The sequence below is a fragment of the Rissa tridactyla genome, chromosome 1 (assembly GCF_028500815.1).
Source record: "Rissa tridactyla isolate bRisTri1 chromosome 1, bRisTri1.patW.cur.20221130, whole genome shotgun sequence".
NCBI lineage: Eukaryota > Metazoa > Chordata > Aves > Charadriiformes > Laridae > Rissa > Rissa tridactyla.
In genome coordinates, this window is record NC_071466.1 from 20024420 (window position 1) to 20146315 (window position 121896).

General features: G+C 39.8%; 2 protein-coding genes across 4 annotated transcripts; one reads left to right on the top strand and one right to left on the bottom strand.

Annotated features, from left to right (window-relative positions):
- The first annotated feature begins 4714 nt into the window (after positions 1-4714).
- On the top strand, positions 4715-6380 carry LOC128904056 (vitelline membrane outer layer protein 1-like). The gene is made up of 3 exons (XM_054187868.1): positions 4715-4885; positions 5464-5567; positions 6086-6380. Exons 1-3 carry the CDS (start codon positions 4715-4717, stop codon positions 6378-6380), a joined length of 570 nt encoding a protein of 189 aa, XP_054043843.1.
- A 30741-nt stretch (positions 6381-37121) lies between these two features.
- Positions 37122-114145, bottom strand: CWF19L2 (CWF19 like cell cycle control factor 2). Of its 3 annotated transcripts, XM_054205567.1 has the most exons (18): positions 114020-114145; positions 103377-103487; positions 102553-102672; positions 101016-101123; positions 98878-98997; positions 97295-97388; positions 96044-96159; positions 93775-94493; positions 88684-88780; positions 85598-85687; positions 63998-64123; positions 62622-62759; positions 48025-48237; positions 46801-46917; positions 42937-43092; positions 41484-41564; positions 38478-38579; positions 37122-37563 (listed from the first exon to the last, which is right to left on the bottom strand). In XM_054205567.1, exons 1-18 carry the CDS (start codon positions 114101-114103, stop codon positions 37423-37425), a joined length of 2733 nt encoding a protein of 910 aa, XP_054061542.1. In that variant the 5' UTR covers positions 114104-114145; the 3' UTR covers positions 37122-37422. The 3 variants fall into 3 exon arrangements, 2 of the variants coding, with proteins under 2 accessions (XP_054061542.1, XP_054061550.1); XM_054205575.1 differs by lacking the exons at positions 102553-102672; positions 103377-103487; positions 114020-114145 and adding an exon at positions 101614-101860; XR_008467022.1 differs by lacking the exons at positions 37122-37563; positions 38478-38579; positions 41484-41564 and adding an exon at positions 45438-45532 and having other exon boundaries at positions 43007-43092.
- Between the last annotated feature and the right edge of the window lie 7751 nt (positions 114146-121896).

Here is a 121896-nt window from a genome sequence, read left to right on the forward strand (position 1 = left end):
CCACGCTGGAGCAGTTTGTGAAGAACTGCAGCCTGTGGGAAGGACCCACATTGGAAAAGTTCGTGGAGGACTGTCTCCCATGAATGGGATCCCACACGGGAGCAGAGGAAGGGCATGAGGAGGAAGGAGCAGCAGAGACAGTGTTATGAACTGACCGCAACTCCCATTCCCTGTCCCCCTGCACAGCTCGAGGGGACGAGGTAAAGAGTCAGGACTTAAGTTGAGCCCAGGAAGAAGAGAGGGGTGGGGGGAAGGTGGTTTTAGTTTTGATCTTATTTCTCACTATCTTACTCTGTTATTCATTGGCAATAAATTAAATTAACCCTCCCCAAGTCAAATCTGTTTTGCCCCTGACTAGCTGGTGAGTGACCTCCCTGTCCTTATCCTGACCAATGAGCTTTTCATCTTGTTTTCTTCCCCTGTCCTGATGAGGAGGGGGAGAGAAAGAGTGTCTAGGTGGGTACCTGGCAGCTAGCAAGCTGTGTGAAAAGCTTGCTACCTATTTCACATGCATCTTTTAATACATACTTTAACCACTGACAGCATTTCTCTATAACAGATTTTCTCCAGAAACAACCCGCTCTGTCCTCATGAAGACTATCCATAGAAATTGTATTCAGCTGAGATAAAAAGATCCATGAGAAATGGTTATCGTGAAATATGAAAGACAACCATAGGAAAAAAAAATAAGTAGAGGGAAACATAAAGTAGAACCTAGTTTCTTATTACCAGGCTTAAAAAAAAGCGTGCACCTTCTGGCTTGGTAAACAGTCTCCAGTGGCACTAGACACCTAACCTTGGGCAGCTGAATAAGGTGCATAAAGGCTGTTCAGTGGATTCAATGTCTAGACTGCACCAAGCATGTGCATCCCCACTGACTGTAGCAGCAACTCAGACACAAAGGTCACAGGGGGACTCTCGTATAGACAAATAAATGGGGGTGTCACAACTTAGATGAACCTGAACCACAGCTCTGGCAGCCTCACCAGTCAACAGAAAAGAGCAAGAAGCAGCAGAAACAAGAAAGAAACTGTGAAGAGGAAAGATGTCTTTGCCTCTATTTTTGCCTTGGAGAGATAATTCTCAGTACCAGCTGCCCTGCACTGGGAGTGGTAAGAAGGCACGGACTCTGCCTCAGTCTAATGACTTTGTGTTACTAGGGATGTTTCTAATCACTTTTCTCATATTCTCATATATATTCATATATATTTCTCATATTCACAGGAATCACACGTCACCACTCTTATGCTGTAGACAAGTAGTGCTGTCCCCCACCCAGCTGGCAATGTGCCTGTGTATCTGGTCTAGGTGCACCAACAAAGTCGGCCAGTGCCTGTCCCCTGTCCCTCAAAGAACACCATTAGTAGCATAGAAAGCTTTGAGCCTCTGCATCTGTTTTTAAACTGACATGACAGCAGCGGGAGTGCTACATGCTTCAAAGGCTGACTGGCCCCTTGGCAGCACCAAAGAATGCTTGAAACTACGTCTTTTATCCAAAATCTTTAGTTTCCAAATGTGGAAAAAATTTAACTGGCTTTATCTCCAGTGACATTACAAAGGCCATTCCAAGAATGTTTTCAGTCCACATACAACTTAAAGTAACTTTTTCTCACCATCATCTAAAAAGGTTTATGTTGCTAGAGAAGGCGGCCAACTGAGAACACAGCTCCTGTGCCTTCCCTGGAGAGCCCATCCATCTTGTAAATGGGCAGTAAATAATTAAATACTTTCTGGCCCACCAAAAGTGGGATTCACCTAACCTACACTTCAGTATCTACAATGTAAATGCATATATGCAATGTCAACAAAGCTACTGCAGCACTTCACGCTTTTATCTTAATATTTTGGCTCTGCGAGTGCCTTTTTCTATTCTGCTGATTTCTAATTATTTTGAAGACCTGCACTGTTTCCAAAGATCTTGATTTCATTGTAGCTCTCAGTTATTTTTTGTCATAGGGAGGAGCACTTAAGTTGTCCAAAAAATAAGATAAATTTCTTTTTGGTTTATATGTTTGCAAAAATACAGAACTGGTCTTTGTTCTACGCTTGCTATCATGTCTTCAATTCCACTGCTGAGTGAGTCTAATGCTATCCTGTCTTCCAATAATTCAATTAAAAGAAAAAAAGATGTGTCACATAACATGACCCTACAACTAGCTGCCAAAGCTAACCAGCAAAGAAGCCGACAGGCTCACTGAGAAGTTCAAACTCCAGCTTCCCAATCTAACATAATGAAAAGTCCACCCATCCTGGGCTTGCAAGCTGGTACTTTCCCTGCCTGACTGGAGGACTGCAGGTTAACGGAAGAGAAAAAGAAGCAGCGAGTGAAGAGAAAGAGCTTCCCCAGATGAGAAAATGTCCATTAGCAGGGATGCTGGAGACATTGCTGGATACTCAGGTAAGTTCAGTGTATAAGCAGATTTATCCCAAAGTACCCATTGGCCCTGTACCCCAGCAGCACAAATTCAGCTGCTGATACTGATCCCAGCATTTTCATTCCAGTCCATGTGTTACTCCTAGAGCTGGGAAGGTTTTCTGTGGGGGAAAAAAAAATAAAATTTCTTTGACTGAAGAAGGAGCTTCATCACTCTGGAAGGGTTAAAAATTAATGAGAGACAAGAGAGGGAAACATAAAGCCGAGATTTGTTCCCTGCTTGTTTTCTAGCTCCCCACTCTGAAGTTATAGGAAGGCATACTGCGTGTCTGCTTTCTCCCACAGGCAGAGTTCATTACCAGTATGAATTGTTTTCACTGCTTCCTGATGGAGTATCTCAGAACCACTGACCCGGTGCCACTGCCGCTGGCTGCCTCCTCCCCAGGCAGCAGAAAAAACAGCAAAGATGCTGAACAGTGTCTTTTCCCAGCCGGGATCCCCCTTCTCCTACCTGCAGTGACAGGATCGTTGGGACTAGAGCTCAGACTGATCGACGGAGAGGAAACAGGAGAAGTTGTGTGAAAGCGGAAGACAACAAAAATAGGCCCTCTCAATAAGAGGGACCCAAATGGAGCAAGATTCAGCCCTGTGGATATAACTACAAACTGTAAAACATCTCTATCTTTTGGGGTTAGCCAGTTCAGGGCCCCCTCCTCCACCTAGCTCCTCTTCACTGCTTCTCCTGAAGATCCTTCCATGGTTCTAAGTGTCTCTGCCACCGCTCCACCCTAAAGCCATAACTTTCCAAATATCCTGAAAGCCTCATCATGCAGCCATCATCGTTAATGAAGAGGGCTGATCATATCACTTATTCACAGCTCTTTACTGGATATGGTACCTGGCAATCGCCCCTTGCTCTTGCTGTGGTGACTGCCACTCTTATGAGGAAATCCACCTGACACCTCAAGCTTAGAAAGTCCTATCTCGCTGTAGTGGAAAAGTGTCCATTCTCCAGATCGGGACCCTGACCACACAGCCCTTCATCCCTGTTGTCTTCTTTCTGCTGGGTTCCTGTTGCCTATGAGATACATTTTCATCCTCATTGTCTCTTGTGGGGTGCCGTGAGTAACTGGGTTTCTTTACGATTTTACCCAAGGGATAATATCAGCAGATTTGAACTGAAAGCAACACTTCCTCCCTCACCTGCAAAAAATGGCTATTATAGAAGCAGGCTATTCCATTCTTCAGAAATTGAAGCCTGGAATAACTCTTTCTCCCTGTGTTGGCTGTGTTTATAGTGTAGGACATAATGCTGCTATAGACCTCACAGGACATATCTCCCAGGTGGCACCATCACTGACTCTTCAATGGGACCATGAGCAGCTTATCCTCCTGCTCAGCAACTACTCACAGGATACCCATGAATATTGCTGCCAGCAGCAGTTTCTTTTCTGGCTAGTCCCTCTGGAGGAACAAGGCATGCAACAGGAACTCACATCTGAGAGCGGAACAACAGCAGAAGCAGGGTCTGCTCCTGCTGGGAACTGCCACGCCCTCTGTGTGCTCACACCTCCTAAAGACACCCCTGAGCAGCTGGGAGCTGTGTCTGCACAAGTACATGGGGTGATGGGACCGCATGCAGTTTTGCTCTCGTTCCCCTGCCCCCAGTATAAGACAGACATGAATGAACTGCAGTGAGTTCAGCGAAGGCCACACGAGATGGTTGGCAGCTGGAGCAGTTTCCCTGTGAGAAGGGGTTGCCACCCTTTACATAGTCACCTACACTTAATGCACGTCCCAGAGCAAAATGCAATGGCTTCCAGTCAGGCACTTTCCTCAGCCCCAGTAGGACGGTAAGGAGAGAAGGAAAGTGAGGAAGAGGAAGTAAGTGAAGACTTCCATGGTACAAAGGACCCTGAGAACCCTCCACCTCCATTTTCCCTCAGCCCCTTCAGAGGTTTCTAACCTCTCTAGTCCACCACTCCTCCTCCCACCTCACCCTCTCCAACACCCTCCTCACAGCATTGCCAGGACCCTCCTCAACACCACAGCACCCTCTTGGGGAGTGGCCCCAGCTCTGCCCCCCCTTCCCTCACATCCACAAGTTTTCATAGCCCTGCAAGCCCCCTGTCCAGTGCAAACAAATGACAGCCCTTCTGCCTGGCAAGGGTGGCCCCACCACCGAGGGACAGGTTGGCAACAGGAGCAGTACATAGCAACAACCAGCACTTCCCATGGGGTTTGTTGACACTCCCCAAGGACTCCCACCCACTCTGCTGGTTCATAAATTCCCCTGTGCCATCACCTCCATGCAGTGAGGCCCCAAGCAGGTTCACCGCGATGCAGCTGCTCATTCCTGCCGTCCTTTGCCTGCTGGGCTCCTGCTGCCTCCAGGACACTGAGGCACGGGAGTATGAGTCCATCCTCATGGTGCGCAATGGAGGCCCCTGGGGCTCTTGGGGACACCAACATTTTTGCCCCAGCGGCTACGCTAAGGGATTTGAAATGAAGGTAAGGTTTCACTCCTTTGGGGTGGAAAAAAGTCATGCTGTGAAATGATGTTATTTTGTCCTGGTCTCAGCAGGGCTGGCCACAACACTTTGTCCCCTTGTAGCAGCTTGCATTGTCTCTGCATCGCTCATGCAGGCTTGTCAGGAAGAAATCTCTAGCCTAGAGCAGCTCTCCAGGCTCTCTGCCAGCGAGCGATTTCTTAGCAGGTGTCCATGGGGTAAGAAAAGACTTGGGGTCGGTACTGCAGAGCCCATTCCCAAGGGGCTGGGACAACTCCCAGCTGCCAGCTCAGCAGCTCTGGGTGTCAGCACACAGCAAGAGGGTGGGTATGACCCAAGGCAGCAGCCACCAGGTGTTCCTGTGTCCAGAGCCTCTGCTCCGCAGTTTGGAAAGAAAGTAGAGGTGGGCAACAGCAAAAAGGCCCCCCGAGAAATGCCATGGAGCTGCCTCACAGCCCTACCTGTGTCCGGCTCTGTCCCTGAAGCCTCCTACCACGCCTCATCACAAGGGCTCACCTCGTCTCTTCTTTTAAAAGGGGGAGGGTACTGACCTCTCCCGTTTTCTTCCCTTCTTCTAAGGTGCAGCCCTACCAGGGATTTTGGCTGTTTGGTGACGACACAGCTCTGAACGGCATCCGCCTGCTCTGCACGGACGGCACAGTCATTGAGTCCTCCGTGGGGCAGTGAGTAGTCTTCGCTTTCTCATCCTCCTTCAGGGCAGCAGCTTTGGGGGAGCATGAAGGAAAACCAGTGTGATGGTTTCTCCATAGGCACCCCTGTGACGGTGGCTCCCCATCCCACTTGAGGAGGTGGGTGAGGTCCCCCTGGCCACAAACTGTGAAGGTCTTAGGGTAGAGATCTGGTCCCAGGGAAGGGAACAGTATTTTGAAAGATGAAGGAGTTAAAAAATGCAGATCTTAAACCTGTATTTTCTCCTTTTCCTCAAATTCTTACTTTGAAAAGGACATTGCTATTAAGTAGCAGGGACAAAGCAAGCAGATGAAATTCCCATGGGGTCCTGCAGCAACAGGGTTGATGGTGGCCAGGCATCTAGGGGGTGATGGGGAAGCAGAGTGAAATGTGCTTGTAGAAACCCACCAGCCCTACCCCAGGACTTCCAGGATCCCAGGCAAGTTGTGGTGTTGATTGCAGCACAGCAGAGGCTGAACACATCTTGGTGAGTTGTTTTCTTCTCTGGCAGGTGGGGAAACTGGACCAAGGCCCAGTTCTGCCCCAGCAACAAGCTGGTTTCCTTCTCACTGCGTGTGGAAAAGATGCGGCACCTGCGTGACAACACAGCAGCCAACAACGTGAGGTTCACCTGCTCAGATGGGACAAAGCTGGAGGGCGAGGGCCTTTTGTGGGGTCACTTCGGCCCATGGAGCAGCAACTGCACCTCCGGAGCCATCTGTGGGCTCCAGACAAAGGTGGAGGAACCCCAGGGAAAGGGGGATGACACAGCTCTCAACGACATGAGAGTCTTCTGCTGTGAATGAGCCCAAACTCCCACACCATGCCAGCATCTACAAAGTGATCCACCATTAAACCTTGAATCTGTCCTTGCACAAGGAGCAGCGTGCATTTTTCTCCGTTGCATTTTGTAAAGGGCAGCCAGATCCTGAGGCTACAGTACCCAGGGCGTTTCCTCCTGCCCCCGTCCGGTGGAGGTGGGCTTGTTGCAGCTCCCAGCGCCCAGGTCCAGCCTGCAGCGAGGCTGAGGACGGTGCACACACACACACACAGACACAGAGACGCACAGCCAGCCACTGATGAACACAGAGAGCAATGTCTGTACACTGTGTCTACACCCCCATAGACTCACACACAGAGCACTCACACACACATGGACACCATGGGTGGCAGGTACCGTTCCTCTCTGTCTGATCAGGATTGATGTTCACTAGTGAAATACACACTCACAGATGGAAAATGTGTCTCTCCAGTAGCTGGGTTTAGCCACTGTCTCTGCCCCAGAGCAGCCTCAGGCCCCGGTTTCCCCAGTGCCGGCACCTCCAGCCCCTGAGGCTCGCGGTCCCGATGCAGGTGCTGGCTCTCGTGCTGCTGCCCACTCCTCCGGCGTGAGGGTCACTGGTGGTCTCTCACACACGCTCAGAACAGAGGGTGTGTGTGACCACACAGGTGGATGGAAAGAATGTAAGAGCAATTAGTAGTAGTAGTACTAGTAGTAAATAATTATTTACATCATTACATAAGAATATGTAGTAAAACTGCAGGGTAGGCTGTGCGATCAGGTGCAGGGCTCGGTCAAACGAGCGTACTGACCAACCAGCTCCCACCCAGGACCAGCCCCTTTTATCCCCTTTTCCCTCACACTGGTTCCTCCCACAGAACTTTCCCCTAAACATCCCATAACAAGTCTTGCATATTCCACAACCCCCTTAAAACAGCTCATAAGACGAACTTGTACAACATCCCCAAATGCTTTTCCCCACCGTGAGTCCCCCTCCTCAGCAGGCACTGACCCCCGCCAGTCCACAGGGCCTTCTGGGGAGGGGGTGGCCACACTGTCCCCTCGGTGGGGTTCATGGGGGGTCTGAGGCTGATCGCTCCCCTCCAACGACCACAGACACAGCTAATTCAGCGCTACTTTCATTTAGTGCCTGCTGGGAGTCCAGATGTTCCCGTGGTTTCTGAAGTATTAAGGGTGCCATCATTTGCCCTTATGCATCCGTAGGGACTGCCTGCCACTTGGCATGCAGCCAGGAGAAGCCTCACAACAGGTATATTTACAAGCATATTTAAAACTTTCCACCCAGCCATTGAAAAGAGGGGTTTGATACTGCAAGAAGTTATATTTGTGTTGTCCATTTGGTTGGTTACCACATACTTATCCTATTGCATACCTTTACCAGTAAGCCCGGCAGCGCCACCTATTATCTCAGGAAAGCACCAGATCTAAAATCAAAAAAGAACCACTGAGTACACATGATCCGGCAGCCAGGTCACTTATCCTCATGGGTGGGTATCCAATTTTAAGAGAAAAAGACACTCTTGAGGTAGCTCGCTTTTCTCTTATGGGATTCTCTGTTTACAATTAGATGTAGTAGAAAAATTCATAACTCAGCTTTTCTCCTGGCAAAAAAGGTTCCCCTAGGGCACTCTGAAATACACCGAGACCAAAAAAAGATGCGATTCTTATCATGAACGTCTCAAGAGGTTTTTATATTACCTTTGTATTATTATATCACTTTCATATTACTCATTCAGTTAAGCGAGTTGCTGTACACAGCACTTTACATGGCATTAAACATGAAAGAGACATTCTGTCTACACAGGCAGTGTCTGCAAGAGAACTAGTCTTAGAAGTCACTTTGTGGTACTCCCACTCAGCTGTTAGCCCTCCCCATTATAACAAAAACTTTTGCTTGGGCTAAACCCAAATGCAAGGGCAGGTCATCTTAAATAATAAATATCCCAATTTCTGGGCTGAGAAGATCTAACAGCGAAATGCTGGAAGAGAAAACCATGTCCATTACTCCCTCAAATTAATTATTTGATTAATGTTAGGTTTTGTACTGTGTATGTCACTACCCTACAACAGTGAACGCCAGGGCTTGCCACAGCCCACCACAAAGTGACAAGGCTCACGTTGAGTGCTCACTTTCTGTCCTTTCACAGCAGCATGCAGCCCCTTTCATCTCAGGAAAACTGGAATGCAACACCAGATGGAAATCCAAGGTTTTTCAGTAATGGTCGTGCTTCTTGTGCAGTTATGTACCTTGATGCATAGAAAGTGCTGGTTGAGACGTTTAATCTTGCCTCCCTCACTTCATGCCTATTTTGCCTTTGGGCACCTTTGATGTAAAGCAGCATCTATTTTTCCCCCATTTACTGGGCAGAGCATGCACGTGCTGAAAATTTTACGTGAAGACATTCACAGCACCACTTCCTCAAAATATGTAGGTTATGTGCAACAACCACCGTTAATATACTAATGTCAATTATTCACATATATATGGTTTTGAGCATCTGGAGCATGGCGGCCGGGTCTAAAATATAACACGTCTATAAACAATGTCTTGTAGTTGTGGAGGGGTGGTGGCCTTGTTCTACCCAAGCAAGCAACCAGCTTTCCTCTTCAGAAAGTCCTAGTTACTCGCCCAATATGGACTGGTTGGGTCGGAGAAGAGCCGATGGAGCTACATTAGAGAAAAGACGTGCAACAGGGAATATCCTCAAGACAAAATCTTTGTTAAGGGAACTGGTAGTAAAGGCAATGCAATATCATTTAAACTCCAGCAAGCAAAGTACAACCACAAGGTCTCTACGCAGCTTAGACGCGTATCCACGGGAACATTTCCTTGGGTGAGCTGCCATGTGTCCATAGACAGCCGTGAGCTAGCTCTGCCGCTGTGGTTAACGGAGCATTGAGCCCGCAGCCGTAGCCATCCCCCCCAGCGGTGCTACCAGTCCAGCACCACGCTCATCACAGCTCTCCAGTACCTACTCCAGAGCAGAAGCAGCACCGTGTTCATATCCATTGAGAGCAACTCTGCAAAGATAGACCTACTCTAGTCCTCGTCCCTCTCCCGCCGGGGCTCAGCACTGCTTTCCCACTGCTCCCGCACTTTCTTCTACACCAGATGTTTTTGCACAACTCTCTACTTAATCCTCATTCTGCACTAGACACAGGGTAATGCCTGCTTCCTCTCAGACCTCTCCTCATTCACAAAGCACAGGGCCGTGTGGAGAACAGGAGCACTGATGTGACAGATGCTTAGAGCAGTGTTCACATTTTATTATTTGCATCTGATAGTCCATGTACTACCAGAGGAGCTCTGTCACATTTTAACTGTCTATTCTGGTGACAGACCTAATATGTAAAAGCACAGTAATGGACCAGGACCCTTGTGGCACTTGACACTGTGCAACCAAGGAGCAGAAGGATGGTCTATGCCCTGATCACTGTTGCAATTTCATAGAATCATAGAATTATAGAATCATAGAATGTGTTGGGTTGGAAGGGACCTTTAAAGGTCATCTAGTCCAACCCCCCTGCAGTAACCAGGGACATCTTCAACTAGATCAGGTTGCTCAGAGCCTCATCAAGCCTGGCCTTGAACGTCTCCAGGGATGGGGCCTCCACCACCTCTCTGGGCAACCTGTTCCAGTGTCTCACCGCCTCATTGTAAAGAACTTCTTCCTAATGTCTAATCTAAACCTGCCCTGCTCTAGTTTAAAACCATTCCCCCTCGTCCTATCGGTACATGTCCTTGCAAACAGCTACATGCCCTTGAGCACACACATTTGCAGGCATCCTTTCCGTGTGCTCGGTGAGGTGACAGTGCACTTCTCAGAAGCCATAGGCCTGTCCCCCAGCTGTCACAACACCTGAGGCACCCTTCCTGGAGTGAGCGAATAAATACAAGTAACAAAATAGAGCAGGATGGAAAAACCCCTGGAAATTTTCCTAATGTTTCTCCTAGGATTACTGAAGGAAGACACACAACATTTTGTTCTATCCCATTTTCTTTCCAAGGTTTGGTTCCCCCACTGCATTAGCAGCCTTTGGACATCGCTGCCGCACAATACGAGCAGTACGAGCCACTTCACAGACTCTGAAACGAGTGGATTTAAAACTGACTATAGATCATATGGGCTGAAACAATTAATATTAAGCTAGAAAACAGCTGTCTTCAAAACCTTGTAAAATGCTCGTGTCAGACAGCATGAATTCACCTGTAGGCACCGGGCACCTCAAACAAACCACCTTCATGAATGACAGCAGCGATCAGCCTCAAAACTGCCCTGGGTAGTTTCTTGTTTCCTCCCTAAAAGCAGCAAATGTTGGACTCTAATCTAAACTAGAAAAAAAAATGCACTGGGAGACATTGCAGCCATGCAGCTCTCTTGCACTTAGCAGCATTCGCATCCTGAGCCCACCACATGCCCTTCAGAAAAAACATAATACATCTTCAGAGACGCAAAGTTTGAACTCCGCTCCACATTGAGCAAATGTCCCCAAAATTCAGACCTCTTCCAAACCATCTTATTTCCTCTGAGAACATCTTTAATGAAGTACTTATTTATATTTTCCTTGAAGTAGAAATACCATATCTGATGTTATCTGTTATTTTTTATTTCAGTAGGAGATTTGGGTTTGCTTCCACAAGTGTGCCTTTGACCTGTAATAAAATCCTTCCTGAAGTAATGGCTAATTCCGAACAAGCAAGTAATTATTCCAGTAAATCCAAGGGAGAGTACAAACAGCTACAACCCTCTGACCTTTCTGTGCCTCTTTTCAGAAACAAACATGTATTTTGAGCAACAGATCAAAATTTCTTGTGTTGTGATTCTGAAGAGTCATAGTAGAGTGCTACCTATACTCACGGAATTAGAAGGGAGGTTAATGAATTGCTAAAGCACATGTTTCCTGTGGATAAAGCAGATAGAAAGCATATTTAAGTGGGCTGAATAGTTTATTAAATGAGATTATAATAGACACTTTACCCCTTGTCAAGTGTCATTTCAAGATGAACTGATGTAATTCTTTACCTCAGGTAAGTCCATTAGTTAAGAAAGGGCTGTACTCTCTACTGATGCAAACCAGCGTCGTCCCTCATTTCTTTTGGCCTGAATATTTTCTCCTTTTTTTCTTTTCTATCCCTTAACCTTTCATATCTTCCCTTTAATTTTCTAGCAAAAACAGAGATCAGCCTCAGCCATGACTTCAGATGCATGCTTTCTAGCACTCATCGCTGTATTGGAAATTTCCTTCTTTTGCTCAGCTTCCCAGTGTTTGCAGGGATATTTCCATGGACTGCAACTGCCTTTCCTATGCAGGATTCAGAAGCTGAATTGGGAATAATCAGTCTCGTACGTAGCTTTCAAACTCTGCTGTCCCAAGGAAAGAAGAGTGGACTGACATCGCAACACCCATGACAGTTTGCCAATACATGGAGCAGGTTCCGTTGTATCTGTGAAGGACCTGATCCCTCGCCAAGGTCTGGAGGTGGTCTTGCTGAAGAAGAAAAAGGACACATTTCTAGGGAGGCAACCTGCTCCCTGGCCTGCAGAGGGACCAGCTCCACCTGGAGCTTTCACAACCGTTTCAATTACACACTTTATCTGGACATTTTAGCAAAGAAGGTTAGAGTTTTTCTGTCTAGGCTATGATATCTATGCACCTGGTTTTGTTAGGGGAGGACGGGGTTTTCTCTTCCCATCTCAGGGGATAAGGAAAGCTTTTGAAAGCTTTGCAGTACCAAGCTGCCGTGGTGATATTGTTGGGGAAGAATCTTAATAGAAGGAAAAAAACATCACCTCTCATTCTTCTCTCTGGCATGGTTTTGAAGTATGTATTTTTCTTTTAAAAAAAAAAAAAGGAAAATTGATTTTATCTAGAAAGCAGACAGCACCATTTGCTGTTCTCACAATGCTTACAAGCCTCAAATTTGTGGCAGTAACATCTGATTTTACAAGAGCAAGACGCCAAGAAAGTGTTATGAATTTATCATCTTGCTAAAATCTGTATCTTGATTGCAGTTGTAGTACATGTTCCAAAGTCTCATTATGCATCTATTTTTTTCCCAGTTCATTGCAAAGCCCTGTCAAAAAACAACTACTGTCTAAGCACCCCATTCCCCTTCTTCTCTAAATATTGCTTGTCTGCTCATACCGATTTTTCTAAATGCACCTCTGTCATCTGTAATAAGATAATAGGCCTAAAAATTGCTCAGTGCCATCTTGCATCTTCCACTTAGGTACAGAAGATGTTTTAAACTTAAATTGATGCCTTTATTACATCGTTTTCTTTCTGCTTCTTGTAGCACTTTCCAATATCATCTCCCAATAACTGCACCAGGGAGAAAAAACATAAAACCATTCTGATATTAGTGTTATTTTCTTGGGATGAAAAATCCCCATGCAAAGTTCAGGTTCAACATCTCCACCTAATTTGTCATTTGTATTTGCTGTATTAATTAAACAAACCATAGAGATTCCACACGATGCAGTCTGGTAGGAGTTGATGTCCAGACTGGAACGCCTGGAGCCCAAATAAAGAAGCAGCACTTCTGGCATGACATGTTCAGTAATAGCTTGTGTGCTGAAGGTAAGTGAAAAAAAAAAAAAAGCCAACAATAAAACCATGGCCTGACAGGAAAGAAAAGCAGGACAAGTTACCAGTATTTGTGTTACTGATGCAACCCATTGTCTTGAGCAAGACAGGCAAGGTACCCTGTGCTGCTGTGGTGGGACCAGCCAGGGTCCTCTGGCAGCTGCCCAGAGCTGGCATGCCTCTCCCGGCCGCCGCCTCCAGCGCTTCTCTGCTCATACCCATTTGCGTGTGATATCCCTGGAGACATTTCCTTTTCCTTATCTAGAGCAACCAGCAGAATGATGGCAAGAAGGTACAAGCACCTGGAATTGCTCCAGGTTATCAAGAACGAACCTGCAGTTGGGCAGGGAGGGTTTAGCCTGGTACCCACAAAACCCAGTTTTCCCTGACATCTTTTATTGGTTTGTGCCACTCCTTCTCTGGGTTGTAAACTGTTCGGGCCAAGCACAATCTTATTATGTATCTAATTATGTAATAATATGTATATATTATTATTATGTATATAAGGTGTCTAATATGGGAGGTTACCTAGAACCCCAAACTACATCGAACAGCTTTGGGATTTCTGCTCTTGCCTCCCTCCCCAAGGCTTTTCACGTGAACTCCAACAGCTCTGAGAAGAAATGTTGTGTCTCAGGAGAGCTGACCTTTGACTAAGGCATCTGCATCTTTTTAAACTCCTGGATCTTTTTTCTAATTAGCATCCTGAATGCTGAACATTAGGTTGATGTGATTTTCAATGAGCGAGTGGGAAATACCTCAAAAATACAAGATTTATAATGGGAGTGAGCCAAAGACCACAAAATGGCGGCAGAGCAGCCATTACAGAGTCATATGCCTCCAGCAAGTGAGTAATATATTTTAAGGCAGCCGCAACAGCTACAAGAACTTGAGTCATTACTCCTCACAGGAGGAAAGAATTACGTTAGGGATCAAAACGTGCTGAGGCTTCTTAATGTAAAAAGATAATCGAGAGATTAGTGCAAGCCCTTGTTAGGTGATGCTGTCCTGAAAACGCACAGAAAAAGCAAGTTGAAAGCTAGTATTGTCTACGAACTTGTTGGGAAATCTTTATTGCTCAGCCGCAGCCTATGTGTCAGACAACCCACACCGTCCTGGTCAAAAGGCTGGTAGAAGAGTCACCCCCAGCTCCTTGGGCTGAAGGTGCAGGAAGTCAGTCATTTCTTGCTGCAGTCTTTACTCAAGTGTCTAAAGAAACTCCTCTTTGTACAGTTTCACAAGGAATTATTTCCAAATTGAGATTTAAAAAAGAAAATGAGATTTTACTTTCCTTTGGAAAAATCACATTAAAAGAAGCTAGAGCATATCCTGTGCCAGGGAATGGCAGCCTTTGTTGTACCTAACCACAACGCTAAAATCACTAATTAATGGAGAAAAAATATTTCAGAGACACTATGATCTGTAGGTCCAGATTAATTAGGACAACACTTTAATTATTCAGTGTTATTACATGCCACCTTTGAAACGAAAATCATCCAAAGTGGGTGTTTGCCAGCTCAGCAACGACCCCAAACACATCTCTTTCTGCTTGTATTAAGACAGCAAGCAGACTTTATGCAATTGCAGCTTTCTCTGCAGGGCCTAAAGCCACCTCGGTTAGGCAGACTGACTCCCAGCAGCACACCCTGAAGAGGAGAGAGGACTCTGCAGAAGAATATTTCACCCCCAAATTAGAAGAGATGACTCAGACCTGTTCAAAACTCTTCTTTCTCTATTAATCTTCATACCGATCAGGGGTGAAACTAAGAGGGAAAGCACTCACTCTCGGCCTCTTCTCTCAATTGCCCTTCCAATTTTTCATTTTTCTTATTATTTCGAAACATTATTTTTGTACTTTCTCTGAACAAGCTCACCCAGCATAATTTCAAGGCCTTCATCCCCTCTGATCAACTTTCCTAGCACTCCTAGAGCAGCCTGACCTTTTGTGCCATGCCTCTCTTTTGGGATTAGCTTCTCTTCAGGTCGGCAGGCCCTCCTATCACAGAAGCCATATCACCACCAAAACTATTAATCATGGCTCTGCCACAGGCAGGAGCCCACATCAGGCTGTAACTAGAGGCAGTCAGAAAAACAAGGTTTCAACTAAAGGCTGGACATCACTCAACTGGGTAATTACAATTCCTTCTGGCTTCCAAATTACACAGAGTAAACCAGCATTATTTTCAAGACGCTGTGTCCAGCAGCTCTGTGGGAAGTAGGTGATGATGGGATATGTACTTGGAGGTGGCCTTTTGCTTTATGTGGTTCTGGCTGTACCGCAACGTACATCACCTAGCTCTGCCTTAAACCTTACAGTTCTGTTGCTTCTCCTGCTTGGCATGCGCAACAGTTTCCCCAGAATTTTCCGCCCATTTTCTCCTCAGCTATGAGTCAGTGGGTGCTGGAGCTGGGGATGCCAGAGGTTTCCATCACTGGAAACCCCAAGGTACGTTTTGCCCTCAGCCTAATCCCACGCTTGGGCCCAAACATGCCATGGAGCAGAGTCATTATGAAAGTGATGCCAGTGAGATCCATTGTCACACAATTAAGGCCCCCACATAGGAGCTTTGTAATTAAGGAATAAACAGAGGCAATGAGCCATTGCATTTGGTGCTGTGGGAGTTTTAGGAAAGCACGTTTTCTGTAACTCATGGAAATAACACACGACCTTTGACATGACTTTTTTTTTTTTCTTTTATTGTTAGCAGATGCCATTGCAGACCAGGGAGGCAGGATACCATATGGACACTGTTTTAAGAGAGTCATTTAATTGAGTCCATGCCTTTCATACCATATACTTAGAGTCCTCAGGAAAGCTAGTCAACTACAAAGTAGTCTTCAAATATCTCAGATGCTTGCAGGTTCGGACAACAGCGAGGCTGACAGTGCATCCCAGACACAGAGGACACTGACACAGGCTGCCACTGACCACACAGCCTTTGCCAGCACCCCCACAAACACCATCAGTGTTCATATTCAGACACCGATAGCTCAGCCTCATCCCTCCTCTCCAGCTGGTCAGGATTGAAGCCCGCTAGTGAGGACACACATGCCTTTGCGCTCCAGGGTCACAAACATGTCTGCATTCACAGGTCCCTCAGATGTCAGCACAGCCCCTGAGTCCACCTAACGTCCATGCCTGAATTTGGCCCACCCTTACCCCATATGCAGGTCTCCTCCTACCCACCGGCTTGCCCAGCTTGATGCTCACTAGCAAAACAGGTACACACACTCATGCACTCAGCTCACAGGCATCCCACACCCACGGATCCCTCAGGTATCAGCAGAGGCTCTCATGGACCTAACGTCCATGCCCAGACCCCGGAACCTTTACCCGGCCACCAATTCAGATCTCAAGTCTTTCAGGAGGCAGGTGTCTTCCCACTCACTGGCTAGTCCAATTCAAGTTTCACTGGCAAACGTATGCACGTGGGATTAAATTCACCAGGGAAATAACAATACCCCCATTTTTTCCCCTTGCTGGCATTTAGCTCTCTTGCATACAAACCAGTCTCTCCAGTTGCTGACAGCTAAAACCCCAGGCACTGGGACCCCCCATCACCTTTCCCAGCTGCTGGCATTTAGACCTTGCAGCACTCACACAGCATAGCGAGATTACAAAGAAAGAAAGGTTCAGGAAAGGATTTAATAAGAAGATAGGATAGATGTGATAGTCAGGCACAGGGCTCAGTCCAGCCAGCCCTTTTTATCCCTCCTTCTCTCCATTGCCTCATGTTTGTTCGTCACCCATCCACCCTGATCCTGATTCCCCTTCCCTTAAACTTCCTGGGATAAGTTTTACATAACCCACAAACCCCTTCTGATATCCCATAATATGCTTCACACAGTCCCACAAGCCCCCTCAATCATCCAACACCACTAACAATAATTGTGTTTTCCCTCTATCAGTGACACAGCTGAGGCTGATGTCTTCAAGGCTGTGCCTGAGTAGTTCCTTTACTGGCCCATTGATCAGCAACCAAAGAGTTTTGGTCTTCACTGTTGTCTCCATTACTAGCTTGCTGTTAATGATTGCAAGTCCTTGTGTTTAATTTATCGCTTCCCTTGTTTAAGGGGGATTTGGTGCATGGGTTTTTTTCCATACTGAAAAGTCCTTAACCAGATAACTTAATGGACAAGCTGCTCTTTTTTTCCACTTACCCCTATGTGCTGGAAGTACCTTTCCCTCACTGCTGACTATAGACAAAGCCTGAAAAGCTCTTTAACTTAGACAAGACAAAATCAGGCAGTTTGCTACAGCTCAAATAGGCTTAAGGGAATCTCATCTGCTAGGCGTTAGTGCACCTTTCCGGTCACAGGGTAGCATTTCATATGTCCATCACCTGGAGACACTGAAGACCCTATAGCACGTTTCACAAGACCTTTAGTGTTAGATTTAAGTTCTACCCAAATGCAAAGTCACCAAAGATAAAGTAATGATGTAAGATACCACTCTATTGGATAACATCTAGCCCATCCTCCTACCAGGGCAGGGGCCCAGCACTTTCTGAAGAGTATATCCATTATTAACTCAGCTTAGCCTTAATCTCATGGACAATTGCATTTAGCCTAATGAGCAGTCTTCACTGCTGGTGCGTAGTGCTGCCTTGGAACCCAACAGCTGTCTCTGTCTTACCAAAGGAGGGACCACAGTTTCTATGCATCAAGTTTTTGGTTCAGGCAGCTGAAAGGTGTCAGGTAAATGCCAACACTTCTCATGCTCAAACTTGAAAGAAATGAGCGCACAAAACTATTTCGTTGAATACAAGTACCCATAATCACAGCTGTAGCATAAGAGAAAAAGTTGTCTTTCTGTACACCTTTATTTCTCATCTGTAAATAGTAGGCTAATAGTCCTTCCTTTCCCACAGGTGATGATGTATTTGGGACAGAAACTGCTCTTGTTCATATATTCACGATATTTCTTGTCTGATCCTGTTAGAGACCCGAGTAGTAATAAAATAATGTATTTTTTCTCTGTTCCTAGAAAACATTGTTGTTTCATCAAAGAAACAACCATCAGACAATAAAATTATCATGCTAGAAGAAAACTGTTAATTAGTAGCCTGAAATCTATATAAGAAGGAATGAGCAAATTAGGACTGAAACATCACTGCATAATGTTTCCAAAATCCTGAGCAGTTCCACCAGAATAAAGTTCTTCAAAAAAGAGAAACAAAAACAGAACAGTAAAAAACAAGCATACTCAAACCTCCATTCTTCTGATATAGTTGCAACAGCAGCAGCAGTCAAGATTCATATAACAACTATATAATCTTCTTAAATTTAAGGAAATATCCGGGCTACTTCTTGTTTGAGGACTTTGGAAGGCAGATGCCACATCCTGGGCTGTTCAGTCTTGAGCCAGGGGCTTTTCTCAGTCTTCTGAGCAACAGTTAAAAAGAAGAGAGACTTTCTTGCAAATGTAGGCAGTCATGAAACCACAACCAAACTCCTGGCCTTTACAGCTGTATGTTATTTTTTAAAAATCTTCTATTTCCTGCTGTATTTTTACATAGCATTGAACTGCTGCAACTGGTACACTAAAAAACATCTTCTGGAAGTGTTTATTTTTGTTTGAGTTCTTGCAGTGCATCCAGAAATATGAGCCACGAGGAACACTAGATCCTCCAAAGATACATATCTTACATGAAACAACGGGTCCACTGTCAGAAAGAGCCCAGAGCTCCATGCCAGCAACTCTTCTTCTCAGTTATGCTCAGCACAAGGAAAGAGCCTGGAGCTCCCCTACACCTGGGATTCCTGCCGGTATCTGACGACCTGGCTGAAAATGCTGCGCTATCCACAATGTGAGGCGTGAAGCGAGAGATTTCACCTGTGCGGAAGCCTGTACTAGGGAAAGCAACAAAAGTCCACCTGAAGTCATTAAATACATTGGTTGGTAAAAGTTAGTGGGAATTAAAGGCAGGAGGACTTAATCAGTCAGACGAAGAGGCTACTGATCTAAACTAGGGAATACATAGCACCGTTTGTGCAAAATACACGTGAGAACTGGAGCTCAGCAGAACACAACTCTGGCCTAACCAGGTGAGGGGAGAAGCCGCAAAAAAGGTGTGCTGCTCTTCCCATGTTGTTTTCATTCAGGGCAGGGGGACAAGGACAAGAGGGTGTGACTGCTTCTGTCTGATCTACATCCTTTGATCTTTTCCATCACCTCTGGTACATGATCACCTTGTTTTTATGTGAAAGGCAGCAAAACTACACTCCAATAGCATGACGTGTTGCTTACACACAGTGCCTCATCCCATCTTGAGCCAAATGGTCTTTTGAGGTCCTCTGTCTTGACTAAAAATTTCAAAACAAGTTCAAATAATTTCCTTTCTGTCAAAAGTACTTCCTTGCTGTTCTTCACATTTTCTAAGGCTTTACATATCACATGTCTCAAACATAATAAACATGACATTTACTGACAACATAGGAATCATCTGGATCCTAGTGCTACATGAGACAAAAGACCAAGAGATGGATTGAAAACTGGAACGAACTAACATTTTCAGGGTTTCATTATCCTCATAGGTTGCTTATGGCAGTATCACACACGAGTTACAGAATCATTAAAATTCCACAACTATCATATCTATTGCTTTCTCTGTAAGCCATTCAAAGAAAAAAAAATAGACTCAAGAAATTTTCAAAATCCTCTTTTTTACTTTGTTTCTTACCTTTGTTTATCACCCTTAGATGTTTACTTGCTTTCTTTCCAGTTTGAAGTTATGGGTCAGAAGAGTGTAAGTCCCTGTGTTCTCTTTAGCCTGTGTTTTGAAACATGTTTTTATTCTGCACGACCTCTGCGGTGTTGTCCAATGCCTTTGACTTCTGAAATATAACAACTAACCTATGTGAAAACTTAACCTCAATTTTTAGGGGCTGGCCTCATTTAAGATCCAGTGCCTTCAGTGCCCTTGGTTCTCCCCACAGTCCCCACCCCTCATTAGAACATTAAACTATATTAACATGCATTAAACATTCAATATGTGAAACATATTAAACTTTCCCATCGTTAATAAGACCTAATTTGGCTAATATCTTAAGACAAGGAAATCCAATGCTATTCTGATGGCTGCTGCAAGACTCATAGTAGAAAAGTTATATTCTATAGGATATAACTCTTATCTACAGGGGAAAAAAATCATGACAATAGTTTTCTGTATAGAAATATAGGCTATAATCCCGCCTTCCTGGATCTGAGTGTCTACAATGCTGTTTCACATGTCTACGTGAGACAGGTGTCTGAGCTCCCATTACAGTCCATGGAGAACCAGTCAGGACATGGCTTGGAGTGGACTCCACATTTTTGGCTCATCCCAAAACCAGCCTCAGTGGGCTGAATCACACTGTCAGCTCCAGTAACTGTATTGACTGTAACAGGAGTTTAGGGACATTCCCTATAGTAGTGCTACATCACCCCCCTAAATTTAAGGTGAGATATGTTCTACTACTCGCCTCTCATAGTTTTGTAGTGAAAAGCCTACACAGTTCACTACATTCCCTAGTGAAACTGCAGAATTCATTTCCAAGCAAATTCTGAAGGTTACAGAAGAAACGAAGGATGAGGGTTACTTGCCAGCCAAGGGTAACAATGTCTTAGGGGGCTTCTTAGAGGAAGAAAGGTAAACTGCTTAATATGAAAACTGGACTCAAGAGAGACATAACGGGTCCTGGTTGAAATGCATCTACAGGCCATAACTGCATATCAGGTTCTCCTCCGGAGGATGCTGATGGGCATTTGAAAGAAGTTTCTTTCCACATACAGACAACGCACATACAAAGTTTCAAGCAGTTCTGTGATTTAGCTGGGAACAAACACAGACAAGTCCTGAGGTATTCAGGCCTTCACTACCTCTCATTGATGCCTGCCTTGGAAAGAATATGTAAATTGTTTCACTACTGAAGCAATTTCTCCTCTTAAAGGGTTTCTCCCAACAGAAGGAAGAACGATGTTTGAAGATGCAGACACAGAACCACAGCACTTTTTTTTTTTTTCTTTATTTCCAAAGGCCATTTTTCTGTGATACTACAAAGCTTGTCAAAGGTGACAACCAAGTAGTATAGGACTCCTGTCTGCTCATGGTAGTTATTAACCATAAACTGTCACAGATGAGATTTTTTTCCCAGCATTGTAGAAGGGAAAAGTTTCATTAAAAATGCAGTTCTTTGAATATATCCTTTTGGAAACAGAGGAGGATTACTTGACTGTAGGGAGAGGGCACACAGGTGACTTTGAGGTTCTGAGCACTTTGCTTCTTGCAGCAATGCGTTTTATTCGCTTCAGGGAATTTGAGACTAAAACAGGAGCCTCATGGCCACAAGAGGGTGCAAAATTACCCAGCACAAAGAGCAGGTTTTGTGCACTTCAAAACAACCTTTCTGCTGCACAAATCACCGAGAGAATAGTGAAAACTATACTCTTTTTCTTGGGCAGTAAATCTCCATCTGAAAGAACTTTTTCACTGATTAATTTTATTTGGACTGCATAATGATAGAAAACTCAAAGTAGAAATACTGCAAGCTTTGCTCAGAGGGAGAGGTAACTTTAAAGGAAGTGTGAAGATTCCCACGGAGAGGATGTCAAAAAATTTATTCTTTTTGAAAGTTTGATTAATTTATTAAAAAAAAAAAAAACGTCCTTGACAAAAGGAACAAAGCTATGGGCCACAAGTCTAGGCAATTTTAGCCATGCTGTAACATTACACTATACTTGAAAGTCCTTGTAAGTATTTATTAGTCTGCAGTAATAGTATTTTCACATCTCCCTCAAATACTCCAAGCCATCCAGATAGTTTCTTGCTGATTTTTCAGAGATTGGCATGCATGTCACGTTCTACCTCTTTCCTTATTCCTGACGACTATTTCCTCCTTTGAAAATTTAATTCTGTTTAGGGTCTGGTCAAAATTAATCTTTTTTACAAAGTTAGAATCCAAAATGACTCCATCTGTCTTTTGCACCATCAGTTATTTGCTGTTCTTCCTAACACAGCAATGATGCCATAGTTTCTTTTGCCTTCCTCTTAGCGTTGGTGTAGAAGCTGCTCTCCTTGTCTTTTATGACCCTACAAGTCACTAGATTCACTTCACATCTTAGCCCTTCTGATTTTATCCCTACACATTCCTATTACGTCTTTACATAGACCTCTAATAATTTTCCTTTCCATAAATTAGAAGTGGATTATCGTCCCTCCCATTAAACATTGTCTGAGCTGACCACGTCTGAGCAGGAGGGACTGCACAGTGGTAAGTGAAAACCTCCACAAGCTCTAATCTTTCTGTGGGTCATTCCTCATTAGCAAAATGGGAGTGAAAAGTGTGAGTTTTCCTCTGCTCTGAGGTGGTTTTTTTGGCTAGAACTCTTTATGATATGGGTGGCCTAGTTATGGGACTGGGCAATAGCCAGAGCACAACAGCTGATTCAGTCTGCTGATAGCAATACAATATTCATAAATTCTAAAACATAATATATTTGCTGTATTTGAGAAACAGTTTCAAAATGCCAATGCTAATACTATTCCCTTCCCATTATAATGAGTAGAAAAATATATCAAGCAGAGACCTGTGACAGTATTTTTCTGTTAACAGTTCTCAGTCTTCACTAGAGGCTGCAGATAGATACCCAACTTTTCTAGGCAACCAAGTATTCCAAACACTATGAACATTTGCTAACTTCCAACTTCAAGACCAGCTTGTTCAAATCCAAAAGATCTCCAAACTCTGTCTACGCATCTTTGCGTTCCCCGTTTTAAATAATAATCCATCAGGAAGACAACCTTAATAAGGATCAACTCCCTCTTTACGACTACTTGTTGCATAGACAGGTATAGAGTCAACTGCTGGCCAATGTAAGTTATAAGCTGGGATTAGGTCTTCAAATATAAGGAGAGCAGGGATCTGCACCCCAGCACGGCAGTGAGAAGGATTTTGCCCAGAAACATGATTGCTCATTACCAAAAGAGATCTCTCCAGCTTCAAAGGGCTGGAGAGAGAATGAATCCCACCAGTGACTACCAGTGGGGACTATGAATCAGTGGGAGAGTCAGACCTGATGTCTCCAAAGAAAATAAAACTCTGAATTAATTAATTTCTTTAATCAAAGAACTGAAAGGAATCGAAATTTTCTGCCAGGCATGCTGTCAAACTGACAAAGTGACTCAGCAAGCAAAATAATTGGTCTGTAATGTGATTATATTTGTGGATTCAGGTTGGGGTTTCGACATGCTGTTAAAGACTAAACTGAAATAACCGATTTAACACAAAGTTGTCAGGCCTGCAGTTTTAAAAGGTCCTGCTGTCTGCCATTAAATAAGTGGGAGCTCAATGTAAAAAATAATTGGCTGCTGTGTCACCACACTCGGGCTTCGTTAGTAAATATCCTTAATAAGCTGATCCAGACATGGAAAACTAGAAGGTGAGGGTGATCCTGTTTAGATTATTACCCTTGACCTGTCCTCCTGCATAACCCTCTGCCTTCAGAAGAGGGAGACGGTCAATAACCACACACTCCATCTCCAACAAACAGACCCTGTCCCCAAGACCCCCACCTACCCAGAAAGGCAACGGCACCGGTCTCCAAGGACTTCCCAGCATCAGGCAGTGCCGGTTACTCAACTAAGAGGAATTCTCATACGGAGATGGTAAGCGTGATACCAGGCGGGAGACGCGTTCTTGCTGGTACCCTCAAATTAACAAGTGAGCTGCAGGCAACGTCTTACAGGGGAAAAAAACCCCAACGCGCAATGAAAACTGCGCAGCCAGAAATCTTCTGGGAGTCTCAAACACATTAAGCAGAAGTTGTACAAACATGACTCTGTTACTGAAGTAACACGTATAGGCTAATTTCAGAAAATGAAACATCACAGTTTCATTGTCCTAAATAATGCAGCCATACGTGCAAAACACCCCAGGACTGGCAGCAACAGAACTGAGGAATCACCTAATTATAAAAGCAAAGGAAACTATATGAGCAGCCAAGAAATAGATTTCTTTTAACAAAAACTTTTATTAAGAAAAGTTGTACTGTTATTAGCAAAATACTTATTAATGGAATGGTCTTTCATGGAGGAGACCTTAAGCTGGGGTTTTCCAGTTACAAGAAATTCATTGCTGGATGTTTAAGGTTGCTGACAATTTTTCCGCAAAGTAATCATACTGAATGTGGCCTCCTTCGGTGTAAAAATGATTCCCGGATTATTTCTTCACTCTCCTGTGAAACACCAGAGCAAAGCTACAGGAAGAGATGGGATGTTCTGTGTCTATAAGTGACACTGGAAATCCTTACAGATCCCTTTTTTTCCCCCGCATTCATGGCTAGCTGTTGCCTGGCTTCTTGCCTCTTTGTATCATGAGTCACACTCTATTCCTGAGCAGCATCAGTTCCTGCTACTGAAAATAAAAAATGAAAAAAAAAAAATGATGCCACTTCTTTTCTCTTGCTTGCTTCCTGTAACATTGCAATTGCTGATAGCTTTTCTGGATCTCTGCTTTTTGTTGAGACTTACAAATCTGTGCAAGTTTCTTGTAACACGAACAGTCAAGCCCGATGTTTGTGGATTGGTCCCCTGGAACCAGGGGTCATAAAATGAAGTTTAATGATTCTAAATACTTTGAAGAACTTGACTGGGTCAGCTAAAAAATTGAATCTGTCATGATACATATCACTATGAGATTAAAAAAATTATCCCTATATCTTTATGAGCCATGTATAATAAAGAAGGGGAGTGGGGGGAGGAATTCAAGGTCTTTCCTTGCTGTGACAGCAAGGAAGAGAGCGACCAGCAGCTTATTCTCTCTCCTCATAAATTCATTAATCTTCATTTGTAACTTCCTCCATGAGAAGAAAGGTACATTTTTTTTGGCGATGGGAAACTACTGTCTTTGCCATATTCTTGTATATGAAGTATTATGCTCCAGCCCACACAACAGCCTCAACTCAAAGATAACCCCTGTTGGAGCGGGTCCAGAGGAGGGCCATGAAAACGATCACAGGGCTAGAACACTGCTCCAGTGAAGACAGGCTGAGGCAGTTGGGGTGGTTCAGCGTGGAGAAGAGAAGGCTCTGGGGAGACATTACTGCAGCCCTTCAATATACAAAGGGGGCTTATAAGAAGGACGTACAGAGACTTTTTACCAAGGCCTGTAGTGACAGGACAAGAGGTAACACTTTTAAACTGAAAGAAGGGAGATTTGGGTTGGACATAGAGGCAGAAATTTTTCACTCTGAGGGTGGTGAGGCACTGGCACAGGTTGCCCAGGGAAGTTGTGGATGCCCCATCCCTGGAAGCGTTCAAGGCCAGGCTGGATGGGGCTTTGAGCAACCTGATCTACTGAAAGATGTACCTGCCCAAGGCAGGTGCATTGGACTAGATCATCTTTAAAGGTTCTTTTCAACCCAAGCTATTCTGTGAATTGGTGACAAAAATAACTCAACTGTCAAGCAAAGGAGTTGTGCAAATTCCCTAGAAACCACAGAAAATGGGCAATGAGGGACTCTGAGGGTGATTTAGTGCACTCCACTGCGCCAAAACAGTCACCCCACCTGTGCCATTCCCCACAAATGCTTTTCAGCATGTTCTCAAAACCTCCAGACTCCAGAGCTGTGGAGCACAGAGCAGGGTATGTGAGCCCAGCTTGGGCATTGCCATCACTGGCTGGAGAAGACACATCACACATGTTGATATATGCTGGTATAACACACTCTAAGCAAGTGAAAGAAGCTGCAACAATTGTCAGTGTTACTTGTGTGGGTTACAAGCCATGTATTTGCAACACAGAGGTGTTTTGCTCACCTTTCAGCATCTTGCTTCCAGTTCCTCTCAGTTTTTTTCAGAGAAAAAAAAAAAAACCACTAAACAAATCTCTTTTTCAGAGAGTCCCTAGTCTCCTTGAATGCAAACATGTCCCATACTAATTTCATTCTGTTTCTGCCTTTTGTCCTTCTGTCTGTAGAGCCCTCACAGACTATGGCTGCAGGGATCAGTGGGAAGGCAATATTGCCACTGATGCTTGGTCTCTAACACAAATAAAGTCAGCATTCTGGCCAGCACATGGTCAAACACCTCACAAACTAGTCCTTCCCTTCTAGTTTAGAGGAAACATTTACCATCACCTTATATTTTTGCATCTCTGATACCGTAAAAATTAATATTGATGTTTAAATCACAGCAGTTCACAGAAACCAAATATGATGAACAGGCTGGAAGGTGGGTGGGAGAAGTGAGCATCCTCGCTGCACAGCAAACTCAGTTCCTATGAGTGCTGCACAACTCTTCTGTGAATCAAGAGCAAGAAAATGGTGAATTGGAATCCTCACAACCCGCTTGCTCGTCCTCTCTTCCCGCCATTAAAAGACAATCCAGGCTTTCTAGCATTGCTGTTTGCTTAGGCAGGGACTCATTAACCTTTTTAAAGTTAATTATTTTAATACACCAGAATCATATTACTGTTCTCATCTACCTGTATTCCTGTTTGATTTGTATAAAAATGTACTAAGGAAGACAACCACACCGCTTAACTGCAAGGCTGAATTTGTTTTTCATTAGTGGAGAGGAGGACAACAAAATTATCACAGGCAGCAGTTCCCACCAAGATTTGATTTGGAAGCTTTGCACAGAAGCTAAAAATAAAAGACTGTGCAGTCATAAATCATTTAAAACAGTGTTCACGGACGAGGAGCACTTCAAGGAGGATGTGATCAACTGAAGTGAATGGGATCTCAGGGGTGCACAAGGAGCTGGGATCTGAGAGGACCTTCTGGGTGCTCTGAGCAACCCAAAGCCCAGGTGCTGGGTTGGGCCAGGGGATGCACTGAGGCCAGGGGGGCAAATTCATGGGGTCCAAAGGGACAGCAGTTTCACAGCTGTCAGAGGGAGTTATGTTGGTCAAAGCCTTCAGACATATGAAGTTAATGTCTGTAAAGAGCTGTGAAGATGAACGTCCTGAGGATTAAGATTTCCTCGGAGAGCTTCATTCTTTTTTTCAGTTTTAAACAAAGTTTTTAAAATGTTTTGTATTTGGTAGGAAATATAAAATGCTATTTATCTACACAGTCTTCCAGACAGCTATACACAGAGACAAGAACTACTCACACAGATGTGAGGTAAAATCCATATCATCTGTTTCTGTTCTGATACTGGCCAAAATATTTTTGCTCTAAAGGGAAAATAACCCAAAAGCTTCCCACAAAAGACTACACTTCAGGAAAAGTGGAGAGGTGGTCCACAGAAATCTCTCGAGAAGCATGTGCTGTTTGTAAAAAGAGATAATAGCCAAATTCTCTGTCCGCTCTCTGTCTTCAAAAGCATATTAAGTTGTTTAGGGCTTTTAAAATCCCGAATCTATGTTGTCATTACAGATAACATTTTCCCCAGAGTACATACTTTTCAATTCAACAAACCTGTTTGGAAATCACTGGCACATACTCATGGCACATAATTTCAACCAGGTCTCTCAAAACTTCTGCTGGGTGATGGTCCTCTTGCTACCTGCCAACAGCAAAGGGCAAAGGAAATAGGTAATTTGCCCCGAGACCAGTATGGGCCAAACTAGGACCCACGTCAAGCTTTCCAGGTCTGTTTTACATGGGCAGTTGCTTTCCACTCACTCTAAATGCAGTTGGCTAAAAATACTAAACATGGGAATACCACATTAATTTTCAACACATAATAAGTAAAGAGAGAGAACTACTGAGAACACCATCCACAAAGTATAATTCAATAAGTTGTTTCAATAAAGCTGAGCCATTCTGTTGAAATACATTGATTTTGACTAAGTTTTCTTTGATGACCAACTAACGCTCTAATCACTTCTGATTAGGGAGAAGAAAACCCGAGGAAAAAAAACCCTTGGATTTCTGATTGTTAAAATCACTATTCGACATAGAGACGCTTTGCAACTTTTGAAAGATTCCTTACATCCAGGTGGAACAAAGACCAATACTATACAGGGATAGCCACACTAGTGGCTAAACCTCCAACAGGTGCTTTTCTTAGAATCATAGAATAGTCTAGGTTGGAAGGGACCTTTCAGATCATCTAGTCCAACCATCAACCTAACTCTGACAAAAACCATCACTAAACTGTGTCTCTAAGCGTTACATCTACCTGTCTTTTAAATACTTCCAGGGATGGTGCCTCAACCATTTCCCTGGGCAGCCTGTTCCAATGCTTGATAACCCTTTCAGTGTAAAAATTTTTCCTAATATCCAGTCTGACCCCCCCCGGTGCAACTTGAGGCCATTTCCTCTTGCCCGTTATTGTAGAAGTTCATGAACTTGTAATTTTAAACATTGTATCCTGATCAATGATGGGTCTAGCACAACTGCCCAGCTGTCTCTGTTTATGAGACTAATGGTAAAGCATCTATGAAGTACTAGAACTACGTTTTAAAAGGACTGCATAATTGCAGGACATCTTTAACTACAAGCGTCTCTACCCTCCCTGGTGTCCTGCCTCCTAGGTGTGACCTACTACTGTATGTAGAGAGCCCAGAGGCACATCATGCAACACAAAATGTGTTGGTTGCGTTAGAGAAAGCACGGTCTGAGCTCTTCACGTGTGGGTTGACGTAAAAAGTTCATTCCACAGTGCCCAAGCTTTGTGTGCCTTTGTACACGTGGTCTGAGAGCAGCTGGTGGCCTGAAATGGCTCTGGTGAACTTGCTTTAAAATATTCCTCAGACTTGAAAATCCATCAATTCCTTCTTTTTCAGTTTTTGATTTTTGTAAAGCAAGTATCTTAGAGCATACATGCAGGAACAAAGAATTTAGCAAAAAACCCCATCATAATTAGCCCTTTGGAGTTAAGTTGAAGGCATTCTTCACGGACCAGTGCCTTTGCAGGCAATATTTGTATTCAAGATTTCCTAGTTTGTGATTTTTGGTCATTGATGCACAACCACTGGTCACCCATCAAACTGGAATGATGGAAAGGTACAGTTTGTCTGGTCTTGAGACAAGGCGAGATGACTTTTCAAAGTCTCTCCCAGCTCTTTGCTCTGCGATTTTAGGACCTTATTTAATTCTGATATTTTATGTGAAAATGGCTTCGAGCAGCACTTGTAAGACAAGATGTGAATAGCTAACCGAGCTGATGTATTTAATGTGGCATAAATACACAGTTATCACTGTACAGCTTCCCCATTGCTGTTATTGCAGGTTTACAAGGCTTCATTTGGGAATACCAACTGATCTCTCATGTCTCCGGATGCTTTTTATAGCCATCCCCAGACGTGTGCTTTGTGGTTGTTGGAAAGCGTTATAGCTCTTCCAGCTCTTCCAATGTTCTCCTTTTTAGTGACAAACAACTCTTTGAATGCGTGACCCCAGTTCAGTAGGTCCAAGAATTTGCTTGCCTGCGGGGTTGTCCTGGTTTGACAACAGAGGTGGGAGAGGACAACTGGTAGTAAAAGTGGCTTTGTTGATGATGGCATCTCCAGCCGGAATGAGTATGTAGGCTCCTAGTTTAGACTTTACATGGGCAAATTCAATCAGAAGTGGTGACCTTGTGCTCTTTCAGTCCCTTTCTCTTCTTTCCTGGCTGCTATTGCAGGAATTAGGTTTCCACTGTCTTGTCCAAGCTGCTCTTTCATTAGGTAGATCGTCTTAGCAATACTTGCAAAGACTTAGCAAGTATTTGCCAGGACTGGCCGGTTCAGCCAGTCAGGCACAAACATTGACCAGTCGGTACTGAAATACCAGGTCTTTGCCTGAGTCACCCTCTCCCATGGTTGACAGTGAGGGTTGGCTACTATTATGTAGTAAAAAAAGGTACAAAAACTGGCATGCCTACGGTGTGTTAGAGCAGCACCAGCACTCCGGTTCTCCGTGTGACTGTGTGCGTTAGGGTTTGTATTGATTACATTTGGAGAACAACTGCTGAGACTTAATATGATTTTACTAGAGTTACACTGGGCTTCACACCATTACAAATGGCAGGATGTGTCCCTTATCATGAGAAGGAGGTAGTCTTAAGTAGATGAAAGGAATTACAACTTTACTTGTTTATGTACTTAATCCGCTAACACTGGATTTATGAAATGTATTAAGTAAACCTTAAGCCTTTCATAAGCGGTTTGTGACATCCATAGAATCAGAAGTGGAGGACAGGAGATAATTTTATGTAGTTGATCCCAAGATAACATCAGGTACATTTGTGGCATTCCTAGGTCTTTTTTCTCTATGAAGATCTCTGAGGAGGGAAAATCCACAGCCTTCCTGGACAATATATTCCAGTATCCACTCTTTTCATCATTAAACATTTGTCTTCCTACTCTTAAATCTGAATTGTCCGTGATTCAAGTCTGTTATGAGTGTGTGAAACATTATTTCATTCTTTGGAGCTTCCTTTTACATGTTTGAAGACTGCAATTTAGTCATCTTTCCAAATTCTAGTCCTCGGGTTAAACTGTGAATATTTTTTTCAGTATTTCTTGTAAGTTGTTTTTTCTGTTATTTTTAATCATTCTTTTATGCTCTGGAGTCTCTCTGGTTCATAAAGATGTGATGTGGTGGAAGTCTCTGGAGTAGCTGTGATATCTCAGTGAGGTTATCGGTGTGTCTGGTGTGGAAGGGTAACTGCCGTTCTTGGTGGTGTATCCTATTCTCCCCCCACACACACTGCAGTGTTTGCCTTTTTCACAGGAGTACGACATAGTGAAGCCCGTGACTCCCTGTAATCTTCAGATCCTCTCCTGCTCCCAAGTCAACAATTTGCTCTTATTATATTGGATATTTTTTGGCCAAGTCTAGGTTCTTGCTCTTATCTTTGTTAACTTTTTTTCCTTTTCATGGACCATTTTTTTTCCATTTTGCTGAGATAATTTTGAGTTCTGCTTTTGCTTTTTTTTTTTTTTTGGTTTTGTTTTTTTTTTTTACAGCCCCTTCAGTCATCTACAAAATTAAGCAGCAGTACTGTATCGCAACATCCATGTGTGCCCTGCAGTATTTGTGTACACTGGCTAAACTGTTTCCCTGCTATTACTTTTACTGTTGCTGATGGACTTGCTGCAACTTCTGATACCGTTATTCTTGCTACAGATGTAGGTGCTGTGGGCATCACAAGCAGCAAAAGCAATAGGAAGGGTGGCTTTAGAAGAGTCAGGGACCAATATCATCTGGGAAAGGTGCAGTGGAAATGAACTCCAGGATTATATTCTGTTTTTCCATGGGGAAAAAATGGGTTGAAAACCAGACATTCCTGTAATACCATTCCCATTCAGGTCATCTACCTAGATGTGTCCCCTTCCGACCTCTTGTGCACCCCCAGTCTATTCACTGGGAGGCAGAGGGAGAAACAGAGAAGGCCTCGACGCTGGGCAAACACTGCTCAGCAACAGCTGAAATGTTAGTGTGTTACCAATCAGCATTGTTTTGGTCTCAACTCTAAAACACAGCACTGTACGGGCTGCTATGAAGAAAATTAACTCCCTTCTAGCCAAAACCAGTTCAGATACATATATCTGAACATATCTACATAATTGCAGAGCTCTAGGAGTAGGATGAACATCAGGTTCTACTCAGACTTGTGCGTGGTTTGACTGTCTGGTAATTGTATTGGATCAGAAGGTAAGGTGGCAAATCTCTAATTCCTGAGCTGTTTCTTCTCCCTTTAAAGACCGTCACTGCATTTCAGCAGGTTTAAGATGTGCTGGATTCTCTGTCTCAGACTTAAACGAGTGTCACTTTGCTGCAAAGCAACATTTCTTCTGTTTCCATCTATTGCTGTTCATGAATATTCTCGCAATGGGAATAAATCTTTTTTACACGCTGCAGGTAGGATTCAGCACAATGTTAAAACGCTTTTATGTGGCCACCTGTGAGCTGTGTGTCTAAGTTCACAAAACAGTTGGTGTTGGCCTAATCAAGAGAGTTAATGGAGCCTTAGAGAGTGATTCCTCTTGCGCTACTGTAGGTGACCTGGTGGGTTAATCGAATCATTCACTAGGCTCTGGTGACTGTATTGGTTAGGGACCAGTGACTACTATTATGAATTTTATTATGTAAAAGCAGTCTAAATTTGGCAAATGTCTGACTCTCTTAGACAAGTAACAGGCAATAGGACAAGAGGAAACGGCCTCAAGTTGCGCCAGGGGAGGTTTAGACTGGATATTAGAAAAAATTTTTTACACTGAGAGGGTTATCAAGCATTGGAACAGGCTGCCCAGGGAAGTGGTTGAGGCACCATCCCTGGAGGTATTTAAAAGACGGGTAGACGTGGTGCTTAGGGACATAGTTTTGTGATGGTTTTTGTCAGACTTATGTTGATGGTTGGACTAGATGATCTGAAAGGTCCCTTCCAACCTAGATTCTATTCTATGATTCTATTCAATGATTTCAATAGATAACTCTTTTACAAAGATTTCCCTGGGACAATCCCGGGATTGTATTATTAGCTTTGAAATCTGGGACCCATGGAAAGCTTAAATCTTCTTTTGGAACCAACTTCCAGTGGTTCTTAACGTGGGGGTAAAATTTCCACCAACTTCCCTGTAAAGGGCGTAGCAGTGACTTTCTTGAAGGAAGCCTGTTACCCTTCCTTTTCACTTCAACTACATAAACACATGCAACATCTAGGAAAAGAACGTTACCACACAGCTACATCAATATGTACATGGAAATTACCATGTTAGCAAGCTTGGATTTCTAGAGTCCGTTCCTTAATGCTGGATTAGGCTGCCTTGATTTGCAAGGGCTAAAAATGGCACTTTGAGCTAGGATATAAAGGATCTTGTTTCCAAAAGAGCTACACTTAAAATAAGAGTATAGCAGCCTGTGTCACCACATCTTCTCATTCAGGAGTCCAGCTGGAATTAGAGGTTTAATGATAAAAATATAGCTGCACAAGACAGGAAGTGCTGAAAAAATTTCATCCAGAGACAGAACCCTTAAGGGACCCATCAAAATGTTTCTTCTTTCATAGATTGCAAGAGATTTGTGATCTCTTGCCATGAGAGTTACTATTTATTTTAACATGATACTTTCCAATCAGAACTTGGATGAAATTAAAAACAAGTTGGTTGAACTCAATATGTAAAATCCCACTAAATCATATTTGATTATGTCTCTGGGAATAACTCATTGTTTGGATTCACAAACTGAAAAAAATCAGCCCAAACAGACCTAAGATGGGGTGTTGCTATATTGATTTTCTAGCAAAGCAACAAAAATCTACATTGTTCTTTCAGGTATTCTAACAAGTACAAAGCAACAATCCACTGCTGTTACACCAAGACTGCACTAAATGCAGCATCCCACTGTCTTACTCCAAAGGAAAACACAAAAGAAGGGAAAAGCAAGTGGAATATGGACATATACGAGAACTACCTATCTGGAAGAACATCAGTAACTAGCAGAAAGTCTTTCTTTCCATTTTAGCGGATTTTACCTTAGCTTACATCAACCTCATTTCACTGTACCTCAGTTTACATCAACAGACGACTTCAGCCAATCACCTTGACATCAACCAACCGCTGGTTATAGATAAGGATAACGACACCATGGCAGCTTTTACACTTCATTTGGCAGCTAGTGGTGCGGTACAAATTCATGGTGCTTTCCTTCAATTTGAGCAAAAATAACAACCTCAAAATGTGGGTCCTTAATATGAAGACAACCCTCTCATGCATCAGGCAGCTTTCTACAGCAACCGCACGGCCCAGGGAATACCAGGTTGAACAGGACAGCCTGAGAAAAAGCAAGGAAGAAAATGAACATCTCACAGAAGCCTGTTTAGCTCATTTTCCTCGAGACAGACCCAGGCTGGGAATCTTCAAGGTATCAAGGCCTGAGGCAGATGGTGCACTTCGCTGTATCATCCATCCTGGTTCTCTGTAGAGAACTCACTGGCAAACATGATTGAATAAAAAGCTCTGGAGTCGGAATTCCTGCTCAGACCTCACCCAGGGCTTGACTGAGGAGCAGCAGCAATGGTGGTGTGGTGGTGCAGTACACCTTCCCCAAAACCACTGAAAGACCTGGAATGCAGGTGAAAGGACGCAATTCCTTCAGCAGAGCAAGGAAATACAAAGGCAGGGATTACTCTGCACTGGAAAAAGGTGACATGATAGCAGAGAAACATTGCATTTTATGCCAGGCACTGAGCAGAACAGCAGCAGGTATCATGCAAAAGGAGAATCTTCCTGTCTGACAGGACATGGCTACGTCCTAACACCTGTTAGATCACACACATAGATTCCCTTGAAGAGACAAGTCTCTTTTTCTTCCCCGTTACACCAAAGAGTACATAGGAGCACATTTATAGCAATGTAAGAAATACAGCTTCTGATCCCTGTTCTCCCTAAAGACATGTGAATTTACATTTTCCAACTCTTAGTGCCAAAACAATTTAGGTATTGGGTATTCTTCTGGATAAAGGAAGTCTATTTAAAATATTTTAATATTTATAGGAGTAAGGACTGAACTCTAAGCATACCATGCCTTCCTCATAAGTGCCCTAACAAGCTGTGTTCGCTCTCCTGGCCCCATGAATATTTAGAGACACTTACAAAGAGGAACAGTTTAACCCGAAGACATGCACATCTGGTCTGTGACCAATTACAAGAAGATACTATTCTCAGTGTACGTGATAAGCACAGTCTCCCATTCTGAAAAACTTCTAATAGGGCAAGACACATTTTCCTCTATCACTAGCTTGAGATTATTACCCTCACTCCATACTTCAGAGTCCTTTCTGGTCCAACGAATATCAGTAGTTTTGCTGAAACCTGAACAAATAAATACGCGCAGACCATGAGTCAGGGAGGAAGACTTTTTGAGGTATAAGTTAGATATCTTTTGTGAAACACAGTGCTTCCCTTGAGGAACACAAATTGTGAGCAGAAGTGATTCCATTTAGAAAAACTGCATCTCCAGCACAGCGCTGGATAAAGGCTTTTCCGTGGCCTCCAAAGACAAGTCACCTCTGCCGCTTCCTGGTTGTCCTTGGGGGTGGGGGCAGATGAGACCAGAGGCAACATACGCTTTCAGAGGAAACAGTTTTTAGTCATGCTTTACACCACTGTGCTGGTTTTGGCTGGGATAGTTAATTTCTTCACAGTAGCTGGTATGTGGTGGTATGTTTTGGATTTGTGCTGAAAAGAGTGTTGATAACTCAGGGATGTTTTAGTTACTGCTGAGCAGGGCTAACGCCGAGCCAAGGCCTTTTCTGCGAGCAGGCTGGGGGGGCACAAGAAGTTGGGGGAGACACAGCTGGGACAGCTGACCCCAACTGACCAAAGGGATATTCCGTACCGTGGGACGTCATGCTCAGTATACAGAACTGGGGGAAGAAGAAGGAAGCGGGGGACGTTTGGAGTTACGGTGTTTTGTCTTCACAAGTAACCGTTACCCATGACAGAGCCCTGCTTTCCTGGAGATGGCTGAATACCTGCCTGCTGATGGGAAGCAGTGAATGAACTCCTTGTTTTGCTTTGCTTGTGCGCGTGGCTTTTGCTTTACCTGTTAAACTGTTTTTATCTCAACTCACAAGTTTTCTCACTTTTACTCCTCCGATTCTCTGCCCCATCCCACCGTGGGGGGACAGAGCGAGTGGCTACGTGCTGCTGGGGTTAAACCGCAACCACCACCAAAGACTGCACTTTACCTAAACTCGCTTCTGCGTTACCACATTCGAAGCCACTCCTAGCAGCTACCGTTTCACATCCTGTTTGCTCTGTAATCTCCTCAGCAGCCTAAGGAAGATCAAAACTTACCAGAGAATAGTAGAACTGTCTCTTTTACCCACAGCTTGCTGGTGAAAAATTGTACCAATCAGACATTAAATCACCAAAATTATCATGACATCTTATTTTTAAGTTATTTCTCTTGCAGTGACACAGATTTACAAAGATACTACGAAAATAACGCACAACACAGTAGATATTTACCCCTACCAGACTACCTTGCCAAAAAAAAAAAAAAAAAAAGTACTAGCTCTTGTGGAAAGTCGCAAAACACCGCCAAGGGACTCAAAATGAACACTTACTCAACCGTGTAATATTTAGTGATCCTTTTCTTAATCTGAGCAGTTCACAACAGGTAGCAGAGCTGTACAGGGCAACGGTTCAGGAGGAAAAGAGCAGGAAGGACGTTGAGACACTTGCACGATGCCTTAACCTCTGCTGTGCTAAGGGCCTCCGCTTGCCACTCCCAGCCTTTCCCTGTAGCGCTGCAGTCTTCTGTTTGCAAGTTTGCACCCTTTCCCTTAACCACTGGGAGGACGCTGTGGCAATGTTTCCATCCTTGACCCTCTGTCCTTGCCCTGTCCCCCCAGCTCCGCACCCGCAAAGCCCGAGCCTGCTATGTCAGGTTTCCCACAGAAAGTGATTGACCCTGGTGAGAGAATCACCCTTTTTTCCCCCCTCACGCTTCCTCATTTTGTAACCTTTACACAAAAGAAAAAACAAAACCTAGTGAATAACCCAGCAGACAGTAGTCCTTTAAATAGCAGTCAGGCATTTCCCAGTGACATCCATACACAAAGCTGAACAATCAATTAACGGGCAACTCTCACCCCTGATCACAGCGTGCTCCAATCAGCGCTAACAGCATCGCAAGCCGGAACAACCGGCAGGGAGTTTGAGCAGGTCTCAACAAAAACTCTGTAGTTAATATTAGAACAGTGTTATAGTGGACTGCCTGCCACACCAGCGGGGATGCCGGGGAGAAGAGTCACCTGGGGAGATCTCTGTGGCGATTTGTTTCTTCTCTGGCCATTAGAGAGTGTTTTTCCTTAAGGTTCTTCACCGCTCCTCTCTATTTCTTTTTTGGTTTTTTATTGTCATCGTAAGTAACTGCTACCATTAAAGTTGTCATTTGCCACCAAAATGTCTCATTATCCTTTGTGCACCAGGTCAGCTTGAAAATACTACTTCATATTGAAAGAAAGTACAGAAAATTCTTGCGCAAGGGGGCAGCAGCAAGTTTATCAGTCACACCATACCTGAGCATTTGTATTACTGCAATGACCTCAACTTAAAGAACAAAAAAGATTCAAAATCAGAAAATAATTTTCTGTACAGTGTCTTTTTGCAACAATGTATTTGTGTTAATCAAAACATTCTTAAAATTTACACCATTTTCTACAAAAAGTCACTGTGATAACTAAGCACCGTTATGCTACATAAAAAAAGAAATTATCAGTTGCCTCAAAGATTATCAAAAACTCCAAAAGCAGAACATTTGTTTTGAAGAATACCAACAGGGACATGGGTATTATTCTTTTGGCTCAGCTGAAAAATTAAAAACTAAAAACACTGTACACTTCTGGTCCGTCAGGCTTTCAGGTTCATGCGACCCACAGCATCTAAACCAGAAACAGGTAATGAGCAATTAAACAATATCCTTGGTTTTAAAATATATAAGCAATACTTAACACGTTGGTGTTATTCTTAACATATGAAAAATCCTTTAATGTAATTTATGGCTTATATAGTCCTTGACTGCAGGGATGTACTCATTCTTTCTTTTTGGTAAAGTCATATGGCTTCCACCACTGTGCAAACTGCAGCACCTTCTTCCTCTGATCCTCAAAATTCTGCCTGATTCCTTTTCTCCAGAGCCGCGGTTCCAAGTCCAGCATGCCACCAATGATTTCCTTTGCAAGTAGAACAAAGAGAGATCATGATAAGTGCAAAATTACCATTACTTAACACTATTTTACCATAGAATATAGAAATAGATATTTTCAAATGATTATTCGTCACTGCTTTCTTCAAGTGCTTTTTATTAAAACTGGAAATTCTGAAAAATACACCAACTCAAAAATTAGAACTGTAGCTGTTAGATGGTCGCCTTGGCAAAATTCTTTTAAGTACAGCTTAGCAATGGACTGCATAAACATCCTAACATTGCAAGACTGTTAATATATTAGTACATTTGTGACTAAAAAGAGAAAAGTTCAGAAAAAAAAGCTTTGCACTTTGCTCTTAACTCTTCTTGAAGTAAGTTATATTTCTCCCCAATCACTCTTAATGTTTTTGCAATATTGACTCTTTCAATAAGCGATTGCTGTGACATAATAAAGAGAGGAAGATTTACTGTGACTCTTCCTATATATATATACTCTCTATACTACAGGGAGTAATTTAACCACATACGTATTATACTAGGAGTTGTCTGTGAGATTGTGTGTCTATGCACCCTGATTTATCCAAGCAGAAGCCAGTGCACCTATATGAAAATATTATGGCCATGAAACCCCCTTTTTTTTTTCCTTATTCTTAAATAGATGCAAGCGTTTTCCATCTACTAGATTATATGTCAAGTATCTAGAGTTCCTATTAATTCAGAAGAAACATGGATACAGAATCTCATTCCGAGTATCAGCCAGTGAAGAAATCAACGGCTCCTTTATTCAACAGGCTAAGTTACAATGACTCACCAAGAAAAGCCAGCTAATAAACTGGGATAAGGTACATCAAAGTGACTGATCTGGCAGCATCTGTTTTAATTACTTAAATTATACAAAACAGAGTATAATTGGTAAATTGATCTTTTACACGACAATACCTTTCCAAAGTAATGAGGGAACTTGTGTTGATCTTCAATGATATGAGCAAATCCTCCTTGAAGGCCAAAGTCCACAGAAAAGTATGGTAATCCTTTAGGAACCTGTACACACAAAACCACATTTTTAGATGTTTATCAGACTGTAGGCATTTAGTTAACCCTGCCTCAATGAATTTGAAAGTGGTTTCACATTTTATTTTAAACCACCTCTCGGACCAAGTTATAAAATTGCTACAGAGAACAGGTAACAGGAAAGAACAACACACAACTAGATAAAAAGACACTGAAAAGATGATGACTGGGTGGCAGGACCTCCAGAAGACACCGCTACAGCACCAGGTAAGAGACAGGGAGGGACCAGGCAGCAGCACACACACTGAGCAAACGCCTTCCTGACTCCACAACTCCAAATTATAGGGGATGAGTAGAAATTTTAACATAATCACCAGCAAGTTGCATTTATTAAAGATGAAATGTTGTATGATAACAGGAAATACTTCCCCAGAGGAAATGTTGATACTCGGAGGAAGGGGAAACATCTCTATGGAGAATACACTACCAGAAATCCCCACTACATGACTGTAAATTATTATTAACTTGCCGAATCAGGTAATTTGATAATTCATTCAGCGTACAGAAGAGACGCTGGTTATCCTGCCACAAGGAAAGACCCTTCAGTCTGGCAGAGCAAGAAGTTCCTTGAAAGCAGATCCATTTATTGCTAGTAATTTCAATTGCTAGTATTTCAAGTAATTTCTGCTGTTTTCTGCAGCAAGTTATTTTCTGCTCTTTTAAATGTGGAGGATGTTCCTCTATAGATAAGACTTATAAAGCTTCAAATTCATAAGTATTTCCTCTGCTACAGTCCAAATAACTGCAATTTTCACAAGGCATGTTCCATATATTGCTTGAAAATTCAGTCTAAAAATACTTAAGATTTAATTTGGAGGGGCAGTATAGCACAGCAAGAAACATAAAACATTTTAAATGAACTAAAAAATTGTTATATAAGGAAAAAATGGGTTGGTGGCTGACACCTTAAGGAAAATGTCAGCTTTTTCTTATTTGTGTCTAGCAATGTATCGGGTCTGTCTGGGATGGAGTTCATTTTATTCACAGCAGCTTGTATGGTGCTGTGTTGTAGACTGGTGACTAAAGCAGTGTTGACAGCAGTGTTTGGGCTATTGCTGATCAGTGTCTGCTGGTGGGTCAGCTCTCCTGGCTGTGTCCTCCCCCAGCCCGATGCCCACCCCCAGGTCCCTCACTGCAGGGAGCGGACGGAGCAGCGGAGAAGGCCTTGATGCTGTGCAAGGGCTGGATGCTCAGGCTCTGCCTCTGGACACCACAGTCCCAATTTCTGCACACAATCTGCCCGTTAGATGATGTCTCAGCCATGTCTGACCCTCCTTCCAGGCACCACCATCTCTTAATACAACTCTCCAACTTCCCAAAACCCAGCTCGGTTTCTAAAGTGCACTTTCATACCTTCCTGAAGGCTACAGACATTTCTTTTACCCTAAAATAATGTTAAAATCACACAACTGTGTAACAACTTATACTCAGATACATTTTATTAATTTAAAAGAAGTGTTGTGACTTAATCTGGCCTACCTTCAAATGGGTATATAATACAGTCACAAAAATGTATGGCTAAGAAGGATTCTTAAAGAAATCGAGTGTCCTGATGTCCTACCATGTGTCAAGAAAATTATACTTCATTTATTTCTGACAGATGTTGGCTTTCCCTGTTCTGAAGCACCAGTGAGCAGATGATGTCCAAAACACACCTATTTTGTTTTCCATTTATATCCATCTTAAGTTTTCCCTAGGTCCTTGCTAAAAATTAAATTATTTCCTTCTTGTCTGTACCCAATAGTGCTAGAGAACAACTATATTCTTTGAAACAATCTCCTATATACAGAAAACTACCATCACATCACCACTACACCCATTTCAGTCTTTTCTTTCTTAGACCGCACAACCACTAAAGCACTTTCTTTAGTTAAGTTTTCTAACCTCTGCTCTCCTCCAACTCTCTTAAAATGCGGTGCGCAAAACAAGACCCAGATTTTCCAGGTGAAGCCTCACCATAAGGAGACCCATAACTGACTCCCATTACATTTATATGACTTTTCAGCTTATGCAGCAGAAAAAATTTTGTCTTTTTGCTATATTTGCTACGACTGTTGGCTTAGTTCAAGAGTCATCACAATATACAAAACCTCTCCTGCGATACAGCCACCCAAGCCCCTACTTTTCTGCATTTAATTTCTCTCTTTTTGTCATATCAGGCTTCATGTCTCATTACTAAAACCCATTTTCTCTTCCTCCTAAACTAGGATTTTTTTAGTGCAAAGGTGCTACGTTTATTAAAAGATACTTTTGGAAATTAAATGTTACTACATAGCAGTAATCTACTTATGGTAAAGTCTATATACACCACACATCTTCCACTTTAATTTTAAAATGATGGAACAATCTTTGAACCTAACAGCCTCAGCATTATTCCTTTAAGACTTGCATATACAAAGATGTTTCAGTTTAGTATCCAGGAGACAGTGTACCGTTCCCTGGTTTTAGAAAACAAAGGTTCATAATGCTATTTATATTTACGCTTCATAAACTTAGCAACACAAAAGGCTGTTATAGGTCAATGAAAAAAGAGACATCATATTTTTTCCAAGAAAGTAATTTGCAAATCTTTGATCTACCTTAATTATTTAAATTAATCAAGAAAATCATGCTGGTACATGTCCTCAAAATGCCTGCTTTGTTCTCAACCAATGCTCGCAGCTCAGCCCACCTTTTGTTGAAATAAATGGGAATCTTTTCCCTAACGTCAGTTAGGGGTTCAGTCAGACTTTTAGTTCTCATCATGCCCATGCCATCTCCTGAGCCACTAATCTAATTGTGTTCCCTTTCTTCTCTCTTTGAAACAGTTAATAACAAAAAAAGATGAGAAGAATTTGCTGAGAAATTCTGTGTTCAATACATTTCATTACTTACAGATTTCCGAACATCTTTTGAAGAAAGATCAATTAACTTCTTGTTCACGGACCACTCTTCATCAGACTCCATTATAGCTTTCTGTAAAATCATTTTATCTAAATGTGAAAATAGTCCTTCATAGAACAAGCAAAGAACTAACTTTTCAATGTAGTGAAGTACATTGCACTGCAAGTACCAATTATTGCTTAACAAAGTAACCTTATTTTTGGTAATCTTTCTGATTTCCAGAACATACATACTTCATAAAGGCATCGTATAATATCCTCAAACTCACTAAGTTCCTCTTTTTATTTTTTTTTTAAATTTAACTTTTGCCTGACACAAATTATCTCTAACAAGTTTAAACTAAAAGGTCACGTTTTCTTTTTACTAAGCTCATACAAAACCTCTTATGAATTCATTACATTAGATTAGCATTTTTTCCTTTTTTTTTTTTTTTCTTTTTTTAAACCCTAAGAAGAGAATCCAGCTTAGAAGGCTGACTGCACTTAAAAACCTTTTAAGCTGCCTCTGTATCCGTCATACTATGGAAGTGGGTATAGGGTAGCAGAATGTACATACCTTTTAAATTTCATTTGCTTTATGTTTTAATGGTGGACAATTCTGAAAGTTTTATGCAAATGACATTGCATTAAATCTTGTACTTTGTCTTTTCTTTAGTATTCAGACAAAACACAAGTTTTACCAGCACTTGAAGCATAGCAATGAAATCAACCAGGTGGAGAGTATCAAATATGGTAGAAGTTACTGCATTGCTGTTCATCATACTGATTGTTACACTTCATCAAAAACCAGAAACTGTTTCAAAGAACAAATAACATAATTCACTTGTAAAAGGTAAATCATGATCCAGACTCTGAAAGCCCAAAGGCCTCAGTTCCAGGCAGAAGCTTCAACAAGTTTTTCCTTACAGAGTCAGTGGAAAGAGACCAGAAGAGCTATTGAAGAAATATCTATCATGCTGCCTAACGTTCATCATAAACCTAAGACACAGGTAAAATTTGGGTCTACTGAAATAAGACGTGAATGAAACATAATACATGAGTATTTCTTAAAACAGTGGACATTATTTACCCATTTTATGCTTGCCAAGGCACGTGTATGGGGTTTTAAGTTTATACTACAGGACTTAAGTAAGAAGTATTGTAATTCTTGCAGCACTTCAAGAAACTACTCATCTTCTCTCATCTTTTTTCCGTTTTTTCAGTGCAGTCAGGCTTGAAGCAACTGCAGTGATATGCAGCTCTTCCACTGACTACTTGAAAAACAGAATTACCTCACAGGACTTGTTTTCAGATCAAGGAATAGGATCAAAGAATGGATCATGAAGTAGGATCAAAGAATCCATCTTTTCAAAAATCGTACTTGAATATCAAAAAAAGTTTTCCAGAAATAGATGAAATATGATAAATACATTCAAATGACCTAGAGAAAAAACATTTTTGTGTACCTTAAAGTAGATTGGAGCCATATCTCCTACTTCTTTTGGAAGAGGAATGCATTCGTATACCATGTGATACCTTTTCTTCATACTCATGTTTGTTTCTAGGAACACACAGTCCAAGTCTTTAGCTTCAAACATTTTCACCAATGCATTTCGGAACATCTGTTTAAAGAAAAAAACAAACATATAATTTGGATTAACTTTACAATGCTTTCAGATATAATATTTTACATTATTTCACTAACACATTATATTCATAATAAACTCATAATAAAATGGGTAACAGCAGCAATCATACTAGGAAAATTCCATATTATTCAACAATTTAATATGAACTATATTTCCTACAATACAAACACAGGAAGTCTAGAAAACAATTGTGAAATATGCATTATATTAACACTGCGCTGCAGTTTTAATAAACAGTGCATATTTTTATAGTAGAAATTAAAACTATGTTGAACTCCATAACTGATGCTCCATAGAACAACATGGCTTTAACAGTAGGTCCCCAGCTTGCAATTTCTGAGAAGTTAATGTCTTGGTTTGTGTTGACACCAGATATCATTATCCTTCCACTATTCCTTCTAATTACACAGTTGTTTTTTTTTAAAATGACATTTCCACTAGGCACGCTTGACCTTTAAGGAAAATACTAACATTGTCTCAAAAGAAAGCCATGGCTATAACCACCACCTTCCCTGTACAGAAGCTAACCAAATGCGAGACTGTAATACATATGGTCTCAATGTACACGTACCAGTTCCTGTTAGAGATTAGGTACTGCACCTATTCAAAGTGTATTTCAATTTATAATTTTGCTAGGTCCAGCATCAACCAGGGCCCTGCACACGTTCAATAGGCTCTGCAGACTTTCCTGCCTGACGAAGCTCTGGCTGCCCATGCAGATGGGCAGCTCTGACACAGGGCAGCTCTAAGCTGGGATCAAACACAGTGGAAATGGCCAAGGAAAAGAAAAAAAAGAAAAGAAAAGAAAAAAGAGGTGTGAGAAGTGGGGGCCTGGCCCCACCCTTCACTCAGGAGCTGCAATTAAGCTCAGGCCTACACTTTTGGTCCTTGCTTGAGGTAAGTTTCAGGGACACCTGTGCCCAGCCATGTGCCTGCCTGATCTAGACCCTGCCTTGACCTTCAACCTAACTCACCGCTGCAGACCTGTCTGGCCATCACTGGGCTGTGGCTGACCCTGTCTACCATCACGGGACCTGCTCTTCTCCCGGCTTGGGTACCATGGGACTGCGCCTTGTCAGTGAGGTGGTTTCCCCCACATGCCTTGCCCATCACCTTCCACCCCTGCTTTGCCTTCCCTGTGGAGCAGCCCATTTCCCAACCAAATGTTGGGAAGGACTATTACAGTTGCTACCCTGCAATATCAAGTGAAATACAAACCCACTGAAAAGCCCAGAATATTTGCAGGTGTTAGCTAGCGTTTCCCAGACTGCAATTTCTCGTTTTTAAATACATTGCAGTTCTCCTCCAAATTCTGAGCAGCAAAACATCAAGGATAATTAGCACTGGAAACGGCAAAACCATTCATAAAAGCAAATAAGAGGACTTGGCTTATGCTCGAATGCACACGACACTGATGCATGTAACAGTTTAAGCAATAGAGAACATGTAAAAATTTATATCTTTTCATATTAAAAAAATTACATGCATATTTACTTTGGCAAGTGAGAACATCAGTCCGAGACACACAATATCATAGAATCATAGAATCTTCATGGTTGCAAAGGACCTTTGAGATCATTGAGTCCAACCTTACACACGCAAAAAAAAAAAAAAAAACCACACACACAAAAAAAAACCAAACAACCTACAATCTCTGCCACTAGAGCATGCCCTGAAGTGCCACATCTAGACGTTTCTTAAACACCTCTGGGGATGGTGACTCACCCACCTCCCTGGGCAGGCTGTTCCAGTGCCTGACCACTCTTTCAGTAAAGTAATTCTTCCTCATATCTAATCTAAACCTCCCCTGCTGCAACTTCAGACCATTTCCTCTCGTCCTGTCATTATTTACCTGGGAGAAGAGGCCAACACCCACCTCTCTCCAACCTCCTTTCAGGTAGTTGTAGAGGGCAATGAGGTCTCCCCTCAGCCTCCTCTTCTCCAAGCTAAACATGCCCAGCTCCCTCAGCCTCTCCTCATATGACTTGAACATTTAACATATGACAATATGTTAAATTCAAGTGCCTAAAGGCATACAGTATAAAAGAACCTTTCTTGCTTTACTCCAACATATCTTAATATAAATATCCCAGCAAAAATAGTTACCTAAAACATGTGCTCGATACAACATTTTATGAATATTTAAAAGTGTGATAAATTTTTTTTCCCCCTACAGCAATATAAAATATGGCTCTGGCATCAGAGTTTAGTTTAGCCACTGAGTAAATGTATGCTTATACTCTTGCTAAAATTTTCAAGACTTCCTCCTACTGAATTACATAGAAGCTGGGAAAAAAAAAAATATCTGTGCCACTCACCTCCTAAAGTAATTTGTTGCAAGGAAATGTTTAAACTGCCTATGAATGTATTCACAGGGTCAATGGATAACAGTTTTACCAACCAGTTGCCTTTTCTAGGAAGGAAAAGACTAGCATTGAATACAGGAACTGCATTTGCTTCTTTTCTTTATCTTATTTTCGTTCTCATACAAATTTGGAAAAATTGTCATCTATTTAATTAAAAGAGGTTAGGATAAATAGAAGATATTGAATAAACATATTTATCACTTTTCCCCATGCTCTGTTGTTCTTCCTGATCCCTATTTGTTGCACTTACTTGCTTCTTATTGAACTCAAGTGGGCATTTCTGTCATATACAAAAGAACTCCTTCCACATATTGCTCGGGAGGAGCATAATTTACTATGAAACATTGTACGAAAATTACGTCAGCCGTGAGAATCAATGTGGGGAGCAAATTTGGAAAGTCAGAGAATTCATTTGCCAGGCTTGAGGCACCATCAACATTACTTAAACCATTTCAAACTCATGAACTAACGTGCTTTTAAATCTAATCAACTGCAAGCGATGAAGACTTTCTCTAGTCTGAAATAGTATCCAGTATTTTGATATAAGGGGTTCCAAGTTGGTTTCCTCGTAGTAATCCTGACGGCGGAGCGGGAAGACCAATCACTGTTAATCTCTTAGTCAGAATCTTGTTACATTCCTCCCTTGATTTTCCTTTTCCAAAGAAAACAGAACTCAAAAACTTCAAAATGTCTTCATAAGAGTTGGAAAACATGACCCATCGTGCTTGGCGCTTTATTGTAATGATTCTTTTCAAAAAAGTAGGAAATTGGATTCTAACAGGGACCTCACTGACTTGAAGAAGGAGATCGTTCTCTCTCAATTGACATCCCCCCAGAATCCAGATTATCTTCAACAACCTGAAGATATGTAAACAACGTATCTTCAGCTTGTGCTTCGTTTTAAGTGATCTTTCTGCCCTGACAATCCCCGGCGCTCCCAAGGGAATCTAAACTGCCAAGACAGTTATTCCACTTTCTGTAAGGGATCAGCTGTACCTACATCCTCCCCAAGAGATGTTCCGCTAACATCGTTTCAAAGATCTCCAACAACAGAGGTTCTGCAGCATTCCAGGCCACTTTTGCTAGTGTTTATAAATGAGAACTTCTCTTCAGTGTTTACCCTGCATCTCCCTTTTTCAATTTTTTGACCACTAATTTTCATCCATCGCATGAGAATATTCTACCCCTTAGTGGAATTAGAAAAGAGCTGCCAGGCTGGAAACTAGGGAAACAGGTACTTCTAAGAAGTGTATTGTTACACAGAACAACATTATTTTACAAAAATGTTAGAACATGAGACAGCTTCTCAGCTGACCTGGATTTCTTCCCAGATCTCTTCATCCAAAAGAGTGGCTGCAGTGTGGTGCTGTAGAGGGGCTACCAGGCAGTGACCTTCAGTAAGGGACTGGTAGCTTGGTAGAGACAAGTATACCTATAAAAAGCAAAGAAAAACTGAGTGCCTATTTTTCTAGCGTTAAAAACCTTCCCATTGCTAAGGCTAAGAAACATATCATTTGCTAAAATTCAAACCAAAAGAAGCCGTTACCTTCTAATTACAGCAGGGTATTGGTAATTTTAGTGTTTTTAAAAAGGTCCCATTATCTATCAGTAGCTCCAATGAGCTAGTAGTATCCAGACCACCAACATGGCAGTAATATCAGCCTTAATAGACCAACCAGTATCCTATTACGAAATCACATTGTTCAGTCCATTAGAATACATTTTTTTATATAGTTATATATAACTGTATGCATTTTTCATGAAATACAATATATAAATGCATACAGATACAGATATATCTGTATATTTATCTATTAGATATACACATATATATACACACACACATAAATACATATCTGTATGCATTTTTTTTATATATATACATATATATAAAAAAATAAGTGTGACGTACCATAATACATATCTATGCATTTAATTCCTTGGCCTATAAAAAGTTTCAAATCAAATGACAAACATCAATAATTAAGAAAAACTTTGGAGAAAGAAAGACGACAAAGCCAATACTGAAGCATTTCATATGTTATAAATACAAACATTTATGCAATTTTTAAAAGCATTACAGAAACAAGAAGTTTCCCCAGACAAAACTTTTGTATGTTTGAAAGGATTTTAGGCTTAAAAATTGAATTCTCCACTTAATCTTCTTTGAAATTATTGAGATACATTTCTTCACCAGTTCAAATTTCCTCCAGGGCAGTGTGATTTAGTCTTCCACAAATCCACCTACAGTCTAATCTCTGCACTCAGATCTTTCATTACTGCTCCTGTCTTCCACAAATCCACAAGGCCGAATTTCTGATATCAAAGCTTTATAATTCACAACAGATTTAGATCTTTTTCTCCCTCACCCTTGACGAATTTGTGAAATCAATTGGAAGGGCAAAGAAAATAAGATGCAGAACAATAAATCATTTCATAGAAGCAATTCCGTTCTTAATCGTAGGCACTCTAACATTAACACTGCCTTCCTTTACTTCTTTTTTATTTTTGCATTTGTGTTAAATTGCTATTTTCTTACCTTGGTGCCAATTGCAATAATAAGATGTTTAGAAAGTTCACTGCTATCAAAGCAGTATGGGCACTTTTCCATGCGTGCAGCAAGCTGCTGGTGCTCACGTATTGCTTTTCTTCTTTGTATTTCTTCCTCTTCCCCACTGCGGGCTCTTTTGGCTGCTTTGGAAACAAACATGTCATCCAGAGTGTAGTACTCTCTGTCAGTTTTTTCCATAAACTGAAAAGACACACAGAAAAATTGTGTCTATATAAGCAAAAAAAAAAAATACTTAGCTCTTTGTTTTATCCTTTATTGAGAAAAGCCTAAAGTACGTAAGCGGTAGCATTGCTTCCTTCCATATGGCATCGCAACACACACAATCATCAGGTACATCTCCAGAGAGCAGTCACACACACACACTCCCAGACAGCATAGGTATTAAAATATAGATGTGTCACAGCAGTGAGAAGAGTATATTACTATATTCCATCTCGAGTTAAGTGCTAGGTATTTCAATATTATCTTGACATAACTTCAGCTTTAAACAGATGCACAATTTTTTAAATCATATATAACGGTATGTTTTATTTCAGTCTTCCCCCTCCTCCTCCTCTCCTATTATGACTATCGCTATCCATTAAATCATCTCTTGTGAAATAACTAGACCATGACTCTGTACCTCATATTCATATTCTGTGAAAACATGCTAAGAGTTATTTCTACCAAGTGAACAGTAATAAGCCATTTTGTGAAGAAAACAGTCTTTGTCTTCAATATTTAGTCTTTCTTGAAAGACGTGGATAACAAATACAACTAGCACTTTACCAGAAACAAGGTTGAATGATCCACAGGTTTTTTCTTTGCTAATTGCTACATTTTAATTAAATAAGCCATATTTAAAAGGAAACTCTGAAAATACTAGATTTGTTATGCCTCAGGGTCAGTGGTATCTTACAGGGTCTTATTGGTGGAAACACACACAAACTGGATATGTCTCACCTAGGCGGTATTTGGGAGGGACAGAGGCAGAACACTTATATATATTTAGTACTAGGCTTTATCAATCTTTTATTATTTTGATGACAAACAAATTCCATGGTGTCTTGCCTAAATCAAGACTTAGCAAGTCTTGATTGTAAAGATTAACTTTTTTAAGGATTTAGGAAAGTACTTCTCCATTTTCTGCTTTGGCTGCTCTACACGACTTCAAATTACGTGCCATTAATACCATAAATATTCAACGCGTATAGTTAAAGCAAATGTAAAAAGAATTCAAAAGAATTCTTTCAAGTTTTTCTCTTTAAATTAAATCCCAGTGCTGCGATATTTTTATGCTATACTTGACTGTAATTTTACCTTGAACAGTTTCAGTAATCTCCTTATCAAAATGACAGGGAGAAAAAAAAAAAACCCACAACACAGTACACTATACACATTTCTTGATATTGGAGGTGCTGGTCCTTCAGAGTCTTGGCAGATTTATGTATGAGTAGTTTTGCTCCAAGAATTGCTAAGGAAATGGTAGAAGTGTCATCACAACAAATCCTTGTGTTTTAGGACACTGACTGGGGTAGCCATAGCAAAGGACTAATGTCAGCTGCAGGCATTTTGAAGGCGTACTGTCATAATTGAAACATAGTCTCCAAATAAGAAAAAGATCACCCAAATATCCCACGTGTAGTTTGTGTAGATAACCTGACGTGAAAAGAATTTAAGACTTTATTTTGTAGTGTAGATAACCAACTTCCCCCCGAAAAACACAGACGAGAACTTTTGCTTTTCCTGAACGTTGCAATTCTCTAACACAGACCAGTAGCTTATTTAGTATATGCTCAGTACTTCATTACCAAACAACTGAGGAGCAGCCTCCTTAATATTACTTTATTTAGCTGTAATACATTTAACCGCTTATGTGCGTTTCCTACTGGAAGCCACTGCAGACTAAAATGAACAGTTCAATAGCTCAACTCTGTTCTTGTTCTGTTTTACTAAAATGCTGTAATCTATATTTAAAACAAAAGGGAGATTCCTGAGCCATAGAAAAAAATATTTAGTGGTTTGGGTGTCAAAAATCATTGTCATACAAGCATAAGAAAGGTAAAACTGGAGCTTCAACAGAAGAAACACCAATAAGCAGTACTTTTTGTTTTGTTATTAACAAAAGTACCATGAGAATGGAAATAAACATGAAACAATACACCTGGCTGACTACAAAGAAAAGGAAGAACTGAAATCGAAACACCTCAGATATCAGGAATACCACATGCAGCACAGAATACCATTACTATTTTGCTTTGGTTCCACTTAGAAGTAGTCATGGAAATTCCTGGTTATTTATGACCTCTTTTAAATAGTAGTACTTTTCGAAACACCTTAAAAACACTCTACAGATCCTTTTATAAAGGTCCCTTATGTCACAGGAACACAAGTCAAGAATTTTGTCTAGTGATGAAATAAATATTAATCTTATTAAATGGGCTGGATGACATCTTTCTTCAACAGTGGATAAAGCACTATATACAATAAGATACCTGGGACCCAAAAGAGAATGCTCAACTAAAAAGCAGTAAACTTTAAAGAAGTACGTGCTGCCTAAAGACAGATTTGGTTTCTCCTGTTAGTGTCACGACCAACAGAAGATCAGTGTATTTCAAAAGGTAATTCAGTAAGACCAAAAAGAAATTATGTTGCCGTTCTTCAGGATTTATACTTTTCTGCATCATGTTCGACACAATATGAAAAAAATATTCATAATTCAACGACTGAAACCTAGCAGTAGGTCTGAAGCAACATGAAGTCTAATAGATGACCTTAAGTGGAGTCAAGTCATCTTTTCTAAGTCAGGAGACTTAGAAAAACAAGCTACAAATGCAACACACACACACACAAAATGGAAAAGGAAAAAACAAACCAACAAATAGCCACTGGCAAAAGTTGGAGTCACACAACAAAATGGTGAGAAAGATTCCCCAGTTGCACCAGAGTTCTCCTAGTGCTTCCAGGAAATCCAACAGTACTGTTTCAGGATTCAAAATTAAAAGTCCTCAAAGTGAAGGGAAACAGTAGAAAAGATGAAATAATATCTTCACTTCTGATATTACTGAACAGACTACATGCATTCAAGGTAAGGTCCTCGTGCAGCCTGGATCCCACCCAAGGTCTGTGCATCAGGCTACAGTAAGTCAGTGGGGAATCTTAAACTAAATTTTGGATTTTTCCTGGAAATAAAAGGATGTGTAGAAGAGTTCTTCATGCAGCTAGAGGCCATGGGAGCCAGACAACATTGCACTTCTGGTTTAAGATGTAATATATGTTGGTCAACAGAATTAGATGAAGCATACTGAGGAAGGAAGTAAAATAAACATACGGTTACTTTGGAGAAGTAAGGAACAAGAAAAGGTAGGTAGCAATGCAACATTTTGGGGAGAGAAACCACAGTAACGGGATATTTAGATAAGGAATATTCACAGATCAGGTTCAGATTACCTCTACCAGCAACAAAATTACAGATCCCATTGCAGTGCTAACAAATAACAAAAGGTAATAACGAATGCAAAGCAGTTCAAGAAACCAATACCCCAGCTTCAAAGACATTAAACAAGTGCTCGAAACAAGCAGAGTATAAGAAAAACGTTACTTTAAACATTTTAATCTGCTTGTGCAATAAAAAAGCCTAGTAATTAATAATTCATGTCCAACTGGATGCTCTTCAAGCACCACACGCTTCCCTTGCTGAAGAAAAACAGACAAGGACAAAGCAGAAAAATGAGGAGGTATTTTTTCCCCCTTTTTCACACCTTTAAGGAGAAGTTTATGAGACCTTTATTCAAGTCGTAAGTCTAGCACATCAATGCACAATCCAATTATATTCCAGTTCTGAGACAGAGAGACCAAGTCACAGATGGTCACCCTATCCCTGAATCTTCATTTCTTGCCATTTTATCTCATCCTTTAGGTGACTTTAAAAGAGTGTTAAAACGGAATACATTGTCACCTCCAAAAACAACAGTCAGGAAAGGAGTAAGAATTTCTTTGCAGCTCCTGTACTTCCAACATACCTCAGAACAGTTCAGGAAGTACAGAAACCTAAAAACAGGCAAAAATATGATCCAGCAAGAATTGTATGTTCCTACTGAAATAAAATATGATATGAATATAAGTGGAAAAATCCACTCAGCAATATTTTCTGCCTTAAAAACAAGCAAAAACCCACTAAAGATGCTTAGTCTGCAATATTGGAATAGTAGCAATGAACATGACTGACACACTCTTTGTCAGTAGTAAGGGAAAAAATATACATATTTTTCTAAGGGCATAATTCCTTAAATATCATCATCTTTTGAATCCTACAAGTGCCAAATATCAATGTGTCAGAACTGAAATAAAATAAAATGTAGCTGCTACCATGGCTGACTAGAGCTACTGCTACTCTAAATATTGGCCTTTTTGAAAAGTTATTTGGGAAAAACATGGAAATTCTCTTTCAAAAAATTTATACTCTTTTACAAGAAGGTGCCCAGTGTGTTCTGCCAATTGCATTATTTCACTATAACAAAATCTCTCCAAACAAGTTAAAGGGGAATTGAAAGTACAAGAAGAGAGTGTTCTCCAAACTGCCAGAAGGAAAGCAAGTAATCACTTAAAAACTGATTTCTTTCATACATATCTTCTTCCATACAAAAGACAGAACTAGTACAAATCCAAAGAAGGAACTATGCTGATGTATTAGATTCACTGGAAAGCTGCTGTTCTGCACCAGCTGAAGCATCACACCTGTTAAATGTGAAAGTCAATGCGTGCTGGAAGTTGTGTGCTTAGTTCCTCACCGTGCTGGATGCTGTGCTCACTCTACTTCAGGTGCCGCCCAGCGATCAGAAAGAAGCAGGTAGTCACCCTTCATATATCGTTTTTAAGTTGGGATGTCCTAAAAAACCACCACTGAACTGCCCAAAGTTAATAGAAGAAATTCAGACATTTGTAAAGACAATGCACCTGAAGTTCTTGTTTGTACCAGACACTGGTCAAAACCAAGAGCTAACCTAAACTGATGTTCTCATAAGACAGATCACCTCCACAGTCCCTTGTCTTCTCTTTCCCATTTCACTTTTTTGCTCTGGGCTCATCTGACACATTCTTCCTTCGTACGTGCTCTCTGTTTTCCAGTTTTTCATTCCCTTTTGGCAAGCACCAGTTAACCAGAGAATACACAGGCAGCTTTAGGACTCTTAGCACCAGGCAAAACGACATGCCTCGACACCTGGTGTAATTGTACAACCGCGACATTTCTACCATCCATCTGACGAGGGATCTGTTTTGAACAACTAGGATGCAGTTTTGGTTTAGCCAACAGGGACGGCATCACAGTTTTGCTTGCCCTGGCCAAGAAAGGCCTGTAATACACAAACATTTAAACAGCAGTCAGGGAAGGCATCCAAGCTTTCAGGAGCAGATAAAAATCACCCTTAGGGCTCTCATTTGCATAGATCTAATGTGTGCAAATGTGGCCAAAACCCAAAACAGGGAGAGAGTTGGTTAACCATTCAGCACAGGAGTTCAGAAAGAGATCGGCATCTGACTATGCAGAAATGAGAATGATTTGAGAGAGGGGAAAATTACAATGTTGTATTTGCTGAAGAAATCATTAACATTATAATTAGCATGAATAATATGAATATATTACATGAATAATTTGGTTATATAACATTCTTTTCATAAAATAATTCATGTCCTTTTTCATTTTTTACATTACTGAAGCCATTACGCACCTTGGCACGGGGCTACCTCCAAAGGTAACGCTTGTCGGTCTGTGTCAGGTACGCTCCAAGTGTTCAGAATGATGGAACTGTATCTCATAGCTTAATTTTAAAGTGATTCTGATTTTCTTATTGCTACAGTAAAACCCCTGGAGTCTTATACACTGCTGGCTGCCTACACACTCCATCTGAAGCGCGCTGCATGCTGCGTCCCTTATCTCTCCCTCCGCTGCTATTACTTGCTCTTGGGGTGCGCCCTTTGGAAAGAAAGCCCTACGAAAAATTTAGTATCGTTGTGATACCAAAAGGAAACCTCAAGAGACAGAGCTCCTAATCATCGGGGATTATTCCTACATAACACCCCAAGTACACTTTTTTCCCCTCTTCAAATTTCCTCTGAAATTTGGGGATGAAACAGGAAATTCCATTATATGCAGTTATGGTGATAAAAATATACCTGCGTCTTTCTAGTGGGGGTTATTTTCAGCTTTGTTGTACACGTATTTTCTGCTTATTTTCTTGTTCTATTTTATATGCAACTATTGAACTGCTTTTCCTGTTTTCTCACTAACGCAATCATAGTTAAAGTTACTTCCATATAAGCTAATAAAAGTGCATCTGCTTGGAAAATTTGTGGAAAAAAGTCTATAGATTGTATAAAACATATCAGTTTGGTTTTAAATTGTCATGGCAACACTGACGTCTTCAACTTTAAATGACAGAGTTAATATTTGTGGAATGTTGTACTCATAGTATATTTTGGGAAGCTGCAATAAAGAAGAATAAACTATTATTTTAGAATATAAACCTGAGTGACATATGAATGCATCTCCTCACATTTAAATTCATTAAGCATTTAGCACTTATTGTTTACACCAGAGTCACCTCAGAAAACAGACTTTCTGATCTCAAATAGTGTTTGCTCAAGCCAAACCAAGGCAGAATTTTATCATGTTAATTTTATTAAAACTCCTGTCTCCCTACGACCCCAGACATCTGAATTTGTAGGTTTAGTTCAACATATAATTCAGCGTATAGGCATTCCCCAAACCTATCATCACAGTGAAATAAGTAAGATTTTAAACACATAGTATTAAAGGATTTTAATATATTAACGCACAGAGTGCTTTTAAGGCCTATGTTTCTGACAGGAAAATATTATGAATCCTGCTGTTGAGCAGGGTAGTCCAGGGCTACCTTGGAGCAGCAGAAGCCAAAAATAAACAAAGAGTAGAGTACTGCTCAATGGTTAGGCACCGCACTCCTTCTGGCTTCAGTTATTTGAAATGAAAACTATAGGTTTTGCTATAATTAGTTATTAGGACAGAGAAAACTTTATATGCAAGACAATGAAATTAAATGTAAGCCAAACAAAATACCTTCACCACTGAATGCTGCTATTAAAAGTGCAATTAGCATTTAACCTTAGAGTTATCCCTGGACGTAACTTAAATGCCTAGAAAAGACTGTCCTGCACAAGTCTTCATTTGCAACATATCTTCTAATTTTAACATAATTCAGGAAAATCGCCAAATGCTTATGCAGTCATTTCATAGCAACTGCATCTAACAGTTTCTTCTTTTCCCAGGTTTTCTTTCTGAATCCAGCTGTCACTGCTCTTGATTTGTTTCCACATGCAGGAACAGCTTTGCCTTTGTGTCTACACAATATACACAGAAAGTTGTTTAGTGCATTGAACTGAAATGTAGCGTAACGCAGAACAAGGTGTTTGAAATTATTTTCTCTTGGGTTTTCATATTAATTTTTTTACAGCAAACCATGCACATGCATTAAGTAAATGTAAAAAGCAACAGTGCACCAGAGCTTTTTTTAGAGTTTTATCGTGTCTATTAAATACTGTGCTGAATGGATTCACCATGTGAAAAAAAGAGAAGAAAAAGCTTCATTACATAATAGTAGCAGCAGCAACAGTCTGCATTTTTCACTTTACCTTTTAAAATGTTTCTAGACTATTATTTTGGTTTATGGTGATGAAAATGCAAAGCTGTGCAACAGGCAGGTTGGCACAGCAAGTAAAACTGATAAGGCTGAAAGCAATTTTCCATTTTACAGACTTCAGAACCAAGGAAAGGCAAATTCCCTTTTTGTAAACCTATAATACCAGCATACCTCTTTACTAAATCCATAAATGAAGGTCAGCATTATTAATATAGTTCTGTAATTTTTTATTGCTTAGGATTACTGTAGAGGTTTTTTAAATAAAATGAGTTTATGGCCAAAATTTAAATGGTGTGAAGAACAATACAAATTAATCTTCCTCACTTTCTTTTAGTAAAATGTAATCACAAATTAAAAAAGGACTTAGAAATCATGCGTACAAATAGAAGGTAATTACTATTGAGGTAATGTTCTAGAAATCAGCCTCTATACACCCACAAGCATCTATTGACATAACTGAAAGGATTACATAAGTCTTAACAGCATGAATTTGGGAAAACTGAACTTCCTAGAACAGTCAAGGACAGAAGGAACTACAGACACGCTACTTAAAGCTCTCAGGAGCTAAAACCTAAGACTTCACATTCATTTTGTACTCTAAAACTGGCAGCGGAAAAAAAAAAATCAGTTTTCAAATGTTTTGTTGATGTTTTCGTATCCTATAGTCATGCTTCTGTAGCAGTGAGGATGCAACCTGCTTTACAAGCTGTAGAAAGAAAACAGTAACTTCAAACAGTTTGGTTTTTTTTTTCTTTAGGCATAACACTGAAACATGAAAGAAACAGACTTTAAGAACTGCTTTTTTCCATATATCAAAAAGATAAAGGTTGGACCAGATGATCCCTGAGGTCCCTTCCAACCTGGTATTCTATGAATGTATGATTCTATGAAGATTAGTGTTGTGGTTTTAATTTTTGTTTAAAAAAAAGCTTTTCCACCACTGAAAATGAAATATTTGACACTTTTTGATGCATGGGATGGCTGTGGGAGAGGCTGTATTTAAAACTGCTTGAGACAACTGACATCCACATCAACCTGCTGTGAACAGAAGCCAAAAAGTAACAGGAGATAAGATCCTCAAGCACAACAGGTTTATATTGGAACCATAGCTAGAAAAAGAAGAATGGGCAAAAGGAGTATGATAAAACAGAATTTGCTTTTCATCTAGATTTAAAACATAGGCTCAACAGGCAAACAAATGGCAAGGAGATGGCGTATTTCCTCTATTTGATCTCATGGAGCTCTTGAGAAAAAGAAACTCTACAGGTGGGAAAAAGACTTGTAAGGACAAGTATGGCTTGACCATCACAGATATTAAGTCTGTGACTCTGAGGTGGGAGTCAGGCATGAGATAATGTCATACAGACCTTCATTTGCCAATGGCATTAGACAGAGATCTCATGGATAGAGATTTTGCGTATATGTACTGACAATTCTTACAAGTCTCACTTAAGAAAGTAAATCCTTTTATGAATGATATCTTTCTACTTCAACATCCTCATCTCCCTTTACAAAAATGCAATTATGTGATTATCTTCAGAGACGCATAACAACTAGGCTGTATATCATTTGAAATACCATTAAAAAACTAAATAGCAGGAAAGTAATACTCATGTGGAGCAGGCAGCTCAGCATTCAGCTGTGCAAAAACCAGAAAATATACTGGTGTGTCTTTCTCCTTCCATCCCCATTCGTGAGAGTGGTGCCCACTTCCTCTATCCTCAACAGCCGTGAGGCTGGAATTTTCTTTTTGGCATAGTCTGGGAAAGCAGTAAAAGCCCTGGGAAAATCCATGAAGGAAATAATAGTGCTGTAGTCTACATGCTTAGTGGTAACCACAGCTGACCACAGCCACAGCTGCATGGGGAATTACACTGCTGGCTGGTCCAAAACATCGTGGGAGTAGGAGCAAACACGCTGCCCAAGACTGAGGTGATGAAGACAGGGAGGGTTTAGCCTCCTCAGTTCACAGCAGTAAATTCACATCGGGTTAAAGATGGCAATAAGGCTGACCACAGACTATAACCAAAGAGCTGTAAGGACTGGAGAGCCACCTTGCTGCCAGACACCAAACATGCACTGCACTGAACAAGATACAGACAATATGGAAAAATAATCTGATTGATAGAGAGATAGACAGACAGACAGCTCTAAAGATAAGAAGGTCTAAACAAAAAAAAGTCAGATGCATTTGGCTATATCATGGTAGCAGAAGCTCCTTAAGTTTGTAGCCTAACTTTTCTTTTTACTTGGCTGAGCAGCCAGCAATTCTAAGACAACTAACAAATGCCACGGATTAAAACAAATAACCAAATTGCTTTTTGGTAATTCAAACAAATGTTCGTTTGATTTCCGTTCAGACAAAAAGAGGCATCCAACTGAACCTAAGGATGAGCTACCCCTCAAACATCCATTTTCCCGCAACTTATGTTGGCATCAGATTTGACGTTAGAACTTATGGAAGCAAAAACAACACCGTAATGAGAAGCAATTGTGCAATAGAGATCTTTAAAGAAAGGTTGTTTATACCCTATATACCCTATATTTCATTCTTTAAAAGCAATTACCTTGACTGCAGTGGATAACTTCTATCCCAGCAGCCACACCCAAGAAATCACAACAACCACTCAACAAAAGCAGTTCAGAAAATGAAATTATTCAACAGAATTTAAGGGATAGGATCTCCCTTCTCCCATTCTAGGTAGGATATCATGTATAGACTTTCAGCAGTTTCCTCCCACTGCTCTTCTGAAAGATGACAGATTCATTTTTGTGGATATTTTTTCCACTTCTCAACTGAAGGCACAAAGAGAAAGTAATGTGTATGTGTCAAATTTGTGTACTATGTTATCAAACTAAAATTGACAAGAGATATGGTTGCTAGACTTCCTGATGGACATAAAAATACCTTAACGAATCCACTTAGGAGAGATACAAGATTTTTTTGAAGATTGTCTCACTGAGCCCCCATATCATAATGCAGATACTCTCTGTAGTAGAGGTTTATAAAGTACATAAAGAAACCATCTGGAATATCTGTGATCACAACCAAATTTTTCAGACTGCTGCCAACACTTCAGCACTAACACTGATCTTGCAATGCTGTGAACAAGAATGCCTTCTACCTAAAGACATGGAAAACTCAGGAAGCCTAGGAGACAGTTTCTTAATTTAGGATCAAGAAACAATCACCATCTGGGGAAGACCATCACATTTTGTGCTAACAAAAAGCTGGAAATCACCTGTACAGAAACTACCATTTCAGACTTTAATGGAGAAGAAGAACTGGCATCTATGATGCCTCTTTTTATGAAAGCCAAACAAAAATACTTTCAAAACCTAAATGTGACATTGCATGGCACTGGAGGACTTTCAGTACCATGAATTAAGATTTGGACAATTAAAAATCTATTGCAACAGATTCCTTTTAAAGCCAAAAGAGAACAACCTCATCTGGAACAGTAACTGACAAAACCATCTATTTTGAGCACACGCTCCAGCACACTTAGCTAGTAAATAAGTCATATGGCTCAATCTTAAAATATTAGTAAAGAGCCAGCTATTCATTCAAGAAGCTTGTTCTAACAAAATAATGTGATGCAGTGCATCTTTGACTCATAACAAAAAAGAAACACCATACACAGCATCTGACCCAAAGCTTACTGAAGTCAGTAGGAATTTCAGCGCCTTCCCAAACTAAAATAAAGCAGTTGCATACGCCAGGAAACACAATACATTATTCTAACATTACTAAGAAATTTTATCCTTAAACAAAACAAACGAAAAAAATACCAAAAAGGAAGAAGCTTTTAGAGTGAAACATACTAAACTCAGCTGCTCACTCTAACCCAGAGCGATCATTTTATGTTGCAAAAATCAATCTCCAGCAATGGCTAAAATGTATGGGAAAAAGCATTAAAAAAGCACATAGAACTGATGCTTCAGCTACACACTTGCAGCTCTCGAGCATTTCACCGAGCAAATCCTGAGCCAAAAAGCCTATCTCAGTCTCCCTATTTAATATTTACCAATGAAACTGTACTTCACAAAGCCGCTGTATCTTTTTTCCTCCCACTCGCACTTAAGGATTACACAACATCACATGCTCTACAACGCGAGTTCTACAATTTCCTTCTTCACTGAAAAAAAAAAAAATAAAACCCCACCAAAAACCAAAAACCTCCTTTGTGTTAAACTCCGCTCTGTGACCACTTCAGATATGAGAAACAAAAATTGTTGTTTTCTATTAAACTTTTACGCTAATTGTGTGTTCTAGTCTACCAGCTGCCTTTTTGCCCTTGCCCCCAGAGTGACGAAATGTTGCTGATTTAGGTTTTCTTCAAATGGCTGCCAGTCTGTGCCTGTGACCACAGGGTACGCTCTACGAGCCTGGGTAGCATTCAAGCTATGGGTGCACTATAGTAGCCTTATATGTTTTAAATTGGTCCAAATTTCCTTTTTTTCACAATCCCCAAAATTCTGTTTCTCTTTTTAATCCCACCAGCACCCAGACGGTGTTTGCAGACTCGCAATGACTCCCAAATCAAGCAGTACCAGCCTCTTGTGGTACATGCACAGTTACGGCTTCGCTCAGCTTCACGATTACCATCATTTTGCATTCATCAACCCTGACTTTCATCTGAATTTATTGCCTCGATAACTATGGTGGGATCTCTTCCTCCTTATTTGAGAGGTCTATAGCATAATCTCCTGTGTCTGAGCTAGACATCTTAATTCCTTTTATACCCATAATGTCGTTCAGATGGCATTCAAAATAGGACAGATGACTCACACCACTAAAATATGTACGTCTCTCCAGCAATCCTCCAAAGTGAATCTTAAGAATTGGTTCAGATGTAAATTTCACAATGTTAGAAAAATCCCATCTTTGTATTTTGAAATTCTACAATTTACAATGACCTTTATTTTTAACAGTCCAGAATAATTATGTAACAATAACAAATTGTCAGGTCATAAAGTATCCCTTCCTTCAGATGGTTTATGTATGTCTTGAACAGAAGAGATTCCTGATGAATCCACTGGTAATTTCCTCTTATAACAAAAAATAACCATTTACTCCTGCCCTCTGTTTTCTTTTTAAAGATTGCCATTACACATATCATCTCCTGTTCCTCAGGGTGAATGAAGATGACACTCGGCAGTTCATAGTTCAGCACTTCTCACCTGACTTCTTTTAGACCACTTAAGTGAGGACCATTTGCTTTTAGTCACATGTTATTATTCATCTCAAATTCAAGTGTCTTTTTAAAATAATGAGTTTCTATAAATTTCAGCCAAAATTCATTTTACTGACACGGTTAACTTGAGACAGTCTTCCACTTATTCCTTGTAAATAATAGCTCATACAAAAGAATTGCTCTGACCTCATTATAGAGGATATTAATACAAACAGTTCATTAGTTCTTCTGGCGTGCACTTATCCTTCCTAAATGCTCTAATTATACCTTGATCAGGTTTTTTCAACACCACATTCCTGCAGGCCTCTTGCTTCCAATGACTTTAACTCCTAGTTTTATGCTTTTAGCAAACTCAAAATAATTAAAGTAATTCCCTCAAGATAATTTTTCAATCTTTCTTATCAAAGCTTACTCCTAAGCCTGCTAGGCTCACGTTCTTTTCCATTCTCCTTACCTGGAGACAACAAGTACTTTTTAAATAATAGTTGGGTTCTGGATTTGATTTAACTATTTTTATTTATTTTACTTTTAAGTATTACACCGGTTTTGAAGCAAAGTTTTATGCGTTTGGGTTGGGGTTTTTTTGGAAGGGAAGGTAAAGAAGGAAATCAAACACTGGCAACAGGGCATGTTCATTTAACTGGACACCAAGGGCATCTCTTTTTTTTTTTTTTTTTTTTTTTTTTTTTTGAAGATGCCAGTGGGAGAGAATGAGAACTACCAGAAGCAGCTGAACAAGAAGATGCATAAACCACACTAGTTTCTAAAGTTCTGGTAATCTCTTCAGAAGAGCTTCCTGCCAGATGGCTCATTGCATCAGGTTAAATATTTTCTACCGGGCACTATCATGGCTTTTCTGGTTCTTCCAAGTATCACCTGAAGAAGCAGAATTTTAAAAATAAAAATAAACCCAACCAAAACCTACTCTGCAAGATCTTGTCTGCCTTCTAGATAAATGGAAAACCAAATTTCGTCTGTGATGATATTAATGCCACGCTAACAAGCTTTTTCAAAACCTGCTCAGTGGTACAAAAAATACTGGAGCAGTGACCTAGTAAAATCTGAGGCATGCTAGAGAAACTGCATGTTGTAGCTATTGGAAATCACCTCTGTCAAACACTTCCATATCAAGCACAGAAAGTATCCTTTATTATTCAGTTTGGATGACAGAAATTAATCATTCATTTTGCACTGCAGTATCTGTCTGTGAACTGGACACTCTTTTAGTGGAATCACTTATGGAACCATAACGTATAAATCTGTGTGGCCTGCAAGTATAAATTATCCAGGACATCCTGATGGAATTTCAGGTAGTTCACTTCAAATCTCAGTGATTCTTGTAACTTCTTGACCGAAGACGTAATCTAAACACTAAGAAAATGCTGCTTTTATTCATCACTAATTTGGGGAAAACCTGCTTTGTACAGCACACTGTAAAAGCGTTCACCTCAAAAGCACAAAATTCTACAGGCAAAATAACATCACAATCACCTCTATGAAGAAACTGAACGCATCAAATTTCCTACGTGCATGCACGTTTCCATCACTTCAATAACATCTACCAGGATGATCTTACAGCAGACTTTATTATTCAAGACAATCAGAATTCTCAACCAAAAGCAACATACCTAGACCACTGAGACCTCATGTCCTACCTAATATTTTTAATAATAAAATGCTTAATTAAAAAGCCATACATATGACACCTTACCTTTGACGCCATACGCATGAACAGTGAGTTTTGATCCTCTGCTGTTCTCATCTTCTCATTTTTGACCAAATCCTTCAGGTTCATACTATCATCATCCTGAAAATACCTTACTCTTTCTTTATCTACATGAGTAGGGATCTGGAAACAAACATATTGAAAATACGTATCAGCCTAGTGAGAAAGATCAACTATAAAATTCAGATTCTAATAATTTCAACAAGTTTAAACAATCATGAATCAAGCTAAGACATCTGAAACAATTGGGCTTGCTGCTTCATTTGGCCTAAGGGAAATGACATCTTCCCCTTTCTTCAATTGCATCAGTACATGTAAATAAAAATATAGCCTCTTCCCACAATTGCTATATCCTGTATATCCTTAAGCTGTAAGAGCTACAACATTACCACTCAGGAAAGACATACAGTAATTCACTGAAACAGTTAATCAGCTCACAAAAACTGAATATTCCAAAAAGTAATCTCCATTATTTACGGAAGCTTTTGAATCATCAAGTTACAGACGCTACTGAAAACTTGCATAAATGTGGTACCTCTGCTGGGAAACGTTGCCATCTTAGACAGAGTGCACAAGAAAACAGTTTGTACTTTAGGGCAGGACTAAACTAAATCCTGAAGGAACACAGGAATGGACATTAACATAAAGCAAGATGGAATTTTCCAAAATGGAAACAACAGGAGGATGACATCCAATTCCTCACCCTCTTGTGCCTTTCACTCCCCCACAGCAGTGTCACAAACTGATTTGTCCTGCTAATCAAGAACGTACTTGCTAGAAATACGAAGTATTGTCATCTCTTATCCCAAGACGACCAAAATATTAGTTTATTTACTGTTGCAAGCAAAACAAAGATTAAAACACTGCTCCAGCCTCCAAGCTTCTCACTGCTCCCCAAAGTACTTTGTTACAAAGATTAGGTCATAATTTTTATTATCAGCAGTAGCAGTATTTTTGATCAGGAGAAAAGCAAAGGAAACTTAGCCACTGAGACCTGAGTATCTCAGTAAAATCTTTCTTATTTTGGAAATATTCACCTCTTCTAATCTTCATTATTTACATAACTTTATGTAATAAAAGCTACTTGACTAAGAGACTGTGATAATTTGAAAAACTCACTTTTCCTTGAATGTGCATTTAAACCAGCCCTAAAGTGATCCCTAGGGAAGCGCAGTCTGAAAATAAACTTAATATATGCTTAATAAATATGTACTCTAACACTTTAATTACAATCATCTTCCGAAAGGAACTTTTTAACTACCTGTTGACATTCTGATAAGACACTCATATTAATTATGGCATCATAAAGCTACAAAATCATTTCAGAATTACACTCCAATATGCACATTTTTAAAACTTACCATCTGTCGCTTTCTCCGTCCTCCTTTTGGCTCCTGTGGTTCAGTTGGTGCGGTCACAGGCCATGCCCTTCCACTTTGATCTGTTCTGACAAGGACCACTTGTTCATCTTCTTGACGGCTTGAAGCCTGTGTCAGGTTTTAAGATATGTTTTAAAACAGATGATACAGATAAAACCAAAAGAAACACCTAATCCACACTAAGTAAACGTTTAAAATCCTAAAGAGTAAATAACAAATTCTTTACATTTTGTATGTTCATTATAATTCAAAGCAGACAGTATTACTTTACACAAGGTATTCTTTTCCACATTCAAAAAGAATATTAAAAATACATTCAGCTAGTTAAGTGCAAAGCTAACAAATCCTTTCCAAAAAGAAGGAAGTTTGTATTCTTGGTCCTTTCTCATAACACTTCATCCTCAGAAGAAATACAATGCTTCTGAAGATTTAAAAAGGTGATATTGAATTAATATACAACACCACCAATATAACAGCATATTCCTGAAAACCATCTGAAAAGCTGCAGCATGTAACCACTTCTGTGCTTTTAGTGGATTGGGGGTGTTGGGTTTTTTTTTGTATTTTTTTCCTTTAAAAACCTGGCTAACAAACTAGCCAAAATGTGAGCTATCACTTTTCAACACATTCCATTAGATCAGACTTTTGTTTCCTCCACTGCACCTACCACCAGTACAGATCACTTTTATCACAATGTAATACTGAAAATTTTTTAATCTTAATTCTAGGATATGCAGAATAGGCGACACACAGCTCAACGTAAGTATCTCTCCCTATGGTGAAGAAGAAACAGATGAGTAGATGTATATTGATTATTTAGGTCAAATTAAATTACAGACTGAGGCAGAAATGACGTTTAAATCATCTGTTTGTGTGTTGAAAAATATGGAAACAAAACCAAGCTTTTACCTGATATACACCAAATAAGTCATCTACCTTTGGATGGCAAGCACATTCAGTCTCACATGAACTACACTTGTACTTAATTCCTGCTTCTACATACCAAAAAAAATTTGGGAATCATGAGGAAGGTATCTTCTAAACCCGACTAAAACAAGCTCTTTAAGTGCTGGAGATGTGAGGTGAGAGGAACACACAGGACAAGGCAACAAAGGAAGCTTTCATACATTTACCCTTGGTCCTCATGGTGGAATGGAGCCACCAGGTCACCTGCTGGAAGAGCAACATAGTAGGACACAAGCAATCCAGACTTCAAATGCAAGTCGCATTGCAGTGGCACAAATGCTGAACAAACTGACTAGGAGTGTTGCTCTACTGAATTTTCTACTCATAAATCTAATAAACCAGCCTGATCAGGGACGTGGAAGACAGCAGCTGCCTTGGCTGCAGCAACCACAACACAGGGGAGCTTAAGATTCTAAGGCAAGTGAGGAAGGCAAGTAACAGAACAAAGAAAAACCCCTGGATTATAGGAAAATGGACTTCAGCTTATTCAGGGATCTGCTTGGCTGGATCTCATGAGAGATGGTCATGAATGACAAAAGTGCTCAAGAGAGCCGGTTGATCTTCAAGGACAACCTCCACAGAGGATAAGAAGGGTCCGTTCAATCTGGTGTTTGCCTAAATGAGGAACTTCTAACGAAGCTCAAAATCAAAAAAGAATCTTACAGAAGGAGGAACCTGAGACACGTTACCCAGGAGGACCACAGAAGCACCTTCCAGGTATGCAGGGATAGAATTAGGAAAACTACAGCTGAAGCTGAAACTAGCAAGACATGCAAAGAACAAAAAGAAGGGATTTTATGAGTATACTGGATATCTTTCTACAAACAAGGACAACACAGATCCACTGCTGAAAGAGAGGAAAGACCTAGTGACAAAGGACATGAAAGAGGTTAAGACAATATCTCGCCAGTCTTTACCAGCAAGGTCTGCTCTCGGGCTTCTCAGGCCCCAGTGCCTAGTAGTAGAGTTTGGAGGACAGAAGTACTATCTGCAAGGAAAGAAGGACCAACTTAAGGACAACTTAACCAAACTGCAAACATGCTAGCATATGGATCTAGATGGGATGCACGTGTTATGCTGGACAAGAGGTCTCTCCCTATCACAGCTAAAGATTAGTGGTGACTGGTGGATGCCCCTGGAAACAGGTAAATATATACAGTAACCTTCAAAAAGATGAAGAAGAAACACCTGGGAAACAACAGGATGACCACCCTCACTTCAGTCCCCAAAAACTTACAGAATAATTCCTCATGGAAGCCCCTTCCAAGCACATGAACAACTGCAAGGTGACTGGGAACAGCCAACATGGATTTGTAAATGGCAAATCACACCTGAGAAATGTGTCCTCTGCAGTGAGACGGCTGGTTCAGTACACAAGGAAAGTACCAGGGAGGCTGTTCACCTTGAAGTTTGCAAGGTTTTTAATGCAGTCTCATAATATTTTTGTTGCCAAATTGGAGGGATATGTAGACTGCAAGATGGGTGGGAAATTGGATTACCAGGCTGAAAGAGCAGCTGCCGATACTTCAAAGTCTGACTGGCACTACTCGTAGTTTAACTAGCACATTGTTACATGCCATTCTTCAGGGACTGATCTCTATCAAGACAGCTTAATTCAACACCCTGGACAACAGAACAGAAAGTGCTCTTGGAAACAAATTTGTGGAGACACCAAATAGGTAGGATGGGGACATGGCAGATAGACTTGAGGGTAGGGGTGCCATTCAGAGGGAACTCAATAACCTGAAAAAACAGGCTGACAGGAACCTCAAACAAATGCTAAATCTTGCACCTGGGGACAAACTCATGCATTGGCAAAGGTTGAAGACAGACTAGAGGGCATCTTGAGAAAAAAGACTTGGGATCCTTGGCTGACAGCACATCAAAAAATGAGTTTGTGAGCCAGCTAATCACATCCTGAGCTGCGTTTTCCATCTCATAGATTGTACAAAGTAATGAGAATTCTAGAGGACAAAATGCTACCCTTAATCGTGCACATGCAATTTGTTACACCAATTTAGAAGAACCGCCAAAAAGTCATTTTCAAAAGATCCCTTAAACTAGTAAGATTACAGAGGGAAATGGGCAACTGAAACAAGCTTAAAGCGTTCATTCTCCCAAAACTGCTCGAGCTCTGGACAAAATATAGCAGAAAAACATTCAGAAATATCTCTTTTTTTTTTATGATATAAGTATGTAGCCTTGAAACACGGCTGAAATAATCAGTTTTGTCAAATACTAAAAAATGTATATAGAAAGCTATAATTTCCCCCATCTGTAAAACTAAACAGAAACAAGTATCTTGTAAATGTATTTTCAGATTAACATCTTTTGTACTATCAATTAGAAGTTTTTCAGCAATTTTCTACACTGTATTTTAATATTTAACATTGTTACAGATACGAAACAGTCTTTAAGCAGACTTCCTGTGTTCTTTATATAGAACATAATACAACTGCTTATTTACTATGGATGTAGAACTTTGCAAGTCTCCACATTGCCTTTGCTTTCCTTGTAATCAACAGATACCAGTAAGAAATCTTTTATTCTTAGCAAAAAACAGTTTACTTACTGTTATTATTGTGGTCAACAAGTTCTAACCTGTTCTCTTTAATGACACAAACAGCGCTAAATGCACATCTTACCAGCTATTTGACAATTACTATTACCTGACAAAGCATGGAGACCTTTTTATGGCCTATGAGCCAAAAAAAAGATGATTATGTTTTTTTTTTCTTTAATATGCTTAATATAACTGGGGTAAGAGTTCAAAACTTACAAACAAGAACTACCTGATCTAGAAATAGTGCAATCAGTCAACTGAATTCTTGGTCTGACATACCTTTTACGTAAACTGAATAAAGACCAATAGGAAACTAAAGACGAATGGTGTCATTTTCTTTTCATTATCTCTATCAGTATTCCGAACACATTTTTTTTTTTTTTTTGCAATACTGGAGTTCACAAAGCATCACGTCCCAGGACCTAAACCAATAGAACAGAGGACCTAGAACTAGTCCTCTGATTTTTTTGAGTTTTTTAAACTTTCATTTCAAACTTGAAAGGCATATCACTCCTGAAGAGGTATCACAAGATCCATGTCACTCCTGAAGAGGTATCACAAGATCCATGTCACAACTTACATAGGGATGCTATCAAAAAAAAGTGCACGTCCATTCTGCATGATGCTCCTAACCTATTTCAGCTGAAGGAGAGAAAAGAAAAAAACACCAACAAAACCCCCTACTCGCTATGACTGACAGTTCTGAGATTATTTTACAAAAAGGAAAAAACAGAACAGCTGTGAACACATTAAATGCTGGATATCAGAAACAAAGAAGTTGACAGAGTGATCCTTACCATTAGACACAGAAGGTTAATATGAAAACTACTGGTAATGTTGACTTTTCCTTAACAGAAGCCAAGAAACAAGCTGTCAGTTGCCTGGCTTCAGTTCAATCTGTCAGCCAGCGACAGGTGAATGGGTCATAAAATCATTATCACTCATATGAACACAGAGGAGACTCCTCAGTTTCTTGTGCAATAGGAACATTTTGCCAGATAGTGTAAATCCTTATCATATGGGGAAATCTTCAGAACTGTAAGACCACAAGCAAACACTTGCCTCAAGGAATTCCCTACAAGTGAAGTCATCTTAGTTTGGACAGAAAAGTGTAATCCTCGAACTCCTTGTCTACCCTTCAGCGCTTAGGAACTTATGGGCACCTAAGTTTTTATCAGTAGAGTTCTATAGTCATATCAAGTTATGCCTCTGAACATGCACAAAACTGCTCCCATTTTGCCAGAGACGGATGGTTTAATATCTATTCCATATCCAAACACAACTAGAATGCATAAACTAAGCAGCCTTATCCCTAAGTTTTACCCCTGGTTGGCTTAGTTCACATCCAGTGTTCATTAACGCTCTTGAGTTCATTATAACGAGCTGTGGTCACAGATTTCATTCAGAAAAATAAACCCTGTTATAAAAATGTTCTGGAGGAAAATCATTCACTCAGGTGGGAGATTTAACTTCAATGCAGCTCTGGAAAATTACAAATCTATCTCCCACGACTTCTCTACCCACCAAGCAGAGAGAGGAGGCGGCGGCAGCCTGGAATACCTTTACAGCAGGAGTGAAGAACAGACATGGAGGACTCATTAAGCCAGACAGAATTTACCAGCACGTATGAAAATGGAGCATTATCATATAGCTCAGTGATGAAGGCATCCCCATGGATTCCAATCCTTCAGGCAAAACACCAGGGAGACGAATGAATATATCCATTTCCCAGGTGACTGCTTAAATAATTCATTATACTTCAGCTATTATAAACTCCATTTCTAGGTATTTACAGTTTCAGCTTAGACTATTGTTGCCAGCTCCCTAAAAGTAAAGGACAGGAGTGCTAAATATTGTTCCATATCACTCCATTTATGCGCCCAGCCCTCAGTCCTCCCATACCTTCGTCTGTTCCCACCAACTACCTTCTCGTTTGGAATGGAAGTTACTACCTTTTCAGCTGACGGACGTCCATTCAGATGATGGACATCCTGTCAAGAGTCAGGTCAGCTCAGCACCCTCCAAATCAGGGACAATTAATACATTCCCACTTCATGGGGGTGTTCTCAGACTTAAATAAAGATATGTGGGTGTGCATATGTGTATACACACACACACACATATATAAAAATAAAAAGGCAGAGATTCTCCACCAGAAAGAATAAGTATTTAACTTTCTGAAAATATTAATAACAATAAAAAAATAATTAAAAACCCTGAAAGCCTCTTGATTACACTACAAAGATGGTTAGGTAAGTCAGTTGATTAAATTAGAGCAAATAATGGGGATATCACTAAATCTGGTGATATTAGGACAGCCTTTGTCAAATCTTATAAACAACTTTATTCATCTCAATTTGAAGCTATTTTCCACCAAACAACCGATGTCTGCTTTACATCTGCCATCCTTGCTTAATGAAAGCTTGTCCCAGAAACTCCAAATAAAGTCTGAAGATTCTGTAGATATTGAAGTATGCTAACTTCAATGGCTTTATTATATTTTTCCAAGAGAAGTCACACAAAGATAGAAGTTATGGATCAAAAAGCTGCCGAGGTAAGAAAAACTTTTCTCTTCTGTATCAGCAAAGGCAAATCTCATTTCGCAAAGCAAACCAAGATGTCCAACAATGGTCTGGCTCCAATAACAATAATCATATTTTCAGAGAATATACATACAATACTACTTATTTCCAGCATCAGTCAGATACCTGCCTCAGCTGTTACTTTTTCACAAGATAAGTCGTCTTCCCTCTATTGGGAGAAAAGGTGATTTATTGCTACAGGAGAAAAAGGCTGTGTGCCTCCAGCCCACGCTCGCCATGCGCCAAAGGTCAAATCTGGCTGGAGAAAGAGACAGCCAGAGAGGGGGGACTGTGTTTTCATGTGATCACTGTGCTGTTCCAGACAGGTGTGAGACCTAGTTATCACTACAGCATTAAAAGCACTATTAATTTGAAAACATAACAACAACAAAAATCATCAGCATTAGATGAGCAAAGACAAAGGACAACAGGGTGGAGGAAAGACCACAACATGAGGGAAAAGCAGCAAGATGTACACCACACTTAAATGGGATATAAATGCAAATGAAGTATTCTGGATATAATAACAAACAGGTAACTGGCGCAAGTTGCTAGGGCATGGGTCGTTTCTTTCTGAGTGTAAAAAAAACACAAACAAAACATGCAGACATTTGTAAATACTGTAATGCTTAAACAACCCATAACTTAGCAAAGCTCAGTACTGTGACAGAAAGTAGAAACAATTTTAACAGTTAAACGAGCTGGGGAAGGGAAAAGACAAAGTAAAAGCAAAGTTTTAAAAACAAGAAAGAGGAGAGAAAATAGGTTTCCTAAAGAGTACTTCACTTGACAACAAGAGATTCACCCATCTGCAACATCTGGTTGAAATAAGCACATTACAGGAGCAACGCTGCTGGGCTCTGCAACTGCACAGAATAGTAAAAATCAGATTCTCACGTCAACTTACAAGTACCTAATTCCATTTAAAACATCCATCCCCAGATTTAAGTGTCTAGACTAAAATGTTTAAAATAGACATTTCAAAAAGGATGCCATTGTTGAGCAGCCTATTATTTTCCCAAAATGAATAGAATTCACAAGGTGTTCTACATGTCAGAAAAAACAAGACTTTATGTGCCTTTGAAGACAGGCTCAAAATGTTAGATCCTAACAACAGCTGCATTTTTTTTTCTCATTTCTACATGCCAACACATTGACATACAGGCAGTAGAAGAGTATCTTCTGGATCTGAACTACAGAATGAGTTGGGGTAGGGGCAGAAACTTAGTAAAGCAGAGCTGCCTCTGTGCCCACTCGAATGCTTCTCCTTTCTCTCCTTTCTCTTAATGCATCTGGTAATTTTTCACTTAGTTTCCACCCTCAGGAGGGTCAACTGTTTCACTTCAAATATTACACTCCCCGTAGGCTGCTACCAAACTTAAAACATCTGGCTGAAGATCAAGCAAAAAATACAACACAGCAATCAAACACCTAAACCCCTTTTTTTTTTTTTCCAAAAGGCCTTTTATAGACTAAAAGAAGAAAAATGATCAAGTCTGACCATAAATTAGGATTAACTTCTGACATGGAAATATTATTTTGGACATGCTTCTGGAATGTTTTTAAGTATCGTGTTTGATACAAATACCAGTGGTCTGTTTCCATGTCTAATGATCACCTACATAAATAGGCGTATGTTTCCTTCCCACCTTTGTACTGTTTAAAACAACAGAGTTTACTCTAGTTCTGCCTCAAAAATGACTTTCTCAGCTTCCCGATAAATGGCATTCCATGAGGTCCTTCAGAGTTGCCTATTTATTCTAGCAATAACCAATTCACAATTGAACATACCTCTGGAACATTTCGTTATTTTAGCACGATATAAAACTCAGTAGCTGCCACCAAACACTAAGCTGCTATTAAGCTGCTGGTTTAGAAGTAGGGCTCTCTAGGTACGATCCTTTCTCCCAGTGATCTTGGAGATGCAGAATGGTTCACAAACCAAGTAAAGTTACATTTTGTGGAAATAAACAAGCATTACACTGGAACATATACAGGAGATGTATGCCAGTATAAGCTGACTTGCGTGGGAATACTTCCCTTTTTCCACATGCAAGACCTCAGATGGCCTCACACCCTATTTGGGATATCACACTTCAACAAAGATGCAAACTTAACAAGACAGAAACTGGAAAAAAGGAGAATGACTAGAGAATAAAAAGCTATTTAAAAAAAAAAGTTGGAAGAGAAGGAAGAGAAAATTAGGGAACACATGCTGGTAGGCTGCAAAACCTCAAAAGGTTTTGTCAAACAGGCTATGTGATGAACAAGAGGAAAACCAAAAGGTATAAATTACAGAAGAAATAATACAAGTTACGTATTAAAAAAGATTTTTCTAACATTAAGGGCTGTAGAGCAACAGTACTGTTGCCTAGGAAGAATATGGAATCATCACCATCATGTTTTCTTTTTTTTTTTTTTTTAAAAGCAAGAAGGACTAGAAAACTAATAAGAACCATAGATTCATCATGTACAATGAAACTACAGAGGAAGACAGCAGGGCATTAGAAATTTGTAATGAGAGATTTCAGCAGGCTCCCATTTACACAACATGAAATGATGCAGAGAATAAACATTTAGATATAAAACATACTGAATCCTTTGAGTCAGAAGCTTACAGCTGTCAAGTTTGGGGTTTTTTTGTGATTTTTTTTTTTCCTAATTTCAAAGAGTCCAGAGTCCTGACAGAAGGCATATGAGACTGTCTATAACATATTTAACATTCTAGAGAAAAGGAAAAGGCAAAATATTAATAGTAATATTTACCTTTAGAAGACGAAGTACAAAAAAGCTGTGGTCCATCAAAGAGAAATTAAAAGGGGCAGATAAGAGGATAAAATAATTATGGACAGCATGAAGACTAATGTGAACTCATGTTAGAGACTAAAACTAAATGCATACTATGAACCAAGATGGATCCAATGGATCAAATATGCCAGACATGATTATTCATAAGATTAAAGAAATTATCAGAGGTAAAGACATCTTTCAGAAGTCAAAATCCTGTCTAAATAGAACCGAATCAAAAACACAACGTAAATATACAAAGTTAATTGCATTAACACAAAAAGGCAAGGTAAAAGTTGATTTTGAGGAGGATCTTACAAGAAATACAAAAGCTATTTATAAACACATCAGAAACAGAAAGCTTTCTGTCAGAAAAAAAATTATTATAGCAGTATCAGAAGATGACATTTGAAGAATAAATTAGTTATTTGCATTCTAAATATAAGATTTTCCTATTCCACAAGTGTTTTTTTTCTTTAAAAAAAAAAACAACAAAATAAAACAGAATAAACTTTAGGAATCATCCACAAATTGAAATGACAGTAAAAGGAGCTTTCAAGCAAGTTGCCATGAAGAGATGATTTTCACAAGAGGTCCCCAAAAGAATTCCAATACATAAGCATCCTTCAGCATGCATTACAGCACTCAAATAGGCCTCAGTGCAAAAAACAATGGAGACTGGTAAGTACAACATAAACCTTTAAGATGTGACAAAGGCTGATTCTGGGAATAACGGGGTGATGCATCTAATATTTGTAATAGAAAAACTCACACAAATATAACAAAGAACAGAATTCCCCTGCACTTGAACAAACGTGGCGTACTGGGAAAGTGCCTTTGCAGGGAAAGCCATGACTCACAGAAGGATTACAATTTTCTGAAGGATTTAAAGGAGGGTGGATACAGATCTACTTAAAACTCTCATTTTATCTGTTTATATTTTCTTCACACATTTATAGGCTTGCATTCCTACGACTGTATGACCTGGCACACAGTAAAACCCATGCGCCATTCAGCACAGCACAAGAATGGAGTAATTACTTTCCTTCTTATTAGCAAACCGTGAGATCATCCAGGAGACCTTACAAATGTGCCCAGGAACTGTTACCATCTTCTATAAAAGAGGTAATAATTATCTTCTTGTGCTTTATGTAGAGATTCACCTGAGTCCGGCTTTTTGCTTCTGTTTTAACTTCCTCTTAACATCTGGAGAGCGTATTATTTCTTCATGCAGTGGCATGGCATTAAATAGCTTTAAACCTCTCAAGTTTCTGAATTAATGACTTCTCTTACTAAATAAATATTATTAAATATTAAACATATTAAGCTATATTATATGCAGAAATTTTGGTGATAGTAATATAATAATTACCAATTACTAATTATGCTCAGGTAAATATCACTATATATATATAAAAGTACAATATAGGTTTAAAATATATATATTGAAGTACTTTAAATATGATACATATTATTAAATGTTAAAATTGAAACTGGAGAAGAGGTTCAGTCACCGTCCCTGAATCTTGTGATGACTACTCCACAAACAATGTAATTTACAGTCTGTAATGAACAAAGATAGTGTGTGTTTACAGAATGAGAGGGGAATTGTTCGTTGCCATTAATTGATGAACGTGAATTTTTACTTCAGGCCAATTAAATATGCAAAGTACACAGTTATTCTCACCAAATGTACAAACCACTATACAGCGATTAATACCCAACTGAACAAAACAAAGCAGACAAGTCTGGTTTTGAAAGATAAATGCTTTAAATTAAATGCATAAATAAATAAAATGCAGTTCTAAAAAATATTTTTAAACTCCCCAGAGATGATGTCTGTTCCATAATCCAGCAGGAGGAAGTGGAAAAGCTCCACCACCAGGTGCACGGCTTAACTTGAGGAACGGACACTGGCGTAGCTGAACAAAGGGAGCAAGCAGGGAGTAACATCCTGAATGGGATCTACTCAATTGGAACTTGTTTTCAATGTTAATAGCTGAAGAGAATAAAATATATTTTAAGAGTCAGTATATTGTGGGATAGGAAGCAACTAGAGCTAGGAAAAACAAACTTTTTTTTTTTTTTAATTACTGAGCCAACAAAAAGCTGCATGCTGCGTGGCTGAGAGCTGTCTGCAAATGTTTGCCGAGAGCTACACTGAAGTGGTACAAGCACAGTGTAATGATGGAATAACAAAGCTCAGCAACAGTCTTCAGCAAGGAACAAACCTCTACAACCTAGTTATGGACAAATTAGACACTGGATTAAGCACACAACCTGTTTCATTTCTCTTACAGCCTACGGCCAATGGAAATGTTTTGAATATTGTCTTGTCCCTCTATTGTAAAAGTCTGTCCTTATAATACCAAATAAGTGTCTAAAAGACATCTAGCACTTCCCAGCATGCTGGACGTAGCTATTTCTTCCACCCGTTGCCTCCCATTCTCTTTCCATTACTCTTTCTTCTCCCATTTCAGTCACCCTTCTCTTAGGTTCTTAGGTTGCATTTACACACGACCACCACCACTATCTGCAGAATGAGTGAATCCCATTCAGAAGGAGCATCTGCCTCCTTCAGCGCTGACTATTTCTAAGGGCACACCTCGTCACTGAGGAGTCACTGTAGTCACTACCTGGAGTCCCCATGTAACACAGGTTTCAAAGCACCTGAGCTATCCTTCAGGCTCTGACATTTGTTGTGAATAATGGAACCGTCAACTTCAAGGTAAGGCTTATAAAATCCATAGGTAGATCATTCTGCATGGCTCGACCAAGGTTTGGATCTCACAGCAAGATGAAATTAAAATTGCTGTCACAGGTCTGTAACAGCAGTCCACTGTATAAAACTTGTATCTTTGATTTGTGTTTCTTATAGCAGAAAAAAAAAAAAAAAGATTAATGGAAATAGCAGCATGAGGAATGCTGCATGCAAGAGCAAACTTCTACCTAGGTTAAAAATATACTATTTCGAGAAAGACGTAGTAAACATAGTAATAAACATCACCATTACAACTTCAAAAGGTATTAACCTAATATAGAAATGGGAATAAAAAAAGGTTTTACAAGATCAGAAAGTTGGTCTGGCATAATCAGGACCTTGCGTGTAACAGTGAGGAAAAGCATTGGAAAGCCTAATGCAGGCTGTAACCCAGAAAAGGACTGGCCTACATAAGAGGATCTTCATCAGGTAATGCTAGGTTTATATATAAAGTATGAGACTAAAAAAACAAAAAATAAAAAAAAAAACAAACCATAGCTTCTATTTATAAACGAAAACATTAATTATTAGAAAAGGGTTAGGTACTTAGATAACTACTGATTGTCTGGTCTCTCTCCTTTCTTGCCCCAAGTCAGTGAGTGACGCAGGTTAATAATATGTTATGTAAAAAACTTAATTTCTTCTTATTGATATAAAATCAGTTGCCCTTTTAATGCAAAAATTCTTTGTTCTCATATTACAAAAAGGGGGATTTTAGCTAAACTGTTAATTACTCAGACTAAGTAACCTGACCTTTTTAACCCCTCCTCTTTATATTGAACGCCTCCAGTCATCGCTGCTTTCAAAAATCTTTCTATTTGCTCTCACTACTTATTTACTTAGAGCATCTCTGAGATAGGGCGATCAGAATAATATCTCATGAGTAGAATGAATACACACACAAACCTCAAATCAAATTCAGTAAGAGTCGTACTGGCAGCCTGTGCAAGTGAGATTGGAAATAGCAATGAGTAACTTACAGCAGCTTGTAACGCGTCCAGTGATGTGCCTAGAAATGGGGAAAACTAAAGCAATTAAGTCTAACTTAACAATAATATTGGATGTCAGGAAGCCACATAACTTTGCAAATATAACTTAAAAAAAAAAGTCTAAAGATACAGTTTGATATATTAAACTGTGCGCTGCCCTTTGAAATGGTTAGTCATTTAACCATACCATCAATAAGCCACTGTAGGTATGGGATGTAAGAAAATCTAAAAAAATTTAATGCCTAGATGGCTTGTTTCTATAGCAAGAACATCTGATACAAAATTTATCTGTATACTCAGACTATAAAAAAAGAAAAGTATTGCAGCAGGTTAGTTGTTAAGTCCACAAATTCCTGTTTCATCCTATCAAAGACAGAAATGTAATATACAACTGAGAAGGGGATAAGCAGAAGTTTGGCATATATAAATAAAATTAGCATTTACTTAAGTAAATATAAAAATTTAGTAACAAGTAAATAAAAAAGTCCAGTAAAAATACCGCAAGAAGTTTCAAAAATGTTCAGGCCTCAATATTTAGAAAAGAGATTTACCCTAGCTCTGGTATATGGGGTATTTTCAGAGACTGTAGTATCAGAAAAGGTAATTTTACAAACTGAAAGCAACAGATTAACCCAACGAAAAAATAGTAATTCAGGCATATGAGGGAGCTTTATTAGAAAAAGAAGTAGTCCAATCTGAAAAATTATTATTAAAGGAGTATATGTAGAAAAGGGTCATCAAAAAAAAGGGTAGAGGAAGAATGTGGACAATTAGATGCTGCAGAACAAAGATTCAACTCCATATCCTTTTAAGCTTCCACTTATGTATATCCATACCCTCAAGCCATTATCACTGCTGTTACTTTGGGAGGCATCAGAAGAAAGCCAAAGACTTGAAAAAGCCATGAGCCTGTAGCATCATCTTACCTGGAAGCAATCCCTCTGGGCTCACAGGCAGAACAGATGGGAAAGAGAATACTGACATTGGTAGTGGCGCATCTGCTCCAGAGATGGGTGGAGAGCCCCACGCTCTGCAGCCCTTAGTGCAGCGCCTGAGAAGAACCTCTGCAAAAATCCCACGTCCACAAATACGCAACCCCTGCTGCCAGCTGAAAGTACCTCGTTATCCAGATGTGCTGGCCAAAAGCCAAATGTCTTAATTCCTTTTAGAAGGATGGGTGCACAGTTTAATCGCTCCGCTTAAACAGCCTGTTTCTATAAAATGTTTCTGCTTTATATTGGTAGCAATGGCTAATGAGACCCAATCTGTGATTACGCTAAAGACCAGGTGGTCCCAACAGTCATTGTCTGATCAAATTCTCCTTTCCAAACCTCATTTTGAACACAACTGTGTTTCATTGCTTACCCATACAAAATACATTGTTAACTCCTCGTTCACACTTTTATAATTGGTTTTACTTATACATTATTTTAAATCCAAAGAGGTGTAATACCATCTCTTTACTAAGGCTTTGCAAAGACTAAAAGAAGCATCAGTGAGGTTCTACCTTTTGATTTCAAATTGGAAGTATCTACTGTACCAGAAAGGCTTTCCAGGAATGTTTTTACTTATGTTTTTTCTTGGTGTAGGGGTGTCAAATTTGTTAAGAAAAACAGAATTCACTCGAGCAAACAGAGTGACAGGATAGACACTGCAGTAAAAATATGCAGAAATTCTACTTAGTGTCAGAAAAAAAAAACAGAGCCAGAAAAACTGTCACCATCAACTACAAGTGCTGCATGGCACTTGGAAAGGACTTTTGCTTCCAGTGTCAAAGCAAATTCCAGAGCTTTTGTATTACCAGTCTGAACTCTTATGAAGTTTTATCTGCTCTGCCCTTTTATACCTGTTACATGTACTGAAACCAGAAGATATTTTATATCATTAAGTTGCTGATATAATTTCTCCAGTACTTTTTAATTGTGAAAACCAATTTCCTATAAATTACATTCGGGAAGTTAAGACAGTTTGTCTTAATACATTTTTGTCTTATAAATAATTGTCTAATCTTCTCTTACTGACATCAACAAGAGTGTTCAGGAAATACACTCACCAGAAACTGCATGTACCTATTATTTTTTAAAAGTATGCACTAATGATATTAAAGCTGTTTCACAAAAGTAGGCCCAATTTATTACTCCCTGTTCCAGTCAGAGTGTATTGGGTTTGCGTGGCAAGGTTTTGGTAGCAGCGGAGCTGCAGAGGTGGCTTCTGTGAGAAGCTGCTAGAAGCTTCCCCCACGTCCCATACAGCCAATGCCAGCCGGCTGCAAGACAGACCCACCGCCAGCCAAGGCTAAGCCCATCCGCGATGGTGGTAGCACTGCTGGGATAACATAGTTAAGAAGTTATCATTATCGGAACCAATAGAGTATTATTTCACATTTGTTCCACAACTGATACCTCTCAGGTACTCCTAATATCATATGGTTTACTTGTCTCAAGATAATAACTGTGCTGCAAATAATTTCTCTGGATGAAGATCCAGCGTGTTCCATCCTGTCTCTTAATGCAGAACTATACGTAATGGCACGCAATGGATGCTATTTTATCATAAATAGGACTTGAAGTATAAGCCAAGCGTTCGTATTTGGTTTCCTGTCTGAAAAATTGTAAGTGTTAATTCTTCAAAAGGAAGAAAAGATCATTTACACTGGGTTCCTCAGAATTCCCTCTCAGTCGGGACTCTAATGCAGCTCAGGGTTACAAATTAAACATCAGACCTTCAATACATCAGAATTTGTGCTCAGATATAGTTTGTAAAAGGTGCTGGAAACCTAATCATCCTTCTTATTTATACTTGGGAAGAATAATTAAATTAAAAAAGCAGAAGCATTTGAAGTACGTGAAGCTCTTGATTTTATGAAGATTTTCACTAAAAGACAAGCCCTACTTATGCCATAAAACTAGCTAAAATAATTTTTCCTTGCACTATAAACCTTCTACACCTGAGATGCACAAGCAATGGACCGGAGAGTGTTACTCTTACAGAGCCAACAGGTAGCCTAGAAAAAGTTTTCTCCTTTAAAGCAGTACTATGCCAGTCAGATGCCTACTGTAAAGTGACATAGAGTGCCTGCCAAAATTGAAGACCGTTGTTCTACAGATATCTTTCATACCCAAGAGGCTTCACAGAAGCACTACATACTCTTCATTAGAAAAATGTTAGGAGATTTTTTTCTCACTTTTTTTTGCTGTCTTGAGGAATATATATCTCTCTTGTGGAATATATGTATTTTTGTATGTGTGTGTATATGTATCTATCTCAATCACTGTTTTATTCCCCATGATTTAAATATATTTACTAAATGAATCATACTAGACTGAAGGTTGAGGGATTTTCTTAGAAAATTCAGTTATTCAAATGAAGATTTGCTATGCTGAAATCCTTCATGTTTTCCTTCCAATTTCTCAAATGCATGGCCGGAAAGCCTGTATTTGTTTCTCTCTACTTTTTCAGATCTTCACTTTGAAGATCTTTGAAATACTCTACGATACTATATGCTCTACGATGTTATTTTGCTTAAAGTACCAGCTTCTACCTTTCACTCAATTTTGTATTGATTTTGTATTTTAAACACAATTCATCATTAGTAAGAACTGTCTCTACCAAGTGCTCAGCAGAGACTACTTTGTTTCCTGCATACTGATTAAGCGCTATGGAACACAGTAACAGGCTTAGTGTTGAGAAGGTTTTTTCTTACAGGTTATACTTAGCTTGGAATTGAAAACCATTTTAAAAGATGCATACACTTACACTTCATACGTCCACCACCATGAACCAAATCTAGATTTACCTAATTTTGTATCATGTCAATATATTTCCTGATTGAAAAACACAAACACAATTAAGTCAGTCTGTAGCAACACAAAAGCAAACTGTCTTTCATTTAGCAGATTTGACTCTAATTCTTATGCAGGGACCATACTGACAGAAGTATGATAAAAGATGGGGAAAAAAATCTGGGAAAAAAAATCAAAAAGGCAAAGCACACCAATTATGGACATCATAAATTATTTAGAATCATCGTAAAGAACGTTTTCTATGTGTGGATTAAAACATAAAAGCAGCTATACTGGATCAAACCAAAGCCCAACATGCCTTCTTCCAGCAATAGCCAAAAGTAAATGCCTATTGAAGAGTACAAAAAGAAAGGATGCCTCCGAGCATTTGCAACTCAGCAACTAAGAGCCAGACATCATTTCTGCACAATCCTCAAGGGATTTATTTTTCATGAATTTACACAGTCTCTCCCTGAATCTACTCAAGCTTCCAATATCCACAACATCCTGGAGCAACCATTCGGTGAAAAATCACCTTGTCTCCATTTGTTTTCAGTCTGCCTCTTGCTCATTTAACTTTCTACCTCTCAACTTTTGTATCACCAAAAACCATTGCAAATGATCTACCTCAAAGGAATGCTAATGTTCCAGACATATTCTGTTAAGTAGAACTACAGAACAAAAGCATAAATAACATCATTTATGACTGGTACAAACAATGGCAAAAGTAGAATCCTCATAACCAATGTACTCAAAATCAAGAGTTGTGTGGCATTTCCAGATTACAGCAATACAAACTGTACTTAGAGGTAAACCGTGAACACATAGAAGTTATTTTTAAATGCTGAAATCTACAAAATTTTCTGCTGTCTCCTTACATTCAATAAATACTCATTTTCATCACTTATCCTAACTCAGAAACTCTATAGGCCAGCAACCTTCTCTTAGACAGTTTCACTGGGGCTCAAAGGGCAACTGTGCTTCTCTCAAAATGCCCATGAAAACTTAGAAATAAGCATTTGAACATAAGCACTATTTAATTCTATCACAAATGAAATTAAAATACTTAATTGGTTAGTCCCTTCATACAGCCCAAATGCCACTTTTGCATATTCACCCTGTTGTTTGATTTCCATAGACTCTGAAGGTTGCCTCCTGCTAAAAGGTAAAGACAAAACAAGCAGAATCAACACTTTAAAAAGGATCTTTGCATGTGCATTCCTTGTAGTTGTATACATGTGACTCAAGTATTTAAGCACAATAGACTTTATCTTCCCCCCCCCCAATATCAAGAGAATCTAAACACTTTTTCACCTGTACTGAATTTTAATCTGGGATACCTTCATACACAGAAAACCTACAACATTATTAGTTGTGATTGCTCATTTTATTTAATAGAAACAGCACACTACCTACCAAGAATTAAAAAAAAAAAACCATACAAGAAAACAACAACAATCCTCTTCCCCAAGACAAATTTTGGCTATAAAATTACCCAGGTGGCCTTACTAAGGACTCTTCTTCTTCAGTATCTTGTAGAATTTTCTTGCTATTCTAGGTTCATAAAGATGTACAGATTCATGCTTTTTGGCTTCTTTCAGCTGGGGATCTCTACTTTCAATGTCTAAATGCACTATAAACAGCAGGTCTTAAAACTACAGATGACTTTGGCCAAAAGGAAAACCAGTAGCGAAACAGTGTTACCAGGACCTTTATGCTTGGTGAAATACATCAGCTGATATATGTAAGGTTTTTAAACACCAAACATTGGTATTTGAAAATTGTACTTCAAAACCATGATTTTGGAGTTGCTTGGGGTAGAATTCTTGTCTAAATCAAACAAACTATAAAAGCCAGGTTTGCCTCTATTCTCAGTTATTACAAACAAATAAATAAAACCAGGATTTAAGTTACCACTTTACAGTGCTTTCAGTCCGCAGTTTCTTGATCACTTCTAGGCAGAATGATCCAACATTGCTGTTAAAAGAATTGATCTTGTCCTCTGTACAAACGCCAGCAGCCCATGCACACCCCCTTACACTCACATGAGTCTTCACTCAATCACACAGTGAACTGAATTGGCAAATTGATCCATGTTCAATTAATCAAAAAGGAAAAAAAAAAAAACTTCCTAGGGAGATGAATTCAGAATTGCCTTCACTCCTTCCTCATTTATCTCCCCAGTTCTACCAACAAAAGTGAAAACAGGGCAAAGACAAGTTTCAGGACCTTTCAGCATGGCGTTGGCCATGCTGCTCCAAGGAATCAGAGACAGACTTGCCTGAAACAAAATGCTTCATGTTTGTTATTGCTAGCGGAGGCAAAGCTATCAAAATTCGGGATGGATGGGACATCCATTTGGAAAACTGCTTCAGGTATCTTACTTCGAATACAGCTGGCTGAACTGATTGAGGCTGTCACTTGGGTGGTCAACATTATAGCAAGACTGATTCACACGTATCAAATACACTTTCCCAAATAAGCTGCACTTGTGTAACAAGATCATTTCAGAACATCTGGGCTGTTTATAGACACAATGTGATACAGCTGGCCCTTGATACACAGCAGCACCCCACACATTCTGCTTGTGTCCCAATAGCCCACAATCAGTTTGAAGATGTAAAACCAGTAAGACCAACCTGGCAACTATCGCAGGGACAGGACTGAGGACAGAGGACGGAGCGACCATCAGCTTTGCTGGACTGCTCAAACTCAAAAGCCACGTAATACAGACTAGAAGTAGCCACGAAACAGGCACGGCATATTCATAAAGAGAAGGCAGCAAATCTCTACAATGTACACAGAGACCTTCACACTCTGGAATTAAAACCGGAGTGACTTAAAGTAAGCTTCAAGGTTTTCACCATGGTTTGGGGAGTCCGCCAATTTACTGCATGCCCAAGAAGTTGAGCAACTTTACAGCAAGTTATAAAGAGGTTGATACTGTTCCAGCATGATGCAGTTCAATAACTAACCATTTGCAGAATTACAGACATCATGCCTGTTTTATCTGGAAGGGACTATTTGCATTGGCAAACCATGGAAAGTCCAAAACAGCAGGACTGTCAACAGTCCTGGTTCCCACAAACTAAAGATCGTTTCTGCAAGACAGATGGGCTCTAACATAAAAATAAGCATCCTGAGATGAACAGATGTAAAAACCAAGCTCCTACGTCTGGAATTATGTAAGAAGCTGATCGTGAGCTTCAGAGAAAGACAACATGGAACTCACAAGGGCAGACATTTTGCATCCAAGACACTTCAGAGGGGGAAGAGCCCTGGTTTTAAATCCCTTCAGTCTTCCAAAGAAGCTTATATCAATCACAAGAATAAAGTGGTCAATGGGGGGCTTAGTCAAGCTCCCACAGGAGAGGAAGAAAAAAGAAGGGGCAAATTAGGGGTATTCACAGCTTTTTCCACCATGATTAAAGGGAATGCAGGACAAGGACTGGACATGCCCTGTAAGTCCCTAGACCCAGCTGAAGTAAATACACACACAAGAAGGCAAAACTGAATATGGACAGGGACACAAAAGATAAAAGAAAAATCATAACTATCTTAGAGAATATTCATGAATAGAAATGACTAAGTCAATCCCTTTGAAGCTTTAGGACTGCAAGATGGTATTTCCAATATAGCCAAGTCTGTAATACACTTTTCTTTTTCAGTAAGGCTCCTCCTAGACTACTCATCCATTTTTCAAATGCCAGTCCAAAGACAGATAAGGACCCATGTCAGGCCAGAAGGATGCAGACTATTTCTTTGTCCGTTTATCCTTCTGATTCCCTAAACTCTTTCATTGCTGAGCTTGGTCTTTCTACACATAGAGAGGAATCTCCCTGTTGCAGAACAGCCTATCACTTGGTAAAAGCACAAGCTGTGAGATCGATGGCCCTCAGGATGAAGAGAGCTAGAAAGAGAAGCCTCGTGCTAAATGTTTTCACTTAGGTTTTTGAAATTATTTTTCCTTTCTGAAAATTGAAATTTGGCACTTTTACAACAACAATATGCTGTTAGTTTTAAAAATCCTTTAATTAAAAATTAAGATAAAAATCAGACTATGTTTAAGACTGAAGCTGACCAAAATTATTATTCCTAACTCAATTTCTAAGCAACAGGTCTTTATCAACATTTTTGAGGATCACTCATAACATGTCCTCTGCTTTCAAATTTTAAAATCTGAATGGATTTTTTCCTGTGTAATTACACAACTCCAATCTGCTTTATTCAGGCTTTTTTTTATACACAAAAAAAAACATGCCTAAGAATTGCACTGCAATGAAGCAGAGTCTACCTACACAGAGCTTTTGTAACCTTAAATTCTTGTGAAATCTTGTGAAATTATACTTTAATATGATTGTCACTATGTAGTCAGCAAGAGGCCACACATTAACTTCCAGTTCAGTCTGTCTTCTAAAGACTGGAGAAATACTAGTCAATGTATGAGGTTTGAGATGAAGCCTTTTCGAAAAAAATATTAGTGGCTTTTCAAACTCAGCTGACTTACAGGTGAATTTTCACTGTGGAATTGGAGTCAAATTGGACAAGAACATAGGTTTTGCCTAAAAGTTTCCCTTCCATCATGAGGACAGAGCTCACAAATAAAGATATTGACCCTTTTTCCTTGCAGCTATATCAAAGTTTGTTAGGAAAAAGATTACTATACATTTCTTGAATGTCACCCTTTAAAAAGAATAACATTTGAAGTGTCGGCTTCTTCAGAGAAATCAGAGCTACTTAACAGCCTGCACCAAATCCTGGCAAGCTAAACAAGATGCAGGTCACCTGCTTTGGTGCCTACGTTAGTCACTGCAGAGTTTGAAGGGCAAGACAACCCAGGTTCCAGAACACAAGGTCTAGGCCTCCTGGGCAAACAGTCAACAACATGACACATATCAGTTTTATTTTTAATGGAAGATATATATAATTGCTGAGAAAATATTACCAGTTAAAAAATCCTATGGAAGATGCTAAAGTACAATGGAGAAAGTACAATTTACAACCAAAAAGTACAATTTAATTAGATGAGTTACTGTTCAAAACTCACACCTTGTAATTTTCCCAAGTACATTTCATGTTGTCTAGAATTCAGCTGCTACCTGTATTATACCATTGTGTCAGCACAAAGGAAATAAGAGTATTTTCCCCTTACCTCTCTGCCAGACTTCGCTGGAATCTGCCCTTGAGTCTCCCTCAATTTGCGTGCGTTCTCAAGTTCTGCTTGAAGTTTTGAAGCTAACTCCTTCAAATAAAATGGTAGTAGTCCATTAATTTAACCATTTTAAACTTTTATAGACCTTTATATCAGAATTAAATACGCATCCCATGTCTTCATGTTTTGATATTTTTTTTAAACTCTAATGACACAAAAGACTAAAGAAAACATGTCAATATGTTTCACACAATTCTTTAATGGAGATTAAATTAAAAAAAAAATATTCAGAACAGAGGTATCTAAAGTATAGAAACATTTACTGTCATAAAAACACCAGAAAAATTATGCTTAAACATTATTCAATTATACTAATAAATGCTCTGTGTAGCTAAGCACAGACACTACTTTATGTATAAGAAACTAAATAAAGAAGCCTGAACACATGAAGTGTATAACCTTTCCAGGTTATGGTACATATTCTTTTACTTATTTTTATACATATATACACATACACACACATATATATACGCACACACACAATGGGTCAAGGGAAATACCTCTCAGAAATTTTTGCTATGCAGTTTCACATCTCTCTCTACCACATGTCCCAACTTTGCCTGTTAAGACCTTACCTTAGGTACTAAAATGATCCAGAAGTGAAAAATGAAAACTGTCTACAGTCTTGTGTAAATTCCTTTTGATGCACCTGCTCTCTCATCCACCTCTTTATTAAATAAATACAAGTATTTTAGAATATCTTGGTTTACTAAGAATTGCTAGGTGACCACCTACCAAACTATAAGAAACACAACCATTTATACTCTGACCACTTTGCCAGTTTCATTGACTCCAGCAATCAAGCCTATACTTGTTGCCCCAAAATTAAGTCATGGGATCAACGCCAAGCAGCAAGTCAGTAACAAAAATACGTTCAGAATTCATTTGTCCCACATGGTCAACCTTGAGCTCTGGCCACCAGGACATGCTGTTACATACTTATTTGTTCTGGTGTGCAGGGATGAACTTGTTTAAACAAGCTGCATTTTCAATCTGATCAGAGAAGGCCCGTGAAAAAATATTTAAAGAGCAACAAGGCAAAGATCATTTATTTTATTATTTATACTGTGGTTCGGTTTTGTTTTTTTAACTAGGCTAACTCAGAGTGCCTATGTAGCAAAATGTATATATAAAATTAACAGTAATGTTGTAATGTTGGCTTCTGCTTTGTGATTCTTGGTCAAAACAAAACAGCAGAATAACAAAAGAATCACTCTCTCCACAAGAACTGTATATTTTTATCGGAATTACTCTTATTCGTTTACTGTCAGTCTGAAAAGAAAAGCCTCACACTTGTGCCCAAACTTTTATTTGGACAATGCTATTGAAGCTGAGCAGTAGGAAAAAAAAAAAAAAAAAACAAAAAAAAAAAAACCAAACACTTTTAAAATTTTTGCTCTTCCCCATTAAGGTCTTTGGAAAACCTTCCCCTCCCCAGTACTTTATAGCAACTAGTGTATAGATAGCTTCAATCATTTCCCCCTGTAGGAAAATGTCTTAAAATAATATCTTAACTAACTAACACCAGTCCCTCACAGGTTTATCATATAATTACACTCATAAACATATTTTTTCCTCACCAGTGTATTTTTTGCATATTAAGTAGGAAAACTAGAGATTAAAACATGGAGGCATCTATTTAAATCATGAACACTCATTGTATCTCAGTAGAAAATACACTGCTTGAAGTTACTTTCAGTTCACTTTTGAAGTTGGTAAGATTTCAAATGGACACGATTTCTAGAAAAGGTGTATTTGTTCAAATTTTGTAAAGCTACGTACACACGTGTGTGTCTGAAGTCTCTGGAAAAAGAATCCATAATATAAAATCATTTCAAAATAAAATATTTATAAAATGGACACTTTCTCCTATCAAAATTTAAGTTCTGTGATAGCGGCTTCGACAAAGATCAACACCATGTTCTAATCCAGCACTAAAATCATATGCCAAACATCCTCAAACTTCCCACAAATCAAAGAAACAATGGCTCTCAGGAAGGATTAATTTGGCACTTTGAAGTCATAACATGCCTTATTTATTGCTTCTTAGTGATGCAGATTTTGGTGCAAATATTCTGTCAAAAGAGGGAAGGTAAACAGGTACATTAAACGTTAACCTTAAATATATATATACAAAGGCCCATAGTGATAGGATTCATTTCTAAAAAATGTTATTTTATTACATCCCTCAAAATAAATCAGCAATACTTCCTTACGAGAGATGTTCAGAGCACGCCCTTGTAAAACACAGCTTAAAAACTAACAGACTATGACCTTGGTATAATTGAAGCTTCCAGGCAGTATTACTGAATGCAATTAACTCACTATAGCCATATTTAATGCAATTTAAGAAAAATAATAAAATGTACTTCCAGAGTTTAGAGTGTTCCAAAGGAGTGAACTTCTTGATCCTTCGGGTTTCTGTCTGAAACAAGCCTCCTAAAACACCATTAAAGGTGCAGCTGTTTATCTCAGCTCTGTGGACCCAGTCTCACGCAGGGCAGGAATTTTGCTGAGCTGACCACAGAGCATTCCACAGCTGTTCCCACTGCAGAGCTGCATGCAATGGCCTGTGTGGTTCCTTTCAGTTTTATATTGTCATATCATAATCTATTGAGTTATGGTTATACAGCAGAGCTATGGGCCACAAAGCATCTACTTGCGACAAAGTTGATGAAAACACAAAAGCCCCAGACACTACCTTGTAACAGAGTGACAGCTTTGTAGTTTTCACCTCTTCCCTGCTTAATAAAACCACAGAAAAACCTATGAAAAAGGCAAAGAACAACTGGTTTGGGATATGCTGCCTAGCCTACAAAACCTGGGGACCTGAATCCTCTATTCTACTCTATGAACTATTGCATTTAAAGCAGAAGTTACAGTAAAAGCAGTATCTTTAAAACCTACCTAATCAAATTTTGCAGGACTTTATTTGCTTGAATCAAACGCTTTTTTAAAAAAAAAAGATAATGAAATCACTGTGAGCTTTAAAGAAAAATTGCATGACAGTTTTTCAAAGACGTTACCATGTCTCCCATGAGTTCTGCCTTCACAATCCTCGCTCCCAGTCTGTTCATCTCCTCTTCACTAAGGACCCGAGGCGGCTCATCCTTTGCGGTATGTCTGTAAAACATAAGCAGTGCTAAACCCATAGAAAAACAATGTAGTATTCACAATGTGTAATTAAGTATTATATGCCTACTGTACTGGTAAATATGCTCCTATTTTCAAAATAATTGATAAGAACATACTATAAAAAATATATTTGCAGTCAGAAGTTGCCAAGGATTCTGAAACCAAAAAGCTTGAATAAAATTTTTATAAGGTTTGTTTCCTTTTACTTTTGGGATCAATTAAAATGAAAAGCACTATCTATGAACACCTTCTCAGCACAAAAAAAACAGTCAAGAGCCAGTAGCAGGTGTAAGGAGAGAAAAAGCAAAGAAAGGAAGATCAGAAGAGTAATTTAAACCCACTCTGTAACTGTCCTTTCTGGCTTTGGTCATGCTTTTACTTCTCAGCTCCAGCAAAATCCCCTGTTTCCCAGCAGTTCTCCTGTACACCCAGTGGCCTTCCATTTCAGAAAACTACTTATGTGCCCACACTTATCTGCTCACAGTACGACCTTTGCATCTAAAGGCATTATGGCTGATATGGTAGAGTTTCCACGGAAAATTAACTGGGACCATCTTTAAAACAGGAAGTCTCCCAGGAGAAGCTATAGCTAGTAGTAAATAATATTGTATCTTAATTTTAATATTAAAAGGTGGGTGTATGAGTTCTTGTGATAATAAATAAGGTCTCTAAGTATTGTTGCAAAGAGGCATCAAACACGTTTGGCTCTTTTTTCTAACCCTAGAGAAGACTAAAACCAACTAACACTAAAAGTAAAATATCTAACACAAAAGAGACATAAGAGTACGGTTATTTTACTGCTATTAAAAGAGAGAGAGGGAGAATTCACTCACTACTCAATGTCGTTAAACCCTGTAGGATTTGAAGCGCGGGAGAACTTTGAAGATGGTGTCATCTTTAACTGCCAGAGCTCCCCAGCCCGGAGGAAATTACCAAAGCTACTTTTGTCTGTTTTGAAGATGCCCAATCCAAAACCCAAAAACTCAGCAGAAACATTTACATTAACTTCATCAGAAATAGAACCTTCGAAGATGAAGTTCCCACTTTTCCTTAACCTATATTTTTCAAAACAAGGCAGACTATTTCAGTAAAGGGAGCAAGAGTTGTTTATTACTTCATACATGATTTTTTTAAGCGGTGTTAGCACTTTAATCATTGTCTGAGCTTTTTGAGACTTAGAGACATTGTTTTGTTTTGCTTTTTATCTTGTCTCAAATTAAAATCTAAAGCAGTCACATTATTAAGTGTGATTTTCAGCAAACGCTAGTTGGATGGCCTTTTCCTCTGGGGAGATCACTTGGACATCCAATCAGCACTTTTAATTAACCTGTGTCATAACTGTCCAAAATACTTTGATTTATAGGCTGAAAACTCTCTCAGTGTTTTAGAAGGGATAAAATTTAAAAGGTACATTGTCAGCGTGAGAGATGAGGAACTGAACCAGCAACACCTATTAATCCAATCCTTAACGTCAATGAAGATTTACTTTTTGTGATTGATTGAACATCAATGAAAGAGTGCATGTATTACAAGACTTTAAACTTCAGGAAGAAGAAAGTAGCAGCATGAAAATTGTTCCCAACAGGTAACTTCCCCACATATCCAAAACTGAAATGTTCCAAAAGCCAGAATTTTCTACAAAATTCTGCAGAAAAAGACAATTCCCGCCGAAGGAAACAGGAAGACAGGTGATACCCTATCTCACACAGATGCTTAGGAGTCAACAGTCAGCTTAAAAGAACTTGGAAATAAGTCAATAAGCAGAGGCTATATGGTTTTCCAGGCCTAAGTAATCTCCACTTTATTAATAAATCATCTTAGTAATTGTATTGGCTAAGAAATAGAATTAAATTATCAACAGAAGATGCACAATCAGGTTTAACAGTACTAAAACAGAAAACGCATGCAAAAGAAAGTACCAGCTAAATAGCTTCTAAGATTAGTTCTCTTCTGTGAGGAAAAGAGAAGAATTATCTTTTCTATCATAATAATTGGATTCTTTGAACTTCAATAAGTGAAACACTTCCGCACACAATCTAGTTTCCCAAAATTTGCAGCTCTGTTCAGTTACAGTTAGCATCGCATCCACTACACGAGGTAACCAACAGCAAAAAGGTACAGGTTTTGTACTTGCAATAAAGAAAATAAAATAAAAGTGAATCTCCATCATTCTATTATTTAACAGGAAACTAAAAACTAAGACTGTAAAGGAGCAGTTGCTTCTTTTAAGACAACAATAATGAGGCAATGGTATCTCTAACTTCTACTCAATAATTACATGCTGTGCTAGGTCTGGCTGGGATGGAGTCCATGCGCTTCCTCGCAGCCCACATGGTGCTGTGCTTTGGCCTTAACTGGTGACTACAACAGTGCTGATAACACACCAGTGCTCTGGCTGCTGCTGAACCGGCCCTTACACTGCCTCAAGGTGCTCTCGGTTTCCCACTCTGCACCCCCAGCAAATAAGCTGAGGTGGGCAAGAGCCTGGGAGGGGACACGGCCAGGGCAGCCAACCCAAACTGGCCCAAGGACTATTGCATGCCACGTAGCGCCATGCTCAGCAATAAAAGCTGAGGGTGCAGTCTTTCCAAAGTGGCTGCAAACATGCAAAGCAACACCCAGCTCCACGCCACCCCACCCCTCAAAAAGAAAAGATAAATAAATAAATAAATAAATAAAATTAGAAAAAAGTGCGGGGTCTTCTCATGGTCCCTCTCACTCAGACTCTGCATTTTGGACAATCACCAATACTCTCTTATAGTCAGCAGTTCACTACAGTTCAATAAAGTTTACTGTACGTCAGAAGTCCTATTTGCCATCAGCTGTACGACACAGCTGTTAGATCTTGCTTTCTCCTTCTGGAAGTCATGGAGGAAACAACTGACAATGAAGGCAGACTTACTAAAAGATTATGTGTCATTTACACAGATTATTTGCTGTTAATCAGTGAAGTATTTGGTGTTCTTTTAAAAAAGTGCATGATATTTAAGATGAAAGACAAGACTATAACCACGCATGATCATGCCTTTTTACATGCACTAAAAAGAAGCTTCTTAACAGGGTGGGGTTTTTTCCACACATATAGTTTGAGTGTATATTTTCATTTCCATGGAGTCTGTGCCTGAACTGCAGTGCAGATGCACTGTCCCAGCTCAGCACAGCATCCCTCCTTACATGAATACCTACTCTTTCTTATGGAAACCAATGCACTACCCAAGGCCTGCAGAAAACAACTGTGGATTGTGCAGACCTTGTACCTGAACAAAGTCTTGAACAAAGCAGGACTCAGGAGCTGAGGAAGTCTCATAGGCTCCAGCTTAGACACACCATGATTCACTCTAACCAGAACTTTACAAAGTGCATTGAAGCGGTAAACCCCAGGCACTTCAGGACAATAACTATTTGGACAATATCAAGAAAAACAAAGAGGATCACTAAATTCAAATGTCTAATAAGGTCTAGTACATCACAGGTTTAATGCTACAAGATCTTTTTTTCAGAGTATCTAAAATAACTATAAAGATATAGTTCTCATTTTCCAGCAAACTAACACATAGGCAAATAGTAAAATAAACAATAAAACAAGACATGACAAACACATGAGTGGGACTTCACATAGTGCCTACAAACTATTTGTGCCAGAATCAGAAACAATTCCTGCCATGATGTATATTCAAACTCAGGCTTTTTTTAAAAAGATAAATAAATAAATAAGATTAAGTGAACATCATACAAACAATTTATCTTCCTGCTATCAAAGAAAACGTAAATTTCATTGGCTCCTATCAGAGTAGAAAATATAGCAAGTAAAATCTGGAAAAAATACGCAACCTATACAATATAAAGAATTGTGTAGACTAAGCTGCCTGTTTCTGGTTAGTCATGCAGTACTCATTTAATGTACTATTTTTCTTTGCAAATCCACAGTGAGGTATCTGCAAGTACTACACACAGGGGCAGTTATAAATAAAAGAAATACTTTTAAGGTATTGTCTTGTTATTAGAATCCAACAATTAAAAGCAAATTCATAATCCCACTATAAAAAGTTTTTCTGCAAATAACTGACAGGCATATAAAAAAAAGGAATTACACTTGATATTTCATCAAATGCTGTTTCCAACCAAATCAATATCATCCTTCTTACATACTCCAACCAAGAATATTTACTTGTCCAGCTTTCCCAAGTAATTAACACCATCCTGACTCTAAAATACTTCTGCATCTGCCTACTTATTATTATGAGGAAGATCTAAAGGACAACATTCACAGTAATAACCACACTACTCATACCACTGGAAGAACCAGCAAACTGGTAATATTGGACAACAGGTAGCCTCGAGTAGAGCAAAAGCTCAGTTGACTACAACTTACTTTTCTGACCACCTCTCCTTACTACTCTCTGTTGTCTTTCACTAAAGCAAGTCAGGCAAACTGAAATTCCTACCACATACTAGTTTGCATTTCCCTTCCTGCTCCTCTGATCTTCCCTCTTTTCCACAAAAAAAATGCACTTTTCTAATCAATACCTTCTACTATTTTTCATATGCTACTACTTCAGCATATGAGTTCATCACACAGGTGGCAAACCTACCCCTGCTGCATTAATTATTTCAGTTTTTAGTCAGCATTTTCTAACATTTCAAGCTTGTCCTGAAATTCAGTAACAGTTAAGATATTGTTTGCAGGTTTTTTGCCTACGAGGCCAATTTTACTGCAGTGTGAACTAACATTAGAAAGAAGGAGAAAATAATCTATCATTAACAATTCTCAAACATGGTGAGGAGACAGGACAAGTAGGGGTGTTCATTACTTCTACAGTGGTCTGTTGTAGCTGCCCTGAGCTGGGAGGCTAGCCTCCTCCTAACTAAAGAGATCTGATATGATCAGATCTAATACTGTCACAAAGAAGACACAGTTTCTGGTATACTTTGCCATGAAAAATACAGCAAATAAAAGACAAGTAAATATGTTTGTACAATACCTAGAACACGATGTTTTATTGTCAAATAACATTTGTTTCTTCTCAGGGATATCACTTGGGTACTCCTGTTGTGACCTCTCCTTTTCATCATTTGGAGTTCTTTCCCAACTATTGTCATCAATTTGTTCCCTTGTACCTGATAATTTTTGATCAGATGTTGATTTCTCATTGTTATCTTTCGTGTGTGTTTTGGTCCACAGTGCAGTATCCTCACTAGGTTTTTGGAAACGGCTGCTCAGAGAGCTATGATCTGACAGTTTGGAAGAGGACTGTCGTGAATTGTAGTCTCTAGATGAACTATAAGATGATACATCATCTTCAGAGGGTTTCATAAATTTGTGTTTCATGTTGCTTAGAGATGAACTCTTTTCCTGAGTTCGTTTTTCATCGGAGTGTTTTTCTGCTTTGGAGTGGTAGCCTCTCAATACTGAATCCGTGCTACTGTGTCCACATTCTTGGTCTTCTCTTGACATATCTGGTTTGTAACCTTTGTCTTCTTGCGCCCATCCTTTGCTGTACTTCTCCCTAGTATAGCCCCCAAACATGCTTCTGTTTCTATCATGTTCATCTCGTGTCTCCTTTTTCACATCCCGTTCTTTCTTCTCTTTCTCACTTTCTGAATAGTCATTTTTCTTCCATCTTCCACTTCTATAATCATTTTCCTTTCTGGATGCAACTTTTTCAGCTTCTTCTAATCGTGACTGAAATACCTCCATTGACTATAAGAAAAAATAAAAAAAGTCATACTGCTTTTAAGATCAGGGAGTATTGTGAAGCTCCCTACCAAGTATTACAAGAAAGGCATCATTCTGTGAAAATGACTCACCACGCTAAGGGCAAGGCATGAGCCACGGAATGGAAAGGAAGACCATTATGAAAAAGGGAACTTATAGCCTGGTGTCTAAGATACTCTCTTGGGAAGGCTTTCTCATGCCTTTTCTTGGACTATTTCTAACTTCCATCCCATGGCTCTAAAGTGCCAAAGCACTCCTGGGAACAGGGACCAGAGCCTCAGAACTATGTTTTGGCAACTGGGAGATTAGGGGCTTGAGCTAGGGAGAAAGGCTTCCTCTGTCTCACTCATGAACTTTGCATTTATGCTCACCAGATGCGCAGCTTATGTAGAACCAACGCACATTTCCACTAAACCATTTTACAATCTAGTTAAACTTCTAAAAATACAGAAGAGTGGGTTCAAAATCTTTATCTTGAACCCTCTGTCTCTGGCTTTCTGGACAAATACTCTATCCATTAGGCAATTATGCAAAATGTAGACTGTTCCTCTTCTCTCTTTCCAGTTGAATTAAAAGCCATCAATTACTTTTTTTTTTTTCCTCAAAACATTATATACTGAAGCAAATCAGGCAGGGATATCTTTCAATCACTATCCTGCAGCCAGAGTGGTTCATGCTGTTTTCATTCTAGTTTCTTGAGAAAGATCATTAAAAATAATATTCTTTACAATCACTGGCATCGAATAATTTCTGCCAGCACTGATGTTGCTGGTTTCATCACTCAGGAGTGACTACAATTCAGTTCAAAGACAATAGTATGAAGTCATACTGTCGTATCTAAGACTTCCAGAAACAAACAAACCTAATCAAAAAATCCACAGAAATCTCAAAAGTAACACTATGGCCAAGATTTAACATCCCACATCTTTGACCAATGCTTTTAAAAACAATAATATAATATGTAGGGGGGGGACGACAGGCTTTAAAGAGTTAATATTGTTATGGCAGACTGTTTTATTAAAAATAAATTTTGAAGACTTTGTTTTATTAAAAATAAATTTTGAAGACTTTTAAACCCTTCAGAAGCAAGCAGCTTTCACAACATATCTGGACTAAGCACAAGTGGCCAGAAGATTCATACTCGGTAAGATTTGACACAGCTCTCCAAATTGTCTTGGCATTATTATTATCCTCAACGTGCATTATTATCTGCTACATGCAGGAGAACAAAATATATTTTCTAGTACAGATCATAATTTTTGAAGCACTCAGGTATTTTGTAACTGGGTAGGAGATAAGTATTTTAAATTTACTACAGGATCCCATATATTAGAAAATACTTAACAAAAATATATAGAAGGCTGGGTAGCTTTAAACTCTTCGTCACTTGAGAGAAGCTTCAGAGGCTGGTTTTTTCCTGCTTCTTCTTTCCTTACGTCTTACACTACACATTAAGTATTTGTGCCTTCACATGAAAGTAACCTTTTCCAAGCATCTATTAGTACAAAAAAAAAAATGTAATTGAAGATCCTTACCCCATATCTCTCAGCTACAATTTCCTCAAAATTTCGTTTCTCTCTCTCAGCCTGCTCCTTCATCCTTTGGTATGATTTTCGTAACCAACTTAATCCAGCATCTTCTACCACTGTAACTAAAGTAGAAAACAACGAGAGGTCATAGTTTTATATCTCAGTAGTTATTCCTATTTAACACCACTCTGTATGTGACATTAAATCTTCACCTGAACTTAATGTAAAAATTGAAGATGTGTAAAATAAAAAAAAACAATGAATATAGTAATACAATTACATGTTTTCATAACTTATTGATGGATATACCTCAGTAATACCACTGATTTAAGTTAAGCTTCTCCATTTTACCACAGAACACGACAAGCAGTTTCCAAGACAGGAGTAGCATATGAGAAGTTGTGGGGGTTTTTATGAAATTAAATAACTTTCTTATTGTTTCCGCTTTCTGTGTCCATTCTTTGGCATAGTCCTTACATACAAACAAGTAAATTTATGAGTAACCCATTGCTTTCCATTTGAGAAGCTTGCAGAGGTCTTAACACTCAGGACACATACTCACTGATGCCTGTCACCTCCTACAGCTTGCTGATCTCTGTGACTCCTGAAAGTGGGCATGAGGCTAATGGTTTGCAGGACAGATTGTCTACAGGGAAAGTCTCCCAAAGAGATAAGCCAGGGACCCTACTGTTCCCTGCTGACAGAATACAAGGACCCTTCTTATCACATAATAAACGTTTCACGACATTATGAAAAACGTTTTTCTAACTGCTCTTGCAGGAAATAGGCAGGATAACCCTAGGGTAAGAAAAGAAGTGAAAAGGTTATAGAAATAATATTTTTCACAAACTGCATCTCTAATGTACTTCATTTTAATGTGACTCAGACTTCTGTGGTTGAATATTTTAAAACTATAATTTGTGTAATGGAATGAAAGGAACCAAATGAGATGACAACAATTTATCTTGTCTTGGTTAAATCATGCTTTCCTCTAATTAGTTCAAAATGGAGAATTTCTGTAAAAGATATTGAAGGTCAAACCACTCGAGATTAAAAACCCGTGAAGAGAAATTCTGCAAAACGACATACTATAATATTAACCCAATATTCACTACTGAATTTTCATCCAATTTTTACTTTATTACATGTTAATATTCATAATCTCTTTACATCAACGTCAGTAGTAACTTGTTAGCAACACAGAGATCAGAGGCTGGAGACAGAAATTTAAGATTATTACTAAAAGTTGCTGTTTACCTTTCTTAACTGAAGCTGCTTCATCGTTTTCTGGTGGCAAACCTGTACCACCGTCTTTCCAATAGGGATTGAGTTCTCTCTCAGACAGCATGGCCTAAAACAGAAATAATTTTAATGTGTGCGTAGCACATGGTTTGTATTTTATAGAATATTTGATAAATTTTGTGAGACTTGCGTGAGAATAGAATAGCTTACTCATAACTTGTGCTATCTAAAGACAGGTAGAAATAAACATAACTCTCCATCCTGCGTAAAAGCTCTCAAACATGTGCTTAGTTGGCACCCTTATTACACAGAAGCAGTTTTACTGTTTGACTTCATTTCCAGTGTAGCATTAATATGCACTGTGTCTGAAGCACTGCTGTTACTGGGGCTCCAGCTTAGTTTTACCTCAAGTTACTGCTCTTCACCCTCAAACTAGACCACTTATTGTGATTCTGTCAACTGACTTCTCTGGAAGCAGACAAGGAAGTCCACTGGAGAAAACAGCTGATTCGGCTTTCTGGTACTGACAAAATTTTGAATTTGTCTATGCTATATCGTCAACTCATCACCACCCCTAGCACGCTGTAAGCATCTGTTTGGTTTGGGCATCAAAGAAAGGACAGACATTCTGGTGTAGAAAACAGAAAAGTATAAACCTGCACGGAGAGAAAGTGTTTCGGTGGCAGAGTCTATAAAAATCGTATTATTCTCAGATCAAGTATACATATAAATTAACATTAACCATGTAATACATGCTGACATTCTGGTGATTTGAGATCTTCACATTAAACAGTCCTTCAACAGTTCAGAAAAAATGTTCAGCAAAAATTTATGTGGGGAAAAACCAAAATGACTGATCCCTTCTCAAAAGACAATAACCAAGCACCGCATAACACAAAAGAGCAGCGCTCCAGGTCAATCTGGTTCCTAGCCACAACAGAACTAACTGGAAAACCGAACAGCAACAAATGGCCTACTGTGAGTTGTGAGGACAAGGAAATATTAGATAGGGATCAGCAACTGTGTTTTCAGATCAGACTACATTGCATTTAAGGAGCTGATGGAACAAATGAAGTAGTCAGCAACTGTATGTAAACAGAACTAATTTAATGACAGCAACCCCTTCCCCAGACGGATCCTGATCCACCCATTTTTTAGGCACAGCTGTGGCACGAAGGGCACAGCAACTGCTTTGAATTCTTTCTTCAGGGGAAAAAAAAAAAAAAAGCCTCAGCACCCTACACTTTAACACAGAAACCACAGAAACTTAGGAAAGCTTTTATCACAGCAAACAATGACAGTCCTTTCACACACACCGTGGGGAAGAAGGCCAGACTGTCACTGTTATTAAATAAAACATCCCATAAGCACTTCAAATATTACAGAACTTAGTCCTAACAAAACTGGCTTTCTCCTTACCTAGAAGATAATTTAAAGGCTTTTCTCCACAAGAGAAGCCTGCTGTATGAGCCTTTCCTATCACAAACAAAACAAATAACTACACAAAGACTTAGGTATTTGAATCAATTAATTTTGTTTATTCGTCACACAAAATTTAGCAAGATGCAGAAAAAAGTTGATACATTAATTCCTCCTACCTGCTCGATTTCTTGAGCTTTCTGTCGTTCCAGTATTTTTTCTTTGTGTCTTTCACCTTTGACAGCTGCTACTGACGTGGTTTTCAATGACATGAAATCTAAATTCATCCATTCTTCTCTCTTTAAAATAAACACAAAGAATCAGTGTTCATGCTTCCAACAAAAACATGGCTTAAGTACAAATCAAACAAGTGCAACTATTGACAAATATTACTTACAACAAAAAGTATAGGTTTTATGAACACATATGAAACACTTCAATGAAAAGCAAATATGATTTTAAGAACCCCAATCTTTCAAGCTTTTAATATTCACACAAATAAATTTCTGTCTTTCTGTAACTTGAAATACAACTTCACAACATATTTAAGACACTAGTAAGCATGCAAACCATGTGGACTGATTATTATTTGCTTAAACAAACACTGTACATCTAAACCAATTCTTTTTCATCTTGGTAATTCCGACTTCATGACAGCTTACATCTCTTTTAGCATATACAGTATCTTCAATCACTTACTGAGAAGAGTTCATACCTCCAATATCTAGGCACCAACTGCACCCTCAAATTAAACAGTTACACGCCTAAATTCTGTGCACTGTACCCACAGTAACAGGGCATTTACAAAACCTAAGCCAGACCAAGGACATTTTAAAAATGAGGACTACTCTCTAAAGAAAAGCAGCTTATAAAAAGCCTAGATATACCTACTACCTTTATACACACAAAACCTAAAGCCTCAGAAGAAAGTGGTGACATACACATTATAAAAAACTACTCTGCAAAAACAAGTATTTGGAATTTGGAACACTTCTGTGGATAGTATAGCAACCAAAATGACAAGATTACACCTATTTTGAAACATGTCCTTGCAGAAGAGTCTTCATATCTTCAGTAGGGTTCAAGTCTGAGTTGTCAGTCTGAACAGATGCTATATGCCACGCTTTTTCTGTTATTTAAAAATTACATGAGGCAACGCATCAGAGAGTTTCAGAGGTGAAACACAACATTCTACTTCTCAGATCTCCTCCAGAAAAGAGAAGGAACTGAAAAATAATCTATCTTCAAGTAATTCAATAGTATCTATGCCCCCACATTAGCAAGTAATGTGGACCAACAGAAGTGGATGTGCATGGGACCTTTTTTTTTTTTTCAGAGACTGGTCCCATGGAGCACCTTAGCTGCACTTTGAGAGCATACATTCTAATTTAGTTTAATCTAACAGGAAACGGATTTACATGCTCCAAGACTTCTTCATAATGTGAACCAAAATAAAACAAGTAGGGAGGACCAGGAAATTCTTTTCAAAAGCACACTCTTCGTCCAAAATAGACAAGCCCAAGGATGCACATCATACAATAAATATTTGGGAAAAAATGGCTTTGTAGTATAAATTATCATGACATACATAAGGATTTATATTTTGTTACTTTATACTTTTCCAAGAAGATAGATATGATTCAGAGATCTTTTTTATTTCTCTTAACAAGATGTACAAATTCAGAACGAGAAACAGGGACTTCTTCAGGAGTGGAATTAGACCTAAATTAAAAATCACCATTTTCACACAACTGGGGATGTTCTGATATGTGACTACATTTATGTTACTAAAATCACAGTAGTTCATTTGAGAATGACTCCATTTTTCAGAACAGACACTGCTTACTGAACACAGAATTCACCTAGGAAATTCGAAAAAGGCATTGATTCCATACGTATTGTTACTGCAAAGTTCTACACCTCTCCTCCTCATATCTGTTTAAGCATCACAGAAGCAAAAACTCATTCAACTGTAGAACAGCCACCAAAATTATGCAGAAAAAAATACTATGTCTAGTCAAAATCTTTAAGTTGACCTCTTCAAGAAAATCAAGCTAAGATGCTAGAGTCTCAGAACATGATGAAAGGAATTGGTGCTAGACAACTTTAAGCATAGTGCCTTGTTAAGTACTAAGCAACTACTAGGTAGAGAAGTCTTCCAATGAATGAAATGTAACATGTACCTAGCTAAGCAAAGACATTTTTCTGTAAAATAGGTTTTGTTCAACACATTGCAAAAGAGTTGTCAAGAAACCTAAGCACATTTCACATTTGGTCATGCTGGATTTATTTCTGGAGTAGTTATCAGACTGCTCACCTGCAGGGAGGGTTCTTTCACAGCATCTGATTGCTTGTTGACCTTCCAAGCCTTTTCTGTGTTATCTGACTGTGACACATTTGACTCAACCCATTCAACTGAAGAATCCTAAAGAGTTCAATGTAAAGAATAACAACACCTTAACATAATATGTTGATAAAATACAATACTTACCAAGCATATTGGTAATCAAAATTGATGCTGATAGCATCACTAATATAGTACTGTTTATTATTTTAAAATACCAATAATAAAAATACAATATTGATATTCCCATAGGAGATTGTTCTTTCATGATCAAAACATTCCACCATACTTCATGATCACATCACAGTACGTATCACTAGTTCACACTGGCAGTTTATTAGCATAATGCTACTAAAGTTAAAACTGTCAGAATAAAACCAAACCCAATTGTTTTTACGGTATTACAAAAATAAAATAAAAAATCTAAATTCATTACTATTTACTACATTACATTAGAAAAGTAAAACCAGTAACACACTAAAATGTAAAGCACTGTACACACTATCTCCTCCTATTTTCATATCCAACTTCCTACACTTGCACTTGCAAACAGTGTACTGAGATTTTATACTTGAAGCAAACAGGACTCCATTGAACAGTGGTTTTTTTGCTCTTTACATGAACTTGTCATGGGAATAACAGACTTTGGATCAAAGGTATCAGCCAGGACAGCGCTGTATCCTGGAACTCACTGATGTGATCTGAGGGGTTTTGATGACTCCCGTGGGAAATGTGGGACATTTGTGCCTTAGGTTACTTTCCAAACTGAAAACCATAGTTCACCTCTGATATCAGCCCCTGGAAAATAAATCTCATCATACTGCATATTCCTTCACTCAACAAGAGAGACTCTCTGAGAAAAGAAGAAAAAAAAAAAAAAAAAAAAAAAATCACAGTGCTACCTGACTTACACCCAAATGCTGGGAGGATGTTTTATACAATGTGGCGAGAAAGCAGCACCCAGATTTCTAATGCAGTCTCTGTACTGTTTTGCCGGAGTGCCCCTCAACGTGAAGGCATCCGTCTACAGATTCACAAGTTTGAGCCTTCCTTCAGAGGCACGTGCAACTCCCGTGTTGTTGGGAGTTTCCATGGTTGAACATCCATGGAGAAAGCCAGTAGTAATTCACGCTTAAAATCAAAGTCAAGTATTTCCAATTTTAGACGCATCATTCTACCATACACCACTGACGACAGGGAACCTATGAATTTTTCCACTCTATCCTAGAACAAGGATTTCTTTCATTTTCTTTCTGCTGAAAAACTATAAATCCCTTAGTTGCTAATGGGTGAATTCAGTATTATAAAATTCACAAGCACTCACATAACAGCACCTTTTAAATTGATTAAACACTCAGGTATATTAAAAAGGCAAACTTTGCCACGGTTTTTCCCAACAGAAAATACTAAGAATAAGCCTTAATTTTATGAACAATGTGTACTCACAGAGACTAAAATGGTGCGGGTTTTAAAAAACGTCATTTGAAGAATTTCAAAGTTTCTTACTTACCGAAGAACTATCAAGTAAGTCATCCTTCTTTTCAGATTTTTCTTTCCTATTTTTCTTCTTTTCTTTCTTAGCTTTTTTTGAATGTTTATCCTTTTTCTTTTTTTTATGCACAGAATGTTCCTACAAGTAAATGTTTGTAAATGAGATCCAGCAAAAAAAATCACCCACATACAAGAAAAACAATCACAACCTACTTACCAAACCACACTGAAAAACATAAAATACACACAGTACATTTTACTTCTACTACCCTCTCTCTCTTCTATTGGGGTGAGGTGGGGAGGGCATGCCTGACATCGACTTTTCTTCCCCCTCTTAATATATTTCTTCACTGGAACTAAGGCACTATAACTATACCTAGAATATCTTCTACACTACCTTTATTTTGGTCAAATATACTTCCTTGGGGATCACTACATCACCAATACATATCTGTCCTTTGTTGAAATATGTGCACAAATTTCAACACTAATACTAGAGGATGCGATATTCAGAGATCCCATTAAGGATTCTCCTGTAAATGACCACAAGCGGGACGGCTACGAAGCCTTGGATTCTTCTAGGTTTCTTCCCATGAGACTATTCTTGCCTGGCAGCACTTGCTCTTTTGCATTTGGTAGAAATTAAAGCTGTAATTGAATGACAGCTGTTTTTCCTCTTTGTGAGTAAAAGATTATTTCCACTAAATAAAGCTAATATTGAAGCATAAACAATTCAGAAACTGAGAGGTTTTTAAAGATCATCTTAAAGCCCTCAAAGCCTTCTGTTCATAGGAACACGCTGCAAAGATAACAACACAAGTCAACGATTTACAGTTCCGTCACCTTTTCCAGTTGCTCCACACGTTCGTTCACATCAGCAAGCATCCACGTATCTTCACCTCGTAGATGCTTTAGCAGCTTGTGCCTCTGCTCCTTTTCATAATTAATTTTGGCCTAAGACAAACAGAGAAGAAAAATAAAAATAACCAGATGGAGTTCAGTAGCATTTACTTACAGACATACCTTTGTAAGCCACACTGACACAACCACACACAATGTTGAGAACTGTGTTTGAGAACTTTGCCTTTTAGAGGACTGCAATAAAAATAATTTTGGATTACATGTTAAAGGGGAAATTCAGCTAAAACATATTAGATACCCTCCTTCCTCAAGCGACAGCTTTGCAGCTCCTCTAGCACTGATTTCATCCTATCATCCTAAATAAGAGTGACACAAAGATATTCAACCTCTGTTCTTCATTCTAAGAATTCTCCTGTTCTTACAACTTTCATGAACTGCATATGATATGATATTAGCAGACTTCTGATTTTCTATTTCAAAGCACTCTCTGGGCAATTACTCCACTGCAAAGTGCAGCTCACTATCTATTAATCTGAGAAATTAGCAAATTTATCTCTGTGCACATTCAGCTTTGGAAATATCTCAGCCAGGTGCAAAACCTGGAACTGCAGACGTCCACACTCTCAAGGAGTATACAAGCACATAAGGGTTAGCATTTTGGACTGCAGAATGTTCTTCTCTTTCTGGTTATGGAGATAAAAGTAGAAATTATTTTACTACTACTTCTGAAAAAGCAGTAATCACTGCAGACAGCTTCAGTTCCTGAAAAGGATTTCTATGAACCACATCAACAAAATAACGACCTTTTCAGCCTCTGAATGTTCCTCTATTACTTTCAGCAGAAACATGACTTTCACAAACAAGTTTACTTAAAAATAACTTGCCATTAGAAAATTCTTTATCCCAAAGTACGATATATCACCACACCTGATTAAAAAGGAGAAAAGTTACTTTATGTTATTACAACCCTAATTTTGTGTGAAATAAGTCTTGCAAATTTGAGCTTCCTTCTGGTTTTTTGTTTGTTTGTGGGATTTTTATTTCAAATAACTAAAGGTGGAGCAAAAACTAAACGTAGAGTTTGGTTTTCATCCTCAAACACCGAAGTTTTTTTAGAAAGTGTTTTCAAACATAAGCCAAGAGATCACATACAAGGTTAAAAAAGACCAATATTTGAAATAATCTCAGGAGAGTAGACAACCAGTTGCAGTCTCTCCTCTGGTCAGCCATTAGTTCTCTGTAACAAACTCTAGATACAAGCCTGTGCACTGCACAGGACAGTAGGCTCCCTACCATGGGCCAGTTTCTCTTTCTTGATACAGTGAAGAAAGAAATCCGCAGCTTCTGTACCGATTGAAAATAAGGCGTGCAGGAGGATAACCAGTATGACCAGTACACCATAAAGGTTCAATAAACAGAAACACAGGCTAAAAAAATAAGATTTAAAGCTTTAAAAAAAGTTAACTCATAAGGTAGGAGTACTGTTGTATTTTTGAACACTGTTAGCAATATTGAAAGTGGAAAAAAGAACAAAACAAACAAAAAACAACAACAAAACCCCCTACACATCTGTGCCCAAACAAAGTACCCTTTTAAAGCTCCATTGTCTTCTTTCTTGGAATCTCCAGGTGATAAACTTTCTAATGAGCTTGAATGCAAGCGAAGCAAGGCAGTCACACAGACTTCTTAATTTTAAAAGAAGGGACTTTGCAAAACCAAAAAAATCTCTCCATGATCCAGAGAGCTCTTAGGCTGCCCACTCTACAACATTTATCCATCTGGCACAACACTCTTGAAAGTTCATCACTGACTGATATTTTCTGGTTTAGTCCATACAATGGCCCTTCTATCTTAAAAATATATTAAACTCAGTAAAATAAAGTAACTAAGCATGCCACATTTATGGGCAAGCAAAAGGTAATAACCTCAGCTATGCAACTCACAAAGTGTCTACAAGCCACATACACACAAAACTTAAGCTTAAAACTGGACAGAGATGAAACAGTGGAGATAAAGGGAACTTGAATATAGTTCTACATGGGAAAAACACAACAAAAACAGACTCCAAACTTGTTTGCTCCACAAGTAAACATGAAACCTGTTGACAAGATTTAGACTGGGAAAAGGACAGGCTTTATGCATACTCCATTTCACTTTTGCTTTAGAAAGACCTGCAGCTGGAGTCAACAGTTCCCTTCCACCCTTCTAGAAGCTCTTGTGCATATAAATTTATAAACACCTCAAATAAAGGCCAATCAAGATCAGCTTGTCAAAATGTCTTTATTTATTATGCTCTTTGCCTGTCTAGGAAGATTTAGCTTCTTACCCTTCTCTATATAACTGGTATATTTTAAATAAAATTACTATTTCCTCCATGTTACCAAAGTTAAAAATACACATTGCATAAAATGAAGTTAACATTATAAATAAGGTACAAAAGGAACTTTTATACTTTTTATTAGATCTAAGAATAAACAGGAAAAAAATACATGCAAGTACTTAGGTAATTGAGGTACATGATCCTAATAAAAGAGGTGGATCATAATTTTGGCTGAAGTATACAAATACATATGCAGAACACAGAATGACTAGGAATCATCAAACTGCAGACTGTTGTCTCCTGAATACTAAATGAAACAGGATAGGCAAGATGAATCTGTAGTGGCAATGCCACCAGACTGTTAAAAAGAGAAAGACAGACACAAAAGCATCAGGTGAAAGCCTGCTTCTTCTTAGACAAAGATATGAAATATAGAAGATTCATAACAACATCCATATGTAAAATAAAAAAAAAAAAAGAGAAAGCTGCCTAGAGGTTTTAAAAGATGAAAGCAGTTGTATTTTCAGCTAAATTATCTTTTTAACACAAGACTAGGTTAGCAGCAATACACTCTGATCCTTTCTAGCTCTAAAAACTATCTAGCTCCCTCTACCATCAAGTTACAATATTCATTTTTATTGTTGCTGAATGGTTTCCCCACACACACACCCCCACTTATTTCAAGTGGGGGGAGCAGGAAAATCTGTCTACACTACTTTATTAGCTTCGAAACTTACCCTTCTATTCTACTTGTCTTTTATAATAATTCAGGACTTGTTAGCATCTGACTAGCTTTTCTTCCTTTTCTACATTTTATAATTAAGTCCCCTGTCAGACTTACCATTCTATGCAACGAAGGCCGACTCTAATAGTTTCACATCTGCCAACTCACAGGAGTTCAAGTACTTAACTCATTAACGTTTGTTAATACTTTATGATACCACAAAAATATCCAACAATTTATCCTTTCCCCTTTACACAGGAGTACTTAACATGATGTTATTATCTTAGGTCACTACTGCAATATTTTTACATCTTTTTTCTCCAAAAATATAGGATGCTACATTTCTGAAATACCTCTATTTCAAAGTAATGTATTAATTATGCGAGTGACTGAGCATGCTACACAGGAACACAGAGGACCGTCACAAGCAACAACCTGTCACGAAGGGCACGCATCGTGTCACATTACGTACTTCTGCGACACCCTGACAAAGTTGTTTATAGTCTCCTTTGCAGCATGCAGGAGGTGAAGTATAATGCTGGCAAAGCACTCTGAAAGGTCTGTTGGTAAGGTGCTATAAAAACAATAATTACTCTACAGCACTATGTTAGCAATATTTCCCAAGGTGAACAGAGCCAAACTTTGTCGTCTTTATCACAAGCAGGCCAAAGGGCCTTGGATTTCACAGCCCCATCTGAATGAGGAAGGAAATCAAGTTCAGAGAAAGTGCTTTCTGGTTTTCATTAGGCAGGTCATTAAGGCCAGCCCACATAGTTGCTGACAACAGTATCTGCTAAACGAAGAACAAATTTGCTCCAAACAGCCTGTAATACACTGCAGACACAAACACCAAAAGCTGTAAGAATTACACGGTGCCACCCCAGGAAGAAGCAGAAAAGACCAAAGACACTGCCAATGGCCAAGGTCTAGGTCACACAATAAATGGAGGTTGTTACATGACAGTCCCCCAAAGATGTCCAGAAAGGATGGAGGGATATCACCTGGGGAGGGAGGCTAAAACACTCCCTCCCCAGTCCACAGAAACTCTGACCAACACGCTTTCCTGACTCCTACTCTATTTACCATTTCAGCTCTCACCAAGGCCAGAGAAAAATTTCCACACCTCTACAGAGACCATGCAATTTCCCATCTTTAACTGTGGTCAACCTCTAGTTCTTCAGATGATAATCACCACTATTTAATAGCCAACTTCTCCATCCAAAAGAAGAAAAATTCTCTTTTTCTCCAACAAGCAATTAGAAGAAATTCTAAAACACAACACTAGATCAATACAGCGTGACAAAAACATCCAACACAGAGAGCAACAGCTAAGCTGCTTTAGTGGCTATGCCACTGAAGGGCAGGACCCCATTCCCATACCTCTCCTCTCCACACTCCTACTCGCGTGTTCCCACCACGTTCCCTGCACAGGCCTGTCTCTGCACTCTGGCCTCAGGGGAAGCCACTTCAAGGACCACCCTGAACAAGGAGAAAAATGTGTACTTTGGGGAGGAAGGCCATACAAGGAAGAAGTGTGGAAAAAACTCCTTTCAGCAACAGCTTTCTGTTACAGTAGTTCTAAAGATCTAACACCTACACAGTCCTTCAGACAGCAACATAAGGCACTCACAGTCTAAACAATGAGCTTTTATTTCTAATTTCAGGCCCCCCTCCCATCCTATCATACAATCCATTCCACTCATTTATCAGTTCCAACACTCAGCTATCAGAAAGGCTGCTGTGGCCTGTGTTATGCTCCCAGCTTCCAACACCCCAAAGCTCAGGGCCGGAGAGTCCTGGTTACACGAGTGCCTACCTTCAGGGAGCCTGAACATACCTTTCCTTGCAGTTCTGATGCTCTTACACCAATTCTCTATCTGAATAACACACTTATTTTCATGAGTGCTCAGACTATTTTTCTACCCTCAATATTCTGATTTCTGTTACATCCACAAAGCTTTCCTAAAGAAGGACAGCAGTGGAAGCACAGGAAAAGGCTTAGCTTCCACCCCCAACTTGCCAAATCACAACTGAGTCAAGAGTGCTGCCTGTGCCTCCACATCCTCCAGACACGGCCGTGCCAGCTGGAAATGTCACTGCTGTCTTTCATTTTCACCTACTAAAAGACACAGGAGACAGGTCACTGAAACAACCATCACTTCAATCATCTAAGCTTCTTGTGATCAATAATCATTACAGAACAGTCAGACATGTGATTTAAGGAGCACACTGTAGAAGTCAACCTTCTCTCAGGAACATCTGGGAGGCAGTGACTGTTTCTGCTGGTCCAGCTGCAGACACAACAACAAACAGATGCACAACAGTAGCAACTGCTGCTAGGAAACTCCAGGCAGATACTTCATGTTAATGTAGGACCTCTCCACTCCTGTGACAGACCGAGCTCTAGAGCAAGGACTTGCAGAATATAACAATGAAGACATCTGTCTTCATCCCTCACCTTCTAGAATGACCTGTTAAAATCAAGGATGTTGCTTGCAAAAATGCACGCAGAGGGGCTTTGTCAAAAGTCTGAAAACCTTTTGTGAAAAGGCAGTATTAATTTCTCAGTACTGTTACTCTCCTAATATCAATCAAAGATTTGAGTGAGTATAAAAATACTGACATGCTTATTTCCTCCAGCAGAGAGAGTGAAGGATGTTACACTTGATAACGGATTTAAAAGGGAAAGAACAAAAAGGAGGTGCTTTGTGTTACAGCACAGAAGCAACTTCCAACAAATAACAGCTCTATAACCCCTAGCAGTGATATATTTTGCTATTAATTTCTGTCTAAGGAGAAATTTCTGTAATTTTCCACTGAAAACTGAAGTGTAAAAAATACTGCCAAAGCATTCCATCACCTCAGCAAATACTAATAACTGCAACAACCCAACAGTTAGGTTTTTATGAGGAAATATCTGATCATACTTCACTGGAAAAACCTGCTGATTTCACAGCTTGTTTAGAGCTGAAATACAGTGAACTCAGTGATATTGTTACACATGGGGGGGGTTAAATTTTAGGTTCTCTTTTCAATGAAAATAGAACAGAAAATGTAAAACAAAAATAAAGTTAGAGAGCTAAGTCAAAAGCCTCAAACAAGATGTTTCCAAAAATAACGGCTTGTGCATCTCAAATTTTTTTTTTTTTCAGAAACCTAAATAAGTAAAAATAAATACATAAATTTTTGTTTGTGCACTGAACCTGTTTCAAGGTATCATTTTATTTACATTGTTTCAAGAAAATATCTTATTTGTTTGGAACACTGATGAATGAGGTCTACTTACCTGCCATCAACTTTTATTTTAAATCAATACGTATTGCTATCAAGAGAAACTTGCAATCTATCAGTAATCCTTAGCAATTAAAAGACAGGATTTCTACATAAGCAATGGTCAAATCACATCAACCTCAGAGACCAAAGAGTGAAAGACTCTGAAAATCCATTATAAACCCAAGCAACAGAAGAGCAACCCTGAGGTACAGAAATACCATGTCATAGCATAGATGCAGGAATAATTCAAGATTGAATTATTGCTGATTTTTACCCCAAAAAATGTGTTTATATCTAGGAAAAGTACACATCTCTGCAGATGTGTACTCATCAGATTATTTTCTCTTTCTCAACTTGCAAAGTGAAACAGTAGTGTCATGAACTATCGCAGTCATCAAAACAAGATGCTATTTCTGGAGCTTAATAACAATTTGCATGTCAACACTTAATTATTTGATTACTGATCATTACCATAAACATTACCAGCTGCTGGGTTTTACCAAGGCAGTTGAGAGGACAGACTACACAAATAAAAGAACAACAAATTTTTCCCAAATTTAGAAGAGAGATCTCAATGAGTTGGGTTGTATTTTGGTTCTTCAAAAGAAAAAGAAGTTCATAACCAGCAAAAAACACGAAACAGTAAACAAATTGTAAAAAATCAACAAGAAGCAACTTCTTCCGTTCAGCTTGCTTTAAAAGTAAAAGGTACTAATGATATCCATTCTACTTCTACAGCTGCTTCAAAATCTACTGTATATTTAACCTCCTGATTTTTGTGGATATGAAACATACAAGAGTGAGCTAATCCCTGATTCTTCTAGTAAGCTCAGTGATCAGGGGGAGAATTATTTCTGAAGAGACAGTGAAGTATCTCAAACTCCTCCCTGTCCTAAATATCAAGAAAAAGATGGTATCTGTGATCAGAGTTAAAGATCTCCCTCTCATCGTAGTCCTAACTACAAATTCTATAGAACAGAAGACAGACTAATAATTTGCAATATTTCATAACTAAAAGCTCCTTAAAGGCAAGTTAGTTGAACATCTCCTCTCACCTTTCCAGAAACAGAACTGCCAAAGTACAGTCATTTCTGTAAACTTCTCAGATTATCAGAAGCAAAGACCTACCCAGCTTCCCAAGTGTCCTTCCCACAGCAAAATGCGGGAGCTTCCAAGATTGCAACCACCAAATAATTGTCTTGACTACACTAGCCACATGTGAAAAGACCCTGTGCATCTCTTTTTTGCCTTCCCAAGCAAGAAGGTCCAAATGCACTGAGATAAAGCCTTGCTGAAGTCTCCCCTCAATCCTGTTCCCCCACTATAGCAGCAGACAGCCTGACCATAACCAAAGGAATCTAAGTAAAGCAGAGAAAGTCAATACACTAAATACATTAACCTATTCTCACCGATATTATCAATACATACATATTTTAATGAACAGATTAACATCTTTAGGAGTTCATAAACTTCACAAATACTTCGTGTTCTTCAAATGAGGACCAGTTTTCCTTCCCCAGTAAGAAGCAGGGAAGCAAAAGAATCCTACCAACTAATTTGCCATTTGTAACTTTTTTCCTGCATAAAGCTTCAGGCACAGTACCCTCAAGGGGGTGTTAGGTTTTTTCATTTGTCTGTTTTCTGCTTTGTTCTTTTTCTAAGCAGACAAATGAAAAGAAAGATTTCCAACCCTGCTCATGACAAAACCTGCTTTTAACTTCATTCAAAAGAGAGTTTATTAAGAAAAGCTAAAACCATAAAAATCAAAAATAGAGTTCTAACTTAGCTAAGTGCTGACTATTGCTAGATGTGTGATACTTAAAGGGGACAACATCAATTACTTAAGCTAAATATAAAATATTTAACCACTTTATCAAATGCTACGTCAGTAAGTGTCTGAAGTACTAGTACATATTACATATATATCTATATCCTGTATATCTATATTCATCTCCTGGCTTTGCAAGTTACAGTGTCTCTCAACTTCAAGGAAGACAGAAATGTTATTCTGTCAGCAAAAAGGTGGCAGCAAGTCAGTTCCATTTCTGAAAAACTGACAGCAAAGTACTTACATGGCAACTACGACATCCTCATGCTTCCATGTTACAAAAGGCTAAATTGACTTCTCACAGAAATAACAGTAGCTACATGAGAAGTCTTGAAAATTTTGCCATTTTACATAGCTTAATGTTAGGTTATTCAGTCCATAAATGGGAAGAGGAAACATTCAATAAGGTTTTTTTTAAAAAAGCTTCATTCCTAAATTTCTCTATCAGCCAAAATAGGGAAAAAGGAAACTCTACAGCATCCTTTGTCCCACATCGACTTGAATAAGATAAAATGCTTATTATACACTTTTGCTAACATACTCTAAAACTCTGGAACAGAAAGGGCAGTGGGGGAGAAACTACCAGCCTTCAACATGTCCTCTCCTTACCTCAACTTTTAGTTCTTACTGCAAGGAAAAGAAATAGTTCAAGGACATATATACGATGATGAACACAGCAATTCCAGAGGCAACCGCAACGAAAACCATGTGATCATTACTGTACATTACAATACCTCATCACAGTATTCCAATGCTTAAAGGGCACCTACAGAGAGGACAGAGTCTGTCTCTTCACAACGAGGGAGCCACATGGAGAGGACAATGGGTGGAATCCCCATCATTGGAGATTTTCAGGACATGACTGAACAGAGCACTAGATAATCTCATCTAGGCTCCCCTTCTCACAAAGGTTGGACCAGGTAGTCTTTCAAGGTCCTATCAAACAGGGCTGTTCTATGATTCCAAGAGAGAGGTACAGCCCCACAGAGTTTGCTGTACAAGTGGCACCAACCGAGAAGAAACAGTAAAGTAGGATAATGGTGTCCTACATAAGCTTCACTTCCAGTTAAGAGCATTTTCTGAACATCCAAGAGGTTGAACTGAGCAAAAAGGCACTCAATAGTATCATACGCAGTTCAAATAGAGCAAAAGACATCTTAACAACAACAAACTTTCGCAGGATAGCATGATTCAGTATTACTAAGTTAAAGAAATTTCCCTCCAACTGCTTGTCAAAAAGGGGGAAGCACATGTGCAGCAGGGTCACCCCACACTTGTCAAGTCACTGAAGGGAACTTCTATTGCCTAGAAATGGTTCCACGACTGTGCAAGGGACACACACTCACAATATATTACCTGAAATCCTCTGTCTTCCTACTTTGCCTTGAGAAAAGACATCACTACCATGTCATTCTCAAGCTCTTCAGGCCATTTTCCCATTACTTTTTTTCTGAAAATATCTTTGCCCAGTAAGATTTGGTTGCTGCTTATGCTGGCCTTTCTTCTCTTAAAGGCCCATCATCACAACCTCATACTTTTTCCATACCTTGTCCTCCTCTTACTTTTATTTTCCTACAGTTATCTGCCACTCCTTAAACTTCAAGTCATATCATCTAAAGTGTATCTAATGTGATGTGCATTTACTATTTTATCATTCACTTTACCTACAAGTTACAAGAATCAGCACCTTACTGCGCAAGTACCAAACATGGCATATTGGCAGATTTTTAATAAAATGCATCAGGATTAGCACAGGTCTCCAAGCCACAGCAACTCTACCAAAGCTTTTGTGTGTGGGAGCCTCCTAATTCTTGGCTAACACTACAGTAAGATGTAACCAAGTAAGTAACATCCTGGCACCACAAAAACAGGCTGTCCCACTTCTGTTCAAGTTATTACCTACTCCATGACTGGAGTGTTACAATGGAGAGATGTTGACTCTCAAGAAAAGAGAGGCCAGGAAGACAGGAAGGAGCAGTTGTCTTTTATGTCTCATTTAAGGAAATGCTGAGAGCTGGGATAGTTTAGCCTAGAGAAAAAAAGGCTGGGGGTGGTGTCACCTTTTCAGTGTATACAAATATCTGAAAAGAGGGTGTAAAGAAGACCAAGCCAGGCTCTTTCCAATGGTGCAAGAGCAAAATCACATAATAAATGAAACACTAAGCAGATCAATACCACTACAAGCGGCAAAACGCATGAACTCAGGTGACTATCACTCAAAACTCGGATCCTGGTCGCTTTCTGCCACTCCCGGTACCGCAGCCCTGCTCCCCCCGGGGCAGAGGGTGCTCTCCCCAGGACGACCCCCTTCCAGCTGCCGTGGCGGGCCTGCGGGCGGGAGGCCGCGGCCAGGGGCGCCCTCAGGAGCGCACCGGCACCGCGCAAGACGAGGCCTCCCCAGCACCCGGCCTGGGGGAGGAAGCGGGGTTAAGCGGCCCCCAGGGAAAGGCCGGGCCGGGCCAGGGACCCCAGGACCCCACCTGCGCCAGCAGCGCTTCCCGCTGCCGCTGCCGGTCCTCCTTGCGCGCCGCCAGGCTCCGCTCGCTCTCAAACCCGGACGCCATCGCCAGGCCCCACCGGAAGCCGACGGCCGCACAGCAGCCGTACAGCAGCCCCGCCGTATGGCGAGGTCGGCGGACTGTCGTAAACGGCGTCCCTAGCAACGGCGGGCAGAACGGGGACGGCTCCTCCCGCCGGTGCCGTGGGGCCCCCAGCCCCCACCCCGCCGGGTTCCCCAGCGCCCTCCTCCTCGGGCCGGGCCGGGCCGGGCCGGGCCCCCCAGCGCCCTCCCCGCCAGGCAGGGGCTCGCCGGGGCCCCCAGCGCCCTCGTACGGTGTGAGGCGGCGGGTCCCTGGTGCCCGCGGCCGCCAGCTCTCAGCCCCTCTGGTGCCCCTCGCCAGTGCCCGGCCGTAACAGTCTGTCTCTCGACGGAGTTTCCCCAACTTCTCTCATGGCATCGGAATTAAAGTCAACCTCTGGAAGGCCTTCCACGGCCTCGCAGATGAAGGTCACAGCAAGCGGCGTGTCGTGACACAAGCCTGTACTGCTTGACTGACAGGACCACAAAGCACCGGGATGGGGACCCCAACCTCCAGGCTCGCCCTCCTGCTGGGCCAAAATTACCTTGTGGGAGCCCCGGCCTACTCGGCTGGACCCACATTAACGAGCAGTGAAGAAGGGACATGTGGGCTTACCCGCACTCGCATGTCCGGTGCCACGCAGCACCTCACACTCCGCATTGCCACGACCCACCTGCAGAATGGTCTCCCAGCTGCTTTCTGCCCTGTTTGCAGCTGGTTCGGTGCATCCATGCTGGTCAGTGGCTTCTGTAATGGCAGGGTGCTGGCTGCTTGGGATGTGCCTGGATGGGAGGGGGGAAATTAAGAAATATGCACGTTCAAGCACTTGGGAGTTGCAGTCGGCCAACAGTGTTTGACAGGGCTGCTATATCTCAGGTGAAGCAAATGTTTATCTGAGACATAATTTCTTTGGGATGAGATCAGAGCATTACTAATGTGTCTGACACCAAATGTGTTCACAGTTGCCAAGTAATAACATTATTTAGGTAAAGGTCTGAGAAAAGTGCTTGGGTAATTTGTTAGCTATTTGCATGCGACAGTATGTTTTCAAAGTGATAATGGTAATTTAATTATCATCTCCATGGTGGTATTAAAAGTGTAAATTGCATTTGCATCTTTGTTCAATTTATGCTATGACAGTTAACAAGATCTCAAGAAAAACCTGTTGCAGATTACCACTAGGTAAAGAATGATAACTGATAGAGCTTCCAAGGCACGATTTAGAAAAGCAGCACGTGAACCCCCGCTGGGGAGCTATTTACAAAGCAAACAGATAGATACAAAAAACATTCCCGCAGGATTGACTAATGCTATGATCAGTCCTTAGCTATATGCAGCAAAGTACACTGGTTGAGAGAGGAAAAGCAAGAAAAACACACGTTTGGCCTGGTAAGAAAAGCCTCTTCTCTGATCATGATGTGCTCTTCTTACCGACAAACTGGTTTCTTTCCATCCCGGTGTTACCACTTTCTCCAGGCAGCCAGCAGAGCATCTCAGGTGGGTGCTCCCTAATCTGCTCAGCACACAGCCAGGCGTATTGGCTTAACAGATTTGTATTAAATCTAAACAGCAAATTGATAGTCCATGAGCTGACCTGACTAGTTGTGACTGCATCAGTTTAGGATGTACTTAGAAGAGGCAGCATGAGAACAGAAAGCCTGGCAACTGTGTCAGAGGTTAGAGACAGCTGTGGATAATTTCTTCCCCCAGTACAGGAGTCAGAAAAGGGAACATGTTTTCTACAGCAAGAAATTACAAAGAAGAGAACTCAAAACATATTTGATGTTATTCTTGATATCCATGACCCTCCACATCATTAATAAGGTGGTACTGTAAATTTTCATTTAAAAACACATTTCTAGTACTCCTCTCTTCAGGAGAGAAACCATGATGCAAATACACTCTAGAATCTCAAAAACAGAAGAACAATAAAAACTAGAAGGCCATTTTATAAATATGATCATCATGCCTTTGGGGTTTTTGAGAGCTGATTTGAATCTTGAAGTCAGCAGTTAGGGAATGGATGACATAATTGAATCTTATTTCCTCTCCCCATCCAAGAAAATGATTTTCTCAAGGAAGCAGGCAAAAACAAAAGTTTAGACTTATTTCCTTCAAGATGTTAGTACGTCTGAGAGCTCCTCACATGTTCAGAAATCTCCAAGGAGCCTAGAGAACAAGTCCTTGGTATACCACTTTTAATGGTCAGCTGGGCACCTCTGTTCAGTTGTCTCATTCTCAGTGCCAAAATTAAACTCGCTAATAAAACAATAATGCTTCAGAGATACTGATCTTTGCTGAACTCATACAGGGAGGCACTGACCTTGCAGAGTGTAATATTATTTCCCCTTTAATGGCATATTTTATACTTTTTGTGAAAGAAGCTGGTGTCTCTCCAACTGACCTGTGTTATAAACCTCCATGCTGCTAACATTCACTGCTTGCCTTCAGCACTCTGTTTGATATTTTATTTTCATACAAAAAAGATTGGGAAAAAAACCCTCTCCACTCAGTGTAATCTTGTGCAGTTTTCTGTAAGCAAAAGGCAATGTTTCACTCGGGAAAGGAGTTTTTTACTTTGAGAATGTGAAACTTTTTTTCTGCAGTGCCATTGGAGAGCGTTTCTTACCTCAATTTTAACAACACATTCTGAAGTCTTCATACTAAAGAAGCACGATATCCAGTAGGATGCTGGGGAAAGGACAGAGAGGTGGTACATCTAAGTCAAAATGTGCTTAGTTTCAGTTAATTCTCATTCTGTTCATTTTTAAAACCACCTGGTTTTCAGTTGCTGTTGGTACCGCTGAGCAGTCATTTACATTTGATTCTGAGGGATTACTTGCACTGGGATGGGAATTTCCAATAACTTGTCTAAGAAATAAAAATATCGGTCCCTGGAGAAATTGCAGGGGGAAAAAAACCCCAATGAATGACGCAAATATGGGGAAAAGCTTATTTCTTTCATAGAAATTTCATTATGTTTCCTCAGGAGAAAATTAAAGCAACTGTGCCTAAACTCAGTGCCATAAAATGACAGAACACTTTGCCCAAAAATCAATGCAGTAGCAATGCCTGGTTTATTAGTTGCTTGTACCTGAATTGTGCAGTGAGGGCCTGATTGAAGAACCAGACAACTTTCTACTGTCCATCAAAAAGAGTGCTCCTGGCAGCAACAAAAGAGCCCCTGTGACACTGAGGATCCTGACAGCCTGCCTTGGAAATGAGAGCTCAGCTTGCAATGAAAATGAAGGAGGAGACTATGGTGGATTGAGGAATGACTCACCCATTGTTCCGTATTCAATAGCAAATCGTGTGTTGTCTGCCCCTGAGCAATAGTTATTTTGTTAATTTGCTCAGCTACTTTGAAAACAAGCCATCTCTTCAGCTGTAGTTTGCCAGACCGGGGGGGGGGGGTGGAGTGTAGAAACTTCCATTTTCCCTCTCACCACCCCAGCTTCATGACTGTAATAATGAGAATTATTCATCTGGGAAATTCTCCAGTGACAACTACTACTAATAGATGTTTTGTGAGGAAGGTGTTACACATATGAAATGATAACTCGTTCAGTTCGTTTCTTGGGGGGCTTTTACATGCTTTCCTTTTTTTTTTTTAATCAGACGGGAAGCACACAGCAGTGATACCACTCATCCTGTCCTTGCTTTATTGAATCTGGTAACACGCCTTTTTAGAAATTATTTGAGAGAAATGTGTAAGTCCTTTCTGGTGCCTGCTCAACTTGGCGATGTCCAGAGGTTCACATATCACAGGGACCTTCAAAAAAGCTACTTCCGAAGTGAGACATAAATTCTGACTCAGGTCAGGCTGCGGCAGGAATTAAAGCCCTGGGGCTTTAGTTTATCAGTCCTTATGCATCATACCAATGCAGTAATAACTCAAACAATTTTAGGCGGAGCTTCAATGCAGTGCAATGGATCAGTTTTATTTTTAAAGTGAGATTAAAACGTATCTTTGCTTCTTAAAGGTAGGTCAGTTCTGTAAACCAGGTTGCAGCCTAGTCCCGCAGACAGTTATATCAGTTGTAAGAGCAGCAATACCTTAAGCTGATACTGCAGACACTCTGTACAGAGAAACCACAGCCTTTGCCCTTTTCTCCTGCAGTGCTGCTGCTCAGCCCAATGCACACTCACCTGGGCAGCACCCAGCAAACTAAAGGAAGCTGCTGCAACACTCCCAGCTGGACTCCGTGTGCGGAGTATCGTAGGAGTCTCCTTTTGTTGCAATAGAGAATCAAAAAACACACGGGGATGGGGGCGTGTCTTTAATGAAATGGTGAACACTCACGGAAAAAAACTGGTGAGACCTGTGAGATCTTGCTCCGTGGAAAGGGCTCCGAGGCACTACAGCACTGTAATGATAATTGTAAAGAGAATTTGACTGCCACGGAGAGTGTCCATAATTGTCTCTTTTGGCAGCAACTTGAACAATTGACTTCTCTCCAATTTTCACCCCACAATTCCTGAAATTGCTTTTCATTTTTCTTTATTTTATACTACTGTGTTAAGAGGGAAGGGTAATTTCATATCTAATTCTTGTCGCAGCCCTTGACCCAGAAATAGCTGCAAATACTGTCTGAGTAATGTGCCTGACATCCCAAGCCACCGTCTTTGTCACTGTTCTTGACAGCAAACCCTCTGAGGAGTGTAACACTACCAGCTTGTCTTGCCACTCGACTCATTTTCAAGCACAAATGCCCCTCCAGGCCCCTGTTACCGTGAACACACAGGCTACACCAAGCAAGCATACCTTCAGCATATGTCACGGTGTTGGATACCACCGAGTCGGAAAAGAGACCATACAGTGGGAGGACCTTGGATTTCTTTTAGCGTGTGCTTTAGCCTCTTCTGTCCTACAAGTTTCAGAGTGGGAAAGACCAAACATAATATCTTTCATAGTCAAGATCTTGATATTTCTCCGCAATGTGGTTTCAAGCTCTCACCTTGACTGTCACAAGCATCCTAGGGAGCTGTTGACACTGTCAGAGATACACACACCCATGCAGGGCATCCTGCCTGGACGGGGGATTCAGAAAGGAATCCATCACACAGGAATAATGCCTTTTTATAATGCCTTTATGCCTTATAAAGCCAAGCACATGTCAGATAGAGTAGACGGGTAAGAAGTGATATCTGCCCCTCTATTTTCTCCAGCCTGTTCCCCCAGGAGCCTACCTGGCATGCCGGCCTGGCCAAATGATTGACTCAATGGAGAGGATTATTTGGGAAGAGCAGAGCTGAGGCAAGAGTTCTGGCCATCCTAACACCGCTCTTACTAGTGATCCTGGTATGATAAATGTACCTGTGGCCCGCCAGCTGGCTCCATGTCTTTCAGGTTTTGTAACATAAAATGAGAGAGAACAGGAATAGTGCCATAGATTGCCAGACTTTGTGTTTATTTAATCTGTGAGACATCAACAGAAAGAGACAGACTAGTCACAGTAATTCCTCTAACTCAAAGCATACAGATAAGCCAAATCTTCGTGATCAGTATTGCTTTGTTAAAGGGAATTGGTGCCAATGTGTTTCACTGCAGATCACTCTCTCATTTACATCCTTGCCACCTACAGACTGGGATCCAAGAAAAAAGCATGATAAATAGACATGCTTTTTTTACCACCTTCTTAATTGCACTGCCTCAGAAAGAAGGGTTAGAGATCTTTTATAGCAAAAAAAAGCAACAAAACTCAAGTCCATGTTCAGAACTGTGCCTCCTGTACACTGACACAAGAAGCATTCATGTGAGGAAAGGTTCAGCTTTAATGAATGGCGTGGTGAATCACTGCTTGTGCTACATGTTTGCAATGAAGAATAAGGTGATATGGGCTAGAGAGATCTTAGTACGCATTTCAGTCTAATTTTAATTGAATGCAGACAATGATGTGATGCCCTCACTCCCCTAGAAACTTTGTTTCTTTGTCTGAGGCTTAAATTAATCTAGATGAGAAGAACACCATGTTATTTTGTGAGGAAGCAGAAGGGAAAGTACTGTCATGGTTTTCCTCTGGTCTGCATGACTGTGAAACCAAGTCAAGCCCAGGGGCAGGATTCCTGCACCCCTCTCCAATCTTAGCTACCACCAGAAGTGCTGCTGCACGTAGCCAGAAGCAGTAACCATGTGCTTTCTGATAGGAACCAGGCTTCCTCTGGCCTCCACCGTGGAGGCTTGCCATAGGCACTGCCTTTAGGCCCACATGCAGTGTTAAAAGCTGCAGGTGACAGCCCTCTCCTGTCAGTGCCATAGAAGGTCTTAAACCAATCCATCTACCAGATGGATTTTAACGCACCGTTAATGGATTTATGCGTTTTATGGATTTAATTAATGCGTTTAATGGATTTAACGCATAAACCAGATGCCTTTTAACGCACCGTCTGAGGGTCTCTCTGAAAGTTCCAGTTCCCAAAGGCCAGAGTAGAGAGCGCTGATGCTGGAGGAAAGTCTAATTAATTTCTCGTTAATTTAAAAAAGTATTAGACTTGTCGGAGGACTCAAAAATATTTCTATGGTCTGAATATGGATGCTAGTTTCCAGTGTCTTTGAAGTAATTTGACTTCAAGGTAATTTGAGAGGAAGCAATCTGAAGGAAAATGGGGAACCAAACAATTGGTCCAGATGAAATATATCCTCTCGTTCTGGTGGCCTAGTGAGAGGCAGTGATGAACTCTAAATAAAGCATCCTCTGATCCTTCTTCAGAATATGGGAACGCAGAGGGAGGAAAGTGAGATGTGAAGTGAGTACACACTGCAGAAATCATTAGAGTAGCAATAAAAAAAAATGAGATAGGAAGCATTCCTCAAAGAAACCATGCTCTCTTGAAGGGCATAACCAAGAAAAGGGTCATGCTAGAAACTGGTTCTTATGGTAAATTAATAACAGCATCAGGTTAGTTATGAGACAGGCTATTTACTGAAGGGCTTTATGCCAAATTTCCCAGGCTGAGGTGCCTCAAAAGAATCTATTTTTCAGGAACGAAAAATTGCTCTCCAAAAATTAATGTAGACTTAAAGCTTAATCATTAAATTCTAAGAGTAATTCCTTGAAGCTCTGTGGAAGTCACATCTTTGGTCATGCTTGCTCCTCTGTGGATACCTAAGACAGAGAGAGGGTTCAAGGACTCATCCAAAAAGGGAGCAGCATTTGGCCAGTGTTGAGGCTTGTGAGTAATCCAGCCCCCGGAGGAGTGCAGACCTGATGAGGATGAGACAGCCTGCTCTTTGAGGCTCCAGGGTTCACATCTCACATAATTCCTTCACATGGACAATATGGCCAATATCCTTTTAAAAGCCAGTGCTCGATTAAAAAAAGAGCCATAAAACAAGTGGGTTAGAAGTGAAAAAAGGCAGATAGGGAAAAGATTGCATGAAGTCCTGGAGTGAGGAACAAATAGAGAGAATTAGAATGGGAAATATAAAGTATTAGTATTTTCAAGGGACTCGGGTATGGCATTACTGTGAGTCAAGACATTATTTCAGTAGTGGTATATTAGTAAGTCTGATGTGGGTGAGAGTTTAGAGGCCATGAGGCCAGTGAGAGGAAACGTGTACATTAATGAAGGTGAAAAGATGGACAACACACACAAACAAGGCCTCAGAAAGGGATGTTGGGCACAGAAGATTGATTGGGGCCAGGGGTGGGGGTGGGGAAGGAAAAGAAATACAGCAGGTTTGTGTTGCTAGATTTAGGGAAAACAAAAGAATGTATTAAGACTATCACAGAATCACAGAATTGTAGGGTTGGAAGGGACCTCTGGAGATCATCTAG

What these genes read in the sequence shown, in the direction of transcription:
- LOC128904056 (XM_054187868.1), top strand. Translation starts at nt 4,715, where the DNA reads ATGCAGCTGCTCATTCCTGCCGTCCTTTGCCTGCTGGGCTCCTGCTGC. An exon ending in CTAAGGGATTTGAAATGAAG is followed by an intron (nt 4,886 to 5,463) that starts GTAAGGTTTCAC and finishes CCTTCTTCTAAG; the next exon opens with GTGCAGCCCTACCAGGGATT. An exon ending in ATTGAGTCCTCCGTGGGGCA is followed by an intron (nt 5,568 to 6,085) that starts GTGAGTAGTCTT and finishes CTTCTCTGGCAG; the next exon opens with GTGGGGAAACTGGACCAAGG.
- CWF19L2 (XM_054205567.1), bottom strand. Translation starts at nt 114,103, where the DNA reads ATGGCGTCCGGGTTTGAGAGCGAGCGGAGCCTGGCGGCGCGCAAGGAG. An exon ending in ACTTACTTGATAGTTCTTCG is followed by an intron (nt 101,124 to 102,552) that starts GTAAGTAAGAAA and finishes TGAACTCTTTAG; the next exon opens with GATTCTTCAGTTGAATGGGT. An exon ending in AGATCTGGGAAGAAATCCAG is followed by an intron (nt 43,093 to 46,800) that starts GTCAGCTGAGAA and finishes TTCTTTAAACAG; the next exon opens with ATGTTCCGAAATGCATTGGT.